At 40.9% G+C, this 125,483-nt stretch overlaps 1 protein-coding gene across 1 annotated transcript; it reads right to left on the bottom strand.

The window, feature by feature from the left end:
• Positions 1-13,059: 13,059 nt before the first annotated feature.
• Positions 13,060-115,684, bottom strand: LOC134350621 (aftiphilin-like). The gene is made up of 9 exons (XM_063056099.1): positions 115,508-115,684; positions 93,036-94,968; positions 57,976-58,121; positions 57,545-57,671; positions 56,838-56,894; positions 54,689-54,820; positions 34,354-34,414; positions 19,265-19,388; positions 13,060-14,082 (listed from the first exon to the last, which is right to left on the bottom strand). Exons 2-9 carry the CDS (start codon positions 94,941-94,943, stop codon positions 13,938-13,940), a joined length of 2,700 nt encoding a protein of 899 aa, XP_062912169.1. The 5' UTR covers positions 94,944-94,968; positions 115,508-115,684; the 3' UTR covers positions 13,060-13,937.
• Between the last annotated feature and the right edge of the window lie 9,799 nt (positions 115,685-125,483).

Genomic DNA, 125,483 nt, shown 5'->3' with positions numbered 1-125,483 from the left:
CTGCAGCAATCTTCACCCACCTCGAGACACTGTCGCATCTGTGGCTTTCTCTTTGAACCTCTGAATATTTGAGGTGTGGATCAGTGTGGCCAGTCATGGGAGAATCCCTGGATTTATCTGTTACTCTGCTCACAACTAACCACGATCCACCAACTGTGGACCTTATGATTAGCTCGACTACTCTTCCTCTGGTTACTGTCTGTCCGTGGCCTCCTCTACTGCCACTCTCAGGTTGGAGGACCAACACCTCATATTGCATCTGCATAGCCTCCAAACTGATGGCATAAACATGGATTCCTCTAACTTCCAGCAATTTCTCCACCCTCCCTCCATGTTTCTTTTACATTCCATATTTTGGTTACCTTCTCACGTCCATCACCTGCCTCTGGGTCCCCTCCTTACCATTCTTCTATGGTTCACCTTCCTCTCCTATTAGATTCTTCCTTCTTCAGCCCTTTACCTCTTTCACCCTATCCATCCCAGCTCTTGACTTCTATGTTCTTACTCAGATTGCTCCCAAGAATGTCCAAAACATTAATAAGGTAAATGAATGTTAGACGCAGACGGTGTCAATACTTGAGACAAGGGCGTTGAGTGTGCTCACAGAAAGGCATCACAATGCATTAAACATAAAATATTTTAGATGATGGAAATCTGAGGCAAACAAAGACAGGAAATGCTGGAAACGCTCAGCCAGTCAAAAAGTATTTGTGGAAAGAGAAATGGAATTAATGCTTCAGGATCTTTTATTATTTCATGTCATAATAGGGCTCCAATAAATTCAACATGAAATGTGAAATTTTGAAGGATGAAGGAAAATGAACAGAGAATGTTGCTTATTATAGCAACAAGCAAAGATTAACAATGAGAAAATGGATAAAGAGAAAGGGAAAACGACAGATCACGAACGTCTCCTGTTATATCGGGAATTCTCCAGGAACCCAATCTCAGCCAATCCTTCTGCCTGCCGACTGCCCCTTGACATCATCCAGCCTCCCCACTCTAAACACCACACCACCCCACCTTACAATCTTTTATAATACCTTTCTCTGTGGCTTGTCTAATGTGCCAGCGGCATGTTTTAGGATTAGTTTCTAATTTAAAATATTATACTGGTCTCTGTCGCTATACTGTTATGGAAAGGATATTGAAAACAGACAGAGGGGGCAAGTGTTCATTCAAAGAGGAGTGTGAAATGTGTGCGTCTGTGCTACACAGGACAAAACTGGCAAGCAGTTGGATTCTGTACAGCAGCAGATTTCTGGCGACGGAATAGCCGGGCTTCGTGATCGCAATCAATCACTTGATCCTGATGTGCTGGGGGCTCCATCATGTGGGCTGCGGCAGTACTGCATGAGGAACAGCAGCAGTTTGAGATACAAGGCACAGGAACATTGCTTTGGTTCTTCTTAATGAAATGACTTTCCTCATTTAAAATCTTTCCTTGGTCTTATCCTTCCATATCTTTATAAACTTCTGAGTTCAAAAAGTCTCCATGATCTTTGCACGCCTCCCATTCTTGCTATCAGAACCTAAATGCTTGAACTTCCTCTCTTAACTCTCCCTTCCCCCTTTTTCCTTCTTTTAAAATGATACACAAAATCTATTTTTAAACAACTTTGGCCTAATATTTACCCGATCCAGTGTCAAATGTTGCATGGTTACTGCTCCTGTAAAACACCTTATCATATTAAATGTTACACAAATGGAATCCTCATTTCCTACTGCCTCTCCATTAAATGTAAGATGTTCTGGCCCCCAACTCTGCCTGGAAATATGCTCTGAACTGTTGACCTGTCCTTACCTCAAAGCTGGTGCTTAAGTGACTCAGCATACCCCTGCTTCTGTGAAATCCCTCATGCTTTCAGTAAGAGCTGCCCTCTTCAACAGCTCTCACCTGCCCATCACTGGGTGGATGATGGTGAGTGGGTGTCTGTCATTGGCATAGGCATAGGGCTCTATGTATTGCAAGACCCTGAAGGCGAGCTGTCCATCTGCATCATTTCTTTGACTGCAATTTCAGATCACGTTTCTGCTGCCTTCCAGTCTGGCAGTCCCAGCCTGCCACCGGTCTCAAAAGGGGAACTAGAGGGACTGGTTCCCCATTTGGGACTGACCATGTCCTCTCAGTTCTGATGTGAGAGGTGGACAGTGGGGGAACCAGGGAGACAGGCTCCAGTTTCAAGTTTGTTTTCTCCATCTCACTATCATCATCATTCAGGTGTCTTGCCGTTCGGTGTGGGCGATCATGTATCTCTCCATCCGTCACAGTCCCTGACCCTCCGAATTGTAGTTGTTACCTCCCCGTTTCTAACCATGACGTTATTCCATCTATCATTTTCATTCTCTGTCTGCCTCTGCTTCTTTTTCCTTCCAGCTTTCCAGTTGTAACTAAATGTTCTAATGTCTCTCTTCGCATGATGTGTCCAAAGAATTTTGATTGCTGTTTTCTGATTCTTTTAAAATATGTACGTTTTGTTTTCGTCTCTGTAGAACTTCTTCGTTGGTTATCCTGTCCGTATATGATATGCATGGCATTCTTCCGAGGAACCACATCTCGGCTGCATTGATTCTTTTTTCCGTTGCACTTGTGATGGTTCATGACTTGCAGCCATACATCAATGTAGGAAGAATGTAGCAGCTGAGAGTTCTAAGGCGGATGTCAATTGCTATTTTCTTGTTCGTTAGGATGTTTCTCATTTCTGTACATGCTGTTCTTGCCATTGTTATTCTTGCTTTTATGTCTGTTTCACATTTGCCATCAGATGTTACCCATGATCCAAGGTACTGAAGTTGTGAACTTGTTTCAGGATTTCATTTCCCAATTTGATCCTACAGTTTGGGATATCAGGTTTCTTTGATATTACCATTGCTTCAGTTTTCTTTTTGTTTAAGGTTAGGCCACGTCTTTCACTCTTTGTGTTGATGGTAGATACTAGTTTCTGTAAATTTACTTCACTGTTTGCTATCAGTACTGTATCATCTACATAGCAGGGGTTGTTGATATTGTATCCTCCTATGGTTCTCATGATGTTTTCACTGTACAGGAAGAACAGGTCTGGTGATAGAACACAACCCAGTCTGACTCCTCACTTTATTGGCTGATATTTGCCAATTTCGTTGTCTATCCATACAGCTGCACTTAGTTGCCAGTAGAGATTTCTGATTATCCTTAGATCTTTTCTGTTGATATTAATATCTTTAAGCATTTTCATGATGACTTGGTGTTTCACTGTGTCAAAGGCTTTTGTGTAGTCAATGAAACAGAAGTATAGGTCATGTTGTACTTCTATTGACCTTTCGATAATATTCCTGCAAATATAAGTGGCGTTTGATGTTCCCTTGCCTTCAACAAAGCTGCACTGTTCTTCACTGATCTCTGGTTTAATTTTGTTTCTTATTCTGAGCATGATGATTCTAAGTAGAAGTTTTGTGAGGTGGCTCATTAAACTAATTGTTCTGTGTTGTCCACACTCTGTTGCACCTGGTTTCTTTGGCAGTGCAATGAATACTGTCTTTAAAAGATCTTCTGGTACTTTGCCACTGTTATATATTCTATTCAATAAGATTGTTAATTTCCGTACACCAAAATCTTCCAGATTTCTGGACCAACAGGACAACTTTGATATTGGCAACAACAACGAGGGCCCAGCAATACTGAAAGAAGTGGAACATGCTGCAAAGAAAATGCGAAAGGTCCAGATAACATTCCGGTTGAACTGTATGAAGTGCTAGGAGATTTTGGTGTAGAGAAATCTCACGATACTACTTGCAATTCAACCAGCCATAAAATGCACACATTCCTCCTCCCAGGACTGATGTTGCAATCTGCAGCTTTCTGGAGACGGAAGCCAGCAATGGTCAAGAAAGCTTCTAGTGATCGAACTCTCCAGGTTATCAGCTGTGACCCCAATGCTGGCCCTTGTCCATTAGTAACCAGGCTGCCATCAGGTTTCTAAGTTAATGCAAAGCTCTGCCTGACTGCTCAGGTTGATGTTGAACATCAAAAAGCAGGAGCGGAGGACTTCCGGGTCATCAAGGGAATGGCGGCGTAAGGAAAAGGTCTCTCGACAAAAAAGAAGGTAAACTGCCCCAAAATCGAATTTAGACAAATACTTAATATTGCATAACTATATTAATAAAAGGGGCAAGGATGATGTCTAAGAACAAGAATAAAAAGTCCGCTTCGAAGGCTGATAAACATAAAGAGATGCAGCAAGGCGACGGGCCTAGCTCCCCCACGGCAAGCCAGGACGGAGATAATGAGGGGGAATCGGTGACTCTGTCTTTGATTCTCGGAGAGATTCGCGAGTTCCGACAAGGTAACAGCAAACAGCTGGAAGATATTAAAGGAGAAATAGTAAAAACTAACTCACAGATAGATGAAGCTGAAGCGAGGATTGTTGGAATTGAAGAGAAGCTACAAAACGCCGAGGAAGTGATAGCAGAAATGCTGAAGCTACAAGACCAACTCCAGTGGAAACTAATAGATCAAGAAGGCCGCTCGAGAAGGGAAAATGTGAGGATCTACGGAGTTCCCGAAGGAAAACCCGGATTGATGATTCCCTTCATAGAGAAGCTGCTTAGAGAGAACCTTGATATGCCGGCCGCAAAAGACCTACAGATAGAAAGGGCTCACCGCGCGTTGGCACCACAGCCCCCGGCAGGCGCCCAGCCCAGATCGATTCTGGTCAGATTTCTCAGTTACAGAACGAAGGAAGAGGTGCTTAAAAGAGCATGGCAAAAGAAAGGTTTCATGTGGAACAACTGCAAAATCAGTTTAGACCACGACTACGCACCAGGGATTCTTGCCAGACGGAAGGAATATACGGAAACACGGAGGGTCCTGAAGGAAAACAACATCAGATTCCAGACCCTGTATCCAGCTCGGCTGAGAGTCTTTTACGACGAAGGGACAAAAACTTACGCTACGGTGGAGGAGGCAACGTCGGACCTGGCGGACCGGGGACTACCTATTAAAGTTATCACCCAACCGGAGTCGCTACTGGAGAGGATTCGGCAGAAGTCGTGGCAGTTAGTGGGGCGAGGACGCTCCACTCGAACCAGAGTGTCAAACTACAAGGAAAAGCTGCAAATATTCAGACGCGAATGTACAGAGAATACAGATTAATTAAGAGAAATGACTGAAAAGAGTAAATCGGACTTAAAAGTAAAATGAAAACTGGTAACTGAAAATAAACTAGGCGGAATAACTTGAATGATAGCAATATGGTCGAGACATAAATAGGAGAAAATTCTCTATGATTATTCAAACTGCTGAGGGCCCTCTAACACAGGGTGAAGATAGAGGTTATCCCTCTGAACTGAGGCGGGTCGGTGCTCAGGCCTCACTGTGGGAAGTCGGGGAAAATTTTCAAATGTTATGCGTTCAGAAATGTCTAGGGTGTGGTTATATGTCTTGGTTTACTGTTGAGAAGGGATTGCTTACTGTTGGGTTAGAAAAGGAGAGTGCTTTTTTTCTACTAGAGAAAAATGCAAACTGAATTGGTAAAAATAATTTCCTATAATGTTAATGGGGTTTTGAATCCAATTAAAAGAAATAAGATTATGTCTAAATTGAAAAAAGAGAGGGCACAAATAGCTTTCCTCCAGGAAACACATATGAGTCAATCTGAACATGGAAAATTAGAAAGAATGGGCTTTAAGCATGTATTTTATTCATCATATAAATTGAGTCACAAAAGAGGGGTAGCTACTTTAATATCAAGTACTCTTAATTATGAACATATTTCAGAGACTAGAGACAAAGAAGGACGGTTTGTAAAAATCACAGGAAGAATAGAAGGTACAGAAATAACATTGCTGAATGTTTATGCTCCTCCAGGTAGTGAATGGTCATTTTATAGACACATTTTTGACCTAATGGTCAGTTCTCGAGGGGTAGTAATTTGTGGAGGGGATTTTAATATTAGATTAAATCCTATATTAGATTCTTCAAGAACAGTTACTCAGAATAAACCTCTGACTCGGAAAGTGAATTCATTGATGGAGGAGTTGGGAATTATAGATGTCTGGAGGGAATTACACCCTACTAGTAAAGATTATACATATTACTCTTTCCCTCATTCAGCCTATTCAAGGATAGACTATTTCTTTATCTTTAATACAGATAGACTCAGGATAAAAAACTGTAATATTGCAACAATTGATCTGTCGGATCATAGCCCAGTCTCTATGTCTCTAATCCTGGAAAGGAAAATGAGGAAAACACTATGGAGGCTAAACTCACATATACTTAATAACCCAAAAGTAATGGAGAGATTAAGGGGAGAAATCAAAGAATATCTAGACCTTAATGACACGGGAGAAACATCACCAGTGATTTTATGGGATACATTGAAAGCTGTACTGAGAGGGAAAATTATTTCCATTACTACTCACATGAAAAAAATCAATGCACAAAAATTAGCAGACCTTCAAGGAAAATTAAAACAACTTCAAGTTGGAGATAGCAACAAAAGTAATTCAAATCGAAAACAGGAAATTAGGAAATCGCAAAGTGAAATTGATGATATTTATACGTTGGAAACTCAAAGAAATTTTCTTTACCCGAGACAAAAGAATTATGAAGTAGGAGGTAAATCAGCTAGATTATTAGCATATAAATTACGAAAACAACAAGCAGACAATACAATTCATAAAATAAAGAATCCAAAGACAAAGCTTGTGGAGAGTACAATAGGGAAAATTCAAGAGAGTTTTGAAACATATTATCGAGAGCTGTACTCCCAGCCCCGGGCCCCCAATGAGCCCTATATAGAGAGTGTATTGAATTTTTTAGATCTACCTAAACTTACAGATTTACAAAATGAAAGTTTATTAGAACCAGTAACTGTCAAAGAACTGAACGTGGCCATCTCTAGGTTAAAGGCTGGAAAGTCCCCGGGTTCTGATGGGTTTACCTCAGAGTGGTACAAGTCCCTGAAGACACAGTTAGCCCCATTACTACTTAACACCTTTAATTGGATCTTGCAGAGAGGAGAAACTCCACCTTCCTGGAGAGAAGCGATTATTTCAGTTATTCCTAAAGAGGGTAAAGATAAACTAGAATGTGGCAATTATCGGCCAATTAGTGTTCTTAATTTAGATTACAAACTATTTACATCTATATTAGCGCGCAGATTGGAAAAGCTTTTACCTGGCCTAATCCATTTAGACCAGACTGGATTTATTCAACAAAGACAAACACAGGACAACATAAGGAGAACTCTGCACATATTAGAACGAGACAGAGACAATGGTAGTAGGATTGGACGCTGAGAAAGCTTTCGATTCGGTTAGTTGGGCATTCCTATACAGAGTGTTAGGAAGATTCGGCTTTCAAGAAAGGTTTATTAAAGTAATTCAGACTCTATATGACAGCCCAACAGCCCAAATTAAGATAAATGGGGACCTCTCTGACTCCTTCATTTTAGAGAGAGGCACTAGACAGGGATGCCCAATTTCTCCTCTCCTTTTTGCGCTATATATTGAACCACTTGCCCAACTAATAAGACAGAGCGAAATCGTAAAAGGTATCAAGGTGGCAGGGATTGAACAGAAAGTGGCGTTATTCGCAGATGATGTTTTGGTCTATCTGAGTGAACCAGAAAAATCATTTATAGGATTGTTTACACTGTTGGATGACTTTGGGAAAATATCAGGTTATAAAATAAATGTAAAGAAAACGCAGGTTATGTCCCTAAATTATACACCATCCAAAAAATTGCAGGATACATACGATCTTAAGTGGGAAGCTAAATCATTAAAATATTTAGGAATAACCCTGCCGAAGGATCTTTCAACACTGTCACAGGTAAATTATGGGCCATTAATCTCAGAGATAAAAGCAGATATGCATAGATGGAATCTTATCCCCTTTTTAAGTTTAAATTCAAGGATAAATACTATAAAAATGAATATTCTTCCTCGGTTATTATATCTTTTCCGTACTTTACCAGTGGAGGTGGATGATAATCAATTCAGGGAATGGGACAAATGGATTTCCCGCTTCATTTGGCAAGGAAGGAAACCTAGAATTCGATATAACACCTTACAGTTAGGGAAGGAAAGAGGAGGTATGGTTCTTCCTTGCCTGAGAAACTATTTTTATGCCTCACAGATAACCCCTCTGTTATATTGGTGTAATAGGGAATATAAGGCTAGATGGAAGGAAATAGAATTTGGATTAGTTGACAGTTTTCCTCTTCAGGCCTCAATAGCTGACAAAGGATTGATGGCCCAGTTGGAAAAATTTAATAATGTTTGGATAAATCTTACATTAAAGTATGGCAGAAGGTGGTTAATTCATGTGGAATTAATAACATGCTAAAACTCTTTAGATGGTGTGCATATGATACCGAATTCCTTCCCAACAGAGGAGATAAAAGATTTGAGCTATGGATAAAGAAAGGTCTTACAACCTACCTCTCATTTATAGATAAAAGAGTATTACAAAGTTTCCAAACCCTGCAGGACAAACATGGCCTAGAACATAATGACTTTTTTAGGTACCTTCAAATACGAAACTATGTTAACCAGAGTTGTAGATATACAGACCTATCAACAGTAGAATTAGAATTTTTCAAGATTCTGAATTCGGCTTGCAGTTCAATACCTAGTAAATCAGTTTCTCGCCTATATAATGCACTCTCCCATGCTAAAAATGTAAATACACTGTATATTAAAGAGAAGTGGGAGAAAGAAGCGGGGTTGGTACTTTCAGAGGAGGCTTGGGGGAAAATCTGCAGCTTTCAATGGTCCTCGACTAATTCTTTGACTTGGAGAGAACATTGTTGGAAAAACATTATAAGATACTTCAAGACCCCATATCAGGAAAAATATAAAGATACAAATGTGATGTGTTGGAGAAGGTGCGGCTCCAAGGAGGCAAATCATTTTCATATTTTCTGGGATTGCCCTAAATTAAGTCTATTTTGGGAAGGTATTCATAGAACATTAGTTAAGGTACTTAGGTCCCAGATACCTCTGAACTTTGAGACGCTCTATTTGGGGCATGTATTGTTCCTTGAACAGAAGGAAGATATAAAGTTGCTGCAGGCCCTCTTAGCGGCAAGTAAGAAACCAATCACTAGAAAATGGCTAAATCCAATACCACCTACATTAGAAGATTGGTACGAAATTATCTTGGAAATATTTAAAATGGAAAAGTTGACTTACTCCCTGAGAACTCAAAAAGAAACATTTTATCAAATCTGGAATAAATGGATTGAATATATAATCCCAATGCGAGCAGACTTTAGATGACTCTCCTAATGATTTATATTGCTCTTCTCATCAACACAGTAATATTGCTAACGTAAGCACCCCTAGTCTAAATGTTTGTTGTTTTTTTTTGGAAAATAGAGAATTAACACAAGTAAAGGGAAAGATTTGGGAAAGGGATAAAAAAAATGAAAAAATTAAGTAAATAAGTACATAGGGATTGGATAAATATGTCTGCGGGCAGGAACACGCACGAACAAATTGGGATATAAACACCTACAATGGTTGGTATATAGGCTTGTATGCAACATTTTGGACCAGTGGAAATGGTCCAGAAGGGTTGTATGGAAACTATTATTACCATTTTTCTTAACAACTAATTTCATTACTTAGCCTAATAGGTTAGATTTACCACAGTACATAATTATCTATTTAAATGTTTATTTTCCTTTTATATCATCTCAATGTGTACTTAAGAATGTATAAATAATTGTAGTTTTATACATATAAAAAATGGAAAAGGTTATATGTGTGAAAAAAGTACATGATAATTGTGAATTCCTTATCCAAATAAAAATCAAATTAAAAAAAAACAAACAAAAAGCAGGAGCACCATCTCTGGTATTCTGACCAATATTTATCCCTTCAGGAAGCTCACTAAATAGACATTTTATTACTATCTCATCACTGTTGGTGAGAGCTTGGATGTTGTGCTTTTCACAACTTCAGAAGTGCTTCATCTGCTGTAAGAAGACTTGCCTATACATAGCACCCATCACAATATCAGACTGCTCCAAACCATGTAAAAATTAATTCTAAAATACAGTCAATATTGTAGTGGAACAATGCATCAAGCACACACAAGAACTTCGACAAAACCAATGCTATCATGGCCAGTTATTCTTTATGAGAATCAGGTTTATTACCATTGACATACATTGTGAAATTTGCTGCTTTGTTACAGCAGTACAGTGCAAGACAAAAAACTACTATGTTACCAACTAGAGCAAAAGACAAATAACAAGATAGCAGTCATGGACCATTCAGAAATCAGATGGCAATGGGGAGGGAGCTGTTCCTAAGACATTGAGTGCGGATCTTCAGGCTCCTGTACCTCCTGCCTGATGGTAGTAATGAAAAAAGGTCTTGACCCAGATGGTGAAGGATGCTGCCTTCTTGAGGCACTGCATTTTGAAGATGTCTTCAGTGGTGAGGAGGTTCATGCCCATGAAAGAATTGCTCGAGTCTACAACCTTCTGCAACCTTGGTTGAAGGATAATTATTAGCTAAGGCATCAAACCTCTCAGAGTGGTACCATGTAACATGCATGTTCATATAGGAGAGAAGCTGGCACTTCTGCTTGTGCAGGCCCATGCAGCTCTATACTGGACTACCAGTCTCTCGAGTGCGGTTTAGGCCACAACATTAACTCAGAGCAACACACACAAAATGCTGGAGGAACTCAGCAGGTCAGGCAGCATCTATGGAAATGAATACTCGATGTTTCGGCCAAGACCCTTCTTCAGGACTGAGAAGGAAGAGGGAAGACACCAGAGTAAAAAGGTGGGGAGAAGGGAAGGCGGCTAGCCAGAAGGTGAAAAGTAAAGCCAAGTGGGTGGGAAAGGTCAAGGGCTGGGGAAGAAGGAATCTGATCGGAGGGGGACTATAGGAGAAATGGAAGGAGGAGACCTAGGGGCAGTAATAGGCAGATGAGAAGAGGTAAAAGGTCAGAGTGGGGAATAGAGGTGGGGCAAAGAGGGGGATTTTGTTTACCAGAAGGAGAAATCTATATTCATGCCATCAGGTTGGAGGCTACCCAGAGAGAATACAAAGTGTTGCTCCTCCACCCTGAGGGTGGCTTCATCTTGGCACTAGAGGAAGCCATAGACCACATGTTGGAATAAGAATGGGAATTAAAATATTTGGTGGCCGCAGGGAAGTCCCACTTGTGGCGGATGGAGTGGAGATGCTTGACGAACTGGTCCCCCAATTTATGACGAGTCTTACCAATGTACAGCAGACCATATTGGGAGCACCAGTCAAAATAGATGACCTCAGCAGATTTGCAGGCGGTGTTACTACACCTGGATGGACTGTTTGGGGCCCTGAATGGAGGTAAGAGAGGTGGTGTAGGGGCAGGATTAGTACTTAGGCCACTTGAAAGGGTTAAGTGCCAGAAGGGGGATTAGTGGGGAAGGATGCCTGGACAAGGGAATCACTAAGGGAATGATCCCTGCAGAAAGCGTAGGGGTGGGGTGGGGAGGGGAAGATATATTTAGTGGTAGGTTTAACTCAGAGCTGTGCTTCATCTGACAGCCAGATTCCCCAGTGTATACTGTGGAGGGTTTTGTAATGTTATAGGACTGAAAGACTCTCCAGAAATCTAAGCCCTACTTAATTTTGGTAATAAGTGATCAATATTCCTAACTCCGTAATTCCAGGCAACACTTGCCCGTCACATCTTTGAACATACCCACTCTCACTTCAGTGCATGGCCTCTGATATTAAGACATTTCAATCCTGGGATAAAAAGACACTGTCTGTCTACTCTGTGCCTCTCATAAGATTACACATTTCTAACAGATCTCCCATCAGCTTCCAACCACTCTAGAAAAACAACCCAGGTTTGTCCAACCTCTTGCCCTCTCATCCAGGCAACATCTTCTGCAACCTCGAAATCCTTCCAATATGGGCAAACAGATTTGCACACAATACTCCAGATACTAGAGATTTACAAAGCTGCAATACCTTACTGAGTTTTGAACTCAATGTTCCCTAGATCTCTCCGTTAAGGGTCGTCATTAATAGTGTACTGTCTATTTACATTTGACCTACCAAGAGGAACATTTCACATCTGGCTGGGATAAACTCCATCTGCCATTTCTCTGCCGTTATCTGCAACTGATCTATATCCCATTGCATTCTTTGCCAGTCTTGTACACTCTCTACATCACCAGTCTTCATATCATTTGAAAACTTACTAACCCATCCAGATACATCACAAACAGCAGAGGTCCCAGTATGGATCCCTGCAGAATACCACTAATCACAGACTTCCAGCTAGAATAAATCCTTTTGACTACTACCCTGTGTTCTGAATCCAAAAAGCTAATTCACCAGTGATCCCTTGCATCTTAATCTTCCAGATGATCCACACTCCTCCATTCCCTGCATATCCAGGTGTCAATCTAAAATCACCAGTATATCTGCTCCCATTATTACGCCTGGCAGCTGATTCCAGGCACCTTCCACTACTTAAAAACTTGTCACACACCCTCTTTAAACATCATCCCCCTTCCTTTAGTACTTGGGTTGCTATCTATGCCTCTTCTCTGCGATGTTTAATCACTGGAGATATCTATAAAATTGACATTTAATGTGTCTCATTATACAAACATTGGATGATGGATGAACGAAAGCTGATGCAACATAGAATAACAGCAGTATGAAAGATGCTGAGGAAAGGAGAGTGGGAACAGTCATGCCTGGAGGCATGGTTTAAGGGTTAGCCAGCAGCAAAATGGGAAGGCCTATCAACTTGAATCATAAAAAAATGTCACATGAACATTAATGAAATAATTACATGGACCAAGTTAAATTGCTGCATTTACATCTAAACAAATGACTTGCAAAGCTAGATCAATACTTTTTTATTTCTTAAGACACCCATGACTAAAACAATGTGGGTTTTTAATGTATTGTCTTTTGAACAATGGATAGTTTTATAAATTCTCCTTTGATATGAATGTATGTCCAATCCCACCAGGGCTGTTACCTAAATGCTGTTCATAACATTGGTTTGTCACCCAGTGATGCTGCTTCTGCGTCAAAGAAAGGCATGGAACAGGGATGCTTCAAATCATCTTTTATTTTTCTGTATTCTAAAAGTAAATATACATACTACAGTTATAAAAGAACCTGGGCATGCACATCAACCTATTCAGGTTCTTCAATGAATCATTTTTTCCATAGGAATTTCACCATTTACAATCCATAGTTATTACTGTACATACAGCCCAATCATTGCAAACTATGATTATGTCCACCATATCTTTACACTGTGCAAATCCTCAATAAAATATGCATTAGTGGCAAAATAAAACAAATAACCAGAGCAAAATCTTGGTCCCTCATTCCCCAACGAGCTCAGGCTTGAGAATTACAGTATCTTATTCTGAAATGTGCTCAGCTACTGCCTGCACTTACGATTTTAGAAATTGCTTCAATAGTTCCATTGGATTCAGGCAGACCAGTGCTTGATGAAAATAGGGTACACAATGGTAGAAGTCAATATTTTATCAAATGGGCTTTGAAATACCCAAGAGAATTTTTTTTGAATCAGTAAGAAACAAAACATAACATTGAAAGATTCACCAGGATTTCAGTGTTAAACAGAATCTGAATATTCAGATTTCCAATATTTTATGAAAGTCATTGCTAAATTAGCTAACAAAACAAATTTATACAACCCAACAAAGCAAAAGAAAAATAATCTGCAGATCCTTCCACCTGATATTTACAGATTTTCTTAATATAAACATCCTTAAATGACCAATATAAATAAATATACAACACTATTGTATGATCCATACTAGAACACTCCTGAACTGCTGACCAATAAATCATCCAGATAACTGATTAGTTTTAATTTTGAGAAAGCTGAAAGAAGTCATATTTTAAAATGTTCATAAATTAAAACTATGATCCACCGCTCAGTCTGCTTTTTCATGACAGCTTACCAAAGGTGTTAATGTGGTTGGAAACATCAGCACCTTGGCGTGCATGAATGACAGATCGGGAAGGCTTGCTATCACCTGGGCAGCTTCATTACTAAGAATTTCCTCCTTTTTTGGTTTCCTATGAAGCAGAGAAAAAATTACTTTAAATCTGTTGTGCAATTGCACATTTAGACAAAGACATAACAAAGATTTCTACTCATGTATATGAAGGATGTAAGTAATAAAGTCAATTCAGTTCAATTGCAATGATCATAAGACATGCAACACTGAGCCTTTATTCTGATTGTTTCAATAAATTTTTTTTAAGAGGACAAGCACTCCTAACTTTTATTGAAGTCAAGTTTATCTTAGAATCATTATTATTAATCTTAAAGGTTAATGAATATGTTAAGGTATCAATGATGTATTAAAAAAGGAGGGAGAGAGAAACCGGGGAATTATAGACTGGTTAGCCAAACCTCGGTGGTGGGGAAACTGCTGGAGTCAGTTATCAAGGATGTGATAACAGCACATTTCGAAAGCGGTGAAATGATTGGACAAAGTCAGCATAGATTTGTGAAAGGAAAATCATGTCTGACGAATCTCATAGAATTTTTTGAGGATGTAACTAGTAGAGTGGATAGGGGAGAACCAGTGGATGTGGTATATTTGGATTTTCAAAAGACTTTTGACAAGGTCCCACACAGGAGATTAGTGTGCAAACTTAAAGCACACGGTATTGGGGGTATGGTATTGGTGTGGGTGGAGAATTGTTTAGCAGACAGGAAGCAAAGAGTGGGAATAAACGGGACCTTTTCAGAATGGCAGGCGGTGACTAGTGGGGTACCGCAAGGCTCAGTGCTGGGACCCCAGTTGTTTACAATATATATTAATGACTTGGATGAGGGAATTAAATGCAGCATCTCCAAGTTTGCGGATGACACGAAGCTGGGTGGCAGTGTTAGCAGTGAGGAGGATGCTAAGAGGATGCAGGGTGACTTGGATAGGTTGGGTGAGTGGGCAAATTCATGGCAGATGCAATTTAATGTGGATAAATGTGAAGTTATCCACTTTGGTGGCAAAAATAGGAAAACAGATTATTATCTGAATGGTGGCCAATTAGGAAAAGGGGAGGTGCAACGAGACCTGGGTGTCATTATACACCAGTCATTGAAAGTGGGCATGCAAGTACAGCAGGCGGTGAAAAAGGCGAATGGTATGCTGGCATTTATAGCGAGAGGATTCGAGTACAGGAGCAGGGAGGTACTACTGCAGTTGTACAAGGCCTTGGTGAGACCACACCTGGAGTATTGTGTGCAGTTTTGGTCCCCTAATCTGAGGAAAGACATCCTTGCCTTAAAGGGAGTACAAAGAAGGTTCACCAGATTGATTCCTGGGATGGCAGGACTTTCATATGAAGAAAGACTGGATGAACTGGTTTGTACTCGTTGGAATTTAGAAGACTGAGGGGGGGATCTGATTGAAACGTATAAAATCCTAAAGGGATTGGACAGGCTAGATGCAGGAAGATTGTTCCCGATGTTGGGGAAGTCCAGAACGAGGGGCCACAGTTTGAGGATAGAGGGGAAGCCTTTTAGGACCGAGATTAGGAAAAACTTCTTCACACAGAGAGTGGTGAATCTGTGGAATTCTCTGCCACAGGAAACAGTTGACGCCAGTTCATTGGCTATTTTTAAGAGGGAGTTAGATATGGCCCTTGTGGCTACGGGGGTCAGGGGGTATGGAGGGAAGGCTGGGGCGGGGTTCTGAGTTGGATGATCAGCCATGATCATAATAAATGGTGGTGCAGGCTCAAAGGGCCGAATGGCCTACTCCTGCACCTATTTTCTATGTTTCTATGTATTTATTATAGCATCTCCAACATGGTAAGAGTCCCAGATATTTCATGGGAACATTAACAAATACAATTTAACACAAACCAAATAAGGAGATATTTGCTAGATCTTATGGTCAGCAAAATTCTAGCATTTGCTGCTGCGCACAAGTACTTAGAAGTTCTAATTTTATTTACAATCTGGTGTCAGCAGTAGAAATCTCTGGCATCCAACACGAGTCATGGCAGCAACCAGGCTGAGCCTATACAATTATGAATATTCATGGAAGCCAAGGAAGTATTAAGTTTAATTATTCATCATTTTCGCAAAAGCAAAATATTAGGATATGACACTCTTTTAACATATTACAGACACTAACTTCTTAATTCCTATGTTTAATTGCAAAAATATAGACATCAGATCTATTTCAGTGAATTCAGTCTCATAACAAATGCAAAATCTAGCTCATAAGAATAGATGATTTTTTTTTAAAAAGGAGAATTTTAGAAGGTATAATATGTTGTTCATGCAAGAAGCTTGTATAGTCCCACCAGTCAAGTCACTTTTTATTGTCATTTCGATCATAACTGCTGGTACAGTACATAGTAAACACGAGACATTTTTCAGGACCATGGTGCTACATGAAACAATACAAAAACTACACTGAACTACCATAAAAACAACACAAAAACCACACTAGACTACAGACCTACCCAGGACTGCATAAAATGCACGAAACAGTGCAGGCATTACAATAAATAATAAACAAGACAATAGGCATAGTAGAGGGCAGTAGGTTGGTCTCAGTCCAGGTTCTGGGTATTGAGGAGTCTGATGGCTTGGGGGAAGAAACTGTTACTTTGCCATTCAATAATGGTTGATCCAATCCTGGCCTCAACACCACCTTCTCCAGTCTCCCCCTATCCGTCAACACCTTGTGACTATCAGTCTGTCTTGAATCAATTCAATGATTCCTCCACAGCTCCCCGAAGCAAAGTTGTTCAGAGAGGCCCCTCCTTGCCTTATTTTAAATAGGAGATTCCTTATTCTGAATTTGCATCTAGTTCCAGATACCCTAGCAGGGGAAACATCATCTCAGAGCCCACCCTATCAATCCCCCAGAGGGCTATCCTTCAGCGAGATCATCTCTCATTTTTTCCAAATACCAATGAGTATCTAAATGAAGAGAGAATCACTTTAAAAGAGTGAAATTTGGAGAGATTTAGCACAAGTAGCACTACTGTATCACTCTTCTCCCAGGGACTTGAGCTTCAGGTCTTTGCTTGTTCTCCCTGAATCAGACTCAGTTCAAATTAGTGTAGCCAGATCAGCCAGATGTTAGGCTCAGGCTACTTCAGGTCACAGACATAAGCTTGCATCTTCTATCTTGCCAAAGAGCACAAACTTATTTGGAAATGGTCTCCAGTAGATTCTTGGTAGGGGGCTTATCATGTCCACTTTTAATAGTTTTGATCCAGCTATTCCTGAGCAAGGCCAGTTCACAAAATGGTGGTTGCAAAACCACCTCACAAATGACATTCTCCATTCCTGCAACCACACGGCGGAGTAAAGACATGGGAGGATTTGTCTACTTCCACAGTCCTGTTTTTCACTGTACCTTGGTTTTTGTGACAATACTAAATCAAATTTGCAATTTATGCAAGAAAATAGCAGGAGTAGGTCTCTCAGCTCCACAATCCTGCCCACCATTCACTATAATCATGGCTGATTTATGCTGGATTAAACTCTTATGTGCCAAGTTCCGTATAACCCACAATTCATTTATCTTTCAAACATTTACCAACCTTCACCTTAAATACACCAGGGGACAGAATTCTAGGGACTCCCTACTTTCTAGGAGAAGAAATTCCTTCACATCTCAGTTTTGTTAACCAGCCCCTTGTAAGTGACTCCTTGTTCGTAACTCTCCTCTGAGTGAAAATACCTTGGCATCTACCTTGTCAAGTCCCTAGGGGGTCTAATATGTTTGAATAAGGTCAGTCCTCATTCTTAAACTATGGAAGACAAACCAAACTGCTAGCTCTCTTCATAGGACCACTTATTCCAGGAAATATCTGATGAATCTCCTTCGTATAGTCTCCAGTTGCTATTCTATCATTTCATAAATCTGGGGATTAAACATTGCAACATTCCAGGTGTAGCCTCACTCACAGTGTGTACAACTGAGACAAAATCTCCTGTTCTTAAACACCAACTCTTTTGCAATAACAGCCAATGTGTCACTTCCTTTAACTACTTTTTAGACCTGCATGCTAACTTACTGTGATTAATTAGATGTATTAGAACATCTAGATCTCTCCAAACCTCACTCGTTTGAAGTCATTCTTTCTCCATTTAGCTACTTATTGGAACAGAGCCAATGAGACTGAATCACAGTTTAAACTGATTAGAGAATAAGAATGCTGGGCTTTGGTGATAAAGCTGTGAGTACTGCACAGATTATCTATCATAAGGAAGATCCCCATGCCAGGGACAGGGAGGAGGGGGATCAATTGTTTGATTAACAGGAGATCCCTATTTGTATGTTATAAATTGGAGTGGTGATTTGAGTGAGTGTTGGTGCAAAGGGAACAGCATTAGTGTCATTTTGTTATAGGTCTATAAACTGGATGACAACCCTGTGTTTCATGCATCAAGATCTTCAAGATCCCTTTCTACTGCAACATTTTGAAGCCTTACTTCCTTTATGTAATTAGCTTTCTCGTTATTCCTTCCAAGTAAAATAATTTTATTGCCCTACAATGTAGGGCATTTGGCAACTCCCCATCCACTGACTTACCCACCATGTCCCTCTGCCTCCTCCCATTTGTTAATTACCTTCCTCTCATCAGCAAGTTTATTGTGTGCTGTTATTACTTTGTAATATAAATACAACAATATGAAACTCCAGTAGTGACCTCAAAGGCATCCCACGTTACAGATTGAGAATATGAAAATGACCCACATATCCTGGCTTTTCTTTGTTAGCCAATTCCTTCTGCATGCCAATATATCACACCCCAACCCTGTACACCAATTTATCACATTTATCCACTGTTTCTTACCTCCTCAAAGAATTATGACAAGTCTGTCAAGCATGATTTCGCCTTCATAATATTTTACTAGGTCTCTTCAATTGTCTCAAGGATTTTTTTTTGTCCTGCATTACATGCTTAATAATGGATCCCAGTATTATTCCCAATGATAAAGATTAGTCTATGTAGCCTACAATTTTCTTCATGCTGTCTCTCTCCTTTCTTGAATGGTGGCACTAAATTTGCAGGATTCCAACCCTGCAATTTCATTCCATTCATTTAATATTTTTCATCTTTTGTATAAAACATGACAGGTTTACAAAATACTTTAGGATTCCATTAAATGATGAATAGACTTGTACATTGATCATTACTGTGTAAGTACATTTAATTATTTAACTGCAATCCAAGCTGCCAGTTGCATAGGATTTTAAAATAATTTTTTTTTTACCTGCTCGATGTGCTTGTTCTCTCTGCTGTGGACATTAGCCGAGCAAATGCATCAGTCATCCGATTGACAGTATTAGAGCCTTCCAGTTTAGAAGTAGTCAATTCGTACAATTCTGGATCAACACCTAAAGAAATACAAGTACCAAAATCAGAGAGTTGTACAGAGCATAGCTATATAATATAAATAAAATTTGAAATCCAAGGCTCTAATTTCTGTAAACATCTGATTTACATAAAAGCACAAAATGTAGGGTAAATTTCCAATCTTGTATATCCATCGCAAGTCATCAAATGCTGACATTTTAGTATGAATAACAAAATATTCTATTAAAGTTGCACACTGAGCATAATATTGAGATTACAAGTTTAGAATGACAAGTATTTACCCTTCTTCATCCAGAAGGATATATGCAATTTGTATCTTTTCAATATAATTGTAATAGTTATATTCAACTTCCAAATTTTAAGAATTAGTTACCGTTCTTACTACTGAAGCTTGATGAATAATTCACATTTTATCATTCTCAATGCTGTGGCAATATAGAAAATGCATATATTGGTTAATTTTTACATCTAGATTTTGTCAGCAAATTGGTTATCTAAACCTAGTAGTGAATAACAAAGTGCATGCAGTAGAGAAATACATTTGTCAAAGAAAATAGTTAAGAAAAAAAAATAGGATTGTTATATACACCCCAGAACCTGAACCAGTGGTGGGGAGAAGACTCCGCTTAGTTTCTTTGTCAAGCACCTGCATCACTAAGGCAGGATGCACCACGAGCCTCACCCAGGGGCGGTACACTTGGTGGCATAACCAAGTTCTCAGACAGCTGACATCAACCTTGGAACAGAGACGAATCACCACAAATGCTCTCCCACAAACACCAGGAGGAAATGCCCACATCACAGGATTTGTACCAGCAGGCCACCCTCCAGAGTGCCATATAACATCAAAAGATGTAAGCAATCTGCAGGTTGCTCGGGATTGGAAAATGGACATGGACTTGGAAAAAAAGCTTGTGTTTCTCCCAGACATTGCGGCTACAATACTCCGGCCAGACATGGTCCTGTGGTCCACAACAGCCAAGCTAGCATATGTTGTGGAATTGACAGTACCATGGGAAGATGGTGTTGAAGAAGCTTATGAGAGGAAAAAGACCAAGTATTCTGAAGCTGCCAGGAATGTCTGGAGGACCAAGATTTTCCCTGTAGAAGTGGGATGCAGGGGATTCGTTGCTACATCTGCGACCAGTCTATTGAAGAAGATGGGGGTGAGGGGTTACTCCCTTCAACAAGCAATCAAGTCCTTGTCAAATGCAGCAGAAGAGAGCAGCAATTGGATTTGAATTAAAAGGAAAGACAACAACTGGGCTGCAAGATGAAGACAGGAGGGTATGGAACTGAGGGGGGTGTATCTGGGAGGCCAGGTAGCACCTTTGAGCCCTCTGGAGACGTTGTGGGCTTATCAGCGAAACGTCAAAGGAGGGTGCCCACCTGATGACCACGATGAAGTACCTACCCTCCCTCTTCATCACCACTCCAAGCCCACTGCCAACATCAAGAGTGCCGATTTACCACAGGGATCGAAACATCAAGTCCTAGTAGCTCTACTTTGACCCACGATGGAAACAACTGCAGATCACAGCTGTCACACCAGATCTCATAGAAACATAGAAAATAGGTGCAGGAGTAGGCTATTCGGCCCTTCGAGCCTGCACCGCCATTTATTATGATCATGGCTGATCATCCAACTCAGAACCCCGCCCCCAGCCTTCCCTCCATACCCCCTGACCCCCGTAGCCACAAGGGCCATATCTAACTCCCTCTTAAATATAGCCAATGAACTGGCCTCAACAGTTTCCTGTGGCAGAGAATTCCACAGATTCACCACTCTCTGTGTGAAGAAGTTTTTCCTAATTTCGGTCCTAAAAGGCTTCCCCTCTATCCTCAAACGGTGGCCCCTCGTTCTGAACTTCCCCAACATCGGGAACAATCTTCCTGCATCTAGCCTGTCCAATCCCTTTAGGATCTTATACGTTTCAATTAGATCCCCCTCAATCTTCTAAATTCCAACGAGTACAAGCCCAGTTCATCCAGTCTTTCTTCATATGAAAGTCCTGCCATCCCAGGAATCAATCTGGTGAACCTTCTTTGTACTCCCTCTATGGCAAATATGTCTTTCCTCAGATTAGGGGACCAAAACTGCACACAATACTCCAGGTGTGGTCTCACCAAGGCCTTGTACAACTGCAGTAGTACCTCCCTGCTCCTGTACTCGAATCCTCTCGCTATAAATGCCAGCATACCATTCGCCTTTTTCACCGCCTGCTGTACCTGCATGCCCACTTTCAATGACTGGTGTATAATGACACCCAGGTCTCGTTGCACCTCCCCTTTTCCTAATCGGCCACCATTCAGATAATAATCTGTTTCCCTATTTTTGCCACCAAAGTGGATAACTTCACATTTATCCACATTAAATTGCATCTGCCATGAATTTGCCCACTCACCCAACCTATCCAAGTCACCCTGCATCCTCTTAGCATCCTCCTCACTGCTAACACTGCCACCCAGCTTCGTGTCATCCGCAAACTTGGAGATGCTGCATTTAATTCCCTCATCCAAGTCATTAATATATATTGTAAACAACTGGGGTCCCAGCACTGAGCCTTGCGGTACCCCACTAGTCACTGCCTGCCATTCTGAAAAGGTCCCGTTTATTCCCACTCTTTGCTTCCTGTCTGCTAAACAATTCTCCACCCACACCAATACCTTACCCCCAATACCGTGTGCTTTAAGTTTGCACACTAATCTCCTGTGTGGGACCTTGTCAAAAGCCTTTTGAAAATCCAAATATACCACATCCACTGGTTCTCCCCTATCCACTCTACTAGTTACATCCTCAAAAAATTCTATGAGATTCGTCAGACACGATTTTCCTTTCACAAATCCATGCTGACTTTGTCCGATCATTTCACCGCTTTCCAAATGTGCTTTATCACATCCTTGATAACTGACTCCAGCAGTTTCCCCACCACCGACGTTAGGCTAACCGGTCTATAACTCCCCGGTTTCTCTCTCCCTCCTTTTTTAAAAAGTGGGGTTACATTAGCCACCCTCCAATCCTCAGGAACTAGCCCAGAATCTAACGAGTTTTGAAAAATTACTGCACCTTCCCATGTGAAATACTTGATAAACATAGAAAAGTCAGAAAACAAAGGTGAGTGCTGAAAAGACAGCAGTTCTGTTTGGGATCCACAGAATTCACTAAGTGAATGGAACAAATTCTGGCATTGACTAATTTAGGTCAATGGGAACCCTCTATGGTTTAATCTATTTAACTATAAGAAACAATACTTAAGGACTTGAACCCATAGAACTGCTGAGGTGTTTTAATATTTCAGATCATTTTTGAAAATATAAAATTGTTTCCTTCTGGATATGCAGGTATCTTGAAAAATATACATTCCTGAATATCCAAGATGCAAGTACTTCACAAAAAAAATCTCACTACAAAGGTGCCAAATATGTATTGGACAGAAAATAAACCTCAAGTGTACAGCAGGATCATAAGAGCATTACCAGCAACACTGGTGAATGCTTTCCAAACGGTTAAAATGCTTCCAGAAGAAAGCAGAGAACACAAACACCATCTTTTAAGATTCCAATCTAGAAGAAACCTTGTACAAGTAGTTTCTTTAAAGGTGGCAAAGGCACATGGCATGCTTGCATTTATTAATCAAGGAATTGAGTTCAAGAGTTGTCAAGGTATGTTGCAATAGTTAGGCCGCATCTGGAATATAGAATTCAGCTCTGGTAACCCCATTCCAGGAAGCACATTGAGGCTTTGAGAGAAACATTTACCAGGATGCTGCCTTGAATAGAGGGCATGTGCTATAGGGAGAATTTGGACAAACTTGGGCTGTTTTCTCATGTCAGAGCCTGAAGGGAGATCAGAAAGACTTTTATAAACTTATGAGCAGCATAGACAGTACACATGTAGCAACTTTTTCCCAGGGTTGAAATGTCTAATACCAGAGGGCATGCATTTAAGGTAAGGTGATTAAGTTCAAAGGGGTTATGTAGGATTTTCTTGTAGAGCGATGGGTGTCTATAATGTGCTGCTTGGGGTGGCAGTGGCAGCAAATTTAGAGACGTTCAAGAGACTATCAGGCATGTGAATGTGCAGAAAATGGAATGTATGGACATGATAAAGGCAGAAGGGACTTGCTTAGTTGGGCATCTGATTATTAATTTAATTAGCTCAGCACAAGATCATGGACTGAAAGGCTAGTTCCTGAGCTGTAATGCTCTATATTCTACAATATGGGCAAACTCAGTGGTATTTACACTCCCAATTAGTCTGCTAACATTATTGATTTGTGAAATTAGTGCAATTGCAGGTTTTATCCTAATACAGAGTAAGCCATTTCAAGCCAGGTCATAGGCAGAAATATCTCACTGCTCGATATAATAGATTGAGTATAATAGAAATGTTTTAAACTTACCATGTATATAATCATGTTTCCAATAGTTTCCATTAAGACGCATGACATAGACAATCATTGCCTATGACTATGATTGTCCTTGACAAATTTTCTACAGAAATGGTTTGCTATTCCCTTCTTCTGGGCAATGTCTTTACAAGACAGGTGACTGCACAACCAGGAATTGTGATATGCAGCAGCTGCTCATACAACCATCCACCATCTGCTCCTATAACTTAATGAGACCCTGACTGGTGAGCTAAACTGGTGCTACATCTTCCCCAAGGATGACCTGCAGGTTAATGGAAGGAAGGCGCCTTACACTTCCTTTGGTAGAGATGTTTCTCTACCCCGCCACCCATGCAAAAATATTAGGCAGAGGTAAAAATAATATTCTGTTTAGTGCAGATGCTTTCAAAGCTAATGAAATGAAAAGTTTCTAAATATCAAAAAGCAGTGAACAGTAAAAAAACTAAATCAAAATTTGGTGTGACCACGCTTTGCCTTTAAAACCGCATCAATTCTTTAAGGTACACTGTCGTGCAGTTTTATAAGAAAATCAGCTGGTAGGTTGTTCCAAGCATTTTAGAGAACTTGGCACAGTTGTTCTGCTGACTTTGCCTCGCTTGCTTCTCTTTCTCTCTCTCTCCCTGCCCCCCCCCCACCCCCCAGGTACTTCCAGACAGCCTCAGGATCAGGGTTCTGTGGAGGCCATACCATCTGTTGCAAAACTCCTTGTTCTTCTTTTCACTGACCATAGCTCTTTATGATCTTGGTCATGTGTTTGGGGTCACTGCCCTGCTGAAGAAAGAAGTTGGGGCTGACCAGACACCTCCCTGATGGTATTGCATAACGGACAAGAAACTGTTTGTACTTCTCAATGACGATTCCATTAATTCTGACCAGATCACCAACTCCATTTGCAGAAATGCAGCCCAAACCTCCACTATGCTTCACTGTAGACTGCAGCCACTCATCCATGTAGTGCTCCCTAGCGATGCTATGCACAAACTACCTCCTGGTTGAGCCGGATATTTAAAATTTTGACTCACCAGTCCAGAGCCCTTGCTGCCATTGTTCATCACCCATTCTCAGGTTTTGTGTGTAGGTGAGTTACTTGCAAGAGAAAAATCTACAGATGCAGGTCGTCGAAGCAACACACACAAAATGCTGGAGGAGCTCAGCAGGCCAGGCAGCATCTATGGAAAAGGGTACAGTTAATGTTTCAGGCCGAGACACTTTAGCAGAACCTGCTGAAGGGTCTAGGCCTGAAACGTCAACTGTACTCTTTTCCACAGATGCTGTCTGGTTTGCTGAGTTCCTCCAACATATTGAAGCGAGTCTCTCGGCTTTGTTTCCACTACAAAGGAATGAATTTTTGGCTGCAACTACTTCTCTGGACCGTATTCGGCTTCCAGTGGTCTCTGAGTTCATAGGTGATAGCAGGTCTGGACTTCTGATTTAGAAGGGACATCAGTTTGATTTATCTCTCGTCTCCTACATTCAGTTTCCATGGTTGACCACTGCATTTCAGGTCCTCAATCTTTCCAGTTTCTTTCTGCTTCTTTAGAAGAGGTTGGGCAGCACATCTTGAAACTCCTGTTTGCTGCAAAATTTCTGCCTAGGAGAGATGTGATGATGCAGGATGACTTGTGTGCTAACCAAAAATTTTAACAACCAAACCAAGTGACTTAACTTAAAGGACAACCAACCCAGAGACAAACAGCAGCTAGGGAAACTAAATTCAGTTGAATGAATAATCTAGAAGTTTTTTTTTACATAACAATGTTTCAGTAAAAGTGACCATATGATAAAATTCACTAACATCTTGCATGGAAGGAAATCAGCCATTCTTACGTAGCCCCTCTGGGATTCTGGACCCACAACAATGTAGCTGACTAAACTGCTCTAAAAAAAGAAATGGCCCAAGAAAGCCCAACACAGTGGGGGCCAACTGGAAACTGAGAATAATAGCAAGCTTTGTTAGGAACTTTCACTTTTCAACAGTTTAAAAAGAGATTGTGAAAGTAACCAGTGCCACATGTAATTGATGTATAACTTAATAAATATTGAGAACATGAGATGAAAAGTCCTTGAAAGTGAGTCCATAGGTTGTGGGAACATTTCAGTGTTGGGGTGAATGAAGATGTGAAGTTATCCCCTCTGTTCAAGAGCTTGACAGTTGAGGGGTAATAACGATTCCTGAGGCTGCTGCATCTCCTTCCTGATGGCAGTAGCGAGAAGAGAACATGGCCTGGATGGTGGAGGTCCTTGATTATGGATGCTGACTCCTGCGACAGCGCTCCTTATAAATGTGCTCAATGGTGTTGAGGGCTCTAACCACGATGGACTGGGCTGTATCCACTACTTTTTTTTTTACGCTTTTCCATTCAAGAGCACTGGTGTTTCCATACTAGTCCATGACATAACTGGTTAGCATGTTCTCCACCGCAGATTTACAGAAGTTTGTCGAAGTTTTAGATGACATACCAAATCTTCCCCAGCCTCCAAGCAGAGGAGCTGCTGTACTTTCTTCATAATGGCACTTATGTGCTGGACCCATTACATGCCCTCCAAAATGATAATGCCAAGAAATTTAAAGTTGCTGACCCTCTCCACCTCTTGTCCTCCGATGAGGACTGGCTCATGGACCTCCAGATTCCTCTTCCTGTAGTCAAAGATCAGCTCCTTGGTCTTACTGACATTGAGTGAGAGGTTGTTATTGTGGCACCACTGAGCCAGATTTTCAATATGCTGATTCATCACCACCTCTGATTCAGCCAATGGCAGTGGTGTCATCAACAAACTTAAATACGGTATTGGAGTTGTGCTGAGCCTTACACTGATAAGTATAAAGTGAGTAAAACAGGAGGCTAAGCACACAACCTTGCTTTGATGGTGATTTTGGAGATGTTGCCCATCTGAACTGACCAGGGTCTGCAGGTGAGAAAATAGAGGATCCAGTTGCATAAGGAGGTATTCAGCTATTCTTGAAACTTATCGATTAGTTTTGAGGGGATGACAATATTGAATGCAGAACCATGGTTAATGAACACCATCCTGATGCATGCATCTTCACTGCCGAAATGTCCTAGGGTTGAGTGAAGAGCCAGTTTCAGTTTACAATGCAACATGAGGTTTACTTTCTTCAACATGACCACCCCAACCGCCCTGCTTATTGTCAAGTACCTAGATCGAGGTTACCACAGTAGTGTTCAGAAAAACTTCACAGCAATGATGCAACATTACGACTATTGTTAAAAGACATTAATTTACCTCAGTTATACAACACCAAACTAAATTCACCAGAACAAGAACCTACAAAACTCCTTTTAAATACAGATCCCACCACTTGAAAATCCCACATTTAAGCTTTATTTTTAGTCAAGATACTATTTGCATCAATATTTTCTGTATGCACATTAGTTTAAATGTGTGCATTTCAGATATACTGAAAGTAATAAAAGAAACATTGCACAGATTTCATTAAAATGAGCAGTTGTTACATAAATGTAGCACTTCTGCTTTATACTTATATAAACAAAATAATTGTGAGCTCATTGAATTAATCACCTGATTTTTATAATCTGTTAATCCAAGCCAGGTTAAAAACTGACATTGAAGAAATGTTTTAAAATAAAGCATTGGAATTTCTCTCAAGTCACCTTAAGAGCCATACTATTTTTACTGTGCCATGGCCTGTTCTTCATCAAGTTATGGTATTGTTGCACTGTTGTAACTATATGTTATAATTATGTGGTTTTTGTTAGTTTTTCAGTCTTGGTCTGTCCTGTGTTTCTGGGATATCACACCGGAGAAATATTGTATCATTTCTTAATGCATGCATTACTAAATGACAATAAAAGAGGACTGTGTGTCCTCATAATCTAATCTAATCTAATACCAGCTACGTAAAGCAGGAAATTCACATTCAAACTAATATGCCAACATTTAGCAGTGGAACCGTGTATCAAAAGATTAAACTGTGTGGACATTTCAGAAAAACAACATGCAAGGAGAAATATTCAATTCTAAGTTGCAGCAAGCATATACATGTGACACATGACTTCCGACCAAACTACCATGCATTGAAATTCTCCTAAGAATGTAGAATAAAGTTGGTGATATCAAAACGGAACGCTGGAAACTCAGGTGAAACAGTAACTGTGCAAAGAGAAATACTGTAGTTAACGTTTGAAGTCTGACCAAGTCTTTGACTTGAAAAGTTAACTTTGCTCTTTGTGTGTTTTTTTTTAAACACACAGATGCTATCTGACCAATCGCATGTTTATGGCAGTTTAATAATTTTCAGAGTGTCATCAACTTTATTTAAACAGATGGCTATAACATTGCTACATATCAGAGAGAATAGGCATCATTATTGGAGAGAAATGGACAGTCACTGATTCAGCTCAAGACCATTCACCTGGCCTAGCATTTTCAAATTTGGATTCCCAGCACTTGGAACTTAATTTAATTTGGCCATATCCCATTTTCAGCCATTTTGGATTAGTACACAATATGGATTACTGCACAGTAATGTTAAGCACATTACATATAACCAAAGTTATGGGCTCTGACTATGATGCTATCATCAATTCCTTTGCCAAATAACACAATCACAAGAGCAACACCCATCTAACAAATGGAAATATCTCCTGCATTTGGCTACCCATGAAAAACTAATTCTAGCTAGCATAATTAACAGCATTGGTCTCTTCATAATTAATCAACAGAAACTGTGAATAATGTCATCAAGCAACTTGAAGCAACAGGCAATCCTCAACACAAGTTCTTTCAGAACTGTTTGCTGCAGACAATTTCCATCTCTGATCCAGACAGGAAAGTCACTGTCCTCAACATTAAACCATGGGTTTACATCACTGAAGGTTCAAACCCATCCGTGGTTATCATCATTGTCCCAGGCAGCCCTTCAGTCCAGAAAGAAATTTTCCTTCGGAAAGGTGGTGGATCAAGGCCATGGATCACCTGTAGTTTTTGCCACAGATTAAACATGCTTACTTTCATTTAGATGTTGCTCTGCTATTATCAGTATTCCCATAAATAAGATTTCACAATTTGATGGCATTGTTACACGTCATAAATTCAGAGTTATTTAACACAGAAACAAGCTCTTCATCCTACGAGGTCCACACTAATCAAGTACCAATTTACACCAAATCTATTTCATTGCACCCAGGTACTTAAGAGTGATATAGAGCAGCCAATGCCAATCTGCACAACTTTGGGACAGGAGAGAAAAGTGAAGCATATGCAGTGCAAGAATATGCAAACTCTACAGCAGCAGGACCAGATTAAATACAGGTTTGTAAGAGCAGAGAAGCAGCACAGAGGCATAGTCAATAGTGTTTGAGATCTTTGATTTATTTCTCCATCCTCCTGTTAATCTCCAGCCATGAAAGAGCTCAAATCAAGATAAAACTGAATGCACTAGATAGAGGCAAAACTATGGATCTGGACTCTATGCATCCAGCTTTACAGAAGGCAGAAACTCTAGAATGATCAATGCTCGCAGCCAACCTGGTCCAGTACAATTCTTCTCAGTCTGTCCTCCAGGATTGAGGATGGCATGCATCCAATACAGTCTAGTCCAGTTAGTTCTTGGGTAACTGATGAGGCCAGTATGGAAAATGTATATACAGACTGGTGACATGTTTCTGCAGATAGGCTAATCAGAAATAGCTTGCACAATTATTCTGAGATAAAGACATCTGCAATCCGTTTTTTAAAAAAAGAGCATGTAGAGTGGTCGTTATGCTCCCTGCACAGCGTTTGGCTTGTCTCATTGTTGAGATCATGTCAATTGCCTCATAAATGGATAAAATTCAAAATGGGGAAGAGTTCTTGGTCTACTAAAGGACAGTAGCAGAGAGCCCTGGCAATGTCTGTCACACAAACCTATCAAGAAAACACCACAGTAGTTAATGTAATCAGATGAATCATCTCTTGACCAACTTCATTATGTTTGATGTCTGCTGATAGGTTGGCTGGTTCACAGATGTGAGAGACAGAGCTCAGAAACAGAGTCTGCATTTACTTTCTGCCAAATATTACAACTTTAGCAAAGGTATCATCTCCTTCAGGGCTACCTTATTTCCTTTAAATATCACCTTCATAATTTGTTGGTCTATGACTGTAGGGTACTATAGGACAGTACTGCAGGGCAGAGTCTAAACAGATTATCAATTGATAAATTCGAACTGGTCTGATATACTGGCTTTGGAGGTGGTGCAGAGGAGGTTCACCAGGTTGATTCCAGAGATGAGGGGGTTAGACTGAGTAGAGATTGAGTCACCTGGGACTGTACTCACTGGACTTCAGAAGAATGAGAGGAGATCTTATAGAAACACATAAAATTATAAGAAAGAGGTAGGAATGTTGTTTCCACTAACAAGTCAGACTAGACCTAGGGGACATAGCCTCAAGATTCGGCGGTCTAAATTTAAGGCGGAGATGAGGAGGAACTGCTTTTCCTAAAGAGTGGTGAATCTGGAATTCTTTGCCCAATGAAGCAGTGGTGGCTACTTCAGTAATATACTTAAGAATAGGCTGGATAGATTTTTGCATAGTAGGGAAATTAAGGGTAATGGGGAAAAGGAAGATAGGTGGAGATGAGTGCATGGTCCAGATGGCACACTCCTGCTCCTATTTTTTATGTTATCTTCTTCCAACAAACAATACCAATTTATTCTTGACAAACTCAACAATTCTTGGCTCTCAGCAGAACTGATGGCTCTTGATGGCCTTGGGGAAATTATGAACAGGGAAGGAGGAGGAGGAGTGAGGGGTGGAAGCAGTGGTGGAAAAAGCCAGTGAACCCAACCCTATGTGCAAGTCAACCAATACCAACAACCATCTGTGTATAAACATGCGTGTGGTAACACCTGGCCTCCAATCATCACCAATAAACTTCTTATTGAACAAAAACCCTGTGTTGTCAAATCTATTTGATGTTTGTTTACAAAAAAAAAAGACAACAAGCCATAGTCATTTAAACATAAACTAGGAAATTATATGCCGATGAGTCTGACATTAGTTGTGGGAATGTTATTGGAAAGTATTCTAAGGGACTGGATATACAAGTATTTGGATAGACATGGACTGAATAAGGATAGTCAGCATGGCTTCATGAGAGGTAGATCACCTCTAACCAATCTTACAGAGTTTCTCAGGAAGTTACCAGAAAAGTGGATGAAGGAAAGGCAGTTGATGTTGTCTACATGGACTTCAGTATAGCATTTGACAAGGTCCTGCATGGGAGGCTGGTCAAGAAGGTTCAGTCACTCAGCATTTAGGATGCGGTAGGAAATTTGATTTGACGATGGCTTTGTGGGAGAAGGCAGAGAGTGGTAGCAGAAGGTTGCCTGTCTGACTGGAGGCCTGTGACTAGTGGAGTGTCGCACGGATCAGGGCTGGGCCCATTGTTGTTTGTCATCTCTATCAATGATCTGGATGATAATGTGGCTAACTGGATCAGCAAATTTGCAGATGACTCAAAGATTGGGAGTGTAGTGGCAGTGAGGAAGGTTATCATGGCTTGCATAGGGATCTGTATCAACTGGAAAAATGTGCTGAAAAATGGCAGGTGAAATTTAATGCAGACGTGTGCGAGGTATTGCACTTTGGTAGGAACAACCCGGATAGGTCTTATACAGTGAACGGTAGAGCATTGAAGATTGTGGTAGAACACAGGGGTTTGGGAATACCTGTATATAATTCATTGAAGGTGGTGTCACAGGTAGATAGCTTTTGGCACATTGACCTTCATAAAACAAGGTATTTTGTAAGGGAGATGGGATGTTATGTTGTTGTTTTAGACTTTGGCAAGGAGCAATTTGGAATACTGTGTGGAGTTTTGGTCACCTGCCTACAGAAAAGATGTAAGTAAGGTTGAAAACGCACAAAGAAAATTTACAAGTATATTGTCGAATCTGGAGGACCTGAGTGATAAGGAAGGTCTGCATTCTTTAGAATGTAGAGGATTGACAGGAGATTTGATAGAGGTATGAACTATAAGGGGTATAGACAGAGTAAATGTAAGCAGGTTTTTTCCAGAGGTTGGGTGGGACTAAGACCAGAGGTCATAGGTTAAGGGTGAAAGGTCAGAAAGGGAACATGAGGAGAACTTCAGGGAGTCGTGAGTGTGGAATGAACTGCTAGCACAAGTGGTGCATGCAGGCTCGACTATAATGTTTAAGAGAAGTTTGAATAGGTACATGGATAGTAGGGATATGGAGGGCAATGGTCCCGGTACAGGTTGATGAGAATAGACAGTTTAAATGGTTTTAGAATGGACTCGATGAGCCACAGGGTCTGCTTCTGTGCTGTACTTCTCTATGACTCGATATAGAAAGAATTCATACAGGGGTATCTTCTGCAGATGTACCACTGGAAGCACCCTGACTCATATCATGGTTTGGTACCGCATTTCGCATGTGCAGGAATATAATTGGATTCAGCCCAATACATCTCTGACATATCCTTCACCACCGCTGGAAGTATCTACATGAGGTGTTGCAAGGCAAAAAACATCAAAAGTCCACAACATCCGCCCATGCCATTTTTTCCCCTATATGTAGGTACCATTGGGCAAGAAGTACAGAAGCCTGAAGTCCCACACAAGCAGATTCAAGAACAGCTACTTCCCTTCAACCATTTGGTTCCCGAATTAATTTGCACAACCCAAATGACTACCTCAGCAAAGCATTACAATCCTGGTATTTCCTGCTAACAATAGACAGAACATCAAAGAGATTGCAATACTTCTAAGAAAAGGCCAAATCTTCAATCCAGCCAACTAACATCTGACTTAGCCAACCACAATGTTACGGAAACATATTGAAAAATTTGAAAGTTGAATTAGTCTAATTTAATTAAGTCTACATGATGTAAATATTCTTAACAATTGGACCTCAGCTGCAGGAAACTACTGTAACACAGCCATATACAAAATAAAGAATAACACACCTTCTGCATAAAAAAAATTCCTCAAGAACATTGTGAAGCATAAAAAATAAGTACTTTAAAATACAATTTCTTTTAGGTGATTCAGTGCCAACTGACATGGCTTACCTCACAGGGAAAGTCATGTGGCCACAACATTACAAGCTTGGCAGGTTGCAGTTAAAACACTCTGCTGTACTGTTGCCAGAGCTCATGCTAATCCACGGGCCCAAAGAAATCAAGGCACAGAACAGTGGAACCTCCATTAGCTTGAGATTCAGTAACCACGTTGATAGATAGTCATGATAATGTAAGCCAGAGCGGGGATAATGTGCAAAATAGGGGATTAAAGAAACTTCAACACACACATTACTATTACTATATACTGCAAACACATAATCTAAAATAATTAATATTGAAAATTCTAATTCTAGTTAAGCCCTTAAATTTATTTACAATTCAAGATTAAAAATGTAAACTTAATGCCTTTGATAAAGATGATTCATTTAAAATTATTTTCTGCTTTACACTTCATGGCTTATGAACAATTTACAAGCTGAACAAATCAATAGTAAACCAGGCAGGTAGATTTGACTGGAGTAGTTAATGGACATCAAAACAATGCAGGGCTCATCCAGACTTTCTTTCTAGGTTAAGTCAAGGAATTGGCTGGTAGGTTTATGCACACTGGCCCTCAAAGTACTTCAGAAAGGCACAAATCCATTCTATTTTAACCCTGAAAATAAAAATTTTAATTTATGATTTTATTTACATAATCTTAGAAAACTTTTGTGATCACAAAGCTGGTTGCAGACATGTGAAACTTAGTGTACTAAAAATGTAATGAAAACTGAACTGAGATTTCAGCTGAACTTCATATCCAAAGTTGAGTTGCGTGTGTGCGCGTACACACACACACAATAATACTGATACAGTAAATGCAAATATGCTAGGTAACTGGAGTGTAGAGCATTATCTAATAGTGAAACAGCAATATTTCAGCAAGCTAGTGACCATAGTTTATTTGTTAGAGTAAATCTTTTAGATCGCTGGGGAATTAAAACAATCAGAGTAGATCTAAATTGTGACACACCAATTTCAAAGGTGATACTGTATTCTCTAAAATATAAAAATGCTAAGTATAATGGTAAAACATTTCATTATACTTGTTTATGTTCAAGTAACTGAGCTTGTCCAGGTTGATCTCAAAAATGCACTGGCTTTGATGTTCAGACTATTAAAGCAGTTCAAAACTTCAGCCAATAACTAGAAACAATACATCATAACTTAAATTTTTAATCATTAATGGAATTATAAAATCACGTTTTTTAAATTTGCAATTTAGCACTTAATATCTTGTAATTTGAGTAATTTGAATAGAAAAATATTGTGAAAGGCAGCCAATAGACTTAAAAGTGCACTTATAGCCTTTCTAATTCTCACCTATTCTTATTTACTTTTGTGTTGCTTGCTTATATAATTAAGACCAGCATAAATCAGCAAGGCTAAAAGAAAGCCTGGATTTCCACAATGAGAAAGGATGGAAAGAAGGAAATAAATCAGCAGAGAGAAATCTGTCTGAACTTGGTAGAATTCTTAACTCTAGCTCTGGTGCTAGAGGTTCAATGCAGGGACGTACCATCAAGAGGATTAGTAAGGCCACTGCTACTCCAGTCAAACTGGACAGGCGGGACTTGATCCTAAGGAGAGAGGAAAACATTACATTACACTGGAACTCAAATTCAATGGTAGAAAAGTATCTTCAGGTGCAAAATAATTTCAAAACAGTTTATTAAGCATCTCTTACCTCTACAATAATTAGCTAGTGTTTTTGATTCTCAAAGCTTATATTAAACTAAACCATAACTGCTCAATAAAGCAGTGAAGGATTAAAGTGAACACATCAGATGAATAAGTGAGCCTGACAAAACAGATCAAGAGACCGGTCGAATGTGTGGCGAGTTAATTTTCATTGGGGTCAGGACCTGTGCTGACAAGCAAAAAAATCACCTACATCCCTATTCCTCATTAATGCAGTAAAATTTGCTGGAAATGCACATACATGTATGATTTTAGATGGAATTGGACTCAGTTACAACAGTCTAAAAACTAAATGGCCGAAATGGTGCCAAGATCAATACTTAAATCATGCTCATTTGGTCGAGATACAAGAAACAGAAAATTACTTTCTTTGTAATTAAGCACCAGAATTTCTAAAGGAACATATTGAAGCAGTGGCAAAGAACTAGTATTACCAATTGCTCCTCCATTTAAGTAGTAATGCAGTGAAGTTATGAAGTAATATTGAAAATCAGTCTCAAGAGTCTTTCAGCCTTCCTTCAGTACAGCGAAATTAAAACAAAATCTTTTGACTTCAGTATGATTAATGGAACATGATGCTGGTTATTAGAAAAACAGCGAAGTGGGGCACAATAGAAGTTTCATTCATAGAGCTGGGGGATGGAATACAACTTAAGAGTGGGGAAAAGACACGATTTCTTATCCACCCATTAATTAGTTTCACCAAACTGAACAGAAGACATCTCCATGTAGGGCAGCATGTTTCCTTTGTTATAAACAGATTGGTGCCCTTGGTGGGTCTTTACTCTTAATTCAAATCTTACAGACTACAAAGTTTTACTGACACCCAGAGGCGAACATTTTAGACAAACCCATCTTGAAACCTGACCGACCTTTTGAGGGCAGGAAGAGCACATGAAGGAAACAATACACTATTTTCAACTGTCTGGTTTGCTTTTCTTTAAATATCAAACATTTCAGCAAGTACTCTTGTGCCACAGTAATGACTAATTGGCTTTGTTGCATGAAGCACTCAGTGTACTTGACCAGTCTTTGCGCTTTGCTGCATTTAGATAGTCCAATAAACCATATCAAAAAATGAAGCAGCCTCACTCACAAATAATATGGAGTCAACAATCACAATGGCAGTGATATTTCTATTCAGTCAGAAGGAATTTTAAATCATGTGTACACTGGATCAAATTGAAGGCTTATTAATTTTCAATAGGTTTCAATAGATACATTTAATGTCAGAGAAATGTATACAATATACATCCTGAAATTCTTTTTCTTCGCTAACATTCACAAAAACAGAGGAGTGCCCCAAAGAATGAATGAAAGTTAAATATTAGAACCCCAAAGCGCCACCCCAGCTCCCCCCTTCCATGCACAAGCAGCAGCAAGGCAATGACCCCCCCCCCACCAGCAAAAAAAAGCATCGACGCAAAGCATCAATGAAGACACAGACTTGCAGTACTCCAGACTACTCGTTCACCTGGTAATTCGGCATACCACAAGCGCTCTCTCTCTCTCTAATAGGGGAAAAAGAGGTGTCCCCACTTCACAGTGAGAGGGGAGACATAACAATTTGCTGATTTATGATGTGAAAAGTCTGTTGTATTGTTTTTTTCTCAGCTCTGCGCCCAGAGAGCTCAGGTCTCCTGCTGTTAACCCTCTGTTCCCGATGTTCTGTGTTCTCCCATGATGCCTCAATCAGGGGCACCGGTCTTGAATCAGCCCATCTCCAAAGCCATGAGAAACCAGCAACCTGAAGGCACGCTAACCTTCCAGGCCGCATCCTTGGGATATCAAAAAGCGGCCGGTAGTGAGGCCCTGAGAGCGGGTCCCATTCCCACAAAGAACTGACGTCAGCGTTTTAAATCTAGGTCCCTTACTTGGAACTGATGTCGGTCTATCTAAACATAATTCCCATTATAAACAATGGGGATCACTTAAAATTTGAAAAGTAGCAATGCATCCTCCAGCAGAATTGGGATCCTTTCAATTCAAATAACATACTGAAGCAAACCGAAAAAATGAATTGAAAGAACAAAATTCATTTCTTTTAGTGTTATATTTTAAAGTCAATCTCAAATTCACTAAAACACTAATGAAAAGGGGCAGGTTCTCTGAAATATCACCACCATTCAATAGTTAAATATAGAGTTGAACATTACTGGATTTGGATGCAAGATCCTTTTAAACATCAAGTTATTTGCCAAGCTAGCTAACAAGTTTTATTGGGAATCTTATGCTGAAACTTCATAGCAATATAGCACAGATACATGCCCTTCACTCCAACTAGTCCATGCTGACCATCCAAACAGTCCCAATTTCCCATGTTCCGCCCACATTCCTTTCAGCATCTACCCAAGTGCCTCTTAAATTATATTTTTGTACCTGGAAAAAATCTTGACCCTCAGGTCCATTTTACACCTTTCTCCTCTCACCCTACCCAATGTCCTCTAGTGCTGGACTCCCCTACCTTGGGGAAAATGACTTACTACCCACTTTATTTATGCCCCTCATAATTTTAAGTATTTCCATAAGATTGCCACTCAGTCTCCTCCATTTCAAGGAATAAAGTCCTAGCATGTCAACCTCTCCTTCTAAATCAGGCCCTCTAATCCTGCCCAAATCCTCGCAAATTTTCTGCAGTCTTTCCTTAACAAGATAACCAAAACTCTACACAATTCTCCAAGTGGGCCTCACTGATGACTTAAACAATTTCAACACAAGTCACATCTTCTGCTCAACTGCCTGACTGAAGACCAACATGCTAAATGCCTTTCTTACCCACCTTGTCTACATGTGATGCTGCCTTCAATGAACAATGCACTAAGGTCCCTCTATTTCAATGCACTTCCTGGCATACTACCATTTGTAAGACATGCCCTACACGGGTCTGACTCCCCTGTCAACATGGTGGCAAGCTGTGACATTCGATGCTTTAACTCAGACTTGGCTGTTTTTTTAGGTTCACAGGAATGGTTTTTGGGACAGTGTGGGGAGTTAGGGGTCAGATTAGGGTTTAAGGATAGGGATGAGGATGAATTAAGTGGTCAGGGGCAGTAAGTGAACTGTCAGGCCGAGGAGCCACTGCTCAAGTCAAGTTGGCGCTGAGGTGTGATATCTGATATGGCTTACTTACTTTTTAAGGTTGTAGGGATGGATCGGGGGACATTATGGAGAGTTATGGGTCAAGTTGGACCATAGGGACAGGGATGAGGGAAAACGAAGAGTCAGAGTCGGAGCCTGCATTGGAATGCATCATGTTCAAAGGTCAGCAATCTGGAGGTGGGGTTGTGTCAGGTCATCAGGTGCTGAGGAGAACAGTGATTCCCAGGTTGCCAAATCCTGAGTCGGAAGTTTGTATGGGCAAGAGTCATGAGGGACAGTTACCATCCACCTCACACCCTCCAGGGCACCAAGATTGGAGGTCCATGTGAGTCTGGAGGCTGAGGCCACCAATCAAGATCCACCCGTGAGGCCCAAAGGCCAAACCATGATCAAAGTTCAAAGTAAATTTATCAAAGTACGTATGTCACCATATACCGTACAACCAAAGTTCACTTTCTTGCAGACATTCACAATAAATACAAAGAAACACAACAGAATCATGGAAAGACCACACTCAACAAGATGAACAACTGATGTACAAAAGACAAATTGCGTAAATACGAAAAGAAAAAATATATAAATAAATAAGCAATATCGAGAACAAGAGATGAAGAGGCCTTGAAAGTGAGTCCATTGGTTGTGCTCAATTCAGTGTTGGGGTGAGTGAAGTTATCCGCTTTGGTTCAAGAGCCTGATGGTTGAGGGGTAATAACAGTTCCCGAACCTGGTGGTGTGGGTCCTGGGGCTCCTGTACCTCCTTCCTGATGGCAGCAGCAAAAAAGGGCGTGGCCTGGAAGGTGGGGGCCCTTGATGATGGATGCTGCTTTCCTGCATGTAGACATGCTCAATGTTGTGGAGGGCTTTACCCGTGACGACTGGGCTACATCCATTACCTTTTGTGGGTAGGTTTGTGGCTGACACAAAATTAGCTGCTATTGATAGTGAAAGAAGACATCTCACTGTATGTTTCAATAAGTATGTGATAAATAAATCTGTATCAAAAAATGATGCTCTTGGCCCACTGCCCTAACTGATCAAGCACTTTTCCACACCCCCACCTCAGCACAATCTAAGGTATCTTGTTTCACTATCAATAGCACCTAATTTCATGGCAGCCATAAACTTACCTTGTGCATTCACATCCATGTCAGTTATATGTGATAAATGATCAAATTTTAAAGCAGGTTCTTCCCCCTTGCCATCAAGGTCGATGACCACCTCCTTGTTATTGCTTTGCCTGTACTGCTTTTGTAATTTATAGTCATTGTGTCTTTGCACTGTACAGCTGTCACAGAACAACAAATTTCATGTCATAAGACAATAACAAAACATTTCTGATAAATAATGAATAACGAGGGCCCCAACACCACTTCTGTGGCACACCATTAGTCATCAGTCGCCATTACAAGCAATGACCTACAACCACCACCCTCAGCTTCTTACCTTGAACCAGTCTGAGTTCTGTTTAGAGCATTTAAAAATCATCCTTTTTAAGCATTCTTTTGAATCAAAAATGCACCCAAATTGCTTTCATCTTGCAATTAAAGCAACTGATGTCCATGAAGTTAAAATGTCTTCTGCCAAAATATCCCCCAACATATTTATACAGCATGTTCTCCAGGTAAATGTGACAGTCTCAAAATTGCTGATCAAAGTAGCTTGGAGCATTTATAGTTTTACTGTCTCTTCTAATCAAATATCAGTAAGTGCTGTTTTTGGGTTTCAGATACCAAAATGCCGTACGATAGGATTGAGGCAAAAGATCCAAGAACAAGCTTTGCAAGTTAATATCTAAAACAATTACAGTACTGTCCCTTTAGTAAACAAAACCTAAAAACAATAACTGGAATAAACGCAATGTCTCTCAAGCTTGTTCAGCCACGTAATAACATCATGGTTGATGCAACTTTCCTCAAGTTCATTTTCCATACTTTTACACACCAATCCTCAAATAACCAAAAATCCTTTGTGCTGCAGGTTTCTATAGTCTTCCTCCTTTAAAACAAACTTAAAATTCTTCCTTCCAAAATAAATCATATTTCTCACATTATCAAATCAAATAAAATTATAATTCAGACCATACATGGATACAGTTGAACGTGACAGTGTTCCTCTGGGGCCCAGGTGTACAACATATGTTTAAAATAGCAAGAGAGAAAGAAAAACACACACATTATGCAAGGAAACACATGTATAGTCCAAATTCTTGAGCGACTTGCAAATTGATGATACAGCTCCCGGCAATTCAGCCTGCCCTTCCACCAGTCAAACACTGGAGGGCAGCACTGACAGGAGAGGCCACCTCCCAACTGAGTACAGACTACACACTACACTGCCTCCAGTGTCATCTCACCTGGACTGCAGCAACAGGCGGCAAGCCCACGAGGCCTGTTCCTCGCTACAACAGAGGCCATGCTGCTGCCTCATCACCTGTCTCACCACCAAACAAGGGAACAAGGCCTGAGACATCTCACATTATCAGTGTCCAATAGGGCCTTGCAATCACAAGAGAAACATCCAAGACAGCCACTCACGGTTACACTGCACACTGCTTTGACGCAACAACTATGGAGCCTTTGAGTAGCAGGCAGCAGCACGGTCTGCACCCAAGTCAGCTCCTTCCGGCCAAGCGTCACCCCCCCACCCCCACCAGCCGAGGTCCAGCCCTCATCCCTACCCCAACAAATGCCGGCTTCTCCTCCTCTGACTCATCCGCTGGCTCCTTTGGCACCCTGGATGGCAGCTCCGAACAACAAACAGATCACTGATGCAGTAGACCTGCTGTATCCATTGTTCTTGGAGTAGAGTATAGTCTCACAATCATAAAAAATACATTTTGAAAAAGATTATACTCCATTTTATACATATTATATTCCATTTGCCAATTTGTTTCCACTCTCTCAGACAGCTAACTGTATTCTTACTGCTTGCCTTCCCACCCTCATTTCATCTCCAAATCTGGCATTAATACATTATGTTTCCAATATAATTGATTCATAGGAAGGAAGCTAAAGTCCAATCACCAAATCTGTTGGTTACAGGCTAACAATTTGAAGCCTGCCTCCTTATCCCCATTTGTTCCTTCTCTCTAGTTAGTCAATTCTCCATCCATGCTGGTACTTTTGCCTTAATGTTACTGTGAGTTGAAACAACCAACACCTATTGATCAGCAGACAACCAATCCTTTCACTGATTGGTCATTGTTCCGATCAACATCTCAATGTTCTTGGGTAAACCATTTAAATAATCGTGCTTTGGGATGCGCCACTGTGTTTTGAGATTATTGGTAGTTGTGTGGCTTTACTGAATAAATGTTTACTTTGAATTCCAGCTTTGTTCCATCTCCTGGCTTCAGGTCTCATCAGCAGTCATAGGCGAGTGAACACAACAAATTGGCAACGAGGCACTGTATTATATCAACATGGCAAGTTTAGCAGAAGACTTGCACGCAAATCTACAATAGCAGCAAGCTCAATTTCAGGCTGCCTGGTTGAAGTTAATTGAAATCTTGACCAGCAGGTTATTGTGAGTCTAACAGCATTGGTGTCAAACACTGAACAGAACTCATGCAAGTCAGCTGTTGCTTCCATTACCAACTTCCAGTTCGATGATGCTTCGGAAGTTAATTTTGATTCGTGGTTCAAACGTTACAAAGTTGTATTCCAGGTTGAGGTCAACAGTAAAGACAACACTTGGAAGACACATTTTGCTCTGAAAATTAGGTACTGGTGAACATGAGCATTATTTCAACTTCATCCTGCCCAAGAACCCTAGTGACCTATTGTTTGACAAATCTGTCAGCTATTAAGCAGTTTTGGAGAGCAGTCATTCCAGTGTTCGCCACCACTACTTAAAATTTGTTAAACATGATCCCGATAACCATTGCATATACTGATGCTGTCAATAGCGCAAGTGAAAAGATCAAGCTAGGTAATGTGACTGAATCATGAATCATTATTTGTGGACGTCAGGTACCTGGTGATGCAGACATTTGCAAACAGCTCCTGGCCTGACCAAAGCAAGAAACTGATATGACTCTATAAGCTGTCACTCAAAAATATCAGAGTCTAATCAACCTGAAACGCAATTCCAATGTGGTCAATACAGTTTCCAGTGGCCCAGCATCACCACTTAACAGGTCTACAAGCGGCCAAACAGAACTTGTTGGAACTGTGGTGCGTGGTGTTAGGCAAGAAATTCCCCATACAAACATATCTGTAACAAATGCCCACACCGTGGTCAGAGAAGGCTTTTGCCATCCTTCATTCACTGTCTTCTAGACCAGTGACACACGAGGACTCAAAGTTTCAAAAGCCATCAATATCTGCAAGGAGCTTAACAGTTATACTCAATCTGACTTTGACCGCAGATGGTACAACAATCAGCTGGTCAAGCTACAGCTAACTACAGCATCACATCACCATTATCTCCAAACAAACATGGCAGGCACCTGGGTCCTCACCAAAGCAACTCATCATTCTGCCTGTAGCGCATCAGGCGGAATCTTTCAGCAGATTGGCAAACTGCACTGCATGGTGAAGCTGAACAGTAACCAAGTCAACAGTGTGTGTTACTTAACAGACCAGCCAGATCTGAATGTGCTTGGCACTGACTAGATGGACAAGCTTGATCTCTGAAGCATCCCTCTGGACAAGGTCTGTATGAAGACATTGGCCATTCAAATCAAGTAAGTCAACGACATACCACCACCCATCTGTGAGACCATACAAAGCAGCTGCAACAATGTTATGCAGCAGTGTTTCAAGGTTTGGGTTGCTGCACCAAACTTCAAGCAGAACTCCAGCTCCGTCCAGATGTAAAGCCAGTCTTCCATACCAAAAGACCAGTACCATACACAAACTTACCAATCACGGAGCAAGAGCAAGATCATCTACAACAAGCTGGTGTGATCAAAGGTGACAACTTCTCATGTTCAAGAGCACCAACAGTCATCATCAAGAAAGCCAATGCAGAGAGGTTGTATGCAAACTTCACAACTGGTCTCAAACATGGAGACATACCAGTACCCATAACAGGTACCCGCAGGTCTCCTTGCAAAATTGAAGTCATCACTACTTTGCAAGTTGGACCTTGGCTGAACCTACAGTTGCAAGAAAAAGTTTGTGAACACTTTGCAATTAATTTTCTGCATTAATTACTCAAAATGTGGTCTGATCTTCATCCAAGTCACAATAATAGACAAACACAAACTGCCTAAACTAATAATATAAACAATTGTACTTTTCGTCAACACTAAGCATACCATGTCTCTTCGCCTTCCTCCATCTGCCTTTCAGAGTAAAGCGGCTCCTTCAATTTTCCAACAGCTTATGGACACCCTGCTGAGTGTTACTGACAGTGTTGCCACTTACTTTGACATTATTATGATGGACACATATTAGGCAGAACTATGCAATGCCTGGACCATGTTTTGATCAAACTACTGACTTTGGATTGTGACTTTGGGTAGAAAAATGCAGCCTTCTGATGCTTTCCATCAAGTATCTGGGATTCATCATAGATGAGCACAGTTGTCACCCAGATCCCAAAAACATCACTGCTATGTTACCTCCACCATCAGATGTCAACACTTTAAGTTATTTTTGGGCATGATCAGTCATTATTCAGCATTACTCCCAGCAATGTACCAGCCGAGGGAACAATTCAATGACTTGCTCAACATTGGTGCCACATGGAAATGGTTCAAACAATGCCAAAATGCTTTTGATCAGGTGAATAATTTGCTATCACCTGATCTTCTCTTGATGCATTTCAACCCAGAGTTTCAAATCATTGTCATGACAGATACATCCAGTGGGAACTGACATATTCTATATCTTCTTTGATGTTCCTAGAAAGCTGTCATGCAGCAGCCAAATCACTGACTGCAGCAGAAACAAACTATGGACAAATCAAGAAGGAAACTTTGGCAGTAATCTTTGCTGAAATTCTACGAAATGCTTAGAAGCAGATGCTTCACTTTCTTTACTGATCACAAGCCACTGCTGTCCATCTTTGGGTCTAAGAAAGGGGTGTGTGTGTGTGTGTGTGTGTGTGTGTGTGTGTGTGTGTGTAAAGCTAACCATATACAAAAAAACACCTCCACAAGACCTTGTCATGGGTTGGAGGCTCGAGTGTTGACCTGGAGAGCTATGTTGGCTGGAGTCAGGGTTTCATGCTTTGGCTCTTGATAGGGTCACTCATGCTAAACAGGTCCAAGAGTAGAGGCCAGACTAAGAGTGATCCATCAGTCCTCCAGGTTTGGAGATTCAGCTCCTTTAGAATCCTTTTTTTTTTAAATTTTATTTTTATTTGAATAAGGAATTCACGAGTATCATGTATTTTTTTCACATGTATAACCTTTTCCATATTTTTATATGTATAAAACTATAATTATTTTTACATTCTTAAGTACACATTGAGATGATATAAAAAGAAATTAAGGACACTTAAATAGATAATTATGTACAGTGGAAATTCTAATCTATTAGGCTAAGTAATGGTATTAATTATTAAGAAAAATTGTAATAATAGTGGATTAGTAATAGTTTCCATATATCTCTTCTGGAACATTTCTTCTGGTCCAAAATGTTGTATGTAAGCCTATGTAACAACCATTGTAGGTGTTTATATCCTAACTTGTTCATACTTGCTCTTGCCCCCAAACATAATTATCCAATCCCTATGTACTTATTTACTTAATTTTATCATTTTTTATCCCTTGCCCAAATCTTTTCCTTTACTTGTATTAATTCTCTATTTTCCAAAAAAAAAACAAAAACAGTAAACATTTAGACTAGGGGTGCTTACGTTAGCAATATTACTGTGTTGATGAGAAGAACAGTATAAATCATTAGGAGAGTCATCTAAAGTCTGCTCGCATTGGGGTTATATATTCAATCCATTTATTCCAGATTTGATAAAATTTTTCTTTCTGAATTCTCAGGGAGTAAGTCAACTTTTCCATTTTAAATATTTCCAAGATAATTTCGTGCCAATCTTCTAATGTAGGTGGTTTTGGATTTAGCCACTTTCTAGTGATTGATTTCTTACTTGCCGCTAAAAGGGCCTGCAGTAACTTTATATCTTCCTTCTGTTCAAGAAACAATACATGCCCCAAATAGAGCGTCTCAAAGTTCAGAGGTATCTGGGTACCTTAACTAATGTTCTATGAATACCTTCCCAATATAGACTTAATTTAGGACAATCCCAGAAAATATGGAAATAATTTGCCTCCTTGGAGCCGCACCTTCTCCAACACGTCACGTTTGTATCTTTATATTTTTCCTGATATGGGGTCTTGAAGTATCTTATAATATTTTTCCAACAATGTTCTCTCCAAGTCAGAGAATTAGTCGAAGACCACTGAAAGCTGCATATTTTCCCCCAAGCCTCCTCTGAAAGTACCAACCCCGCTTCTTTCTCCCACTTCTCTTTAATATACAATGTGTTTACATTTTTAGCATGGGAGAGTACATTATATAATCGAGAAACTGATTTACTAGGCATTGAGTCGCAAGCCGAATTAAGAATCTTGAAAAATTCTAATTCTACTGTTCATAGGTCTGTATATCTGCAACTCTGGTTAACATAATTTCGTACTTGAAGGTACCTAAAAAAGTCATTGTGTTCTAGGCCATGTCTGTCCTGCAGGATTTGGAAACTTTGTAATACTCTTTTACGTATAAATGAGAGGTAGGTTGTAAGACCTTTCTTTATCCATAGTTCAAATCTTTTATCTCCTCTGTTGGGAAGGAATTCGGTATCATATGCACACCATCTGAAGAGTTTTAACATGTTATTAATTCCACATGAATTAACCACCTTCTGCCATACTTTTAATGTAAGATTTATCCAACTGTTTTTAAATTTTTCCAATTGGGTCATCAATCCTTTGTCAGCTATTGAGGCCCGTAGAGGAAAACTGTCAACCAATCCAAATTCTATTTCCTTCCATCTAGCCTTATATTCCCTATTACACCAATATAACAGAGGGGTTATCTGTGAGGCATAAAAATAATTTCTCAGGCAAGGAAGAACCATACCTCCTCCTTCCTTCCCTAACTGTAAGATGTTATATCGAATTCTAGGTTTCTTTCCTTGCCAAATGAAGCGGGAAATCCATTTGTCCCATTCCCTGAATTGATTATCATCCACCTCCACAGGTAAAGTACAGAAAAGATACAGTAACCAAGAATATTCATTTTTATAGTATTTATCCTTGAATTTAAACTTAAAAAGGGGATAAGATTCCATCTATGCATATCTGCTTTTATCTCTGAGATTAATGGCCCATAATTTACCTGTGACAGCGTTGAAAGATCCTTCGGCAGGGTTATTCCTAAATATTTTAATGATTTAGCTTCCCACTTAAGGTCATATGTATCCTGCAATTTTTTGGATGATGTATAATTTAGGGACATAACCTGCGTTTTCTTTACATTTATTTTATAACCTGATATTTTCCCAAAGTCATCCAACAGCGTAAACAATCCTGTAAATGATTTTTCTGGTTCACTCAGATAGACTAAAACATCATCTGCGAATAACGCCACTTTCTGTTCAATCCCTGCCACCTTGATACCTCTTATGATTTCGCTCTGTTTTATTAGTTGGGCAAGCGGTTCAATATATAGCGTGAAAAGGAGAGAAGAAATTGGGCATCCCTGTCTAGTGCCTCTCTCTAAAATAAAGGAGTCAGAAAGGTCCCCATTTATCTTAATTCGAGCTGCAGGGCTGTCATATAGAGTCTGAATTACTTTAATAAACTTTTCTTGAAAGCCGAATCTTCCTAACACTCTGTATAGGAATGCCCAACTAACCGAATCAAAAGCTTTCCCAGCGTCTAATCCTACTACCATTGTCTCTGTCTCGTTCTTATTAATCTGTTATAATATGTGTAGAGTTCTCCTTATGTTGTCCTGTGTTTGTTGAATAAATCCAGTCTGGTCTAAGTGGATTAGGCCAGGTAAATTTTTCCAATCTGCGTGCTAATATAGATGTAAATAGTTTTTAATCTAAATTAAGAACACTAATTGGCCGATAATTGCCACATTCTAGTTTATCTTTACCCTCTTTAGGAATAACTGAAATAATCGCTTCTCTCCAGGAAGGTGGAGTTTCTCTTCTCTGCAAGATCCAATTAAAGGTGTTAAGAAGTAATGGGGCTAACTGTGACTTTAGGGATTTGTACCACTCTGAGGTAAACCCATCTGAACCCGAGGACTTTCCAGCCTTTAACCTAGAGATGGCCACATTCAGTTCTTCGGCAGTTACTGGTTCTAATAGACTTTCATTTTGTAAATCTGTAAGTTTAGGTAGATCTAAAGAATTCAATAAACTGCCTATATAGGGCTCATTGGAGGCCCGGGGTTGGGAATACAGCTGTCGATAATATGTTTCAAAACTCTCTTGAATTTTCCCTATTGTACTCTCTACAAGCTTTGTCTTTGGATTCTTTATTTTATGAATTGTATTGCCTGCTTGTTGTTTTCGTAATTTATATGCTAATAATCTAGCTGATTTACACTTCATAATTCTTTTGTCTCAGGTAAAGAAAATTTCTTTGAGTTTCCAACGTATAAATATCGTTAATTTCACTTTGCAATTTCCTAATTTCCTGTTTTAAATTAGAATTACTTTTTTTGCTATCTACAACTTGAAGTTGTTTTAATTTTCCTTGAAGATCTGCTAATTTTTGTGCATTGATTTTTTTCATGTGAGTGGTAATGGAAATAATTTTCCCTCTCAGTACAGCTTTCAATGTATCCCATAAGATTACTGGTGATGTTTCTCCCATGTCATTAAGGTCTAGATATCCTTTGATTTCTCCCCTTAATCTCTCCATTACTTTCGGGTTATTGAGTATATGTGAGTTTAGCCTCCATAGCGTTTTCCTCATTTTCCTTTCCAGAATTAGAGACATAGAGACTGGGCTATGATCTGACAGATCAATTGTTGCAATATTACAGTTTTTTATCCTGAGTCTATCTGTATTAAAGATAAAGAAATAGTCTATCCTTGAATAGGCTGCATGAGGGAAAGAATACTGTGTATAATCTTTACTAGTGGGGTGTAATTCCCTCCACACATCTATAATTCCCAACTCCTCCATCAATAACTTCATTTTCCGAGTCAGAGGTTTATTCTGAGTAACTATTCTTGAAGAATCTAATGTAGGATTTAATCTAATATTAAAATCCTCTCCACAAATTACTACCCCTTGAAAACTGACCATTAGGTCAAAAATGTGTCTATAAAATGACCATTCATAACCTGGAGGAGCATAAACATTCAGCAGTGTTATTTCTGTACCTTCTATTCTTCCTGTAATTTTTACAAATCTTCCATCTTTGTCTTTAGTCTCTGAAATATGTTTATAATTAAGAGTACTTGATACTAAAGTAGCTACCCTTCTTTTGTGGCTCAATTTATATGATGAATAAAATACATGCTTAAAGCCCATTCTTTTTAATTTTCCATGTTCAGATTGGCTCATATGTGTTTCCTGGAGGAAAGCTATTTGTGCCCTCTCTTTTTTCAATTTAGACATAATCTTATTTCTTTTAATTGGATTCAAAATCCCATTAACATTATAGGAAATTATTTTTACCAATTCAATTTGCATTTTTCTCTAGTAGAAAAAAAAACTCTCCTTTTCTAACCAAACAGTAAGCAATCCCTTCTCAACAGTAAACCAAAATGTATAACCACACCCTGGACACTTTTGAACGTATAACATTTGAAAATTTTTCCCGACTTCCCACAGCGAGGCCTGAGCACCGACCCGCCTCAGTTCAGAGGGATAACCTCTATCTTCACCGTGTTAGAGGGCCCTCAGCAGTTTGAATAATCATAGAGAATTTTCTCCTATTTATGTCTCGACCATATTGCTATCATTCAAGTTATTCCGTCTAGTTTATTTTCAGATACCAGCTTTCATTTTACGTTTAAGTCTGATTTACTCTTTTCAGTCATTTCTCTTAATTAATCTGTACTCTCTGTACATTCGCTTCTGAATATTTGCAGCTTTTCCTTGTAGTTTGACACTCTCGTTCGTGTGGAGCGTTCTCACCCCACTAACTGCCACGACTTCTGCTGAATCCTCTCCAGTAGCGACTCCAGTTGGGTGATAACTTTAATAGGTAGTCCCCGGTCCGCCAGGTCCAACGTTGCTTCCTCCACCGTAGCTTAAGTTTTTGTCCCTTCGTCATAAAAGACTTTCAGCCAAGCTGGATACAGGGTCTGAAATCTGATGTCGTTTTCCTTCAGGACCCTCCGTGTTTCCCCATATTCCTTCCGTCTGGCAAGAATCCCTGGTGCGTAATCATGGTCTAAACTGATTTTACAGTTGCTCCACATGAAACCTTTCTTTCGCCATGCCCGTTTAAGCACCTCTTCCTTCGTTCTGTAACTGAGAAATCTGACCAGAATCAATCTGGGCTGGGCGCCTGCCGGAGGCTGTGGTGCCAACGCGCGGTGAGCCCTTTCTATCTGTAGGTCTTTTGCGGCCGGTATATGAAGGTTCTCTCTAAGCAGCTTCTGCACGAAGGGAATCATCAATCCAGGTTTACCTTCAGTTCCTTCAGGAACTCCATAGATCCTCACATTTTCCCTTCTTGAGCGGCTTTCTTGGTCTATTAACTTCCACTGGAGCTGCTCTTGCAGCTTTAGCATTTCTGCTATCACCTCCTCTGCGTTTTGTAGCTTCCCTTCAATTCCAACAATCCTCGCTTCGGCTTCATCTATCCTCGAGTTAGTTTTTACTATTTCTCCTTTAATATCCTCCAGCTGTTTGTTGTTATCTTGTCGGAACTCACGAATCTCTCCGAGAATCAAAGACAGAGTCACCGATTCCTGCTCATTATTTCCGTCCTGGCTTGCCGTCGGGGAGCTAGGCCCGTCGCCTTGCTGCGTCTCTTTATGTTTATCAGCCTTCGGAGCGGACTTTTTAATCTTGTTCTTAGACATCATCCTTGCCCCTTTTATTAATATAGTTATACAATATTAAGTATTCGTCTAAATTCGATTTTGAGGCAGTTTACCTTCTTTTTGGCCAAGAGACCTTTTCCTTACACTGCCATTCCCTTGATGACCTAGTATCCTTCTAAATCTGAATGTGACAGTATTCCCAAGTCTCCATTCAGGACTTCTATGACTGACAGTAGTGAAAACCTACAGGAAGCTACTCACATGATGAAGGAAGCCTTGAACACCATCAAAGATGGAAAACCTTCATTGCTGCACTAAACAGCAGCAGCATAATGGGCAATAGGTTTATAAAAGGAGGGCAACAATGTTATTAGCCTATGATTTTGAAATCAAGTACACATTAACCCAGGAACTTGGTCAGGCAGATGTCCTCTCCAAACTTATGAATCAGCAGGTTACTTCATAAATCAGACATCCCACCCTGCAAAAACTCATTTCAGGGAGGTAGTGCCATCAATTTGCGGGAGACTACCAGAACTTCTGGGGCAGGTGGGATGTCTGCAATAGAGTAGCTCCTTAGCAGCTAGCCAGCTAGTTTAAATAACGTTAGCTACGCTAATGAACGAATGACACCTGTTTAACTCACCTCAACATGTCTTTTACAGTCCTAATCCACCATGAGCAGTAGAAAAGTCACTGTTGCAAACAGTGCAGTGAACAACACTGTCATTATTTTTGACCCCTATTAGGCAGGGGTACACTTTAGTGTAGTCTGGGGTGACATACGTTTCATATTTTCTTCTTTTGGAACACTCTGCCATGGAGCTCTCTCTCTCTCTCAAAAAAATCGATTTCTGGGATATTGTATATAATTTGCCATCAGGGAGCCACTACCAATATGAGGGAGACTCCCGGCACTTCCGGGAGAGGTGGGATATCTGATAAATGCTCAGCTGGTACACAAAGCTTCTTGCTAGGGCTTTCATTTGATTGATGTCCACTTGATCGCAATGGAATTGTTTCAGTATTTTTCATCACTGTTCAGGGAATCGCTTTTCTGTCTCCAAACAGTAGGCAGGTGTCCACAGTTGAAAGCGATAATGAAGATGCAGTTGTGGCTGCAATTTCAATTGATCACAAAGTCTAACAGGTTGTATCAGATGCTACTGAAGGTCTTCCAGTCACGGTCATCAAGATCAAAGCAGAAACAGCTGTCGATCCACTTATTCAACATTTCTCCACATACCTCATTGACAGATAGCTAATCAAGTTTGAAGACGAAGTCATATACTTCTACCAAATCACACATCGCTCTCAACTGTGGACACCTGCCTACTGTTTGGAGACAGAAAAGCGATTCCACGAACAGTGATGAAAAGTACTGAAACAATTCCACTGTGATCAAATGGGCATCAATCCAATGAAAGCCCTAGCAAGAAGCTTTGTGTACCAGCTGAGCACTTATGAAGTTACCTGCTGATTCATAAGTCTGAACATAAAAGGAGGCATTGGTGCGTGAAGGAGGTGTGCAGTCTAACAGCGAGTGGTCGTTTTAGTCACTGTTCTTGTGATTGCAAGACCCTGTTGGACATTGTTAATGTGGAATGCTGCAAGTCTGATTCACTGATTTATTGACGGATGTTGGGGGAGCTATGTGGCCTCGGTTTTACTGAGGACTAGGCCTCAAGCACCGGTGTTGCCCTTTTACAACCCCACCTAGAGGAAGGCAGCCGAGTCAGTGTGCTCCACTGAAGGCAACATGACACAGCATCAAATCTGAAGTCGGTGCTGCCCTCTAGTGTTCACTTGACAGAAGACAAGCCATATTGTGCTCAACTGCAGATTTCTGCAACATTCATTGATTTGGCCTTGGTCTATAATTTTTTGTGGCTGTATTTTACTGATATCTTATATGTGCTATATGTACTGTGTGTTGCACCTTGGTCCTGGAGTGATGCTTTTTCATTTGACTGTATTCATATGTGGTTGAATAACAATTAAACTTGAACTTGAACTGAACTGATCTGATATGACATCCATATGCAGTGTACTTAGTGCTCGATGGCAGCAAAGAATCCAAGTACAGCCAAGCCACAACCATGGATTCAGCGACCTGAACTTGTTGTCCAGTACATATTGACTTTATTGGCCCAATCAACAGGTGTACCGACCTTGTCCTGATTGACACCTATTCCAAATGGCCAGAAGAATGATCTACGAAGTCGACAACAAGCGAGACTACCATTCAATAGCTGCTGCAGATCTTCAGCCACTTTGGGATGCTAGAAATGCTTGCTCACCCCCCTATCATCCACAGTCCAGCAGCCAAGGCTCTCAACAGATTTCTACTCACATATCGAAATACACCACATCCAGGCCTTGAGAGAGGTCTCCAACTGAAGCATTCCTGGGAAGAAAACTGTGCAGTGTTGGCTGCGTTGCTGCCACATCGTCCAACATCTGAGACGACAGATGGTCATGTGCACAAAGGCAGCCACACAGACAGTGACTGACAGGTGAAGTCATTCAAGGCTGAAGCCGCAGTGCAGGCCAGACAGTATCACAATGGGCAAGATCTCTGGGTACCAGGTCAGATTGTCAAATGAATGGGGAAAATACTCCATGAAGATATCATAGACAGACATCACTGTCATCATCACATCAACAAGTTGTGGCCACATGCTCCTGAAGGCACAAGTTTGTTGTGCAATCATCAAACACAGAGCTGGACCTTAATTTCCCTTCTGGAAGAGTTCAATTTACCCAGACTGAGCGAACCACCGGTTCCAGCACAGCCATAAGCAACATCACGACAAGAAAGCAACAGCTGCAGCCTCCAAGGACTGATCAACAAGTGTTCCCATCCAAATCAACCCTTGGCTCAAATCCTGCAGGTAATCATCTTCATGAAGGAGGCGTTACAACGAGCTGAAACAACTAACTCCTATTGTCAGCCGACAACAAATCCTAGGCCGACGTTCATTGATTGGTCTTTGCTCCTATCAGTATCTTGAATGTTCTCAGGTAAATGATTTAAATAGTCATGTTTTCGGATGTATTGTTGAGTTTTGAGTTATTTAGTAGTTCACTGAATAAAGGTTTATTTCAAGTTCAGGCTCTGTTCCATCACCTCAGTGGTTACAGGTGAGCAAACACAACACTAGTACTATTGTGCTGGCTCAAATAACACAAGCTCTTACCTTGCAGAATAACTATGGATGGCACATTTGGTGAAAGTCTTCTGAAAATGCAAATATATCCATCAAATCCTCTCCATCCATTGTGGTTGAGACATCCTCAGAGTGCTAATAAATTTGTCAAACATGTCTTGAAACTATGCACACAATGCTTGAAAGACTCCAAATGTTCTGCTATTATTTAACAATTGATTCTAATACTGGGGAACAACTTATATTTACTCATTTTTTGAATAAAGGTATTCCAGTACAGTAATAATTTTTCAGTTCTCACATACTTTTCCAGATTCAGCAGGCTTCTTGCAAGATTATAACCACTGCATCCGAGGATACACATAATCAGGTCCTGGAGGCCAACAACTTTTATCCCTTTAGCCTGCCTTTTATTCAATTCCTCTCCATTTTTTCCATACTAGTAAGACACTTGCAATAGCTTTGCCCTTAACAAATCTGTGTTGGCATGCCCAAATTAATCCATATTATTCCAGATGATTATTAATTCCAAATCAAAGATTGTTAAAGCCTTTCCATTACAGAAGTTACATCATCATGCCTGCAGTTGCTAGGCTTATCCTAATTCCTATTTTGAAGGAGGTAGTAACATTACCCCCCTCCAGTAACTTGAATACAAACAAGTTGCATGCTGAATTCGAAACAAACTGCAGATCCTGATAGTCAGAAACAGATATTCTTTAAGCTCAATTGTATCAGGGTTCTTCATTTTTGCTCTTTCCTCCCCATACATCCATTTGTTCTCTAACAACTCTGTAAATGTTAACCGCTTTGCTTCAGAAATGCCACACTATTAATTCTCCAGTCAAACCTATGCCGTACTCGTTTGAGAGTTCTAAGTGAACCAAGTATTTACCCACAAAGATGGCAAAGCAGATAGTGGCCCCCCAAAAATTAAAAGCCATGGAAAAGCTATTCAACTAATTTTCTAACAAGAGTTGTTAAAGGTATAACAAATATACCTTTTGTTATAACAAATAGGTGAGATGGAAAATAGTTATATTAAAATTAGCTAGAAAACAATTAATTACCCTTTAAAATACTAAAAGCTTTAAAGTACTGTTTTAAAGCACATATTCTCACTGCATTTACAGGTTAGATTGATATCCACTTGAAATACTACCTGGATGACTATTGACAAAGTACACTTGTTGAGCAGCATGCTTGATTGGCACTCAATTCACTACCCTAAAGATTTAATCTCTGCACAGTTGTTGCAAAGCTCCCAAAATACACCTCAGAAGACCACTGCAGGATTTACAACCAGCAGTATCCCAGCATTACGATGGTATGTGAAGTGGATAGGAACTTGCAGTGGGGCTTTTCTCGTCCACTAAATATCCTTGTCCTCCTTGGTGATAGAGGTATTAGTTCAGGGAAGAGTTTGGTGTCTGTTCATAAATGCAGTTCCTCACACACCATAAATGCAAAGGTATACCATCTACAAAATGCAATATTCACTCAGATTCCAAATACACTTCTACAATTATTATCAGTAAGTGGACAAGAGTACTGCTGTACCACACCACTACTACTTGCAGATTCCAATCCAAGTCAAAACCATTCAAATCTGGAAACATTGCCAGCCCTTCAATGCTTCCTGGAATACTCTATCCAATAGTTCTACGGAAACACCTTTACTAAAGGACTGCACAGTTCAAGGCCACAGTTCACCATGCTCTCAGGAACAATTTGGAAAAAGGTAACAAATATTTGCCTTGCCAGCAGCACCCAGAACCCAAAAACTGAAGTGAACTGCAAAGTAGAACTCAACAGCTATTCAGCCAACAAAAATAGTAGATTCGATTCCATAATGTTGCCCTCTCCTTCAACTAAGTCATAAATACAATCGCCCACAAGGACATAATAGATAGCCTTTAGTTTACAGTATAGACAAAGATAGTTTATCATTACCCGACTTTGATCACATGTAGAAGTGCTCATGTCAGAAGCAGTAACACATGCAGTTGGTGTTTGACCTATTGAAGCTATCTTCTCTGCAGCTGATATTGGTTTGACTGGTTCTTTGGTAGGTTCTAGCATGCCCTGGAATAAACCAGAAAGTAATCTACTTAAAATATACACTAAAAGTACATGCTTGTGGGATTAAGTTAGTAGAAATGAGCAAGAATTTAGATCCACAGACAAAAAATATTAGTGTAGCCAACATGTGAGAATATGATTCAGCAATATATTTTAAAATTTGACCTTTTACATTTTTATCAAAAGAATAAAACAGAAATCATTGGTAACAAATGCAAGTTACAGAAAAACTCAAAACGCTGGGAATATCAATGAGGTGAGGAATGAATTAATCAGGATAACTACAGTTAACTGTTGAGATAAATAAACTTTCATTACAACTATAACAATATGTTGCTGGAATTGAGAGTATTCTGGAAAGCAATGAGCTTAAAATGCAGAACTTCACATAAATGCCTTCTGTAAGGAAGTGGTGTGTTCCAAGAATAGGGAAAGCAGCAGGCATCTTTGTCATCTGGGCAAAAAAAAAGTCAAGCACAATACAGGAAGAAAACAGACAAGCATAAATTACAAAGAAAAAATGGTGGGGCATAAACATGGACTAAACAGAAAAAACACATCACAATAAAAATCAATATTTTACATAACTTTGTTGGAAACAAACACTTGTAAGGCCACAGATTGTTGAGCTGCAATAATCTACCATGTGTTTAAAAACCTCAGATTATTCCTGATTGAAGACTCTACCTTGTGACTGCTTCATAATGTGGAATTTTGTGTAAATAGTTAATGTGTACAATGCAAACATAAATAAATGACCATTGCAGCCTTTGCATTTCTATTTAGTGAATTCTAATAAATAGACATCCAAAGACTACAATCATAAATGTACTAGAGGAACATGGCATCTATGATAAACACAGATTCTTCAGATACTGGAAATCCAGAGTCACACTGCAGGAACTCAGCAGGTCAGACAGCATCAATGGAAATGAACGAGACACTTCAGGTTATTGAAGGACTGGAAAGGAAGGAGGAAGATGCCAGAATAAGAAGCAGGGAGGAGAGGCAGGAATACAAGACAGACGATAAGTGAAGCCCATCGCGAACGTACAGTCAATGTTGAGTCTCACCAAAATAGAGAACGCTGCATCAGGAGCACCGGATACAGTAGACAGTTCCAACAGGTTCACAAGTGAAGTGTTGCCACACCTGGAAGGGCAGTTTGGAGCTGAAGAGGGGTGAGTGGGCAGGTGAAGTACTTCTCCTGCTTCCAGGGATAAGTGCTAGGATTCCTTGGTGGCCAACCATTTTAACTCCAATCCTGATGGACATGTTGGTCCATGGCCTCCTCTTCTGCCACACTCAGGGTGGAGGAGCAACACCTTGTATTCCATCTCAGTAGTCTCTAAACTGATGGTATGAACATCACTTTCACCAACTTCCATTATTTTTTCCCCTCCCCTACACCTTCTTCAATTTCCCACTCTGCCCCACCCCTACTTCTTTTTCTCAGCTGCCTATCACTTCTTCTGGTGCCCTTCCTCCTCCTCTTTCTCCCCTCTCCTACCAAATTCCTTCTTCTCCAGCCCTTTACTTTTTCCATTTGTCACCTCCCAGCTTCCTACTTCATCCATCTTCTCCCACCAACTTGGCTTCACCTATCACCTTCTAGCTTATACTCCTCCCACCCCCCCCCCACCATTCTGGCATCTTTCCCCCTTCCTTTCCAGTGCTGATGAAGGGTCTCAGCCCAACACATTGACCGTTTCTTCATTTCAATATATGCTGCCTGGCCTGCTGAATTCCTCCAGCATTTTGTGTGTTGCTCTGGAATCAATGATGGTAATTTATGGATTTTGATTTTTCATAGTCCACATGCACACCAGAAGTAGCCAGTAGTTCATTAACTAGTAGTGCTTACTGTCACACCATCACTAATGTAGTTATCAATTTCTGAGAAAATTTAGCACTGTATTTGATGTTCAAGATGTCAAAAATCACACAGCACCAAATTTTGACTATTACATGCAAAGCTTAAATATATGTGACAAAAATATTTTTATAAATTTGAACTTACCAGACCAGATGCATAAGCAGGAACAATAACAGGCTGCTTCCTTTGTCCGGTAAACAACTTTTAAAATGAAAAAGACAAATATATCGTTAAATATAATGCTAAAGTAGAACAAGATAATTACCATAAATCTGACACTAATAAGTTGCATAAGTTTATACAAGTTCCACAAAATACAGAAAGTTTATATTTTGGAAACAGCAGCTGTGTCAGATAAGTTCTAATTTGCTTTTATCAACAAGTCTGTCAGCTACGTTGGATAGTTGGCAATGTGCTCTCCATTCCACTGAGTTTAACCAACAACTGAGGTTATAGTCCAAGAAGAATCTTCAGAAGTACTAAGAACTAACACTCCCAACCATGTCAAATGCTGAAAGAACAATTAATTTGCTGAGTAAATTGCCTATTTCAGTGGCTAATTCAATGTAAGCAGGGGAGTTCTCACAAATGAAATGATTGTTCTCTTCATTGTTAACGAGGCATCACTGTTACAGAATGACTTATTTGCTTGTACTAACATGGAATAAAAGGGAAGTTCAGGAATCAGGAGAAAGCAGCTGCATGAACAAAAGGAGCTGCACAAACAGAACTAACTTTTCTTTGTTTAATATATGTGATTTGCCTACGACAGAAACAATTAATTCCAAGCAACCATAGTACATGCCATACATAATATACAAGTGAATTAAAACCCAAAGACCAGGACTTACTATGTTTCGGGTATCAATTCCAAGAGAAATCAGAAGCTTTTTGTTGCTATGCGATCCACCCCACTGGTACCTCAGGCCGTGAGCATCTTCTACATCTTGTAGTTCAGTCCACACAGCTAACAATTCGCTGCACAATCAAAAGGCATCACAAGACTTTTCACCATGATACTTGAATCAGCACATTAAATATTGCACTTATAAATGAATTTCTTTCACAGCTGACAATGTAAGCAAGTTTTAGCATATAGAATTCTTACATAATTCAAAGCAGAGTACAATTGGCTACAATACAGTGCAAAGTATTATGGTTGTCACATAGAATTTTGCAACAAATTAGCTCAACTTTGAGCTTTATTAATAAAATTAATCACTTTCAAAACTAACTGAATAAGAATTTAATCTTCTACCTCGTGTTCGGTCTTCAGCCTTACCCCTTATTTGCTTGGGCCTTCTCTTCTTCCTCAAATCCAGACTGCAAAAGCTGTCTCAGAGAAGATACTTCTATTTCATTTATCTTTAGTACCGGTGCTGGAGGAAAACATGTTTGGAATATGCGACCCAGGCGGTTTAGCAGGACCTGTATTAAACGGGCAGCAACAAATAATAGTTTTTTTTCCCCCCAATTCTAACCACTATTAAAAAAGTCAAATTTAATGAGAATACAAAACAGAATAGAACCCATGGCAGTCATTGCTATGATCTGCTGGTTTTTAAGTGTCTTCACACTTTGCTTGTTTCTAATGAAAATGTATTCCCCACTCCATTCCCGTCATTAAGGAAGGTCGGTCAAATTCAATGGCTAAAGAGTGACTGATATTACTGATGAACATTGTAACCATAGGAAGGGAGCACAAAATGATGCAATATTTGCAAGAATCCCAAAGGGATCAAAGGAACAAAACCATCTGCAGAACGTTGCATGAACATGCAACAGCAGCACTATAACTGTAATAGCTTCCTCTCCAAAGAACATTTGAATTCAGCTTATTTGACAGCACAAGACTCATTTTCATCATCCTTACATTTTAAGCAAACAGACCTATATTTTGCAGTCAAAGTGATCAGCAACCTACAAAAGCAGAGTGACCTCCACAGCATCTACTGCTCACCAGAAATTCAATGGAATCACTGGCATTCAATCATAAAGTCACAAAGCAGCCAGTTGTAATAAAAATTGCTCTCCAAGAGCAAACCAGGGAAAATGACAAAGTGTAACTTCAGCAATATTTTAATTTGCACTCTGTAAAATGGCTGAAGACTAGAAGATGCATTTTGTTGAAACATTGTGCTTTTTAAGTTAATTTGGAATCCAAAGAATGTTGAAATATTTATCAACGAGATTTAGAATTCAAATACATATTTTTAAAAAGAGAGCCAGAGTCTACCAACTAGAAATAAATTGATATTCCTTTAAAAGTTACCTCACGGCACAAAGTGTAACAATTCCAGGATACATTACAGTAAACAACAGGAATTCTGCAGATGCTGGAAATTCAAGCAACACACATAAAAGTTGCTGGTGAACGCAGCAGGCAAGGCAGCATCTCTAGGAAGAGGTGCAGTCGACGTTTCAGGCCGAGACCCTTCGTCATTACAGTAAAAACAGCTTGAAAATATCTCATGCTTTGGTCAATCCACTGATTTCTGGAGAACAACAGCAGCATAGCTTAACATCAAGTTCATTTCACTGTATATATACGATAGCAAAAGCTGCCATCAATTTGACAATATAATGAAAATGAATGATGGCAGATGTGCAGTCACTGCAGATACAAAATCAAGGGTATTGTTTAAAAATACATTGAAATAGTCTGGCATTCATTTAAAACACATACTAGTTAAACATGGAATCAGCACAGAATATTAAATGTGCAAATACCATTGCAAGCTAGTGGCTCAACAATATTAATATTGATGAAACAAATTGGTCAAGACTCTGTCTTGACAGTATGACAAATACAATAAATGTTCGACTTAGATTAGTACAATATAATTTTTTACACCAATTATATATTACACCACAAAAAATAAATAGATTAAATTCAAATCTATCCGATAAATGCTTTCAGTGTAATCAAGAAATTGGTACTTTCTTACATTCTACTTGGTCTTGTTTTAAAATTCAACCCTTTTGGATAAATTTAAGAGTCTTATTGGAACAAATTACTGGAACTCAACTTCCACATAACCCTGTATTATTTCTATTAGGTGATATTGAAGGGATAAAGCCAAAACTTAAATTGAATAAATATCAGAAAGAATTTATAAAAATTGCATTGGCAGTAGCTAAGAAGACTATAGCAGTTACTTGGAAATCTGATTCGCATTTAGGTATGAATCGTTGGAATAATGAAATGGCTAGTTCTATTCCACTCGAAAAAATTACTTATAATTTAAGAGATAAATATGTAACATTTGTGAATATTTGGCGCCCTTATTTACAAAAGATAGGATGGCATATTTAAGTGCTCCGGTAAAGATCTTGGTCTCTTGGGGAAAGTAATGAATAAGTATACCAAACTTATTTTGAATTCCATGGAGCATGTGGAAACCTTCCAATAGCCAGGCAGTTCTTTTTTTCCTTCTTTCTTTTTAGGTAGGACTTTATATGGGGGGGGGGGAGAGGATTAAGGGGAGGGGGGAGGGTAGATATTATCTTTTCATGTATTCTTTTTGAAAACTCAATAAAAATTATATTAAAAAAAACAATTGCTGCATGAGAGCAGAAAGGCCTCAGTGCAGCCACAAGGAATGTAATTAGATAATGTGAGTGGGCAAGACTTTACCATCAAATGGTCATTTGTTCTTTACAGATGGCAAAGTCAGAGAGACAAGCCTACATTAATTTTGGCATGATAGCTAATGGCTGAAGCACTCAGTCTTTTCAAATTTGCTGATAATTCCTTACAAACAACTTGGGGAGGTGTCCCATAGACCAGTTAAACAACAACATGAAAGAGCTGAATTCAAAGAATCACATCACGTAGAAAACATACAGGTCTCCTCCACAAACCCTCAGTAAATCCTGCTGAGCGCCTCCAGTGCTTTATGTGTTATTGAAGGGAAATGGACAGCTGTGTTTCGGGTCAAGACTGAACTGAAAGAGGGGAGATAGCAGGTATAAAAGGTGGAGAGAAAGAGTGGTGCAAGAGCTGACAGGTGTTGGGTAGATCAGGTGAAGGGGCTGATAAGACGATGAAAGGGAGGAGTATAACGTGAATGGTATCAGAAGCTGAAGGGTGATACATAGAAATGACTAATGGCTGAGGACCACTGACCAGAAACTTAACTGGACAGGTCACAAGAATAATTTGACAAGAGCAGGTCAAAAGGTAGTCATTGCACAGCGTCAGCTCCTGAAGCATTTTCACCATCTGCAAAGCAGGATTGAGGAATGAGATTGAGTAGTGCTTACTTTCTTGAATGAGCCCAGCTCCATCAAAATTCAAGCTCTGTGCCAAGAATGAAGAAGCCACCTTGCCTGTCATCCTGTTCACTTCATTCCTTTCACCAACAGGTGCAGTAGTTGCGGTGTATTGCAGTTACTCACCTTGGATACTAGTTACTCAGTAATCATGATCTCCACCAACAAGGCAGACAAGTGAAGCAGACATATGGAAACACCATCTGCATGCTCAAGTCGCACACTACCACAACTGGAAAGATACTGCTGCTACTACATCTCAAAAGGGTAGAGATCTCTGTTCCAAATTCTACGTTCTAAACCCATACAACTAAGGCTGAAGGCATAACTGTACAGCCAGATTCATATAGTGAAATGGAAACAAGTTGCAATAAGGGTAAAGACAATGGAATATAGGGTTCAGGTTGTATTTAGTCATATTGATGATAGATCCTTAAAATTATGAAAAGTTTAAGTCAGTACAAGTTTGCTGCCTGTTAATAATTCAGTGGTAATGGAAAACTAAGCTTGCTATTTAAAAAAAAGGGTCAGGTATCAAAAGAACAAAGACATATCATATGTTGCACTAATAACTAAGAGCACCAAAGCAGTAGCCTAATGTAATCCACTCTTTAATATGAAATGCCATTACAAATAACAACAAACAGATAAATTTTGCTCTACAACACATAAGTCAAGTTTCACCTACTTTTGAGATCATAATAATTAGGTTATTAACCTGTAGCACATTGATGACAGCCTCAAATTTGATGTAAAAGAGGACCCTATCCATTTCGTCAAAAATTATTTTAGTATATTCAAGGAGATACTGCTCAAATTAGAAATATTGCTCATCTTCTGATGTTGTTTGGGAACAAGCGCAGTCCAGGTCAAGAATACACAATTCTTATGGTTAATTAATGAAAATTCACAATGGATAACCATAAAGATACCAACTCTTGTTTCCTAAACTACAAAAATAAACTTTAAAAGCAAAAACTGATTGTAAATCTCTGCAGATACAAACAGACTGGACCATGTTTATACAAGCAGACATGGTACTTACAGAACCACCCCGCAGCCTCATGTTGGCCTCTCTGACCACATCTCCATGTTATTCCCAGCATACTAACTGCTGCTGAAAATGAAGAATTCAGTCAAGGGGGCCATGACTGTATGGCTTAATGAAGCAATCTCTAGGCTTCAGGACTGCTTTGAATAGACAACCTGGCAGATGTTCAAGGAGGCCACCATAAACAAAGAAGATACAGAATTTGAGGAACCTGTCTATCACTGAGTACATCTGTAAGCATGCAGATGACATCGGTACCTCAGGAATGGTCATCTCATGGCATAATCAGAAGCCCTGGCTGAATGGAGAGGTGTGCTCCCTGGGATGCTGGAGACAGAACAGCTCTCAAAGCAGCCAGGAGAAACCTCTTATTAGGCATCAAAGCAAAAAGAGTGTCTATGCACAAAAAAATTCAGGAACACCTGTTCAATAACAAACCCAGGCACGTGGCTAGGCATCAAAGGCATTACCGACTATGCAAGGAAAAACAGCGTAAAGAAGCTACTCCTCTTCCAGGTGAGCAGACACTTTCTGTAACAGCAGCAGTCATGAGAAGGGCTCTGTAGAGAGTCAACCCCTATAAAGCAGCCGGGCCAGACAACATCACAGAGCGAGTACTTAGGAAGTGTGCACACCAGCTCACTGATGTCTTCATGGATATCTTCAACATTTCACTCATACAGGCTGCTGTCTCCACTTGCTTCTAATCAGCCACCATCACCCTTGTACCAAAGAACTCTACACCTTCAGAATAAAATGCCTATTGCCCAGTGGCATTGACACCAATCATCATGAAGTGCTTTGAACAACTGGTAATAGTACATATTAAAAACTCCAGTCCTGCCATATTGGACATTCACCAATATGCTTACCAAAAGAACTGTTCTACAACAGATGCCATAGCGTCTGTCATATATCTGGCCTTGACACACATAGAAAGAAAGGACATTTACGACAGAATGCTGTTTCTAGATTTCAGTTTGGCATTCAACAGTATTGTCCCACAGACCTTAGTGAACAGGCTCCTACAGGGTCTGTGCAACTGGGGCTGGACGTCCTAACTAACAGATCTCAGATAGTTCGGATACACTATCATTCCTCCCTCCCCATCCTCAAAACAGGGATCCTCCAGTACTGTACACACTGCTCATGTACAACTGCACAGCCCAACACCCGAGTTCCCCAATGACGTGACAGTGGTGGGGGTCATCAACAAAAACAATGAGACAGCCTACAGAGAGGTGAAAGAGGTCAAGGCCTGGCACCAGATAAATAACCCCTTCCTCAATGTCAACAAGCCAAAGGTGATGGTTATTGACTTAAGAACTTGCACCACTCACACTCCTTTTTAAATTGGTGGCACAGCAGTGGAAGCTGCAATCAGTTTCAAAATCCTGGGAGTACAGATCTCACACAACCCCTCATCATGGCTCTAGAACACATTCAACACAATCAAGAAAGCTCACAGGCACCTCTACTTTATGAGGCTGAAGAGAGCTGGACTATGCACATCAATACACGGAGCGATTTGAGCAAATGCTGTGTAAATACTGCCCATACACAATTATCGGTTGGCAAGAAATAATAGATCGCACACTGCTAAAATTATGAAGTATATTTACTAATTTGAACTTTATCAGTTATTATGAAAAAGAAATGAAAAGGGGGAAAAAGTGCACATTACAGTTAAACCAGACGAATGTGCATATAATTGTTGGAGCTTGTCGCTTCCAAAGCTGGGTATTCAGGTGTATATCTTTTATGCACTGAACCCAGGGTCTTCATAAAAGCACACGCCAAATTTTTTTAACTCCCTTCAAAGACCACTTAGAGCAAGAAAACACACACACATACAAACACACAGTATTACCCTTTCTAACTGGAGCCATTCATCCACACAAAGCACTTCTTGCAACAGGAACTTTCCTTCCAATGGCATTCTGCAGCATCTTACCTTCTGTCCTGATCCGCAGCTCCCACCAAAAGACCCCAAACTGCACTACAATCCATCACAAAACTCTCTCTGCCCCATCTTCTAGAACTTCTCCAGATCTCACCATCCTGACTGGCTGACACCACATACCTAAGATGAACAGCAAGGCTTCTTATCTTTAGCCAAAACCAAAACATTATACCAGTGCGACACACTGCTTTTGCAGAAAACTGCTAAACTGAAATGTCTACAGCATAGTAGTAGAAATCTTAACATAGTCGTAGTCATAGTCATACTTCATTAATCCCGGGGGAAATTGGTTTTTGTTACAGTTGCTCCATAAATAATAAAAGAACCATAAATAGTTAAATAGTAATATATAAATTATGAAATAAGTCCAGGACCAGCCTATTGGCTCAGGGTGTCTGACCCTCCAAGGAAGGAGTTGTAAAGTTTGATGGCCGCAGGCAGGAATGACTTCCTATGACGCTCAGTGCTGCATCTCGGTGGAATGAGTCTCTGGCTGAATGTACTCCTGTGCCCACCCAGTACACTATCTAGTGGATGGGAGACATTGACCAAGATGGCATGCAACTTAGACAGCATCCTCTTTAACAAGGCATTACATGAGAAAATCGGCAGGTGCTGGAAATCCAAAGCAATACACACAAACTCAGCAGGCCAGGCAGCATCTATGGAAAAAAGTACAGGTGTGCCCCACTTTTCGAATGTTCGTTTTACAAAACCTCGCTGTTACGAAAGACCTACATTAGTTACCTGTTTTCGCTAACAGAAGGTGTTTTCACTGTTACGAGGAAAAGCAGTGCGCTATAAAAGGCAGTGCGCGCCCCGAGCAGCCAAGCTCCTCCCCCGGAACTGCATTCTCGCCGGCATTGCTTAAACACGTGCCTGTGAGCAGCCAGTAGCAAGATGAGTTCTAAGGTATCGGAAAAGCTTAAAAGAGCTCATAAGGGTGTTACACTTAACGTAAAACTAGACATAATTACGCATTTCGATCGTGGTGAACGAAGTAAGGACAAAGTGAGTTTGGCTTGTGGAAGTTGACGGAGATGATGTTGAAGAGGTTTTGGTATCCTATGACCAAGAACTGATAGATGAAGAGCTGATGCAAATGGAAGAGGAAAGGATAACAATCGAAACTGAATGCAGTAGTGAACGGACTGAAAGTGAAGTCGTCCAGGAACTGAACATGAAGCAACTGCGTAAGATTTTAGCTACAATTGACAACTATGGTTGCAGAGAAGTATGACTTTAATTTTGAAAGGGTACATAGGTTTAGGGTATATTTGCAAGATGGTTTGAGTGCTTACAAAGAACTGTATGATAGAAAAATCTGCCAGGTTAAGCAGTCAAGCATACTGTCATTTTTCCAAGCCTTCCACATCAGCCACAGCAGATGACGAACCTTGACCTTCGACATCGAGGCAGGCAGACATAGAAGAAGATGACCTGCCTGCTCTGATGGAAACAGACGACGATGAGATGACACCCCAGTGTCCCACCATCCCAATCCCCGGGCCACGGACCAATACATTGCTGCAGCGAATGCAGTGGCAGCCAGGACGCACCCAACACATCTTTAAGAAAAAAAGCCAAAATAAACAAGCTAATTAATTAGGTGCCGCCCGGCATGTAATTGTCGGCCTAGATCAGGGGCAATTGCCGATTGCGTCGCCTCTGATCTGGGCCGACATTTACATGCTGGGCGGCACCTAATTAATGAACTTGTTTATTTCGGCTTTTTTTCTTAAAGATGTGCTGGGTGCGTCCCGGCCACCACTGCATGTTTCGCGGATCAGTATCGGTCGGCGGCCTGGAGGGTGGGGGCCACCGCACCACACCAACCCCTGACGACTCAGTCTAACACACCATCATCAGTGAGCTCGGCGCTGTCTTCCCAATTCCGGTAAGTGATACTACACTGCACATACATTATTTCTACTTTATACTGTATGGGCTGTGTATTTTTATGCGTTATTTGGTATGATTTGGCAGCTTCATAGCTTAAAGGTTACTGGAGAGAGTGTTTCTGCCAAGAGCGCTTGCGTGAGATTTTCACTACGGAGAACAGTGCGGCAATGATTGTAGAGAAGTATTTCTACTTTATATAGGCTGTGTATTTATCATATAATTCCTGCTTTTACTATATGTTACTGTTATTTTAGGTTTTATGTGTTATTTGGCATGATTTGGTAGGTTATTTTTGGGTCTGCGAACGCTCACAAATTTTTCCCTTATGGTAACTGCTTCTTCGCTTTACGACATTCCAGCTTACGAACCGTTTCATAGGAACGCTCTACCTTCGGATGGCGGGGGAAACCTGTACTGGAGAGGGAACAAATGCAACCTCCTGTTGGAAAATGAAGCTGAGCAAGTGTATAAGAGTCAATGGGGAAGCACTTTAGGACCAATTACCTTAATTCTACTGATCTTAATATATTGTTATAGAAGATGAGACTGGTCCACAAATTAGATTCCTAAATTGGGGCAAGGCAATTTTTGATTGTATTAAATAGGTACTTGAAAAGATTGATTGAGAGAAGCTGTTTGCAGATAACAATATGCCATGCAAGTGGAAGGCTTTTAAAAGTGAGAGAAGGGCAGCTTAGAGCCAACATGCTCCTATTGCAGCAAAGGGCAAATGAAAATACTTTGAGTACATTTTGTACTACATATGTAAGCAACAGAGGACAGGAAAATTAAATAAACTCAAATGGGCTAGAACAGGATTTGATGCTCAAAAGTGCAATGTCTAATGAAAAAAAATAGGTAGGATTTGGCAATACTAGGGCAGGTCTCAATCCTCCAGCCAGCTTTCTACCAATGCCATGATATTGATATAACCATTTGTATTTAGCTTATGGAAGGCAAAGGACTTAGGCAAAAGTGAACAGTCTTAAGGGGCAGCAAAAGCAAAGGCATGTCATCTCAAACTTTGACAAACTTCCATAGATACACACTGGAGAACATACTGACTAGTTGCATCACGGACTGGTATGGAAACACCAATGCCTAAAAAGAAATGGATACAGCCCAGACCATTGGAGCAAAAGCTCTCTGCATCATTGAGCACATCTACAAGGAGGGCTGTCACAGAAAAGCAGCATCCATCATCAAGGATGCCCACCATCCAGGTCATGCTTTCTTCTTGTTTCTGCCATTGGAAAAGTCCCACACCATCAGGTTACAAACAGCTATTACTCTTCAACCATCATGCCCCTGAACCACTGTTGCTGCACAGACACAAGCAGTGATGTGCTTTCGGGTGCACAGCAGAAGACCCAAGAGACGAGGGGGAACCTGCAGATCAACAGCAAAGAGGCGGTCGCAGAAGGCAGAGGAGCAGCTATGGGATTGCTTCGAGTCTGTGGACAGGGTCATGTTCAAAGACCCAGAAGATCTGAATGAATACACCACGGTAGTCACAGACTTTGTGAAAACAGTTGTAGGGATTCTGCAGGGAGCACTCATGGAGTGAGGTCGCTTCTGGCCTCGCTCCATTCCTGTTATCTTTTTTTTTAAACCTGTGATCTCCCTTACTTAACCAATTTTTACCTACACCAGAAGATTTATTTTATCTTATTGATTTTTTCTTGAACTGCAACTCTGGAATCTTAAGAAATGAGTACAAGATCCAAAACCAAAGACGGGAAAGACTCCGACAGGAACAGAGGAAAAAAAGGTGATTCTAAACAAACGGAGCTACCCTATGATGCTATGATGAAGTTTTTAGAGGAAAAATTCGAGGAACAATGTCAAAATCTATCTGAAAGTTTATCTGATAAATTTGAACAACAACGTCAAAGTCTTAATGAAGACTTAAAATCAATCACGGAAACTCTGAAATCCCTGGATTGTGAAGTTCAGAAACATCAAAGTAAAATCTCTGAACTGGATATTAAATCTCAGAAGACGAATTCAAAAGTCGAGGACTTGGAGCAGAATTTAGCTTCAACCATTAAACAACTGCAACATTTTAAATCCAAAGTCATCCATCTTGAAAATCGGTCGAGAAGACGGAACTTACGTACAATTGGTCTACCCGACGATGTTGAGGATGGAGACCCTTCAATATTCTTTGCTCAACTTTTAAAGGATACATTCAGTTCAGTATTTCCCAACGAGCCTCCATTGCTCGACCGCGCCCATCGTATATCACGGCCAAAGCCAGCATCCGCCAAATCAAAACTGAGACCAATTATTCTTCGTTTCCATTATGTTAACGTTAAAGAACAGCTTCTCCAGGCTGCTCCTCAGCAAGGGATGATCAATTACTGACAGCATTACTTCAGAATAGTTCAGGATTACAGTCCCGAAGTGATGAAAGAGTGATTGACTTTTAAACTTCTGATGTCGGAATGCTATCAAAAAAATCTTAAACCGGCAATATTGTACCCTACACGCCTAAGAATTTCTCTTCCTGATGGATCTCGTTGTGTCTTCCATTCCACAACTGCTGCTCGAAGCTTTTTGGATGACAACTACCCATCTGATACGGACACCACCCTTTAATTAATGTTCTGTGCTTTCAGTATCAGCTTTATTTCTGGTATTTAAAAAAAAAAGAAACTTTCTATTACCGTACGATGAACGTTTTTTATAAGCTCAAGATTTTTGTTTTGTGCTTAGTACTATAGATATTATTTTACAGTTTATCTAAAAAAAGTCTTTTCTCACAAAAATGTTACTTTTCCTTAGTTAATTTTTTTTAAACTACTTGATTTCCGATATTATCACTAACGATTTGATCTGATGATCAATCTTAGTTATATGTTCTTTACTTTTGCTTTTGTATAATTAAAATGGCAGTTTGTTTTTCTTTTTGCATAATCTCCTTTGTTCTTTTTGGGCACGCCATGTTCTTACGTTTCTTCTTCCCATAATCCCCTTCCTTTTTTTGGAAGTCATGTCTTATTCACTTTTATTTATGATTAACTAATCATACATACCGATACTAACTTTTTCTTATTTATGTACTTTAGAAATCATACTATGTAGATTATTGTAGTATAGTGTTTAATTTTTCTATATCGGTTTTCGGGGGGTCATCTATATAACACATCTTTGGAGTTGCCTCCTGCAGAAATGGGGTTAGACTTAGTGTTAGTTAGTTCTTTCTTCAGCCTTCTCTGGCTTAGTTCAGGGTTCTTAGGGGTGGAGGGTGGGGGAGTTTTTTTCTTTATTAATTTTTTCTATTGGGCTGATTTAGTACTACAAAGATGTCTGCAGTGTCGGGATTTCCAGTTCCTCTCTGATCATGTATTCCTCTTCCGATTTCATGAGTTCACATTATGGTTAACCCTTTACACACCAAAGGGTTAATGTTAAATTATGGCTCATATTATTAATTTTGTCTCTTGGAATACCATCCAATAAAACGGAAAAAGATTTTCAAAGTATTCCAAAGACTGAATGCTCATATTATTTTTGCACAAGAAACTCATGTAAGGAAAGAGGATAATCAATGCTTCTTTAAGTTCTGGAAAAAATAACAATATTATTCGAACTCCCAAGCTAAAGTTAAAGGCATTTCAATTTTTACAGATCCCTCAATTACATTTATTCATCAAGATATTATCTCAGATCCTAACGGTAGATTCTTGCTAATTACTAGGTTACTTTTTAGTAAAAAGGTTGCTATGGTTAATGTTTATGCTCCGAATGTGGATTATCCTGAATTTTTTAAGCACATATTCACTTCCTTTCCTAACTTAAACGAGTATATGTTGATAATGGGCGGTGACTTTAATTTATGTTTAAATCAAATGTTGGACAGATCCATAGGTAGTCCGGCTTTACCGAATAAGTCGGCTACTCTTATTAACTCTTTTATGATTGATTCTGGGATTTCAGAAATTTGGAGATTTCTACACCCAAAGGACAAAGAATTCTCATTCTTTTACGTTTATCATTCTTATTCTCGAATTGACTTTTTTTATTGACTCTCGATTAATCCCATCTGTAATTGATTGTAATTATGACATTATCGCCATTTCAGAACATGCTCCAATGAAACTTTCTATTAAGTTAATGGATACTACTTCTACTAATAGACAATGGCGATTTAACCCTATTTTGCTTCAAGACTTGGACTTTGTTAAGTTTATGAAGGGACAGATTGATTTCTTTTTTTCAACTAATACTACAGAAGAAGTTTCCAATGGAACAGTATGGGATGCTTTTAAAGCTTATATCCGTGGTCAGATTATTTCCTATTCGGCTGGTTTGAAAAAACGTACTAAGAATGAAATACTCTTGTTGGTTGGTAAAATTAAAGAAATTGATAAAAAAAATACACTATTGCTCCTAGTAAGGAGCTGTATAAACAGAGAGTTGAACTTCAATTGGAACATAGTTTACTATTAACATCCTCGATCGAAAATCAATTAATGAGAACTAAAAGTGAGTTTTATATTCATAGTGATAAATCGGGTAAACTATTGGCTAATCAACTGAAACTTGCTTCGGTTAAACGTCCACTTAATAAGATTCGTAAACACGATGATACTTTGACAGTTGATCATGATGAGATAAACAAAACCTTTCAAGAATTTTATACCTCTTTATATCACTCTGATTTTCCTCATGATTTTAATATCATGCATGATTTTTTAAGTAAATTGAATTTTCTGAAATTATCACCCAAAGACTGCTTATCATTAGAAACTCCTATCATAGAGGAAGAAATAACAACTGCAATCTCATCAATGAATTCTGGTAAAGCACCTGGTCCGGACAGGTTTACAGTGGAATTTTAAAAATCTTTTTCCTCTATTCTCTCTCCTTGGTTGTCTAGAATATTCAAAGAAGCAATCAGTTTAGGGAAATGACCACAATCGTTTTATGAAGCCGCTATTTCCTTAATTCTTAAAAAGAATAAAGATCCTACTAATTGTGCATCATATAGACCGATATCTCTTTTGAATGTAGATTCAAAGATTTTAGCAACTAGGTTACAGAAGGTATTACCTCAAATTATATCTATGGACCAAACTGGATTTATTAAAAACTGTTATTCATCTTTTAATATTAGGAGGTTAATGAATATTGTTTATACCCCTTCATTTAATACTCTGGAATGTATTATCTCATTAGATGCTGAGAAAGCCTTTGACAGAGTTGAATGGCCTTATTTATTTAGTGCGCTCGAAAAATTTAATTTTAGTTTGATATTTATATCTTGGATTAAATTGTTATATCATACCCCGGTAGCTTCGGTTTGCACTAATAATCAAAGATCTCCCTTTTTTCGTCTATTTCGTGGTACTAGGCAAGGATGCCCTCTTAGTCCTTTACTATTTAATATCGCCCTTGAACCTTTAGCAATTGCTATCCGTGATTCGCCCAATATTTTTGGTATTACCCGCGGAAATGAAATACATAAATTATCACTATATGCAGATGATTTGTTATTATATATCTCTAATCCGGAGAAGTCGATTCCTGTTATTCTAGCTTTGTTGGCTCAATTTAGTAATTTTTCTGGCTACAAATTAAACCTTAATAAGAGTGAATTATTTCCCCTAAATAAGCAGCTACCTATTTATGGATCTTTACCATTTAAATTGGTTACTGACTCATTTATATATTTAGGGATTATAATTATGAAAAAGTATAAAGTTTTATTTAAAGCTAATTTTTTTACCTTTAATTGATCAGATTAAACTTTTGTTTACTAAATGGTCACCAATATCTTTGTCTTTGATTGGTTGGATTAATGCTATTAAGATGATTATTTTGCCTAAATTTCTATATGTATTTCAATCAGTTCCAATTTTTATACCAAAATCTTTTTTTGATAATGTTGACTCAAAATATTTCCTCATATATATGGCAGAACAAAAATCCTAGACGAGGTAAAAGGCACTTACAGAAATCTAAAAAAAAAAGCCGGGGGGGGGGGTTAGCGCTCCCGAATTTTAGATTTTATTATTGGGCAATTAATATTCGATACTTAAAATTTTGGTTACGAGATTTGGATGCAACTTCAAGTCCACACTGGGTAAATCTTGAATGTAATTTATTACAAGGGTTTTCTTTGGGTTCGGTTTTAGGAACTTCGCTTCCATTCATTTTTTTCTAAACTGTATAAACAAATGAATAATCCAATAGCTAAGCATACTTTACATATATGGTTTCAATTCCGAAAATTTTTTGGGTTGAGTCAATTTATTTTAGCAAGTCCTATTATATCTAATTTCCTTTTTCAACCTTCCACTATGGATCAAGCTTACCTTGATTGGAAAATCAAAGGTACAGTACGATTTCGTGATTTATTTTTGGATAATTGTTTTATGTTCTTTGATCAACTTTCTAATAAATATAATTTACCCAAATCTCACTTTTTTAGATACCTACAGATTAGCAACTTTTTAATTACTGTTTCTCTTAATTTTCCACACTTATATCCAATGGATATTTTGGAAAAAAATTTTAGATTTAAATCTTTCTCAGAAAGGTGTTGTAGCAATTATTTATAATATAATTATTAATTTATGTCCCGATGTATCTAATAAAATTAAAACTGATTGGGAAAGAGATCTTAAGATTATTATACCGATTGAAAAATGGGAAAACGTTTTTCAATTAGTTAATTCATCTTCTATATGTGCTAAACATGCGTTGATACAGTTTAAAGTAGTGCACAGGGCTCATATGTCCAAAGATAAACTATCTCGTTATTACTCTTATATAAATCCTACATGTGATAGATGTCATTCCGCGTTAGCTTCTTTAACTCACATGTTTTGGTCATGTCCTTTGTTGGAAAACTATTGGAAAGATATTTTTGAAATTATTTCAACGGTGAATATAGACTTACAACCTCACCCAATTACTGCTATTTTTGTGTTACCAATAATAGAATCAAATCATTTAACCTCTTCAGCTCGTCGGATGATTGCATTTCTTACTTTAATGGCTAGAAGATCCATTTTGCTGAATTGGAAAGAGAATAACCCTCCTACTATATTTCACTGGTTTTCACAAACTATGTTGTGTTTAAATTTGGAAAAAAATCAGAAGTGTGGTTTATGACCCTTCCATTAAATTTGAAAAAAAACTTGGAGGCCATTGATTCAGCATTTTCATATGATGTAATTTGACCATTTCCAAACTTATCTTACTTCTCTGTAGTGTTGGTTGAGAGGACGGAGTCGTCGACACTAAGGTTTTTTTGCCTCTCATTTTTTACGATGTTAAAACAGCCCAGGTCTTTTTTTTTAGTTTAGTTGATTAATTCTGTTTAGATTAGTTTTTTTTGAGGGGGTTATATTTTTTTTCATGAATTTTGTCTAGATTTTTTTTTGTTCTGTATTATTCATTGGTATCCTATATGATTGGGAGTTTTGTCAATTAAGTACTATTTGGTTTTATAATTACTCATGTTAAGTATAACAATGTATTCCCAATAACTTTGTTCTATTATTATGTCATGTTCATATTTTATGAAACTAGTAAAAAGACTGAAAAAGAAAAACAGTTGTAGACGTGTGTCCCCACAAAATCCGTCAGTCTTTCCCAACTAGAAGCCCTGGATGAACCATACGATCCACAATATGCTGAGGGCCAGATCAGTGGCATTCAAGTCAAGCAAACAAGATACAAGAGGTCCAGGTATGATCTCCTCAGCCATCCCATGGGCAAAGTGGCAATTTGAGACCAAACGAATCACTGAAGGATGCTCGACAGATGTGGCAAGGCTGGAATGCTATTAATGCTTACAAAATGAAACCAAGCAACATGCAAATGACAACAAGACTTCACTCCCAGATGAGCTCAATACCTTCTAAACTGGCTTTGACAGTCAAAACATGAAGGAACTTTCACAAACTCCCAAAGCCCCTGACAACCTTGTCATTTAAGTCTGTGGCCCATAGAAAGCATCCAACCCAGATCGGTTACCTGACCGAGTACTGAAGACTTGTGCCGATCAACTGGCTGGAATGTTCGCCAACATCTTTAACATCTTGCTTTCGTAGTCTGAATTACCCATGCTTCAATTATACCAGTGCTAAGGAAGAACGGAGTAATCTGCCTTAATGACTATTGTCCCATAACACTTACATCCGCTGTGATGAAGTGCTTTGAGAGAGGTTGGTGATGAAATATATCAACTCCTGCCTGAGAAGTGACTCGGATCCACTCCAATTTGCCTACTAGCACACAGGTCTACAACAGATGCCATGTTACTGACTCTTCACTTAACCCTGGAACACCTGGACAGCAAAGATACATATATCAGGACACTCTTCATTTGCTATAGCTTGGCATTAAATACTATCATCCCCTCAAAACTAATCAATAAGCTTCAATACCTCAATACCTCTTTGTGCAACTGGATCCTCACTTTCCTCACTTCCAGACCCCATTTAGTTCAGACTGGTAAAAACATCTCCTCCACAATCTCCATCAGCACAGGTGCTCCAGAAGGATGTGTGCTTAGCCCCCTGCTCTACTTGATTTATAGTTATGACCGTGAGGATAAGCACAGCTCCAGTGACATATTTAAGTTTGCTGACATCACCACAGTCATAGGCCAGATCAGCATATTTGTGGAGTGGTGCAGGAGGAATCACCTGCTCCTGAATGTGGCTAAAACTAGGGAGATGGTGATTGATCTTAAGAGGAAAAGGACTGTGACAAGTCCTGTATACATTCTGTAGAGCAGAAGTTGCGGTGATGGAGTATAAATACTTGGGTGTTTACCTCAACAACAGACTTGACTAGAAAACCAACACCAAGGCTGTTTACAAGGAGGGGATGAGCAGACCATTTTCTAAGGAAGCTGAGATCCTTCAATGTGCGCAACAGGATGTTGGAGGTCTTTTTACCAGTCTGTTGTAGCAAGTGCAGTCTTCTTTGCAGCTTAAGTTGGGGGAGTAGCATCGGTGCTGGTGATGCAAAAAGATTAAATAAACTCATAAAAAGGCTGGATCCATCCTTGGAACAACCCAGATTCTCTTGAACTAGTGGTGGAGAGGAGGTCACTAAAACTGTTATCCATTTGACGATCTGACACATCCTCTCCATGACCTACTGAATAAGCAGTGGAGCACCCTTTCAAACAGGCTCATGCAACTCCATTGTAAAACAAGGATCGATACAGAAAATCTTCCCTACCAAATGCAATAAGCATATACAACAGTTTATCTCTGTATGACAGGAGAACACACATCATAGCACAATAGTCTGTTTTATTATTTAGTACATTATTATTGCACATTGGTAAATTATTAGTGTATATTATTCTATACTTTATTTTTAATTAATATTGTATTTATTATTGCTAATTGTTTTTAAATGTTGCAGCTGTAATGAAATAATTTCTCATTCGGGATCAATAATTATTATTATTGTTATTATATAGGAGGGAGATTGAAAAATCTGTCTGAGTGGTGACACAACAACAACCTCTCAATCAATGCCAGCAAGACTAAGGAGCTGATTACGGACTTCAGCAGGAGGAAACCAGAGGCCCACAGGCCAGTACTCATTGGAGGAAGCAGAGGCAGAGAGGGTCAGCAACTTTAAATTCCTCATGTTACCATTTTAGAGGATGTGCCCTGGGCCCAACACGCAAGTACCATTAAGAAAAAATGAACGTCAGTATCTCTATTTCCTTAGAAGTTTGCAAAGATTCAGCATGACAACCAAAACTTTGACAAACTTCCAAAGGTATGTGAAGAAGAGTATACTGATTGGTTGCATCATAGCCTGGTATGGAAACACCAATGCCCTTGAACAGTAAATCCTACAAGTAGTGGATATGGCCTAGTCCTTTGCGGGTAAAGCCCTCCCACCACCGAGTACATAGACTTGGAGCACTGTCGCAGGAAAGTATCATCCATCATCAAGGACCCCTACCAGCCAGGCCACACTCTTTTCTCATTGCTGCTATCAGGAAGATGGATCAGAAGCCTCAGGATCCACATCACCCAGTTCAAAAACGGTTATTACCCCTCAATCATCAGGCTCTTGAACCCAAGGGATAGCAGTTTTCTTCGGGTGCCCTGGTTTCCTCCCATATTCCAAAGATATACAGGTTAGCAAGTTAATTGGTTACATGGGTATATTTGGCCAGAGGGGACGAGTTGGGCTGGAAGGGCCTGTTACTGTGCAGTTTCTCTAAATCAAACTCTGAAGCGACATCTGGCACAAAGTACGTTGGTTATACTTGTCACAATAACCTCAGTTCATGGGTATCTAGCCCCAAACTACTTTCTGCAGTTTCTATTATTTTCGTGCCTCAGCATCAAAAGTAGGTCTGTTTGGAGTCTAAATATTCAACTCCAGTCACAATCCTCAGATGGGGTACTCCATTTACTCATACAAGAAGAACATATTGCTGCCCTCACCTGCATCTTCTCCATTCCCCAGACACCTGCACTGACCCCCATCTTCCTGCCACCTTAACAAGGGTAGAGTTCCTTTTGTCCTCACTTACCATCCCGTGAGCCTCCACATCTAGCACATTATGTTCTGCAACTTCCGCCATGTTCAACAGGAACCTACCACCAAACACATCTTTTCCTTCCCCCCACTTTCTGCTTTCCACAAGTATTAGTCCAGCTGTGATTCCCTTGTCATTTGTCCCTTTTCATTAATCTTCCTCTTGCCACATATCCTAGTAAGCAGAAGTACTGCATTTGCCCATTCACCTCCTCCCTCACTTCCATTTCAGGGTCCCAAACAGTTCTTCCAGGTGAGGTAACCCTTCACCTACAAACCTGTTGGGGTCATCTACTATATCCGGTGCTCCCAATGCAGCCTCCTCTACATTGGTGAGACCTGACATTAACTGGAGAACCGTTTTGTCGAGCACCTTTGCTGCATAGCAAAAAGCAGGTTTTCCAAGACCAACCATTTTAATTCCTAAACTCATTTCCATTCCAAAATGTCGATCCATGACCTGCTCTACTGCCACAATGAAACCACTCAGGTAGGAGGAGCAACACCTCATTCCATCTGGCAAGCCATAAACCTGGTGGCATGAATATCAATTTCTCTAACTTCCAGTAAATTTCCACCCCCCTCCGCCTTCTTCCATTCCCTACTCTGGCTCCCCTCTCACCTTTCCTCACTACCTGCCAATCACCTGTTTCTGGTGCCCCTCCTCCTTCCCATCTTCCACTCTCCTATCAGATTCCTTCCTCTCCAGCCCTTTACTTTTTCCACCTATCATCTCCCTGCTTCTTTTCTTCCTCCCCCAATCACTTGGCTTCACCTATCACCTTCTAGCTTGTAGTCCTTCCTCTCATACAAACTTGTTCTGGCTTCTTCCCCCTTTCTTTCCAGTCATGATAAAAAGTCACAGCACAAAACAGCACCTGTTTATTCATTTCCATAGATGCAGCCTGACCTGCCAAGTTGCACCAATAATTTGTGTGTGTTTCTCTAGACCTTAAAACATTCAAGTTTGGACTGTAATATTTATCATCACAGTGTGCTAAAGAAGTGGCTGTTTCTTTTTGATCAGCATTCACACTTTCCAAATACTGAATATTCCAAAACAATCCAAATTGTGCTTTGCATATGGTGAACATGCTTTGGGAGTCATGTCAAGAGATATATTCACTGCCTTTTTTCCTATCCTCTTACATACCATTGCAATTATGCTTTTGTTCATTACGGAGGGGAGTCAGCAATAGCAGCAAGCTGGTAGAAACGAGAATGGTGTGTATCCTTTAATCACTAAAGAATTTGAGTTCAAGAGCTTTGCTTCTTTTAAAGCCAAGGAAAGACTTGGGAAATTCAATATAAAGAGTGGTTTCACTACTTGTGGAAGAGAGATGCTTATGATGGAAGGGAGTCCATCAGTGCTCATCACCCCATCCTTGACCAAGCTGTTCCACCGCGAACACGATCTGTTATGAGTCAACATGATGCTTTCAGATCAGGTCATGCATAGCACATACCTCCGCTGCGCAGCTCAGGTGTGTTTCTGGGGTACAGGGGCTAGCGACCCTTGTGCCTGTTTAGTGTTCTATCACTGAGCAGCAGTGAACCATCTGATTGGCCTATTAGAGTTCTCTTTGGGAACTAGCTGACTTGATCAGCATTTCTGATCTGGCTATTGTTCACGATTGCACAATAAAAAAAAATTAACTAGATCTATTCCTATGGTGAAAAGTTGGCTTAACGAGGACAGATTGCACAGGATCTAGTGCTTTTCCAGTATATATAATGAACAAACTCTTCTCAAGCTTCCATTCCGGTGCAGGTATCGATTTTAACTGACATTCAGAGGAAAAGTTCTGTCATCTTTAACGGGGATGATGCCAGGGCTTGCCTTGTCCAGTGGTATTTATACCCACATCATCTGTCCATCCTGATTAGTTAGTCCTCAACCAATCAGGTTTCCGCTTGCCCATCTATTTACAATTGAATTCCAGTTCTTACTTACAGCGAGACCTTTGTCTTTGAAATAAAGCTGGAGGAAAAGAATTTTAACAAAGGTTTCTTTCTCCAGGCGGTCCCAAAGGCCACAGGCACAGCACGGTAATTTTGTGCTGAAGTCATCCCTATGGCCGATGCTCTGCTACTTCCGATTTCTCTGGGTAACCCAAATGGATACACTCCTGTGACCCTTGATGCAGGTTTCCACTGTGCCTCTCATCTGGGCGATATACATCGCACCGTATTCACAGGTAATCCTGTAAACGCCAGCCATCCTGAGCCCCATGTCATCTTTGACCCACACAACAGAAGAACATTTTAACAAAGATCAAGATCTCACTCCAAGAACTGGAAATCAATTGTAAACAAGGTGGGAAAGCGGAAACCTAATTGGATGAGGACAAACTAATTAAATGAAGGGATGGAATACAGGGGTGTATACATACCACCAGACTAAACATGCCCAGGCATTGTCCCTGACGAAGATGGCAGAGTTTATCATCAAAACACCAGTTAAAATCGACACCTGTACTTCGCTGGAAGCTTGAGAAGAGTTTATTCAAGAGATTGCATTTTGGGATAGAAAAGTAATCCAGGAATATGGAATGACTGCCCGAAATTGGCAGTGAAGTAAAAGATCAGCTGTGACATTGTGTGGTCAAGGACGTATATGGTGCTGAAGGGTTTATTGCAACGATTTCTTACATTAGAAACATAGAAAACCTACAGCACAATACAGGTCCTTGGGCCCACAAAGCTGTGCTGAACATGTCCTTACCTGAGAAATTACCTAGGATTACCAATAGCCCTCTATTTTTCTGAGATCCATATACCTCTCCAGGAGTCTCTTAAAAGACCCTATCGTATCCGCCTCCACCACTGTCACCAGCAGCCCATTCCACGTACTCACCACTCTCTGCGTAAAAAACTTACCCCTGATATCTCTTCTGTACTTACCTCCAAGCACCTTAAAACTACCTTCTTGTGCTAGCCATTTCTGCCCTGGGAAAAAGCTTCTGACTATCCACACGATCATCTTATACACCTCTATCAGGTCACCTCTCACCCTCCATCGCTCCAAGGAAAAAAGGCCAAGTTCACTCAACCTTTTCTCATAAGGCATGCTCCCCAATCCAGACAACATCATTGTAAATCTCCTCTGCACCCTTTCTATGGTTTCCACAACTTTCCTATAGTGAGGCGACCAAAACTGAGCACAGTACTCCAAGTGGGGTCTGACCAGGGTCTTATATAGCTGCAACATTACCTCTTGGCTCCTAAACTCAATCTCACGACTGATGAAAGCCAATGCACTGCATTCTTTCTTAACCACAGCGTCAACCTGCGCAGCAATCTTGAGTGTCCTGTGGACTCGGACCCCAAGATTCCTCTGATCCTCCACACTGCCAAGAGTCTTGCCATTAATACTATATTCTGTCATCATATTTGAACCACCTCACACTTACCTGGGCTGAACTCCACCTGCCACTTTCTTAGCCCAGTTTTGCATCCTATCAATGTCCCGCTATATCCTCTGACAGCCCTCCACACTATCCACAACATCTCCAACCTTTGTGTCATCAGCAAATTTACTAACCCATCCCTCCAGTTCTTCATCTAGGTCATTTATAGAAATCACAAAGAGTAGGGGTCCCAGAACAAGTCCCTGAGGCCCACCACTAGTCACCAACCTCCATGCAGAATATGACCCATCTACAACCACCCTTTGCCTTCTGTGGGCAAGCAAGTTCACAAAGCAATTTCCCCTTGGATCCCATGCCTCCTTACTTTCTGAATAAGCCCTGCATGGGGCACCTTATCAAATGCCTTGTAAAATCCATATACACTACATCTACTGCTCTTCATCAATGTGTTTTGTCACATCCTCAAAAAATTCAATCAGGCTCGTAGGGCATGATCTGTCTTTCACAAAGCCATGCTGACTATTCCTGATCATATTATGCCTCTCCAAATGTTCATAAATCCTGCCTCTCAGGATCTTCTCCATCAACTTATCAATCACTGAAGTAAGACTCACTGGTCTATAATTTCTTGAGCTATCTCTACGCCCTTCTTGAATAATGGAACAGCATCCACAACCCTCCAATCTTCTGGAACCTTTCCCGTCCCCATTGATGATGCAAGGATCATTGCCAGAGGCTCAGTAATCTCCTCCCTCGCCTCCCACAGTAGCCTGAGGTACATTTCATCGGGTCCCGGTAACTTATCCGACTTGATGCTTTCCAAAAGCTCCAACACATCTTCTTCCTTAATATCTACATGCTCAGGCTTTTCAGTCCACTGTAAGTCAACCCTACAATTGCCAAGATCCTTTTCCGTAGTGAATACCGAAGTAAAGTATTCATTAAGTACCTCTGCTATCTCCTCCAGTTCCATACACACTTTTCCACTGTCACACTTGACTGGTCCTATTCTATAGAACCACAGACCCATAGAAACTACAGCACAGAAACAGGCCTTTTGGCCCTTCTTGGCTGTGCCAAACCATTTTCTGCCTAGTCCCACTGACCTGCACACGGACCATATCCCTCCATACACCTCCCATCCATGTATCTGTCCAATTTATTCTTAAATGTTAAAAAAGAACCCGCATTTGCCACCTCGTCTGGCAGCTCATTCCATACTCCCACCACTCTCTGTGTGAAGAAGCCCCCCCTAATGTTCCCTTTAAACTTTCCCCCCCTCACCTTTAACCCATGTCCTCTGGTTTTTTTCTCCCCTTGCATCAGTGGAAAAAGCCTGCTTGCATTCACTCTATCTATACCCATCATAATTTTATATACCTTTATCAAATCTCCCCTCATTCTTCTACGCTCCAGGGAATAAAGTCCTAACCTATTCAACCTTTCTCTGTAACTGAGTTTCTCAAGTCCCGGCAACATCCTTGTAAACCTTCTCTGCACTCTTTCAACGTTATTAATATCCTTCCTGTATTTTGGTGACCAAAACTGAACACAATACTCCAGATTCGGCCTCACCAATGCCTTATACAACCTCATCATAACATTTCAGCTCTTATACTCAATACTTCGATTAATAAAGGCCAATGTACCAAAAGCTCTCTTTACGACCCTATCTACCTGTGATGCCACTTTTAGGGAATTTTGTATCTGTATTCCCAGATCCCTCTGTTCCATTGCACTCCTCAGTGCCTTACCATTAACCCTGTATGTTCTACCTTGGTTTGTCCTTCCAACGTGCAATACCTCACACTTGTCTGCATTAAACTCCATCTGCCATTTTTCAGCCCATTTTTCCAGCTGGTCCAAGTCCCTCTGCAGGCTCTGAAAACCTTCCTCGCTGTCTACTACACCTCCAATCTTTGTATCATCAGCAAATTTGCTGATCCAATTTACCACATTATCATCCAGATCATTGATATAGATGACAAATAACAATGGACCCAGCACTGATCCCTGTGGCACACCACTAGTCACAGGCCTCCACTCGGAGAAGCAATTCTCTACTACCACTCTTTGGCTTCTTCCATTGAGCCAATATCTGATCCAATTTACCACCTCTCCATGTATACCTAGTGACTGAATTTTCCTAACTAACCTCCCATGCAGGACCTTGTCAAAGGCCTTACTGAAGTCCATGTGGACAATATCCACTGCCTTCCCTTCATCCACTTTCCTGGTAACCTCCTCGAAAAACTCCAACAGATTGGTCAAACATGACCTGCCACGCACAAAGCCATGTTGACTCTCCCTAATAAGTCCCTGTCTATCCAAATGCTTGTAGATTCTGCCTCTTAGTACTCCCTCCAATAACTTACCTAATACTGATGTTAAACTTACCGGCCTATAATTTCCCTGATTACTTTTCAATCCTTTTTTAAACAACGGAACAACATGAGCCACTCTCCAATCCTCTGGCACCTCACCTGTAGACAGCGACATTTTAAATATTTCTGCCAGGGCCCCTGCAATTTCAACACCAGTCTCCTTCAAGGTCCGAGGGAACACCCTGTCAGGTCCCGGGGATTTATCCACTTTAATTTTCCTCAAGACAGCAAGGACCTCCTCCTTTTCAATCTGTACAGTTTCCATGATCTCACTACTTGTTTCCCCTAATTCCATAGACTTCACGCCAGTTTCCTTAGTAAATACAGACGCAAAAAACCTATTTAAGATCTCCCCCATTTCCTTTGGTTCCGCACATGGGCAACCACTCTGATCTTCAAGAGGACCAATTTTATCCCTTACAATCCTTTTGCTCTTAATATACCTGTAAAGGCTCTTTGGATTATCCTTCACTTTGACTGCCAATGCAACCTCATGTCTTCTTTTAGCCCTCCTGATTTCTTTCTTAAGTATTTTCTTGCACTTCTTATATTCCTCAAGCACCTTATTTACTCCCTGCTTCCTATACACGTCATACAACTCCCTCTTCTTCTTTATCAGAGTTGCAATATCCCTTGAGAACCAAAGTTCCTTATTCCTATTCACTTTGCTTTTAATCCTGACACGAACATACAAATTCTGCACTCTCAAAATTTCTCCTTTGAAGGCTTCCCACCTACCGATCACATCCTTGCCAGAGAACAACCTGTCCCAATCCACGCTTTTTAGATCCTTTCTCATTTCTTCAAATTTGGCCTTCTTCCAGTTAAGAACCTCAGCCTTAGGACCAGATCTATCCTCGTCCATGATCAAGTTGAAACTAATGGTGCTATGATCACTGGAACCAAAGTGCTCCCCTACACAGACTTCCGTCACTTGTCCTAACTCGTTTCCTAACAGGAGATCCAATATTGCATCCCCTCTAGTTGGTCCCTCTATATATTGATTTAGAAAACTTTCCTGAACACATTTTACAAACTCTAAACCATCTAGACCCCTAACAGTATGGGAGTCCCAATCAATATATGGAAAATTAAAATCCCCTACCATCACAACTTTATGTTTCCTGCAGTTGCTTGCTATTTCCCTGCAGGTTTGCTCTTCCAATTCTCGTTGACTATTGGGCGGTCTGTAATACAATCCCACTAATGTGGCCATACCTTTCCTGTTTCTCAGCTCCACCCATAAGGACTCAGTAGACAAGCCCTCTAATCTGTCCTGCCTGAGCACTGCTGTAATATTTTCCCTAACAAGCAATGCTACTCCCCCACCTTTCATTCCTCTGCCTCGATCACATCTGAAACATCGGAACCCTGGAATATTAAGCTGCCAGTCCTGCCCCTCCTGTAGCCAAGTTTCACTAATTGCTATAACGTCATAATTCCACGTGTCAATCCACTCATGTCTTATCCTCTTGCCCTTCACATACTTGTAGAATGCCTTGGGGTTTTCCTTAATCCTGCCCGTCAAGGCCGTCTCATGGCCCCTTCTGGCTCTAATTTCTTTCTTGAGCTCCTTCCTACTAGCCTTATAATCTAGCTCTATCATTACCTAGCTTTTTGAACCTTTCATAAACTCTTCTTTTCTTCTTGACTGGAGTTACAACAGCCTTTGTACACCATGGTTCTTGTACCTTACCATCCTATTCCTGTCTCATTGGAACATACCTATGCAGAACTCCATGCAAATATCCCCTGAACATTTGCCACATTTCTTCCATACATTTCCCTGAGAACATCTGTTTTCAATTTATGCTTCCAGGTTCCTGCCTGATAGCTTCATATTTTCCCTTACTCCAATTAAACGCTTTCCTAACTTGTCTGTTCCTATCCCCTTCCAATTGTTATTGTAAAGGAGATAGAGTTGTGATCACCATCTCCAAAATGCTCTCCCACTGACAGACCTGACACTTGACCAGATTCATTTCCCAATTCCAGATCAAGTACAGCCTCTCCTCTTGTAGGCTAATCTACATATTGTGTCAAGAAACCTTCTTGAACACACCTAACAAACTCCACCCCATCTAAACCCCTCGCTCTAGGGACATGCCAATCGATACTGGGGAAATTAAAATCTCCCACCACGATAACCCTGTTATCATTACACCTTTCCAGAATCTGTCTCCCTATCTGCTCCTCGATGTTCCTGTGACTATTGAGTGGTCTATGAAAAAAAAACACCCAGTAGAGTTATTGACCCTTTCCTGTTCCTAACTTCCACCCACAGAGAATCCGTAGACAATCCCTCCAGGTCTTCCTCCTTATCTACGGCCGTGACACTATCTCTGTTCAACAGTGCCACACCCCCTCCTCTTTTGCCTCTCTCCCCGTCCTTTCTAAAACATCTAAAGCCTGGCACTCGATGTAACCATTCCTGCCCCTGAGCCATCCAAGTCTCTGTAATGGCCACAACATCATAACTCCAAGTACTGATCTGCACTCTAAGCTCATCCACTTTGTTCATAATACTCCTTGCATTAAAATAGACACATCTCAAACCATCAGCCTGAGCGCGTCCCTTCTCTATCACCTGCCTAACATCCCTCTCGCACTGTCTCCAAGCTTTCTCCATTTGTGAGCCAACCGCCTCTTCCTCCGTTTCTTCAGTTTGGTTCCTACCGCACCCCCCCCCCAGCAATCCTGGTTTAAACTCTCCCCAATAGCCTTAGCAAACCTCCCCGCCAGGATATTGGCCCCCCCCCCCCGGGATTCAAGTGCAACCTGTCCTTTTTGTACAGGTCACTCCTGCCCCAAAAGAGGTCCCAATGATCTAGAAATCTGAATCTCTTCCCCCTGCTCCAATCCCTCAGCCATGAGTTTCTCCTCCACCTCACTCTATTCCTATACTCACTGTTGCATGGCATTGGCAGTAATCTCAAGATGACTACCTTTGTGGTCCTGCTTCTCAACTTCTTTCCTAACTCCCTGTGGTCTGCTTTAAAGACCTCCTCCCTTTTCCTGCCTATGTCGTTGGTACCAATATGTACCACAACCTCTGGCTGTTCTCCTTCCCACTTCAAGATATCGTGGATGCGATCAGAAACATCCCGGACCCTGGCACCTGGGAGGCAAACTACCATTCGTGCTTCTTTCCTGTGCTCACAGAATTGCCTGTCTGACCACCCCTGACTGTAGAGTCCCCCATCACTGCTGCCATCCTCTTCATTTCCTTCTGAGCCACAGGGCCAGACTCTGTGCCAGAGGCGCAGCCACTGTTGCACAAGGGTGCTCTCTAGTCTCTGACTCCTGCTCTTCCCTCTCCTGACTGTTACCTATTTATCTGTCTCCCCAAGCCCTGGTGTGACTACCTGCCTATAGCTCCTCTCTATCACCTCCTCACTCTCCCTGACCAGGCGAAGCATGTGTCTGGCATTTGTATGGTGCAGGTGCTGTTTACCACATATCAGTCCAAGAAATTCAGAAGCATGCAAATGATGGAAAATCTGCAATTAGAACGAAGTGCTGGAAACATTATGTTAGGCAGCATTTATGTAAAGAGATAGTCAAAATACGAAATAAAACAATTGAGTTTTAATTTATAGAGAGGCTGGAGGAATGAATGAAACAAAGGAAATATCTTGGAAAGAATGAGAACAGGATTAATGTCAGGATAAACTGGCGTGGTCATGCAGGCCAGGGATTAATGGGGCAATTGGGAGAGAAACAGAATGTGAACATAGTGTGGTTGGAGAGAAAGAATATAAAAAGAAATGTAAAAAACTGATGGACACACCCAGCAGAAATAGCTAGTTGCAACAAGACAAAAAATGTTGGCCTTATTGATAGCAGCATAGGAAGCCACTGACCAAAGTGCTACTGTGGGATAAGGATGAATAATTAAAGTGGCAGGTACAAAAAGAACCTTCAGTCGCCTCTGCAGACTAAACACAGGTCCTTGGCAAAGCAGTCACCTATCTGTGTTTGGATTGTCCAATGTAGAGAAACGAGGTGTGGCAAGGATTCAAGCAACATACATCAAAGTTGCTGGTGAACGCAGCAGGCCAAGCAGCATCTATAGGAAGAGGCGCAGTCGACGTTTCAGGCCGAGACCCTTCGTCAGGACTAACTGAAAGAAGAGTGAGTAAGGGATTTGAAAGCTGGAGGGGGAGATGCAAAATGATAGGAGAAGACAGGAGGGGGAGGGATAGAGCCGAGAGCTGGACAGGTGATGGGCAAAAGGGGATACGAGAGGATCATGGGACAGGAGGTCCAGGAAGAAAGACAAGGGGGGGGGGGTGACCCAGAGGATGGGCAAGAGGTATATTCAGAGGGACAGAGGGAGAAAAAGGAGAGTGAGAGAAAGAATGTGTGCATAAAAATGAGTAACAGATGGGGTACGAGGGGGAGGTGGGGCCTAGCGGAAGTTAGAGAAGTCGATGTTCATGCCATCAGGTTGGAGGCTACCCAGACGGAATATAAGGTGTTGTTCCTCCAACCTGAGTGTGGCTTCATCTTTACAGTAGAGGAGGTCGTGGATAGACATGTCAGAATGGGAATGGGATGTGGAATTAAAATGTGTGGCCACTGGGAAATCCTGCTTTCTCTGGCGGACAGAGCGTAGATGTTCAGCAAAGCGGTCTCCCAGTCTGCGTCGGGTCTCACCAATATATAAAAGGCCACATCAGGAGCACCGGACGCAGTATATCACCCCAGTCGACTCACAGGTGAAGTGATGCCTCACCTGGAAGGACTGTTTGGGGCCCTGAATGGTGGTAAGGGAGGAAGTGTAAGGGCATGTGTAGCACTTGTTCCGCTTACACGGATAAGTGCCAGGAGGGAGATCAGTGGGGAGGGATGGGGGGGACGAATGGACAAGGGAGTTGTGTAGGGAGCGATCCCTGCGGAATGCAGAGAGAGGGGGGGAGGGAAAGATGTGCTTAGTGGTGGGATCCCGTTGGAGGTGGCGGAAGTTACAGAGAATAATATGTTGGACCCGGAGGCTGGTGGGGTGGTAGGTGAGGACCAGGGGAACCCTATTCCTAGTGGGGTGGTGGGAGGATGGAGTGAGAGCAGATGTACGTGAAATGGGGGAGATGCGTTTAAGAGCAGAGTTGATAGTGGAGGAAGGGAAGCCCCTTTCTTTAAAAAATGAAGACATCTCCCTCATCCTAGAATGAAAAGCCTCATCCTGAGAGCAGATGCGGCGGAGACGGAGGAATTGCGAGAAGGGGATGGCGTTTTTGCAAGAGACAGGGTGAGAAGAGGAATAGTCCAGATAGCTGTGAGAGTCAGTAGGCTTATAGTAGACATCAGTGGATAAGCTGTCTCCAGAGACAGAGACAGAAAGATCTAGAAAGGGGAGGGAGGTGTCGGAAATGGACCAGGTAAACTTGAGGGCAGGGTGAAAGTTGGAGGCAAAGTTAATAAAGTCAACGAGTTCTGCATGCGTGCAGGAAGCAGCGCCAACGCAGTCGTCGATGTAGCGAAGGAAAAGTGGGGGACAGATACCAGAATAGGCACGGAACATAGATTGTTCCACAAACCCAACAAGGCAGGCAGGCATAGCTAGGACCCATACGGGTGCCCATAGCTACACCTTTAGTTTGGAGGAAATGGGAGGAGCAAAAGGAGAAATTATTAAGAGTAAGGACTAATTCCGCTAGACGGAGCAGAGTGGTGGTAGAGTCGACCACCACTCTGCTCCGTCTAGCGGAATTAGTCTAACCAGACCTAATCAGTTCCCCTCTACCACCACTCTGCTCCGTCTAGCGGAATTAGTCCTTACTCTTAATAATTTCTCCTTTTGCTCCTCCCAATTCCTCCAAACTAAAGGTGTAGCTATGGGCACCCGTATGGGTCCTAGCTATGCCTGCCTTTTTGTTGGGTTTTCCTTCGCTACATCGACGACTGCATTGGCGCTGCTTCCTGCACGCATGCAGAACTCGTTGACTTTATTAACTTTGCCTCCAACTTTCACCCTGCCCTCAAGTTTACCTGGTCCATTTCCGACACCTCCCTCCCCTTTCTAGATCTTTCTGTCTCTGTCTCTGGAGACAGCTTATCCACTGATGTCTACTATAAGCCTACTGACTCTCACAGCTATCTGGACTATTCCTCTTCTCACCCTGTCTCTTGCAAAAACGCCATCCCTTTCTCGCAATTCCTCCGTCTCCGCCGCATCTGCTCTCAGGATGAGGCTTTTCATTCTAGGACGAGGGAGATGTCTTCATTTTTTAAAGAAAGGGGCTTCCCTTCCTCCACTATCAACTCTGCTCTTAAACGCATCTCCCCCATTTCACGTACATCTGCTCTCACTCCATCCTCCCACCACCCCACTAGGAATAGGGTTCCCCTGGTCCTCACCTACCACCCCACCAGCCTCCGGGTCCAACATATTATTCTCCGTAACTTCCGCCACCTCCAACGGGATCCCACCACTAAGCACATCTTTCCCTCCCCACCTCTCTCTGCATTCCGCAGGGATCGCTCCCTACACAACTCCCTTGTCCATTCGTCCCCCCCATCCCTCCCCACTGATCTCCCTCCTGGCACTTATCCGTGTAAGCGGAACAAGTGCTACACATGCCCTTACACTTCCTCCCTTACCACCATTCAGGGCCCCAAACAGTCCTTCCAGGTGAGGCAACACTTCACCTGTGAGTCAACTGGGGTGATATACTGCATCCGGTGCTCCCGATGTGGCCTTTTATATATTGGTGAGACCCGACGCAGACTGGGAGACCGCTTTGCTGAACATCTACGCTCTGTCCGCCAGAGAAAGCAGGATCTCCCAGTGGCCACACATTTTAATTCCACATCCCATTCCCATTCTGACATGTCTATCCACGGCCTCCTCTACTGTAAAGATGAAGCCACACTCAGGTTGGAGGAACAACACCTTATATTCCGTCTGGGTAGCCTCCAACCTGATGGCATGAACATCGACTTCTCTAACTTCCGCTAGGCCCCACCTCCCCCTCGTACCCCATCTGTTACTCATTTTTATGCACACATTCTTTCTCTCACTCTCCTTTTTCTCCCTCTGTCCCTCTGAATATACCTCTTGCCCATCCTCTGGGTCACCCCCCCCCCTTGTCTTTCTTCCTGGACCTCCTGTCCCATGATCCTCTCGTATCCCCTTTTGCCCATCACCTGTCCAGCTCTCGGCTCTATCCCTCCCCCTCCTGTCTTCTCCTATCATTTTGCATCTCCCCCTCCAGCTTTCAAATCCCTTACTCACTCTTCCTTCAGTTAGTCCTGACGAAGGGTCTCGGCCTGAAACGTCGACTGCGCCTCTTCCTATAGATGCTGCTTGGCCTGCTGCGTTCACCAGCAACTTTGATGTATGTTGCTTGAATTTCCAGCATCTGCAGAATTCCTGTTGTTTGTGGCAAGGATTCAGTTAGCTATGATACAGTGGAAGCTTTGGTTCAAAAGGCAAGTGTCTGAGTCAGCCATCTGATAAGTTTCAACACTGGAGCAAATTTGAAGGAGGCAGGAACTAGGAGACCAGAATGAAGTAAATATTGAATATCACATTGTTAGGTCTTGCTGAAAGCAGACATGCATTCTTTATGTAATTCCCTGGTTAAGATTTCACTGCTAATGCTGTAGGGCATTTCATTTACGTAAACAACAGTAATTCTGCAGATGCTGGAAATTCAAACAACACACAAAGTTGCTGGTGAACGCAGCAGGCCAGGCAGCATCTCTAGGAAGAGGTACAGTCGACGTTTCAGGCCGAGACCCTTCGTCAGGACTAACTGAAGGAAGAGTTAGTAAGAGACTTGAAAGTGGAAGGGGGAGGGGGGTTTTGGCTAGACCTGACGCAGACTGGGAGACCACTTTGCTGAACACCTACGCTCTGTCCGCCAGAGAAAGCAGGATCTCCCAGTGGCCACACATTTTAATTCCACGCCCCATTCCCATTCTGACATGTCTATCCACGGCCTCCTCTACTGTAAAGAAGAAGCCACACTCAGGTTGGAGGAACAACACCTTATATTCCGTCTGGGTAGCCTCCAACCTGATGGCATGAACATCGACTTCTCCAACTTCCGCTAATGCCCCACCTCCCCCTCCTACCCCATCCGTTATTTATTTTTATACACACATTCTTTCTCTCACTCTCCTTTTTCTCCCTCTGTCCCTCTGACTATACCCCTTGGCCTTCCTCTGGGTTCACCCCCCCCCTTTTCCTTCTCCCTGGGCCTCCTGTCCATGATCCTCTCATATCCCCTTTGCCAATCACCTGTCCAGCTCTTGGATCCATCCCTCCCCCTCCTGTCTTCTCCTATCATTTTGGATCTCTCCCTCCCCCTCCCACTTTCAAATCCCTTACTAACTCTTCCTTCAGTTTGTCCTGACGAAGGGTCTCGGCCTGAAACGTCGACTGTACCTCTTCCTGGAAATGCTGCCTGGCCTGCTGCGTTCACCAGCAACTTTGATGTGTGTTGCAGGCATTTCATTTAATAGCTTTCTGTAGAAGCAGTGTGTTCTGCTGATTGTTTGGGTGTCAGTTAGACATAAGGGGTTGTGATGTTTAACAGGAATGTTGGGTCAGCCAATCAAGCTGGTGGAATTGGCAGAAGGTTCTAGTAAAAGTTAGGCTGAGAGGTTTTTTTGTGACAGATACTGGTGTGGCTCAAGTTCCTTTTGGTGGGAGCTGGAGGAAGACAGGAGGATGCCCAGGGTGCTTTGTGCAAATGAACAGCTTTAAGGAAGAAGAGCCAATACTCCCATGGGGGAGCCTGTTTGTTTGAGATAGATTTTGAGCAATGTTTGGAAGATGGTGTATGCTTTCACGCAGACAATGGGTCCAGCGCAACATGAGCTCCAACTTTGTGCATATTTGGACTGGGTTAACTGTAATTAGCCTTTTTTTTCTGCTGGTCTTTTTCTTACTAACTGTTCAGTAAAGCTGAAATTTGTAAATAAACTTTCTTTATAATTGTATGCAGTGTACAATCTGTTATTTCTTGCCAACGACTAATTGCATGGGGGAAGCATTAACAGAGTATTCGCACAGATCGCAGTTCAGGTGATTGAAACGTCCCAACTTCCCAGTTTTGGTGGGACCAAAGTCATACCTGAAGTGCATGAAGTTTGAGAAAGGTGTGTTTTCTCACCACTGAGTCCGGCGGCTGTTGGTGAGGGGCTAACAAGCTGTGTTTCTATAGATGCTCGGTAAAAAGGGGTTTCATTTAGTTACAAATAGAATAGAACATTTCCTATTACCAGCAAACATTCCATAAATAACTTTGCTGTGGATGAAGGTCACTGAAGCTAATTCAAGTGAAGCAAATCATTGCAGGGCTTGTTTCCTGGTCTCTCCTAATTTGAATAATTTATCCTTATTCTTTCTTAATGAATTCCATCTTCAATAGCTAAAATGGGTAAAGCATTTTAATATGATTATTTTATTTTCAGTATCAAAACACCTCATTGGCAATTTGCAAGCAAAAATAACATTTCCATTTATTCTGTCATGAGTCAAATTTTAACTCTCCAGCTTAGCTTAATCTTTCCCACACCAATGAATACAACCTTACAATTATATGACAAATCCTTACTCAACCTCAGTGAATCTATATTGCACTGCTACATGGCCAAAATGTTTAATATTTACGGCCAATAATCTAAAACCAATTTCTTTACAACATTCTCCTCCTTACATTTCTAGCCACTGTCCTCATCTACAATGTTATAGAATCACATACCGTTCTTTAACCAAGCATTTCCATAGGTAACAACACACAAAATGCTGGAGGAACTCAGCAGCTCAGGCAGCATGTATGGAAGAGAGTAAACAGTTGACGTTTTGGGCTGAGACTCTTCATCAGAAATTCCATTGGTTGCAGTTCTACTGTATTGATGCAACCTTAATTTGGAATTAGAGATCAATTTTGCTATTGCAAAGTGAAACTCCTTGATCAATGTATTTCAATTCGCTCAGAACTGAGCACAAACGACTCTAAAGGAATATTAACTAAATTCATATTCACCAACTTGTTCTTCTATAGAAATATGCAGGGCCAACCATTTGGTCTGATTACACAGACACTGAAGATCATTCAGTGCAAGTGGTCCCTGCAAGCATTTAAGCTCCATTTTAGTCTCAAAGCTCCATATTTTCCATTCCAATGCACGTTACTCTTCGGCATAATCTATTTCTATTTCAAGTTTGTACCATTCTAGCCTTCCAAATGACATTCACCTGGACATGATGCAAATTTCACTAAGTAACTATTCTCAGCATAAAGAAGTTCCTCAGTTTTTTTGAATATATAAAGCTTATTGCACTTTATATTTATGAACCATAGCTATGGTCTTCTTTCAATTCAAAGAACATTGTTTCCATGTCTCGCCTATTAAACAGAACAGAAACATCGCATAATTTTACAAGAATATCAGGCTATTAATCCCTATTTGCAATATCATTGGAGAATATATAGAAGTGTTTTCATTATGTGCAAGTTAATCAGGCGTCTACCTATGTTACGTTTTATAAATTATAACTCGCACACAAGATTACCAAACAGCAATATGCCGTGCATTGAAAAACGACATTTCCATTCACTGAAATAGCAATTTACATACAAATTGAATACATTCTAAACTGCAAGCTCATTAGTGGTCCACAACTCAAAAGTTTAAAATACAGATGAAGATCAGCAGTTCAATTTATAGACAGACCACATTGGTTATAGGGCTCCACTCCAAAGCCATCTGACCCAAGTTTAAGATATTAATAATTCTATGATGTTTGACTTTAAAATTTTGAAACAAGAAATCTGCGCACACACACAATCGATCAACTTAATTATTAATACACTAACGTGCAACATCAGCAACACTTACTTGTGTCATAGTTACTTCACATGGAGTTGTATTCTTAATTCTTGTCATTTCATCAATAGGCTGAAAGGAGCTAATGTCCACATTGTCAGTCAACTGTGTGATCCCACAAAGGGCAGGCTCTGCCCTACTACATTGACTAATTTCTTCTTTACATTCACCAGAATGCTCTTCACCAAAAGCTGCCCACGATGTACTTTCAGACACCGAATCCCCAAAAGCATTCCACTCAGCATCTTGCCCATCAAGTGAAAAGTCTTCTTCACTATTGAATCCTGCAAAATCAGAATCTGTTTTTGTTTGAGTTGACCCAAATTTTCCAAAATCTTCAGTCTTTCTTTCAGTGGTGGCAGCTCCATGCTCATCAAATGATAAATCACCTTCAACATAAACAGCAGCCTCAGATAGTGCACTTTTTTCTGCAGAATATGCTGAAAAATTAGCAAATGCTGATACACAGTCATTGCTTACAGTACCAAAGTCACCAAAATCATCTTTCACTCCAGCTTCCTGAAATATAGCAAATTTGTCAGTTGTCAATTTTGAGGCACTCTTGCTATAAGAGTCTACAGGTTGCACATCTGAGTTAAAATCATTGTCTGCAACATTAATATTCAGCACTGGACTAAAAGTATTAAAGTCACCTTCCAGTGAACATTCGCTTCTTGAAATCCCAACATGATCAGACTCATTTTCCTCTGTGCTTTCTATGTTGGTTGCCAGAAGCTCTTCATTTGCTACACTGTCTTGTCCAGTCACTAACTCATTACATTCAATATTGAGTGTATTAACACCCTGTGTTTCTTCATCATGGTTACACATTTCCAAATTGGACTCACGTATGTTTGCTGTTTCATTTACTGATGGAGAAGCTTCTGATTGGATTACTGTAGAAGTGGTTTCTTTTATACTATGCAATGTTTCATGAACTACATGCCTTGCTTCAACGGGTTCCATGGATTCTGATGAGTTTTGAACACCATTGGGAATTTCAACATCAACTGTACCACGAGGTTCAGTAGGATGGTTCTGAGTGTGGCTTACTGCAATTGCATCTTTCTCACTTTCACAATCTGATGTAACAAATGCATCATTTGTTTGCTCTTGTACGACGTTCCGTTCATTACCATCATCCAAAGCAACTGGCAGCTTCCCTAAAGTTGAATGATTGCCAGAGTCATGCTCTTTTATCTGTGATATTTTTCCAATGGTAGATAAAGACCTACTTGTTTTTTCTTCTGTTAAATCGCCAGTTATTTCAACATCAGAAAATACAGCAAAGTTATCAACTGGACTAGGCTTTGCATCTGAACAAAGTTCAGAAATGTGAACATTTACAACTTTTTGGTCATTTGTGTTGACCATATTTTCTATTTCCTGAGAGTGCATTGAATCTATTGTTGAGTAACCATTTGTTAGAACTTCTGGGTTGGTTGGACTATCACTGTAACACTCTTCTTGGTCTTCCCGTTTTAAATCTATTGCAATGACATCCTTGGTCAGAATGGCAGGCTGAGCATTTACTTCAGTTTGTTCTTTAGATTCTGTTATTGTACATTCAAAACCATTCCTTGAAGAATTGGATTGAGTTGCATCTTTAGCAGTATTTACAGCCAGGTCATTTGAAATAGGTTTTGAGAAGTCTGAAATAAAGTCTTTGCCCTCACAAGCACCTGCTGAATGAAAGTCAGCAAACCCATGCATATCACTGGAGTATTCATGGCCAGGCACAAAATGGTTCTGGGACATAAAGTTTTCATGGGGATCTTCCAAATCAAAGTCATTATACCCAAGAGTAGAAGTACCAACTTCTGAGAAACCACCAAATTCACCAAACTCATGTTCAAATTCAGTCCCATCATCTAATGGTGGCGGTGAAGAAGAATACATTCTAATAACATCTGGTTCCATGTTGTTTCCTCTTAGTTCGGTAAACCTAGGGAGAAGCAGAGAAGTTAACAAGAGCTCCAGAGCATAAATTCACGTCAGTAAACTTAATAATCACTGATAATGAGACCAATCAATTGTGCTAAATATCTATCCCTTGTGACACTAGAAAAAGAATGAAGTAATTTTCAATTTCCATTTAACATCTATAACTTCTGTTCTGAAATAAAAGATATAAACCTATTAATAGCTGACCAAAAAGACCCATAATGTTTGGTTAAAGTAAGGGAAGGGTGATAAGATAAATAGGCCAAGGCTTGCAAATACTCCTGCTTTCTGCTCGTGATTTTTATTAATGTTTTAAACACTTATAATCAAAATGTTAAGCGATAAAGAATCAAATTAAAACAAAACGAACTAATTCTGCTTAAAAATGTAGACATCTGCAAATTGCAGCCAATCAAACTAACGAAAGACTCCAGTTTCACATAAGCACAATGTGCAACTTAAAACAGTGCCATATTCATAGATTTGCAATTCTACAGCTGCATGCAACTGATTCAAACCAAGATGCTCAGGAAGAGAATTTGATTTTAAAATGGTTTATCTTATGGAAGAATGGTCAATCCTGCTGCACAAGCACACTTATGATTGAGTATATGTAGCACAATACAAGCAGCAGCATTCATGCAAAACATCTAAATGTGAATCATTATCAATGGAGATGCTTTGCCAAAAAAAAATTGAAACGTGAACAATATTAAAACCTAACAATACTAAAATGATGTATAAAATATCTAACATTTACAGCATATTGGCCCTTAGTTAGCAAGAAGGGACCAAAGTTAGTGGTACGTTCTTTGTTTGACATGTGGGAACTTTGGAAGACTTCGAGTATCCCTGGTAACTGCATCTCCTTAGAGACCATGTTAAGGAACTGGAGTTGCAGCTTGATGACATTTGGCTCATATGGAAGAAACTGGAGGTGATAAATAGGAGCTACAGGGAGGTAGTCACCCCTAAATTGTACGAGGCAGGTACCTGGGTGACGTCAGGAGAGGGATGGGGAATATACAGTCAGTACAGAGTATACTGCTTTCGACACTGGTGGGAGAAGCCACAGTAAGCAGATCTCTGGCACTGAGTCTGGCTCTGTGGCTCAGAAGAGGGTGGGGCAGGGTAGAGAACAGTGCAACAGTGACAGGGCAGACAGGACATTCTGCAGATGAGATAAAGACACCTGGATGGTATTTTGTTTCCCAGGTGCCAGAGTCAGATGTCTTGGATCAGGTCACAGCATTCTAAAGGACAGGCTGAACAGCCAGAAGTGGTCGCATGTATCAGTACCAAAGCCATACGTAGGAAATGGGAGTAAATCCTGAAGAGGAATTAGGGAGTTAGGTAGATATCTGAAAAGCAGGACCTCAAGTGCATCAATCTCTGGATTATTGCCTGTGCCATGTGTCAATTAGAGCAAGAACAGGATGATATGGCAGATGAATGTGTGGCTGAAGAATTGATGCAGGAAAAGAATTTCACATTTCTGGATCATTGGGATTTCTTCTGCCAAAGAAATGACCTGTACAGAAAGGATGAGTTACACCTAAACCCAGGAGGTCCAATACCCTTGCAGAGATGTTTGCTAGAGCTGTTGGGGAGGGTTTAAACTAATCTGGCAGGGGACGGGAACCAGAATGATAGGGGTGAGGGTGGGGCAGCTAGAATATAAATCCATTGAGTAGTTTCCCGTCCCCCTGTCAAATTAGTGAGGAAGGATAGGCAGATGATAGGGCAAAATTGCAGTCAGTGGGAATGAGGTGAAGTGCAACATGGGGGGAAAAAATAGAAAAGGGTGATGAATACAAGACTGAAGGTGTTATATTTGAATGCATGTAGTATGCAGAATAAGGTATATGATCTTCTAGCACGGTTAGAGATGGCAGATATGACTGTGTGGGCATGACTGAGTCATAGCTAAAAGAAGATTATAGATGGGAGCTTAACATCCAAGATGTACATTGTATTGAAAGTACAGGCAGGTAGGCAGAGAGGGTGGAGTGACTTTGTTGGTAAACAGTGAAATCAAATTCTTAGAGGTGACAGGATTAGAAGATGTAGTATCCTCGTGGCTTGAGTTAAGAAAGTCCAAAAGGTAAAAAGATCCTAATGGGAGATAAATGCAGGCCTCCAAACAGTAGCCAGGATGTGGAATACAAATTATAACAAAGGATAGAAAAGGCATGTAAAAAGGCCAATGTTACAATAATCATGGAGGGTTTCGATATGCAGGTAGTTTGGGAAAATCAGGTTGGTGCTGGATCCTTCAAGAGTGAATCTGAAGAATTCCCAAGGATTAGGTGTTGCATAATGAACCAAATTTGATTAGAGGGCTTAAGGTAAAGAAGCCCTTGGAAAGCAGTGATCATAATACGATCGAATTCATCCTGCAGTTTAAGAGGGAGAAGAGAAAGTCAGATATATCGGTATTGCAGTGGAGAAAAGGGAATTACAGAGGCACGAGAGAGGAGCTGGCCAAAGTTGATTAGAAGGGATCACTAGCAGGGATGATGGCAGAACAACAACTGATAGAGTTTCTGGAGGCAATTCGGAAAGATGAAATATTCCAAGGGGAGAATGAGGTAACTGTGGCTGACGAGGAAAGTCAAAGACAGCATAAAAGCGAAGGAGGGCATACAACAAAAGTTAGTTGGAAGTTAGAGGATTGGGAAGTTTTTAAAAACCAACAGAAGGCAATTAAAAAAGCCTTAAGGAGAGAAAAGATGAAATATGAAGGGAAGCTATCCAATAATATAAAAGCGGATACCAATTTTTTTTTCCAAATATACAGTATGAAGAGTAAAAGAGAGGCATGAGTGGATATTGGACTGCTGGAAAGTGACGCTGGAGAGGTTGTAATGGGGGACAAATAAATGGCAGAGGAACTCAAAAGTATTTTGCATCAGTCTTCACTACAGTATGCCAAAAACTGAAGTGAGTGTTGTTGCTATTACTAAAGAGAAGGTGCTTGGGAAGCTAAAAGGTCTGAAGGTAGATAAATCACCTGGACCAGACGGACTACACTCCAGGGTTCTGAAAGAGGTAGATGAAGAGACTGTGGAGGCATTAGTAATGATCTTTCAAGAAACACTAGATTCTGGAACAATTCCAGAGTACTGGAAAATTGCAAATATCACTCCACTCTTCAAGAAGGGAGGATGACAAAAGAAAGGAAATTATAGGCCAGTCAGCCTGACATTAATGGTTGAGAAGATGTTGGAATCTATTATTAAGGATGAAGTTCGGGGGTACTTGGAGACACAGGATAAAATAGGCCGAAGCCAGACTGGTTTCCTTGAAGGGAAATCTTGCCTGACCAGTCTATTCAAATTCTTTGAGGAAATAACAGGCAAGATAAACAAAGGAGAATCAGTGCATGTTGTTTACTTGGATTTTCAGAAGGCCTTTGACAAGGTGTCACACAAGGTTGTTTAATAAGAGCCTATGGTATTACAGGAAAGATACTAGCATGGATAGAAGATTGGCTGACTGGCAGAAGGCAAAGAATGGAAATAAAGGGGGCAATTTCTGGTTGATTGCCGGTGCCGAGCGGTGATCTGTGAGGTCGGTGTTGGGACCATTTCTTTTCATGTTATATGTCAATGATTTGGATAATAGAGTTATGATACAAAGAATACGAGGAAGCAAGGAATCTGCAGAAGGACTTAAACAGATTGGGAGAATGGGAAAAGTGGCAGAAGGAATATAGCGTAGGGAAGTGTATGGTCATGCACTTTGGTAGAAGGAATAAAGGTGTAGTTTATTTTCTAAACAGGGAGAAAAGTCTAAAATCAGAGGTGTAAAGGGATATAGTTAACTTGCAGTCTGAGTTGGTAGAAAGGAAGACAAACACAATGTTAGCATTCCTTTCGAGAGGACCAGAATATAACAGCAAAGATGTAATGCTGCAGCTTTATAACACATTGGTTGGACCACACTTGCAGAGTATTGTGATCAGTTTTAGGCCCCTTATCTAAGAAAAGATGTGCTAGCATTGGAGAGGGTCCAGAGGTGGTTTATGGGAATGATTCCAAAAATGAAAGGGTTAATGTGTAAGGAAAGTTTGACAGATCTGGGTCTGTAAATGCTGGAGCAAGGGGAAAAATCTCATTAAAAACTATCAAATATTGTAAGGTCTGAATAGAGTGGATGTAGGGAGAATGTTCCCTATAGTGAGTGAGTCTAGGACCAGCCTCAGACTGCAGGGACATCCATTTACAACAGATGAGGAGAAATTTATTTAGCCAAAAGGTAGCGAATCTGTGGAATTCATTGACAGGCCACTATGGAAGCCAAGTCACTAAGTACATTTAAAGCAGAGATGGAGAAAGCAGTAGAGTGTGTTTAAGAGGGATAATAAATCAGCCATGGTGGAATTGCGAAGCACAGTCAATGGCTTAATTCTGCTCCTGTCTTATAGTCTAAGATATTCATTAGCGTTACTAGAAGTAGGGTTAAACAAAACTAAATCCTCAAAGCAAATTTCATGAAGTATCAAGTACATTAAAACTTAAGGATCAGCTTTTTTTGTTCACTGGCAGCAATTAAAACATGGCAGATAGTACACTGGACAATTGCTCAACAGATAATATATTCTAAAGTATGTTAAATTCCACTGCCTATAATATGTTATATAAAATAAAAACAAACTGCTCAAAGCACTCAGCAAATCTGGCACATCTGTGGAAAGAAAATCCCAGTTAACATTTCAAGTTAAGAACCTTCATCAGGACCTGAAACAAGAGAAAGTTAGTTTTAAATTGCAGAGAGCATGGGAAGAGATGGAAGGGCAAAGAAAGTATAACCAATCCCTTCTTTCAACTTTTATTCATTTTCTCTACCCACATGATTTTCTTGTCATTTTTATATAACAGAAACAAGCTGTTTGAAGAAGCAACAACTGATATAAAAAGTGTTTTGAGAAAAAAGTTAGTTGAACAATACAATGCTCTTCTCATTGTGGTAGGTGGCGTTGCACATCTCCCAATATTTGGAAAATACTACATACACCTATTTGAAATTTCCTCAGAACTGCACACAGGATTGGAGATTAGGCATAAGGAACAATTGGGAAGGAAAATAAAACAGTAGGATGCTGAGAAGTCAATCTTGGAAGGAACTTTGGAAGGCTTGTCCACACTCTCTCAAACTATGACAGGCAGTTAAGTAGTTGATGAGATATGGGATGGTTGACTTTATTGAGTGAAGCATTGAATCTAAGAGCAGAGGGGTCATACAAAATTATATAAGGCATAAGACAAAAAAAAAGGGCTAATAAGCAGGTAAAAATATGCCAGAAGGCAGATGACTTGTGGACATCAGCAAGGCTGGAGTTTATTGATAAAACATCGATTCTAGTATTATCCCATTCAGAACAGGGGAAAGGAGCAGAAAGAAAATTTAATCAACATGCAACTTTGATAAGTCTAATGAAGTGAACAGCAAGAGCCAATTTCTCTGATAAAAGGAGGACATTGATTTATCGCAATTAGTACAAGGATTAAATATCTTTTAGGTCTCAGGGAGTTGGGTTTTGGAATTCACTGTCAAAAACAGTGGCAGCTGAATTTAACACTAATTAGATGAGTTGTCATCTATATGGCTAAAGCTCAGAAAGGGGAATATTAAACTGCATAATTTTTTTTCAGGCATTGTTTTAGATTTTAAGACAAGGGGAATATCATTCATAGTTTTTGTCACAAGTCTGTTTTAGTAAGTATTTTACAATGTTGCATTTGCAAATGCTACACCACCCAATCTGGTAACACTTCTCCAAATGTTGATGTACCGGATTCTGGTTAATTGCGCAATTGGTTAATCAGGGCAGCTGCTTATTTGGGACAAATCTTAAAGAACAAAAACTAATCAAGAAAATATCCGGGATTCACTGTTTATTTGGGTCTAAAAATAGACAGGTCCCCTGGTCCTGATGGAATGCATTCCAGAGTACTAAAAGAAATGGCAAAGGTTATAGTTGAGGCTTTGGTGACAATTTACCAAAATTCTCTGGACTCTGGGCAGGTTCTGGTGGATTGGAACAAGGCAAATGTCACACCACTGTTCAAAAAAGGATGTAGGCAAAAGGCAGGTAACTATAGGTCAGTTCAACATCTGGAAAATACTTGAAGCTATCATTATAGGAATAGTGAGGCATCTGGAAAGAAATGGATCCATCAGGCAGGCGTAGCATGGCTTCAGCAAAGGCAGGTCCTCTTTGACAAACTTACTGGAATTCTTTAAGGATAATAACAAGTGCAGTGGATAGAGGGGAATAGATGGACGTTATTTACTTGGATTTCCAGAAGGCTTTGTGAGTGCTTATGCATGAATCACAAAAAGTTGGTTTGCAGGTACAGCAGGCTATCAAAAAGGCAAATGGAATGTTGGCCTTCATTGCTAGAGGGATTGACTTTAAGAGCAGAGAGGTTACGCTGCAACTGTATAGGGTACTGGTGAGGCTGCATCTGGAGTACTGTGTGCAGTTCTGGTCTCCTTACTTGAGGAGGGATATGCTGGCTTTGGAGACAGGGCAGAGGAGGTTCACCAGATTGATTCCAGAGATGAGGGGGTTAGGCTATGAGTTAAGATTGAGTCGCATGCGACTGTACTCACTGGAATTCAGAAGAATGAGAGGAGATCTTATAGAAACATAAAATAATGAAAAGATAGAGGCAGGAAAGTTGTTTCCACTAGTAGGTGAGACTAGAACTCAGGGACATAGCCTCAAGATTCAGGGGAGTATATTTAGGATGGAGATAAGGATGAACTGCTTTTCCCAAAGTATGGTGAATCTGTGGAATTCTGCCCGATGGTCAGATCAGCCATGATCTCAGTGAATGGCAGTGCAGGGTCGGCGGGCCAGATGGCCTACCCCTATGCCACCTAATTGGGAAAGGGGACTGTTGCCAAAGAGTTTCTACTTGAGTCTGTTGTGTGAACTCATTTGGCCATCAGACACTACACCATGCTTAGAACTAACAGTTTTTAAAAAAGTATCAGTTGCTTATGTTTATATCCAAAAAGCAGTGAGTTTTGTCATGGATAGTTGGCGAGAAATAAGCGGCAAGACAATTCAGAATTATCTTGCTCACTGTGGCTTTAGGCATGGAGGCTTGGAGATGCCGGAAACAGCCAGGAGTGAAAATGAATTAGGAACTACGAAGAATTTGAAACCATCAACAATTATCTTGTATGTTATAACAAAGATTAAGATTTAGAGGATGCATTGTATGAAGGCAATCCATTATCTGCAAGGGGTGTCTGCGCTGATTTTGTTCATTTACAGTCAATCAAAAGAACATACCTGGCAGCATACATCGGATGAATTCCTCAGTCAAAAACAATTAGGAACTAATAGAGTCTTGTAGTACTGTAGTAGAATTGGCTGCATTCAAATTTGTTCTGGATTACATAATTTGTTACTCAGTTAAACAGTAGTTTACCTTTATATAAAAAAAACTTTAACTGTTCCCATGACACTTCAATTAATTGGGGCAGCCATTTAATCGGGCCAAAATGTGCTGGTCCTCTGTCCCAAATAACTGGAATCCTCTGTACACCAGAATAACCGTTCTGCAGTATGCAAACTGGATACTTGCAAGACTAGTTGAGCAAATTTTGCTACATTCACAGTTATATGGAAAAACATTATGATCCATGTATAATCCAGTTCATATACCAAAATACTGCTTTATTAAGCTAAAAACTTTATTGCAAAAAACAACAGGTAGATGAATTAAACCAAGTTCAGTACATTTTTTAAGCTAAAATTTTAAAACAACTGAATCAAGAAACAATAAGACTGTGACAAGTATCTGGCAAATAGCAATGGAAAAACTATTGATGCAATATGCAGCATGAAGGTACTTTACCACCCTTGTGCATTATTGATTTTGGTATTACATATCCAAGTAAAAGAACTTGGCATGTTTTATATTTCTTTTCATGAAGTGCAGAATTGTTATTTTCTTCCAATTTCTGAATTAACTGTGGTTGAGGTTGCAAGTCAGAATCAGGTTTATTATCACCAGCATGTGACGTGAAATTTGTTAACTTAGCAGCAACAGATCAATGCAATACATAAACTAGTAGAGGAAAAAATAAATAAAACAAAAATAATAATAATAAACAAGTAAATCAATTACGTATATTGAAAAATTTTTTCAAAAAATGCAAAAACAGAAATACTGTATATTAAAAAAAGTGAGGTAGTGTCCAAAGGTTCGATGTCCATTTAGGAATCAGATGGCAGAGAGGAAGAAGCTGTTCCTGAATCGTTGAGTGAGTGCCTTCAGGCTTCTGTACCTTGTACCCGATGGTAAGTGAGAAAAGGGCATGCCCTGGGTGCTGGAGGTCCTTAGTAATGGACGCTGCCTTTCTGAGATACCGCTTCTTGAAGATGTCCTGGGTACTTTGTAGGCTCGTACCCAAGATGGAGCTGACTAGATTTACATCCCTCTGCAGCTTCTTTCAGTCTTGTGCAGTAGCCCCTCCATACCAGACAGTAATACAGTCTGTCAGAATGCTCTCCACTGTACATCTGTAGAAAATTTTGAGTGTATTTTGAGTGTCAAATCTCTTCAATCTCCTAATATAGTCACTGTCTTGCTTTCTTTATAACTACATCGCTATGTTGAGACCAAGTTAGATCCTCAGAGATCTTGATACCCAGGAACTTGAAACTGCTCACTCTCTCCACTTCTGAGCCCTCTATGAGGATTGGTGTGTGTTCCTTCATCTTACCCTTCCTGAAGTCCACAATCAGCTCTTTCGTCTTACTGACGGTGAGTGCCAGGTTGTTGCTGCGGCACCACTCCACTAGTTGGCATATCTCACTCTTGTACGCCCTCTCATCACCAGCTGTGAGATTCTACCAACAATGGTTGTATTGTCAGCAAATTTATAGATGGTATTTGAGCTATGCCTAGCCACACAGTCATGTGTATACAGAGAGCAGAGCAGTGGGCGAAGCACACATCCCTGAGGTGCAACAATGTTGATCGCCAGTGAGGAGGACATGTTATCACCAATCTGCACAGATTGTGGTCTTCCGCTAAAGAAGTCGAGGACCCAGTTGCAGAGGGAGGTACAGAGGCCCAGGTTCTGCAACTTCTCAATCAGGACTGTGGGAATGATGGTATTAAATGCTGAGCTATAGTTGATGAACAGCATCCTGATGTAGGTGTTTATGTTGTCCAGGTGATCTAAAGCCATGTGGAGACCCCTACAAACCTGATGTGTAAGGAGGAGCAAGATCCAATAAAAGCAAGTGCTGGACCTGGTTAATAAAGGCGTGGGCCAGATCGAAGTGGCAGGGTTGCGTGACACTGAATCTCAAGTGACAAAATCAAGAAGTACAAGAGGGATGATTCGTCCACTGCCCGCATGCTCTCAATCTAGCTTCACAGTATCATGCTCTTTATTCTCCCGGTCCACGGAATGCCAATAAAAAAAAAAGCCGAGATACCCAAATAGCAAGAGAGAACCAGTAAGTTAAACCCAAGCTGGGTCCACAAAAGCAAGTCACCACTAAACTCAGTGACAGGGTGTGGTGATACTGAATCTCCAGTAAACACAGTCAATTTAACCCATGCTATCCCAGGCCAACAGATGCCAGGTAAGGAGGTTTAAAAATATCATTACCCTCAGAATTACATGCCTGTCAGTATCTTGGTCCATGGGAGAAACACAAGCCGGGTCCGATCAACCCCAGCTGGATTGCCTGGGAGAGGGTATCTAATGATTAAAGACCCAAAACACCCAATGACCTCAGGTTTCATTACTGATGATGTGTCCCAGTCCACAGCAAGCTTATTAAGCCAAGTGGTGTCAGGCCACAATAATGAAAGGTATGGGCCAAATTAAAGTGGCTCCACTACAATACCCTATCGGCCATAGCACCTCATACCTCACCACACAAAATTCCACCACCTTATCTCTCCCAGTCCCAGACTGACATCTGCCAGTCCCACCCTCAAACCCAATCCTAAGGTCCAAGGGGGCCACACCCCTCCCCACTAGCCTGAGATGCACCCCAATTAACCCTGGCCACACACCCACAGACCTGCAGCCACTACGCTACCCAATCCACCAGAGCCCCACATCCTCACCACACAGAACTCCACAACCATATCTCTCCCAACCCCACATATACATCCACCAGCCCTACCCCCCTCAAAGCTAATCCTAAGGTCCAAGGGGGCACACAACCCCACTAACCCTAGGCACACACCGATTAACCCTGACCTCACCCCTACAAACCTGATGTGTAAGGAGGAACAAGATCCAATAAAAACAAGTGCCGGACCTGGTTAATGAAGGCGTGGGCCAGATCAAAGTGGCAGGGTTACGTGACACTGAATCTCAAGTGACAAGATCAAGCAGCACAAGAGAGATGATTCTCCCACTGCCTGCATACTCTCATGAAGTATAAAACATTATACTCTATAAGGCTTCAACGTGGTAAATTGGTTTATTATTGTCAGATGAACCAAAGTACAGTGAAAAACTTCCATGCATACCATTCATACAGATCAATTCATTACAACAGTGCAGTGAGGCAGTCATCATCATCATGGCTTGGCTTCGCGAACGAAGATTTAAGAAGGGGGCTGCCCACATCTGCGGCAGGCTCGCTGGTGGGTGGCGAGGCCAATACGGGACAGGCAGGTCCGGCCACAGCGGCTGCAAGGGAAATTCTGTTCTGGGTTTGGTGCTGCTGCATCACGGTTCTTTCTCCTTCTCCTTTTGTCCTCAATACCAGCCCTACATGTGTTCTCCAAGGAGGAGACAGGCTGGTGAATGGTGTGTCGCCAAGCCTCGCTATCGGAGGCTAGATTAGACCACTGGCAATTGTCAATGTGACAGGCACCAAAGGATTTCTTCAGAGTCCTTGTACCTCTTCTTCGGTGCCCGTCATGATGGCCAGTGGAGAGTGTGCCATACAGCACAATCTTGGGCAGGCGATGATCCTCCCTGCCAGCACAGCTACGTCTTCAACAGCATGGCCTCGATGCTGGTGACCTCCGCCTGTTCCGAGGACTTCAATGCTGGTGACGAAGTCACTCCAGTGGATGTTGAGGATGGTGCAAAGGCAGCGTTGGTGGAAACACTCAAGGAGTCGTAGATGGTGATGGTAGGTGACCCACGATTCAGAGCTGTACAGGAGGGTGGTCAGTACAATGGCTCTGTACACGTTGATCTTTGTGCCTTTCTTCAAATGCTTGTTGTTCCAGACTCTTTTGTACAGCCTGCCGAATGTGCTGTTTGCCTTTGCCAGTCTGTTGTCAATCTCTTTGTCGATCTTGGCATCTGACGAGATAGTGCACCCCAGGTAGCTGAACTGGTGGACTGTCTTCAGCTACACCTCACCGATGGTGATGCGGGAAGGGTGGTAATCTTCCTGAGGTGCGGGCTGATGGAGAACTTCTGTCTTCTTCAAGCTGATTTCCAGTCCAAAGAGCTCGGCAGCCTCTGCGAAGCAGGATGTTATACGCTGCAGCGATGTCTCTGTGTGGGCAACAAGGGCAGCATCGTCAGCGAAGAGTAGCTCTCAGATGAGTTGCTCCAATGTCTTAGCGTGGGACTGTAATCGCCTCAGGTTGAACAGGCTGCCATCAGTGTGGTATCAGATGTAAACACCGTCCTCGTCCTCAAGGTCTTCTGTGGCCCTTTTGAGCATCATGCTGAAGAAGATGGTGAAGAGAGTCGGCATGAGACACAGTCTTGCTTTACTCCATTGCTTATTAGGAAGGGTTCTGAGAGGTCGTTGTAGTGTCTGACTCGGCCACTCTGATCTTCATGTAGCTGGATGACCATGTTGAGGAACTTTGGGGGGCATCCCAGTCGTTCCATGATTTGCCACAGACCTTCCCTGCTCACAGTGTTGAACGCTTTGATACAAGGTAAAGAAATAACAGCAAAGACTCAAGTGTCACACACAACATGCTGCAGGAACTCAGCAGGCCAGGCATCTATGGAAAAGAGTAAACAGTCGACGTTTCAGGCTGTGACCCTTCATGAGGACTGGAGAAAAAAGATGAGAAGTCAGAGTAAGAAGGTGGGGGGAAGAGGAGGAAGAAATATAAGGTAGTAAGTGGCAGGTGAAACAGGGGGATGGTAAAGAGCTGGGAAGTTGAATGGTGAAAGAAAAGAACTGGAGAAGTGGGAATCTGAAAGGAGAGGACGGAAGGCCATGGAAGAAAGAGAAGGGGGAGGAGCACCAGAGGGAGGCGATGGGCAGGTAAGAAAATAAGGTGAGAGGGAAATGGGAATGGGGAATGGTGAAGTGGGGGGAGGGGGTGTCAATACCAGAGGTTCGAGAAATCGATGTTCATGGCATCAGGTTGGAAGCTACCTTGACAGAATACAAGGTGTTGCTCCTCCAACCTGAGTGTGGCCGAGGCAGCCTTGGACTGACATGTTAGATTGATTATGCGAAGTAGAATTAATATAGCAAGCCACTGGAAGATCCTGCCTTTTCTGGTGGATGGAGCATAGGATGAAGCTTTTCATTTTAGAATGAAGGAGATGTCCTCCTCCTTCAAAGAAAGGAGTTTCCCTTCTTCCACCATCAACATTGTCCTTACCTGCATCTCACTCCATCTTCCTGCCACCCTACCAAGGTTAGGGTTCCTCTTATCCTCACCTACCACCCCACCAACCTCTGTGACCAGCACATAATTCTCCATAACTTTTTTCTGTGTATTTGCCCGAATGTTCAAAAATTCAAGTTTGGAAAACTCAATAAAAATTGTATTAAAAAAATTCAAGTTCAAGGTAAAATTTATTATCAAAATATGTATCCTTCCTTAAGACTCATTTTCTTCATGCATTTACAGTAAAATTAAAAATACAAAATGAATATACAAAAACTATACAGAAAGCTAGTATGAGATTGGAAGAAATTATAGGGGAGGGGTATGTCAAAGGCAAGTTTTTTTTCACAGAGTGGTGGATGTGTTGAATGCCCTGCCGGGGTGGTGGTAAAGGCAGATACATTAGAGTCATTTAAGAAGCTCTTCAATCAGCAGATGAATTATAGGAAAATGAAGGGCAACGTGGGTGGGCAAGGTTTGATTAAATATCTGCACAGCTGTACTGTTCTATGTTCTGATTCCAGTGCTCACCTAGGCATAATTTAAATGTTTTGAGGACTGATCTCCAACAGATTCTCATTCCAGACTACAAGCATTCAGAGTGATTTTGTTTTCAGATCCCTATACCCCTCATACTCAACTTTAAAGCTATGCTGTCTACTGCCAGACATCCCATGATGGGACAAAGTTCCTGACTATCCTGAAGTTCTATCAGGTTCCCTCCTGAGCTAGCACCTCAGGAAAAAAAAACAGACCATCTGGATTCTCCTCACTACAAGCTGAAATGTTCCATTCCAAGCATCTTGGTAAATCTTCTCTATACCATCCCCAGTGCAATCATTGTGATGTGACCAGAAATACACACTACTTGAGCTGTTGCTTAACTATATTTTAATAAAATTATACCAAGTCCTCCATGTTCTTGTACAGTATAGCCCGGTTAACTGGGATCAACATTCCTTATGCCTTCTTTACCACCTTAACTACCTCTTATTACCATGTCTGCCACCTTTCAGTGCCCCCAGGACCCTACCATTTCTGATTGTTCATCCTACATCCAACATAAATTACCTCCCAAAGTCCGCATCTCTAACAGAATAAAAACTTGAAACTGAGATAAAATTGTGGACAATTAATATTTTTCTGCTCTACAGGCTGAGAATCCCCAGTGCTATTAATGGAAATGTTTGAACTGATATCACGTTTGACCTGACCGCAAGATCAGAGGGGCAATTCCAACACACCTGGGCTTTGCTATTGGAATCAATATGCCTTCCAGCAACTAAGTGCAGTACTTATTGCAACCCTCAGTTAACTCGCAACTTCATGGTTTGAGTACTTCATTTTGAGCAACAAAGCACAGTATGTTTAAAAACCACACCAGAGCCAAGAAATCTGTTCTAGAGTAACTGATTGATGAGCATTTGAGTGAAGTGGGGAAGCAATGCTTTAAGATTGGGCATTTCAGATCATGGGTCTGAGGAAACTGAAAACACAGCTAACAATATTTGGACAAAGAGGTAGCAAACAATATTGTACAAAAGGCCACAGTCATTTCAAGTTTGGAGTAGTTGAACATCTGAAGCTGGTTTAAACCCCTTGTTGGCTTTGCGCTTCACAAACAAAATGCTTGGTCTATGTAAAATTATATAATGAACCAATGTACAGATACGAACCAGAAGCTTTCTCAGTAGTCCCAGAAAACAAATCACTGAGTTACAGAACACAAGCCAATTGCAAATGTGTAATAACTTACATCACACAAAAGGGAACATTACTTTGAAAGTTATTGATTTCTGCTAAATCTACTGCAAGAATCTAGATTAAAGTGGAATCACCTGAAGTATGTTTTAAACATTCTAACAAAAATATTGACATTTCTGGTCATTTGAACTGAAACAGCACCACATTTTGAACAACACACATAAAAGTTGCTGGTGAACACAGCAGGCCAGGCAGCATTTCTAGGAAGAGGTACAGTCGACGTTTCAGCCTCGGCCCGAAACGTCGACTGTACCTCTTCCCAGAGATGCTGCCTGGCCTGCTGCATTCACCAGCAACTTTTATGTGTGTTGCTTGAAATTCCAGCATCTGCAGTTTTCCTCATGTTGACCACATTTTGAAGTCAGGTTTCAAGTTTGCAAAAGAATTTGATGTAGTCACACAGCTGGTTGATATGGCTACATCCAAACAGACCAAGTAATTTGTGCCTATTTTCAAAACATTCAACAAACCGCAGCAAATATGGGCATTTAATAATATTGACAAATTTGATTATAATACATCAGTGATTAAAATTAATAATTAGTGGAAAATTAAGCCCATATCTTTATCATCAATCGCAACTATTTATTAATGAAAATATATCTTGGACATTTGAGCAGGATACATCATAAATGACTGCTGACCTAATATGTGGAATTTGTATTCTCCTCCATAGATGCTGCTGGTCCTGCTGAGTTCCTCCAACATTTTGTGTGTGTTACTCAAGATTTGCAGCATCCACAGTATCTCTTATGCTTATATGCAAGATTGGTCATACCAGAAGAACCAAGCTGATTACAAAGGTATCAAAGGGAAAGTGAAAATTAAGTAGAAGACAAAGAGAGCACCAGAAAACATCAGCTCTCAACATAAATAAAACTTAAGGTTTTCGCTGGATGCAAGAGAACTCATCAAAAATAGGGTCACAGTTAAGGAGTTCTACACAATGGTAAAAGTAGATAGCTGAGACTCTGAAGACATTAAAAATTGATAGCACAAAACTATTAGAGAGATTGAATGAACACAAAATAGATAAATCAGAAATAAAAGGGATGACTATTCTGAAATTGAGGGAAATACAGATTGAAATCCCAGGATCATTGACCATATTCTTTAGATAGGGGGTGTGAAGCCAGAGGAGTGGAGAGTTACAAATGCTATTCCCTAATTCAGAAAAGGGAGCAAAGGTAAGCCAATAAATTACTATTCGTTTACTACAGAATTAACAAAGTTTTGGGTCTGGAACATGACTGATAACCTCCTGAAGGTCAATTGATTAAGGCAAGCTGGCTCAAGCCTGTATGGACAAGTTATGTTCAATTAACTTGAGAGAATTTTTTTGATAAGGTTATACAGACGATAGAACATAAATAGATTTAATAAAATTGATAAGTTATCAAATAACAGGCTTAATGAACTTTAAAGTACATAACATTAAATGAAAGACTAATGGCAAGGCAAGTTGGCTAAGACAAAGGGTCTGCCTTCTTGGACCAGAGGACAGCAAATAATGGAGTTCCCTAGGGACTAACATTAGAAACATTTGCAGGTTGGATCTATATCATAGGCTAAAGTTGTGGCTATAAACAAGTTCTAAACATGCAGATAACAAAAACTGACAGTATTGAGAAGTACAAAAAGGGCAATGATAAATTGCAAAAGGACATGAAGACAGTGGAACAGGCAGATGCAATCTGGACTAATAATATGTCCTACAAAGAGTGCAAGAGCAGAAGGACCTGGGGGTTTTGGATTGCAAATTATTGAGCAGGTTGAGAAAGTAGTCAATAAAACATACAAAATTCTAAGCTTTGTCAATATAGAAAAAGAGAGGGAAATTATTCTTAACCTTTATCAACTACTGGTCTGGCCTGAGTATGATGTTCAACTCTCGTTGGCTTGATAGAGGAGGAATGAAAACACTGGATAACAAGTTAATAGGATAGATGAGAAAAGAGTAATGGAATCTTGATACACAAAATGAAAAGTCAAATGGGCCATGGGAATAGTGAAAGGCTGTTCCATTCATGATGGATCAAGAAGATGGAATTGTATTAAAATAAAGGGGAAAAGTAACACAAGGCAAAGTATTTTATTGAGCAATGATATGAAATTGGAATGTACTCACTTCCCATAGGTATCGTGAGAGACTGCTTCATCGTGATCTTCAAAAAGGTTAAATGTGCTGAAGAAATACTTGCAAGACGAGAGAGAAAGGGACTATTTGGTTGAATTAAACGATTGCTCGGTACAGAGCCAACACACACAATAGGCCAAATAGCATGAAATGGTGAGCACACCAGAGGCCGTGGCTTAAAACCGTATTAATTCTTTCAAGTTATCCACTTTTTGCTAATTGCCTTAACTTTTTTCATCTTTTCATTACAGGCAGTCCCCGGGTTACGAATGAGATCCGTTCCTAAGTCTGTCTAAGTCGAATTTGTAGGTAAGTCGGAACAGGTACATACAGTTCTTACTTAGCGTCAGTTAGTCAAATGTTCCAAATAACGGGAGGAGGTGCCTTAATGATACAGCGAAGTGCCCTCGGATCTAGGGAGCAATACACAAGCAAAGCCTTGAGGATGAAATCCCCGGATGCATTACCCCAAGCAGTAACATTAGCCTATCCTTCAATGCCTTATGCCCTGGTGCACTTTTTTCCTCTTTCGAAATGTAGGTCCTTTCAGGCATTTTTTCCCAAAATAAGCCAGTCTCGTCTACATTAAATATTTGGTCTGGCAAATAACCCCCCTCCTCAATAATTTTTTTTCAACAGTTCAGGAAAATCACTTTGAAACGATTGAACCAACCCCTACTCACAACAAATTCTTCATCACAATCACCTTCACTTGCTGCATGTGCAGCTTTTAAGTTATTGAAAAGGTTTCGAGCCTTTTCTTGCACTAAAGTAAGGCTAATAGGCATATTACGCTGATTTTGATCATCTAACCAAATTATCAATAGCCTTTCCATTTCAATAATTAAACCACTGTGTTGCTTAGTAATAATTGTAGCTTTCATTGGGGCAGGGCCTTTCACATGCTCCATTATTCTCACTTTATTCTTTAAAATTGTTCCGATCGTTGACCAACTGTAGCCTAAAGCTTTTCCAATGACCGATGGTGTTTCACCTCTTTCCAATCGCTTTATTATTTCCACTTTATTTTCAATCATGATCGTTTTCCTTTTCTTTGATGCATCACCAGCACTTGCATCGGATTTACACTTTGGAAGCATGGTTACAAGGGTAAATAAGAGAAAATTTTAAGCCAAATACAAAGTTACACACTCAACACAGTGCTAATGACAATGTGATCTGACTTAAAAAAGCCGACAGCGTTCTCCTTCCTCGAGCCGACGAACCACTGAAGCCACGCAATGTTTTCAAATTTTTAATATAATAGGCTTTATGGTAGTCCATTTGTAAGTACGAGTTGTCCGTAAGTCGGACGTTCGTAACCCAGGGACTGCCTGAACACAGTATTACATCTCAAATCGCCTGCTTAATCAATGAGTTCTCAGCACACTGATCTCACACACTCCATGAATCTGTCCTCCACACTATACCTCCATCACTGGCTGCTATTCTAGAGCTTCCCCCCACCCCACGGCAATGTGGCATTTGACAAAGGCCAGATTCAAAGCTCTCCAGTTTAAATACTTCCAGAATTTGGTATCTTGAATTTCCTCTCTGAAACTTCTCACTTTAGTGTTCAACTTTCCCTACATCAAGCTTTCCACTTCATTTCTAATGGATTTCCCCTTCGTCTGCTGTCCATTATTTTCCGTATTCACTTCCAAGAATTTAATTTGGCAAAGACATCCCTTCAATGTCAAGATACCAAGTGACAAACTCATTGAAGTCTTAAACTAAATAAGTCTCAAATGACTTGGCATTTGAAGGAGTTATCGTTCTAGCTGATGGGGCGGGACAAAACAAACATGGTTACATTCTGGGGCAGAGCACTACTAAAACCAACAGCATGGTGGAAAACCTACTGAATGCAGCTTCTTCGGTTTCATTTCAGAACAAAGACAATATTCAGAATACAAGGAAAATTTTATTCCAGCAAAGATTTTCTAAATTTCAACATGGAAAAAAACTTGTAATCAAACATCCACATAACTATAAAAAAATAATTTGCTTAAGTTCAATTGCAAGGTCAATTTACTGGGTTGCAAATTACAGGAGATTCCAATACAAGGTACACACAAGTGTTCCTTCAATAATTGCTGATAGAATTGTTTCCACTTCATTTCATCACCATGAAGCCAACTAACCCCGCACTCAGAAATCATTACTTTCATTTCAACCAAAGGCGAAGTGGCCACATGACAAATGTGGAAATTCACAGATGTGCCATTATAAATAGCACAAGCTGTCAATCATTTACCCACCAGTAAATTAGTAAAAATTATGTAACTTGGTTTTCACTTAAAACACAAACAGGCCGGAGATACAAATGAAGTTTATAAAACTATCAACAGCACTTTTACACATCCCTCTCCGCATATTCAGGCTCAGAAACTTGGAATTTTGCCAATATTTCTCCATAATAAGCAAAGCCTATTCAAATCCCAATAACCAAGTTCTTCACTAAAATCAAACTGAGGTGCATAAGAACTTCCACAATTCTAAACACAATAAAAATACATTCTCGCAGAATATACAGCTTGCACTAAATTAGAAGCCAGCATAGAAGAATCAAGTGGAAAGTTGCACTGTTTGTGTTACAAAGAGAAGGAAACATTGTGGAAAAAGTAACTGCCAAAAATTTCAAATCATCATCCATTTAGTTTTTCTTTGAAAACACAAAAGATTTGAATTATTTCTGCACCTAATTTACCATATGCATTGTGCCATATTCATGAAATTATACTCAAAGTGTATACAATAGCAGGGCATTACAAGTTACCAATCCAGTCTACAATAAAAATAAATGCGGGAAATACTTATGCCAAGCAGCATCTATGGAAAGTGAAACAGGATTCACAAGAAAACTTCCCAGGAATAAACAATCTGATGAAAGATTGTGTGTCTGAAACATTAGCTGTTCCTTTCTACAGATGCCAGTGAAGTGCCAAATACTCCCAGCATTTTCTGTTTATATTTCAGATTTCAGCAGCTGCAGCTTTTTCGATTTCCATCTCTATGACGTCCATAGTTTTCAAAGCAAATTGACTGAATCAGGAACTCATGTACATTGCTCTACTATAAGCCAAGACCATTTCATTCAAAAAGATAAAACTTCCAAAAAAAAATCATAAAATGAGATCGCAATAATAGCAGACGAAGTTGCAACTGTCCCCACACAAAATGTTTAATGGTCATCATAGATCATTTGTGTGGAGGAACATTTACCCCATTTCTTTCGTTGTCTCTTGATTATGCTCAAACTTTGCTCAGTATATTATTCTGAAAATTGGAATGGAACCAGAGAGTAAAAGTCTTTTAGTTATTTTAATTGGATGTTTGATTTAGAAGGCACCTAAAAGATAAATAACACGTTGAAATAAACTCAGTTTCAAGGTTACATAAATGTTCTCTTCTAAACTAGAAAGCAACTCTATAGGGATGTTATCTGAGCTTTAACTTAAAACACTCTCAGATATTACCACATATTAAATGGAAGATTCAAGATATTAAACATTAAAAACACCTTTGGCTGACAGCTAAGAATACCAGAATGGAGGTCTCTTTAGATAACTAAACAATAAACAATACTTGGGCCAACGAGGTATTATGAACAAAACCGGAGAAAGAATGGGCGACAGGGTATGAACGGAGGGTTGGAGATAGGTAAAAGTGGCGCACGGTAAGCAGCTAGGTCAAAGCTCCCAGATCGAATTTGCTGACGGGTTGTTGACCTTAACCAAACTCTTGCCATTTGATCGGTAAATGAATACAGAGAAGGCGGAAGGGCGCTGCTCTCGCCTGCCGGTTCTTGGTAGCTCCGATAGGTAGGGTTGGAAGAGAGAACTAGGCCTCAGAAATTAAACTGACAACCAGATGGGCAGGAGCACGACACTAAAATACAGACGGAGGCAACATTAGGCCACATTCACTCACACCTCAGTCCTATTCCAGCAAAGGCCGAGTCGCGGGCCCGACACTTCCTTACAGTCCCCCCTCCCCACCCCCAACTTCAAGCCTCGCACTGCAGGCCTCACCTCGGGATCCCGCAGCGGACAAGCCTCGTCACATTATGAAACTGTAAATTACACGAGAAAAGGAGAGGTTATCTCAACAAGCGAGCTCCCATTTTTTTCCCTGAAAACCGTTCCCTTGGATTCATCCAGCCCGGCCACGACCACACAGCTCCGCCCCGTGAACCTTCTTTCCCACACCACGACGTCACAACCTAACCACGCCCACGACGCGCGCGCTGCATCCCGCCCCGCCCCCCGTTGCATCTCAAGGCGGCCCCGCCCCCCCTCACACCCACCAGCGGCGTCGTGCCGCGTCCCAAACCGCCCCGAGCCGTACCCCGCCGCTGCGCGTGACGTCATGGAACGACCTGCGGAGAGCCTGGATGGCTCCGCGCTGCCAACGTGTCCTAGCGTCCCCGGCTCCTCGGTGCACGGCGGATGCCGTTTAAAGTGATGAGTGTTTCTGCAGACTTGCTGACAGAGGGGAACCATTTCCTTTGTGAGTTATGTTCACCTAAGAGATGGAAATAACTGTAAAATTTAGTAGAAAGCAGTTCAGAACTACTGTGAGGACCACCGCTGCACAACAAAAGTCATGGGAGTCTGGAATTCTTACTCCCCAGCAGTTGTTGCCACTGGGTACTGTACTCATCTGCCGGTTTAATATAAAAGTAAAGGGCTAAGGAAAGCCAAAGGATTTAAGTCCTGACGAAGGGTCTCGGCCCGAAACGTCGACTGTACCCCTTCCTAGAGATGCTGCCTGGCCTGCTGCGTTCACCAGCAGCTTTTAAATGAGTTGCTTGAAATTCCGGCATCTGCAGATATCCTCGTGTTTGCGGACTTAAGTTTGATCTGGGCCGCAATCAAACTAAATGACATAAGATTCAGGAGGAAATGAAGCTCTTAACACTACTCCCCCACGTTATGCCTCCATCCCTATTCTTTCTCACAAGCCAGAAGTGTTGAATTGCATCTAAGGATGAGAATGGAACAGCATGAAAAACTGCCTATTTTGTCTCGATTACTGAACTGATTTCGATTTCCAGAACATCAGGCAACTCTAAGTAAGATGTCAGGATTGTAGTGAAGTCACTGTGCACTTTGTGGTTCACATTACAGGCCCTTCGGCCCACAATGTTGTGCCAACCATATAACCTACTCTAGAAATTTCCTAGAATTACCCTACGGCATAGACCTCTATTTTTCGAAGTTCCATGTACCTATCTAAGAGGCTCTTAAAAGACCCCATTGTATCCGCCTCCACCACTGTCCCTGGCAGTGCATTCCACGCACCCACCACTCTGTGTGAAAAACCTACTCCTGACATCCCCTCTGTACCTACTTCCAAGCACCTTAAAACTATGCCCCCTCATGTTAACCATTTCAGCCCTGGGAAAAAGCCTCTGCCTAGCCACACAATAAATACCTCTCATCACCTTGTACACCTCTGGGTTCAGCTTGAACTCGTGATAAATAATCTTTATTTGAAAACATTCAATCACTTTGATAGAAAAAGGTGTTTATGATGAAATCCATCTTCTTCTCACAAAAAAATGCCACATGTGAAAGAAACAAACACTATAATGACTTGCCTCAGGAACTAAGACCAGAAGACATCGGAGCCAAATTAGGCCATTTGGCCCATTGAGTCTGCTCTACTATTCCACAATGGCTGACTTATTATTCTTCTGAACTCCAGTCTCGTGGTTTCTCTCCGTATCCTTTTATGCCCTTACTAATCAACTTCTGCTTTAAATATACCCAAGACTTGGCCTCCACGGCTGTCTGTGGCAATGAATTCCACAGACTCACCATTCTCTGGCTAAAGAAATTCCTCTTCATTTCAGTTCTTAAAGAACATCCTTGTATACCGAGAATGTGCCTCTGATCCTAGACTCCCTCACAACAGGAAACATCGTCTTCATGTCAACTCTGTTGAAGCCTTTTAATATTAAACAGGTTTCAATGAGATCTCCCTTCATTTTTCTAAACAGCAAGTACAGTCCCAAATTCATCAAATGCTCCTCATATGCTAACCCTCTCATTTACAGGGTCATTCTCATGAACCTTCTTTGGACCCTCTCCGATGTCAGCACATCCAATTTAGATAAGGACCCAAACTTGCTCATAATACAGGGCTGGTGTCATGCTTTATTTGTGATGGCACTTAAGTGCTGGTCCCAGGATAGATCCTCTGATATGCTAACACCAAGGAATTGAAGGTTACTGACCCTGTCCACTTCTGATCCCCTAATGAGGACTAGTTTATGGATCTCTGGCTTCTCCCTCCTGTTGTCAATAATCAGGAGTTCAGTTTTGCTGACGTTGAATGAGAGGTTGTTGCCGAGGCACCACTCAGCCGGATTTTCAGTCTCCCTCCTATCTGCCAATTCGTCACCACCTTTGATTCAGCCAGCAACAGTGGAGTCATCAGTAAACTTAAATATGGCATTGAAGCTCTACTTAGCCATACAGTCGTAGGTACAATGACTATAGGGGGCTGAGCACACAGCCTTGTGGTGATTTACGACATTACAACATTATATTTTATCTACCTGTAGTTGTCCACTCACCCACCTTCTGTAAATCCTCTTGAAGGCTCTGAATCTGAGTGATTGCAATTAGATTTGGCTGAAATCTACTTCCACATAGAAGTAGCGGAAAATTCACAGGAGCTTCTCGCCATACCATCTCTCTGCCTGTCTTTTGGCATAAAGGCAACTCTTTCAATTCTCCAACTGCTTATCTCAGCAACATCATTGTGATGGGCATGGATCAGACAGAACTGTGCCAACCCCAGGACCACATTTAAAACAAATTACAAGATTTTGCACTTGTGACTTCGTGCAGAAAATTGCAGCCTCCTTGATGTCTTCCATTAAATATCTCAGGTTCATTATAGCTGAGCGTCGTCATCACCCACATCCTGAATACGTTGCCGCTATCTTAAAGATGCCTCCACCATTAAATATCAGCACCTCATGATAATTTTTGGGCACCACCGGCTAAAGGAGCCGCTCAATGCCCTGCTCAACAGTGGTGCTACGTGGAAATGGTCCAAACAATGCCAAGAGGCTTTTAATCAAGTGAAGAAAATGCTGTCAACCAACATTCTCTTGATTCAATTCAACCCAGAGGTGTCAATCGTTGTTGCGATGGATGCGTCCAACTATGGGGTGGGCGCTGTAATATCCCACAACTTTGCTGATGATTCCAAAAATGCTGCCATGCATGCAGACGAATTACTGACTGCTGCAGAAAGAAACTATGGACAAATCAAGGTGAAAGTCTTGGGAATCATCCTTGCTGCGAAGGAATTCCACAAGATGCTGTATGGCAGATGCTTCATTCTCCTTACTGATCACAAGCCACTGTTAACCAGCTTCAGGTCTTGAAGGGCATCCCGTGTACACAGTAGTTTGCTGCATTCTGCCATGAACAGTGGAATTATCCTCTGACTTCCTGTATCATCCACAGTCTAACAGCCAAGCAGAGTTATGGATACCTTCAAGCAGTCACTTCCGAAATCAAGAGGGGAAAAGAGAATGGCCAAGGCTCTCAAAACATTTTGACATGTTAAACGACACCACATCCAGGCTTCAAGTGGGTCTCCAGCTTTTGGGGAAGGAAACTTTGCGTGATGTTGGATGCAATGTTGCCGCAGTATCCAGTATCTGAGACAGCAGTTGGTCAGGTACTCTAAAACATCACACATAGCTTGGTCAATCGATGAAGACATTCAAGACTGGAACTCCAGTGTGGGCTGGATAGTATCACAATGGGTACCGGGTCAGATAGTCAAACGGATGGGTAAAGTGCTCAAAGAAGTTATCGTATACGGACATCTCTAGCATTGCCACATCAGCCAGTTCTGGTATATGCTCCCGAAGGCACAACAGATTTATCTGGCAGATTGTCAAGCACAGAGCTGGACCTTCATCTCCTCGTAGAAATGTTCAATTTACCCTGATCAAATCAAAAACCAACTCATGCACAGCTGCAAGCAACATTGGGACAAGAGCGTGACAGCCTGCGACCATGAAGAAAGACTGATCACCTGTGCAAGCCAGTTGTTCCAATTCAAATCAAACCTCGGCTCAAATCCCTCAAGTATTCATCTTCAAGGTGGAGGTGTTATGGCGAATGTAAACAACCAACACCTATTGGTCAACAGACAACTAATGCCTGGCTGACTTTCACTGATTGGTTGTTGTTCCTAAAAATGTCTCAAAAGTTCTTGGGGAACTATTTAAATAGTTGTGTTCTGGATGCACTGTTGAAGGTTTGTTGTCTGTGTGGCTTTACTGAATAAAGGTTTGTTTCACGTTCCAGTTTTGTTTTATCTCCCGGCTTCGGGTCTCATCAGTAGTTATAGGCAAGCAAACACAACAGTTGCCATTAATCTCTTCCTCTTTCCCTCTTTTAAGCTCCTCTTAAAATCTATCTCAGCTGTTCTAATATTGCTGCATGTTTCAGTAAAATTTTGGTTAATAACACTCCTGTGTTGTACCTTGGGTCATTTTACTGTGCTGAGTTGCTGTAAATATAGGTTTCTGCCATTGATTATTCAGTAATTAAAAATCAAAAACTATGCGGATGCTGTACCATTGCACAATCTTTCACACCAGGAAGATTGCCAGTGTTTCCATGCTGATGTCACAGGAGTCAGGAAAGTATATCTCCTCCACCAGTCATCATTTTTCCTTAATCTCTAAGTGATCAAAAGTTTTATCAATCTAAGTCTTCAATATATACATGTAAGGGGTTTCTTCTTTTATGTTACTGCTAAGGCTAATAAAATGGCTTCTTTGTATGTTAAAATAAAATGGCTTCTCTTTATTGTTAACTGCTTAGACAGTGGTTCTCTATAGCAAACAACAGGAATTCTGCAGATGCTGGAAATTCAAGCAACCTCTTCCTAGAGATGCTGCCTGGCCTGCTGTGTTCACCAGCAACTTTTATGTGTGTTGGTTCTCTATAGCAGCTTGTTTTGGGTTATAATTACTGATAACGAGAATTGTATTCATTTGCTAACCAATTGGGATAGATGTTATTCTTTCTTGTGTGTCTGTAAGCTATTGTTTTCACAGGCTTTGAGGCAGAAGGCGCGATGGGGACAGAGAGAGGAGACGCAATGCTGTAAGCTGGGCGACGGAACAGACCCCGAGTGGGATTCCGAGGCCCAGGGTCTTCGGGAAGGACAGGAGACACGGACAGACTCAAGTAGAGCCTTTGATCAGACACCAAAGGTGGTCCCATTCATGGGTCGGCAGAGTTCGGAGGACATCGACTGGAGGAAGGGGGACTCGGTTCTGTAAGAACTCCAATGATGTGTGCACAAACTGGTTAATAATAATGGCGCCTTTTTCTTTTTTTAAAAACAGTTAAACAGTTATTATTTTGTTCCTTTACTATCTACATAGTCAAAATAAGAGTTATAAAGTGTAATCATTTAATCGCATATGGTGTACTGTCTGTTATTTGGCGTGGTGGGGTACATCACACAGCATCTACACAAACTCGATTACAGAGTTTGGCGGGGACGAAGGCTGCTCCCCCTAGACGGAAGCCAGCTAAGCGAGCCTGAGGCTTACCGGGGGCACATACATATATATATATACTGATAGACTGAGGACCTATAAGAACCTGTGTACATAAAAAAATACTCCTTTCAGTCCCAAGTAGTTGACATCTAAGTTGAGGTTTTATGTCAAAACATTTTCCAAGCTGCCATGTGAAGTAGCTGTCCAATACACATCAGGAATGTTTGTCCAGTGAGGAGATAATTCAAGATGCACTTACTTGATGTTTCATGGGAATAATGGAGGAAGTTTCCGAGAATAGCAGTGTTTTCTTTGTTTCTTAAACAGATTTAGGGACAATGGAGACATGGCTGATTAGGAAATAGGTGGTCCTCTTGACTCTACTCAGAATAGTTGGATAAACCAGAATAGGTGCACCATTGAGCAACTTCGATTTAGCTACAGGGAAAGAAGAGCTAGTGGCAGAGAGCCATGTGTTAGCTCGGTAGAGAACATACCAATTTCTTTGCTATTCAGCAATCGGTTCAGACAGCTCTAAACATAGGATAGTGTCCAAGCAATTACTGATGCCATTCTGTACAGCTCATAGCGGACACACCATGGAAAAGCGGAGCACCTCTTTCTCTGTGTGTCTCATCTATCACCATGATAAACTTAAATTCACATTAGCTGAACAGTGCACAACTAAACAATAAACTCTGTCACGGTAAAAAGTAAAGAGTATTCTGTTTTGAAAGGCATAATAGGAAACCTAAAGGCGATTGTGGTTACGGATATTGTAATATTGCATTTTGTGTACTATGCACTGAAGACATTTAATAAAGTTGCATTTTTACCTCATCCAGTCAAAAGAAAGGACAAGGATGGCAAAATAAGAGGACCTTGGATGTTGAGAGAGATGATGAATTTAGTCAGGAAGGAAAAGCAAAAGTATGTAAGGCTTTGGAAGGAAGAATCAAACAGAGCCCTTGAGGATTTAAAGAAGCCAGAGAAGATCTCAAGTTGGGAATTAGAAAAGCCAGAATGGGCCATGAAAAGTCTGTGGCCAGTAGGTTTAAAGAGAATCCCAAGGCATTCTCTACATACATCAAGAGCAAGAGGATAACTAGGGAGAGGGTAGGGCCCCTCAAAGATAAAGTGGGGAACATTTGTTTGGATGTGAAGGATGTAGGTGAGGTCCTCAATGAGTATTTTACATCAGTATTTACCAAGGAGAAAGATGTGGAGGGTAGGGATATCATTGCTGAGTACATTGACATGCAAGGGCATTTCAAGGTAAAGAAGGAGATAGTATTGGGTCTCTTAAGAGACCAAACACTATCTCCTCCTTTACCTTTAAATGCCCATGTATATCAATACCATCCCTTTCTCCCTGTTTCAGTGTCACTGATGCATCTGGTCTCAAGGTGAGCCCTTTCATCCCGAGACCCTTGAAATGCCCTCCTTTTCCAGGAATCACAATTCCTCTTCTGCTGCATTTGATGGAGCCACTCTCATCTGCCTCTGTTTCTCAAAGTTCTGTTTTCATCCCCATCTTCCAAGAAATGGAATAGAAGATAGAGTTCCTCAAGTCCTCACCTTTCTAACTACTAGCCTCTGCTTCCAGGACATCATCTTTTGTCCTTTCTGCCAGCTGTAAGATCCCAACACTAACTGCATCTTCTCCTCCTCAACCTTTTCCATCTTCCAAGAGGAGCACTTCCTTGCTTACTCCCTGGTCTGCTAATCCCTCCCCAACCATCTGTCTCCAACCCCTGGCACCTTATCCTGTAATCACACTTGATCTTGCATCTTCTCCTTCACCACCATCCAGTGAGACAAAAATTCATGTCCACCACCTCCAACCTCATCTAATGCATTGAGTGCTCCTGATTTGGCCACTCTGTTTGCATCAGTGAAACCAAGCACAGAACGTGTGGCCATTTTGCTGAGCACCTACGCTCTGTCAGCAGTGGATATTCCAAGCTCCCAGTGCATTCCATTTCAGTTTCCTTTTCCATTGCCACACTGACCCCCTTGGCCTTCTCCATTGCCAATATGACTCCGAAAACAAGTAATAAGGAAAGCTCCTGATATTTTACTTGGCTGGTCTACAACACAATGCTATAAATATTGAGTTTTCCAGTCTTAGGTTACCTCCCCCATCCCCCCTTCCATTGAGTCCCTCTCCAACTGATCCCCCTCAATCCCCCCATTTCTGTTTCCTTTCCCAAGCCCCATCACTTATCTGTGTTCCCTCCCCCCACTATACACACAGTTCACCTATTGGTTTCCCACTACCCCCACCATCTTGTTCTGGTTCCACCTATCATTAACATCACCCCAAATGGTTCTCATCACCTTCCCACCTTACTTGTCAGATTTCAGCACTGGTAGCATTTATGTCCCTTCCTATCACCCTCCAGCAGCTGTCTCCATCTTCACCCTCCTCTCTCCCCACCTTAATCCACCTACCTTTCCTTTTTCTCTCTCACCCTCCCTCCATCCATCATCCATCTGCTTCTGTCTCCTAGTTCCATCGCTCCCCTCTTTTATTTGGCTCAGCCTGCCCATTATCCTTCACTCCTCTTCAGTCCACCAAACACAGGGATCCTGTTTCACCTCTTCCCCTTGCTTTATACGGGCCATTTCCTCTCTCCAGTCTCAGTCCCGATGCAGCATTTCAACCCAAAGTATTTAGTTTGGTTTAGAGCTGTGTATTTTTAAATGCTTAGAGCATTCTGTTTTGGACTGCACAAGTAATGCTGGAGCAGCTCAGTGGGCCAGGCAACATCTATGGGAGGGAATAAACAGTTGATATTTCATGCTGAGACTCTTCGTCAGCTGACTGTTTACTGCCCCCTCCCCCCACTGATGCTGCCTGACCTCCTGAGCTCCTCCAGCATTTTGTGTGTGTGTTGCTCAGGATTGCCAGCATGTGCAAAATCTCTCGTGTCCCTGGTTTAAACTAAATAGCCGTAGAGGTCAGCCTTCCCTGAATTGAAAGATTTTTGTTTGCAATTATTCATCCTTTGTGATCTGAGAAATGTTAGTTGGGCTCTTCAGAATTGGGGAAAACATTGAATCTACTTGTACCACGCTTTAAATTGTTTGGCTATTTTGTAATTTTTAGACCTCCTAAATCACACAAAATATTAAATTGGGATTAAAGAAAATTAATCTTGTGGAAAAAGCAAGTGTATGAAAGACCAAAGACTCAAACCTAAGTAAGATTTATCACCTGTGAAAACAACCATTTGGAAAACCCATAGGTATGGAAGAAAGATGCACACAACCATTTGATGAGCAGGAGAAAAATAATAACTTCTAGTTCACAGCAATGACTCCCTTAATTCTCATTTTTATCGCACTCCTGTTCAGAAACAAAACATGAGCCATATCGAATTTGGAGAGTTTACATCAGGGTGATACAGAGTATCTTGATGTATTTTTCTGTATGTGGATACAGAAGGCTTGCTTTCAACACTACCTCCTCTGAGATGGGGGCAGGTTGTATGGACCAGAATCCTACAAATATGTTTGCGGAGCCATGAATATCCCAATGTAGCTCCTTAAATTCACTATGGTATCATGCTAATTGTCCTTCACTATGTCTGAATTATTCTCACTGTAAAGTTGTAAGTCAAAACCATACTCCAGAGATCTGAATACAGTACAGTAATGTTCTTCTGCAACACTAAGAGTGTGCTGTATGTTTGGATGCCATCTTTTAAATTTGATATTAAACCAAGGCTGCTTCTGCTCTTTTAAATAAACATAAAAGATCCTTTGCCCCTTCTATAAGAACAGTAGGTGGATTTTTCCTTGGCTCATGATCAATATTTACCCCCCCCCCACACCCCCAGCCAACATCCCTGAAATAGAATATCCAGTTATTATCTCATTGCTGTTATGTGAGCCTGCTGGATGCAAACTGACTGTCACCTTTTCTGCAGTGCAGCAGAAAGAGGTACCTTAAAAAGCTTGTTAGTTAAGTGGTCGTGAAAGGTGGTGTATAAATTCAAGTCTTTCTTCCTCTAAATGGTAAAGCTGGGGTTAAGTGGTGGGAGCATGGTTGTGATAGTTAACCCCGCGATCAAGTGTGGAAGTCTGGACAACGGTGACCAGGTTGCTTCATTTGGGCCAATTCTTCACTGTGATGATCTAAACTCATCTTCCCAGTGGTCGCTCAACTGTGCCACCAGTCAAGCATCACTCAAGCACAGAAGGGGATGCAGGGACTTGCACAGTTCGGAAAAGATGCAGCTGTACACTCAGAGGGTGGCGGCCAACCACAAGCTATTTGGGCAGTGGAGGTGGTACACGATAAATGCAAATAACAAAGATGATGCAAAGTAGAATTATGGTTAACTTCATAATGTTGAAGATTTCCGTTACAAACCCAGTGAGTAGAGGAATAGAAAAATAAATCCGGTGAGTGCCTGTTTGAAGGGCTGGTGCAAGAGGATGGACTG

This window comes from Mobula hypostoma, chromosome 8 (assembly GCF_963921235.1).
Source record: "Mobula hypostoma chromosome 8, sMobHyp1.1, whole genome shotgun sequence".
NCBI classification, from domain to species: Eukaryota; Metazoa; Chordata; class Chondrichthyes; order Myliobatiformes; family Myliobatidae; genus Mobula; species Mobula hypostoma.
Note: the sequence above shows the minus strand (reverse complement) of the source record. Positions and strands in the feature narration are given on the sequence as shown.

What these genes read in the sequence shown, in the direction of transcription:
- LOC134350621 (XM_063056099.1), bottom strand. Translation starts at nt 94,943, where the DNA reads ATGGAACCAGATGTTATTAGAATGTATTCTTCTTCACCGCCACCATTA. An exon ending in GAATTGATACCCGAAACATA is followed by an intron (nt 56,895 to 57,544) that starts GTAAGTCCTGGT and finishes TCATTTTAAAAG; the next exon opens with TTGTTTACCGGACAAAGGAA. An exon ending in CCTTACTAATCCTCTTGATG is followed by an intron (nt 19,389 to 34,353) that starts GTACGTCCCTGC and finishes GTATTTCTTTAG; the next exon opens with GTGTTGATCCAGAATTGTAC.